General features: G+C 38.3%; 17 protein-coding genes and 1 long non-coding RNA gene across 38 annotated transcripts; 9 read left to right on the forward strand and 9 right to left on the reverse strand.

Annotated features, from left to right (window-relative positions):
- Positions 1 to 14759: 14759 nt before the first annotated feature.
- LOC117574523 (uncharacterized) lies at positions 14760 to 20992 on the reverse strand. Of its 4 annotated transcripts, XR_007955688.1 has the most exons (5): positions 20880 to 20992; positions 17100 to 17395; positions 16643 to 16690; positions 15953 to 16265; positions 14760 to 15119 (listed from the first exon to the last, which is right to left on the reverse strand). It is a non-coding gene; the product is annotated as an uncharacterized LOC117574523 (long non-coding RNA). The 4 variants fall into 4 exon arrangements; XR_007955689.1 differs by lacking the exons at positions 16643 to 16690; positions 20880 to 20992 and adding an exon at positions 17660 to 17782 and having other exon boundaries at positions 14763 to 15119; XR_007955690.1 differs by lacking the exons at positions 16643 to 16690; positions 20880 to 20992 and adding an exon at positions 17655 to 17782 and having other exon boundaries at positions 14763 to 15119.
- A 21-nt stretch (positions 20993 to 21013) lies between these two features.
- On the forward strand, positions 21014 to 22962 carry LOC117574515 (N-acetylglucosamine-6-phosphate deacetylase). Its single transcript, XM_034258378.2, has 4 exons — positions 21014 to 21358; positions 21648 to 21916; positions 21968 to 22508; positions 22563 to 22962. Exons 1-4 carry the CDS (start codon positions 21160 to 21162, stop codon positions 22736 to 22738), a joined length of 1185 nt encoding a protein of 394 aa, XP_034114269.1. The 5' UTR covers positions 21014 to 21159; the 3' UTR covers positions 22739 to 22962.
- Positions 22963 to 23292: 330 nt separating this feature from the next.
- LOC117578122 (ras-related protein Rab-10) lies at positions 23293 to 26451 on the reverse strand. Its single transcript, XM_034263309.2, has 4 exons — positions 25981 to 26451; positions 24931 to 25130; positions 24778 to 24867; positions 23293 to 24707 (listed from the first exon to the last, which is right to left on the reverse strand). The coding sequence occupies exons 1-4, from the start codon at positions 26105 to 26107 to the stop codon at positions 24510 to 24512; spliced, it is 615 nt and encodes a 204-aa protein (XP_034119200.1). The 5' UTR covers positions 26108 to 26451; the 3' UTR covers positions 23293 to 24509.
- A 204-nt stretch (positions 26452 to 26655) lies between these two features.
- On the reverse strand, positions 26656 to 29787 carry LOC117578119 (uncharacterized). Of its 3 annotated transcripts, XM_052008646.1 has the most exons (5): positions 29601 to 29787; positions 29041 to 29385; positions 28388 to 28786; positions 27822 to 28335; positions 26656 to 27766 (listed from the first exon to the last, which is right to left on the reverse strand). In XM_052008646.1, the coding sequence occupies exons 2-5, from the start codon at positions 29154 to 29156 to the stop codon at positions 26774 to 26776; spliced, it is 2022 nt and encodes a 673-aa protein (XP_051864606.1). In that variant the 5' UTR covers positions 29157 to 29385; positions 29601 to 29787; the 3' UTR covers positions 26656 to 26773. The 3 variants fall into 3 exon arrangements, with proteins under 3 accessions (XP_051864606.1, XP_034119195.1, XP_051864607.1); XM_034263304.2 differs by lacking the exon at positions 29601 to 29787 and having other exon boundaries at positions 26657 to 27766; positions 28388 to 28866; positions 29041 to 29136; XM_052008647.1 differs by having other exon boundaries at positions 27593 to 27766; positions 27818 to 28335; positions 29041 to 29787.
- Positions 29788 to 29889: 102 nt separating this feature from the next.
- Positions 29890 to 31054, forward strand: LOC117578123 (thioredoxin, mitochondrial). Its single transcript, XM_034263310.2, has 2 exons — positions 29890 to 30328; positions 30758 to 31054. Exons 1-2 carry the CDS (start codon positions 30140 to 30142, stop codon positions 31052 to 31054), a joined length of 486 nt encoding a protein of 161 aa, XP_034119201.1. The 5' UTR covers positions 29890 to 30139.
- A 637-nt stretch (positions 31055 to 31691) lies between these two features.
- LOC117578121 (5'-AMP-activated protein kinase catalytic subunit alpha-2) lies at positions 31692 to 35159 on the reverse strand. Of its 2 annotated transcripts, none has more exons than XM_034263306.2 (3): positions 35008 to 35159; positions 34289 to 34817; positions 31692 to 33221 (listed from the first exon to the last, which is right to left on the reverse strand). In XM_034263306.2, exons 2-3 carry the CDS (start codon positions 34565 to 34567, stop codon positions 31707 to 31709), a joined length of 1794 nt encoding a protein of 597 aa, XP_034119197.1. In that variant the 5' UTR covers positions 34568 to 34817; positions 35008 to 35159; the 3' UTR covers positions 31692 to 31706. The 2 variants fall into 2 exon arrangements, with proteins under 2 accessions (XP_034119197.1, XP_034119198.1); XM_034263307.2 differs by having other exon boundaries at positions 34289 to 34814; positions 35008 to 35155.
- Positions 34635 to 37724, reverse strand: LOC127565561 (putative uncharacterized protein DDB_G0291608). Its single transcript, XM_052004638.1, has 2 exons — positions 37170 to 37724; positions 34635 to 34817 (listed from the first exon to the last, which is right to left on the reverse strand). Exons 1-2 carry the CDS (start codon positions 37722 to 37724, stop codon positions 34635 to 34637), a joined length of 738 nt encoding a protein of 245 aa, XP_051860598.1.
- A 354-nt stretch (positions 37725 to 38078) lies between these two features.
- On the reverse strand, positions 38079 to 67861 carry LOC117569192 (sex-lethal homolog). 5 transcript variants are annotated; one of them, XM_052008622.1, is made up of 7 exons: positions 41869 to 42032; positions 40965 to 41080; positions 40235 to 40915; positions 40005 to 40112; positions 38943 to 39124; positions 38354 to 38871; positions 38079 to 38224 (listed from the first exon to the last, which is right to left on the reverse strand). In XM_052008622.1, the coding sequence occupies exons 2-7, from the start codon at positions 40998 to 41000 to the stop codon at positions 38208 to 38210; spliced, it is 1542 nt and encodes a 513-aa protein (XP_051864582.1). In that variant the 5' UTR covers positions 41001 to 41080; positions 41869 to 42032; the 3' UTR covers positions 38079 to 38207. The 5 variants fall into 5 exon arrangements, with proteins under 5 accessions (XP_051864582.1, XP_051864580.1, XP_051864581.1 ...); XM_052008620.1 differs by lacking the exons at positions 38079 to 38224; positions 41869 to 42032 and adding an exon at positions 67844 to 67861 and having other exon boundaries at positions 38298 to 38871; XM_052008621.1 differs by lacking the exon at positions 38079 to 38224 and having other exon boundaries at positions 38298 to 38871; positions 40235 to 40900.
- Positions 43110 to 45030, forward strand: LOC117568799 (alpha-protein kinase 1). Its single transcript, XM_034249663.2, has 2 exons — positions 43110 to 43172; positions 43247 to 45030. The coding sequence occupies exons 1-2, from the start codon at positions 43158 to 43160 to the stop codon at positions 44867 to 44869; spliced, it is 1638 nt and encodes a 545-aa protein (XP_034105554.1). The 5' UTR covers positions 43110 to 43157; the 3' UTR covers positions 44870 to 45030.
- On the forward strand, positions 51035 to 51709 carry LOC117566110 (uncharacterized). Its single transcript, XM_034245584.1, has 2 exons — positions 51035 to 51424; positions 51587 to 51709. Exons 1-2 carry the CDS (start codon positions 51035 to 51037, stop codon positions 51707 to 51709), a joined length of 513 nt encoding a protein of 170 aa, XP_034101475.1.
- Positions 56370 to 59181, forward strand: LOC117568846 (histidine-rich glycoprotein). Its single transcript, XM_034249726.2, has 2 exons — positions 56370 to 56568; positions 57812 to 59181. Exons 1-2 carry the CDS (start codon positions 56557 to 56559, stop codon positions 59063 to 59065), a joined length of 1266 nt encoding a protein of 421 aa, XP_034105617.1. The 5' UTR covers positions 56370 to 56556; the 3' UTR covers positions 59066 to 59181.
- Positions 67814 to 70233, forward strand: LOC117569181 (uncharacterized). Its single transcript, XM_034250253.2, is given in 2 exon segments — positions 67814 to 68641; positions 69199 to 70233. Coding segments are annotated over 2 exon segments (1863 nt in total).
- Positions 70234 to 70888: 655 nt separating this feature from the next.
- On the reverse strand, positions 70889 to 73334 carry LOC117566100 (uncharacterized). Of its 3 annotated transcripts, none has more exons than XM_034245573.2 (3): positions 73199 to 73334; positions 72014 to 72600; positions 70889 to 71944 (listed from the first exon to the last, which is right to left on the reverse strand). In XM_034245573.2, the coding sequence occupies exons 2-3, from the start codon at positions 72561 to 72563 to the stop codon at positions 71127 to 71129; spliced, it is 1368 nt and encodes a 455-aa protein (XP_034101464.1). In that variant the 5' UTR covers positions 72564 to 72600; positions 73199 to 73334; the 3' UTR covers positions 70889 to 71126. The 3 variants fall into 3 exon arrangements, with proteins under 3 accessions (XP_034101464.1, XP_051864583.1, XP_051864584.1); XM_052008623.1 differs by having other exon boundaries at positions 72014 to 72605; XM_052008624.1 differs by having other exon boundaries at positions 70890 to 71941; positions 72014 to 72605.
- Positions 73335 to 73793: 459 nt separating this feature from the next.
- Positions 73794 to 78124, reverse strand: LOC117568741 (heparan-alpha-glucosaminide N-acetyltransferase). Its single transcript, XM_034249567.2, has 6 exons — positions 77747 to 78124; positions 77556 to 77683; positions 76959 to 77080; positions 76033 to 76207; positions 75310 to 75971; positions 73794 to 74358 (listed from the first exon to the last, which is right to left on the reverse strand). Exons 1-6 carry the CDS (start codon positions 77888 to 77890, stop codon positions 73877 to 73879), a joined length of 1713 nt encoding a protein of 570 aa, XP_034105458.1. The 5' UTR covers positions 77891 to 78124; the 3' UTR covers positions 73794 to 73876.
- Positions 78125 to 78620: 496 nt separating this feature from the next.
- On the reverse strand, positions 78621 to 80783 carry LOC117566089 (heparan-alpha-glucosaminide N-acetyltransferase-like). The gene is made up of 6 exons (XM_034245566.2): positions 80619 to 80783; positions 80439 to 80563; positions 80257 to 80378; positions 79921 to 80101; positions 79221 to 79855; positions 78621 to 79163 (listed from the first exon to the last, which is right to left on the reverse strand). Exons 1-6 carry the CDS (start codon positions 80778 to 80780, stop codon positions 78682 to 78684), a joined length of 1707 nt encoding a protein of 568 aa, XP_034101457.1. The 5' UTR covers positions 80781 to 80783; the 3' UTR covers positions 78621 to 78681.
- A 524-nt stretch (positions 80784 to 81307) lies between these two features.
- Positions 81308 to 85901, forward strand: LOC117568648 (TBC domain-containing protein kinase-like protein). The gene is made up of 6 exons (XM_034249447.2): positions 81308 to 81658; positions 81716 to 83128; positions 84628 to 84834; positions 84899 to 85170; positions 85221 to 85517; positions 85582 to 85901. The coding sequence occupies exons 1-6, from the start codon at positions 81409 to 81411 to the stop codon at positions 85684 to 85686; spliced, it is 2544 nt and encodes an 847-aa protein (XP_034105338.1). The 5' UTR covers positions 81308 to 81408; the 3' UTR covers positions 85687 to 85901.
- A 373-nt stretch (positions 85902 to 86274) lies between these two features.
- On the forward strand, positions 86275 to 113453 carry LOC117568514 (syntaxin-binding protein 5). Of its 9 annotated transcripts, none has more exons than XM_052008601.1 (24): positions 86275 to 86371; positions 91793 to 92245; positions 92493 to 92590; positions 93538 to 93726; positions 93800 to 93934; positions 94583 to 94646; positions 94707 to 94914; positions 94976 to 95051; positions 95119 to 95273; positions 95354 to 95535; positions 95631 to 95795; positions 96596 to 96907; positions 96981 to 97120; positions 98163 to 98340; positions 102198 to 103098; positions 109643 to 109759; positions 109832 to 109954; positions 110033 to 110152; positions 110924 to 111370; positions 111438 to 111546; positions 111611 to 111697; positions 111767 to 111862; positions 112746 to 112870; positions 112993 to 113453. In XM_052008601.1, the coding sequence occupies exons 2-24, from the start codon at positions 92123 to 92125 to the stop codon at positions 113247 to 113249; spliced, it is 4407 nt and encodes a 1468-aa protein (XP_051864561.1). In that variant the 5' UTR covers positions 86275 to 86371; positions 91793 to 92122; the 3' UTR covers positions 113250 to 113453. The 9 variants fall into 9 exon arrangements, with proteins under 9 accessions (XP_051864561.1, XP_051864566.1, XP_051864567.1 ...); XM_034249219.2 differs by lacking the exon at positions 86275 to 86371 and adding an exon at positions 86605 to 86976; XM_052008604.1 differs by lacking the exons at positions 86275 to 86371; positions 102198 to 103098 and adding exons at positions 86605 to 86976; positions 107003 to 107303.
- Positions 113454 to 114625: 1172 nt separating this feature from the next.
- On the forward strand, positions 114626 to 120741 carry LOC117568914 (casein kinase I). Its single transcript, XM_052008626.1, has 4 exons — positions 114626 to 114956; positions 116041 to 116453; positions 118868 to 119642; positions 119716 to 120741. Exons 2-4 carry the CDS (start codon positions 116375 to 116377, stop codon positions 119891 to 119893), a joined length of 1032 nt encoding a protein of 343 aa, XP_051864586.1. The 5' UTR covers positions 114626 to 114956; positions 116041 to 116374; the 3' UTR covers positions 119894 to 120741.
- Positions 120742 to 121896: the final 1155 nt, after the last annotated feature.

The raw sequence follows: 121896 nt of genomic DNA on the forward strand, positions 1-121896 counted from the left end.
ATATCGATATACTATTATAAAAATAGAATACTTTCGACACAGATCAACACAGCTTTAGGTTAAAAATTGGGAAATACAGTCTGCGATATTGCATTAATAAGTTAAATGCATAGCGTAGAAAAAACTGTCGCAAGTTTCAGGTCGAAAAACAGGCGAATAGAATAATTAAAAACTTAAGACATTTCTATGGGGAATACAAATTCTTGTTACAAGCTTATCGTGCAATATAGAAAATATAATTGCATTTAATCGATTGCTGCCCGCACTTCTCAGCTCCCTTTCTGCCTTTTTTGCAATATTCTGTCATCATGTCAACAAAAAGCCTCCCAAAAAAAAAAGATGAGGGGAAAAATAGTAAAGGAGACAGCTGCTGCTCTCAACCCACAAAACACTTTGTGTGCTACGCGGCGTATGAGCAATGGCAATGGCGACCTGCTTTTATTATTACCCGAGTAGCGAGTACCGAGTAACGGGTAACGGGTAGCGAGTATTTTGACTCGTTGCACGACCCGCATCAGTTGCATTGTCAGTTGATTTGCCTGCCAGCAGCAGCAGTAGCAGTCAGTCAACAGTCACTTAAACCGCGACTGCATTGGCGAGAGGGGGGAAGAGCGGGAGAGAGAAGGGAGGGGGAAGGTAGAAGGGAACACGCACTGAGCGAATGTTGTGTTGCAATTACGCGAATTCCCCATACACCGTTAAGAGGTTGGCCAACAAAGATTTTTCTTAGAAAACCGCAGCAACAGCAGACGCAAGTCTGCAACGTCGGCGGGAGGAGAGGAAGGGGGAGGGAGAGGGGAAGGTGTGCTGGGGCATTCCAAAGTAAATTACAAACAAAAATGTTGCTTGCAACATGGAAAACCAAAGCGGAAACCGCAACAGCAGCAACTGAAAATGTAAACAGAGAGCACACCAAAAAAAAAAACAAAAAAAGCAAACGAAATGAAACTAAGCACTAAACTAAATAAATGCAGTACAACGAACTGCAAATGCGCTTATCGAAATGTTCTAGCTTTTATTATAAGAATAATAATAATAATAATTAATTCTTAAAACACATTTCATTTCATTAGATCGAGACATATGAGAATCCTTAAAAACGTTTTATTATTGTGGATAAGTTATATTTATAAAGATTAAATTATATACATGTAAGAAAGTTACATTCGAGTACAATACGGTATTATTCATTAAATATTGCAAATTAATATACCAAAAAAATACTTAAATATACTGAAGGTTTTATTTATTAAGTATAATTCTAGCAAATGAAAAGTTTATTTTTTTAACTACATATAAAGCTGTGAACTTTGAAATAGCAGTGCTTACAACCAGCGCATTTAAAAATGAAAAATACAACAATCTCTATTTCCATTTTATAAAAACAATGTGCCAGCGATCAACTAATAAAAGTATTTTATTTTTCTGTCACATTGCTTTTTCAAAGTTCACAGCAGTACATATCATAATACAATATAATATCATCCGATGCATTAAGTCGCTGCCAACAAAGATATTTCACTCCATCGAACGATTTGTACTCTAAGGTATATTTTAAATATAGTACAATATCAATAGAACAAATTTGGCTTTTCGTATATTTTAGTATTTTTGCAGTATATTTTTGGTATATTGTAGAAAATGGTTTATTAAAAAATGGTTAGCAGATATCTCACAGTCGAGCAAACTTGATAGTTTCTTTTAGTATTTTTGCGGTATATATTTGGTAAATTTTTGTGTGGTTTTATTGAAAATGAGTAGCGGGTATCTCACAGTCGAGCACACCCGACTATATACTTAGTATTTTTGCAGTATATTTTTAGTATATTTGTAGAATATGGTTTTATTGCAAATGGGAAGCAGGCACCTGCGACCTTAAATTTTAGTATTTTTGTGGTATATTTGTAGATTATCTTACCTGACGGGCATCTCTCTTAATTCTTTCTTATATTTTTATTTGTTGAAATATAATATAATATAATTTAAGTCATTCAAATTACAGTTAATATAAATTAGGCAGTTTTGAATTCATTTAATCTCTAATTACATTCAATTCACAAATTTTGTATAAATGCAGTTCAAACTTTAAATTCCTTAAACTATTTTCATGCAGAATTCAATAGCAAATTTTAGAAATTTAAATTGTAGCTAAAGTAGCTGGAAAGATCATCTATAAATTTAGATTCTCTAATAGAGTTAAAAGTCAGCGACATAGCCTTGCGTTACCTTTTGCCTGTTGCAGTCAGGATACCCTACAAAGCCAAGGCTAAGGGCAAGGCAAGGCAAGGCAGGAAAAAAAATGCCAAATGAAATACAGGGCGAAGAGGGAAAGGGAAAAGCGGACGGCAGTTGGCGTTGGCGTCTTGAAGTCGCTCAGTCGCCTGCTTGGAATAGTTTCACCCGTTGTCCCTAGCAGTGTGTGGGAAGAGGGGGAGAGGGAGGTAGGGGCTTGAGCCCCAGTGCATGCAATTTGGTGTGTGTTTCCCAAGAAACCTTTGTTGCATTATTGCCGCAATTTGCAGAAGTGGTGACGTGAGAGCCATCAGAGTGCTGCGGCCACGAATATTGGCCAGAAGAACAAGAACAAGAACAGAGCCCAGCCAGTAAGCGAGACTCCTTGCATCCCTTCGACTCTTCTGGTCCCTCTCTCCCTCTGTCCAACCCGGGGACAGCACATTCTTAGTCCGTCAAGCTGCCAGACAGCCAACAAATAACAACTAAGTTGGCAATTTGGAGTCGCGCAACGAAACTAAACCAGAAGCCAGCAACAACAAAACATCCGCTGATTGCACGCACAGATACCCTGTAAATAGTCAAATAATTATTCAAGGGCAAAGTTATAGTTGTTATTATTTTATATATATATTTGTATTTATCACAAATTTGTACTTGGAATTCAATTTTAGTATACACATTATATGCAACCCAATCAATTTAATTTTAACCCAACAATTTTAGTTTTTAAATTATAACCCCGTCTTATTGCACGATCAACATGTGTGAATTTTTTTCTTTACTAAGTGCAGCCTCTGATTATCTTATTTCAATTATATTAAGTTATTGTTGTTATTATTACTTTATATTTATATTAGTAACAAATTTATACTTGGATTACATATTAGTATATTAATTATATCCACCTCTTATTGCACGATCAAATTGTGAAAACTTTATTTAAAATATGAGCCTCAATTTACTCATGTTACATAGTTCATATCTATGACAAATATCTGTAAAGCTATTCTCGCATTTTAATTATTTCTGCATTCAGTAAATTAGATTTTCAAAACCCCGCCTTATTACATGATCAAATTGCATTGACTTTGTTTATAAAGTGCAGCCTCCTAGCTACTATCTTTTTTATATTACATAGTTAATATTTATGAAAAATATCTATTATTTTCTTTTATATTTTTAAATGTTAAGTACTTATTGATTCAACAGATTACTTATTGCACTATCAATTTGTGTAAACTATTTCTTATTTATATAATTAAGCTCATATTTATGGCAAATATTTGTTAAAGTATATTTTAAGATATTTATATATTCAATAGATTAGTTTTGAAAATCTAAGATTTATTGCACGATTTAATAGTGTTAATTATGTTAGGTCAACACAGCAACCTTCTAGCTCTTACCATTAACATGGTAATAGTAGATAATATGATAAATGATAGTTTCGTCAGTGAATGGGTAAATCAGTCAGTCAGGCCAATCATATATAGAATTTGATTATCAAACTTTGTTGAGTAAAAATGTCAGCCTCCTACCGTCTTACCGTTTGAATAATTTTGTATTAATATAGACTGTTTTTTTTAACTCGGAAGTAAAAGCAATTATTGTTAATTATTATCTAGGTTTTATAAGTCGAGTTCTAAACTTGTTCTAGCTAAGCAGCAATCATTGTGCTTGCTTACTGGATTACAGGGTATCACAAAAAACCAGCAGCAAAAATGTCGAGCTAAAAAAATGCGAAGCACTGAGGAAAAAATGCGCAGCTCATCTTCAAAAGTGGTTAGCGTTGATCCACTTGAAGCAGGTTACTTATTGAAGGGTATATGAGAGTAGAGAGAGAGGCGGAGAGTGAGAGAGAAAGATGTGCGTTTGTAGGGTATGCTTAACAAGAGTGTAATACAGCAGCGAGCAACAATCGCCATGGCAACAAGAGCAGTAAAAACATCGAAATCAACATCAGCATCAACATCAAGCGATGCCCGAGCTCATAAATATCCAATATGCATGTGAGAATATCATTGGAACAGAGTTGATTAATTTTGATGTGGCACTAGCTGCCAGTGGGGTGGCAACCCTGGACGGACACTCGATAAGCAAAAACTTGAAAGTGCCAATTACAAAAATAACAACCTGCCAAAAAGTTGCTTGTGTTGTGTTGTTTGCTCTTCCAGCATATTATTAAGCAAGCAACAACAACAGCAACAATAACAACAGCAACAACAACAACAACAATAGCAACAATAATAACAATAACAATGAAATCTGTAGTCGGCAGTCGATGCGATGCGATGCAAGTTAAGAGGTAGTTAAGACCACTCTTTTCTCCTGCATCCCTCTCTCTCTGTCTCTCTCTCCCTCCCTCTCTCTCTCTCTCTGTAGAAAGTGCAGTCAAGTGGAAGGGGAGAAGTTCGCAAGTTGCAAAACAGTCACAAGTCGAAGTCGAAGTAGCAGTCGAAGTCGTCACGAAGTCATGGTCAGTGCAGTTCATGTGCATTTACATGCCCACAGCACACAGTGAACACTCGCTAAGCGCAACTCTCTTGTAGTCGCCAATGAAATATGTCTTTTTTCTCAATCTCGAGCTACTTAACTTATCATTTACTTAATTTTAGCTTATACAATATTCTTTAATTGACTATAATAATGATAAAATAATATTAAAATAATATAATCTAATTTATATGATGATATATATATATTTTTACAATAGTACATTTTGTAGTCTAAAGTTGAGCTTATAATTTTTCACTTGAATAGAAAATTTCTATTATATAACTTCAATATTTTAAACATTCAATTATTCGCTAAATAACTTTTTATGTTATAATGCTTAAGTAGAAAGAGTTTAAGAAATTTTAGGTTTAAAGAATGTCTTGAATAGAAAGTGACTATTTTACAAATTTATTATTATATTATACTATGTGATATATTATACTATTATTATCTATGTAATGTTAGTTATATAGATAACCTTAGATTATTTAATACAATTTAATTGAATTTAAATAATACTGCTTTCTACTGAAGACGAAATTCGTTTCGACTGATCGACTGATGATCTACTACTAATACCGATAGCTTAGGGCCACCGATACCGATAGGGTCTATCGACTGCCTCCACATATGTTACATACATTTTCAATTATTGAAGCGAAACTTACTACTATTAATTTTCAATTCAATTCAATTCAATTCAATAATAAATCCATTCAACAACTCTTCCCAAACCTTTTCAATATATCAGATATAAAATAAATCTACACTTCAATTCCATAAAGCAACTTACACTCTACTTCACTCGCTAACGAATCACTAAAATATGATATTGTATATAACCTAATCTAAACTATATCTCAAACAAATTCTTTGTATTCTAATTCATACAAATTCTAAGAATAAAAAATCATTGATGAAACTTTTGGCAATTTTCATTTGATTTTCTATGACATCAATGAAAGTGTAATCGATTTTAGACTCTTTAAGATGTTAGTCATCAATGAAGTAGAAAGCGGATAGCGTGAAATGCAGCTTAGCGAGCGCGCACTGTACTTGAAGTGCTGGCAACACTTTTGTAGCATACTTTTGCGGGCTGCTGGCAGCCAATTGGTTGCCCACTGTCGGCCAAGTTGAAGCATTTGCAGGAGGCATGCAGCCAAGACAACAGACGGGTCCCCCCAGCTGGAGAGGGGGAAGGGAAGGGAAGGGAAGGGAAGGGAGGGGAAAGGAAGGGGTACATAAGTTAACTGCAGCTGGGGCCACAATAGAGCGAGCAACGGAGAGAGGAAGAGAGAAGTTTTGCGACTTTCAGAGTTGCCAAAACAAGGCCAAGTAGTGACGCAATAACAAAAACAACAACAAAAGATGGAGTTGGAGTTGGGGAAGGACAATAATATGAAATAAATTCCAATAGCAGCAGGAGTGAAAGGGTACAACAACGAGAGCGAGAGAGAGAGAGAGAGGCAAACAACAAAAAAAAAGGGGCCATCGTATATGGCCAATGTACAAATCCGTACAAATTGAATAAGAACTCAATCTTGGCTACTGTCAAAACAACTTTTAGGTCCTGGCAACCGGACACAGCCGAAGGACGAATCAAGAGAGACGGAAAGATAAAAACACGCAGAGACAAACACACACACTCACACAAATAAGACAAAATGAAAAATATAAAAAATGGGGAAAAAAAATAATACTTATAGATTGAATTGAATTGAAATGCCTTGGCAATTGTTTGTGTATCATTATGGTCATCATCGTGCCTCATGCAATATCATCTCTCAACTATATATATGTATATATATATATATATATATATATATATATATATATGTTATTATTGCAGCCTGATGATTCCGCATTGTCTGTTGCCACTTGCAAGTTCCTTGCACCCCAAAAGCAACAACAACAGCTTTTCTTATCATGCGTACTTGTATTTATACATCATATGAATAATTCGACAAACTTGCGACAACTCGAACTTCAACTTTTCAAAAGTCTGCTCGAATTATTCTGTGCACAGTTTACATTGTGTTGTATCAAATCAATCTTGAGTTATTTTTGGCATTGTTTGAAAACAATTTCTGTTGAACAAATTAGAGTACATTAAATGCAGTTGAAATTAAATGAAATGCGAGTTGATTGGGTATAGTATATTTTAGTATATTGAATATGAATTAGAAGCTGCAGTATATTATTATACTAAATGTGTATTATACTGTATTATAAGTTATTGTATATTATTATGCAAAGTGATTCTGAGTGGTTCTGAATGGCATATTATTATACTAGATTCTAAATGCATTAGAAGTTATAGTATATTAATATACTAAAATATTATATTATTATGCAAGTTGATTGTGAATCCACTCACATAGTATTTAAAAATATATTAATTGTTTTTTATTATACTGTGTTTGTAATTTACTATATTCTAAATGTATAACAAGTTATAGTATATTATTATACCATATTTTATATATTATATATTATACATATTGTATTATATTATTATGCAACGTGATTGTGAGTGATTCTGAATAGTATACTAATATACTGTATATATGTATATTATTATGCTCGATTTTTAATGTTTTAGAAGTTATAGTACATTAATATACTAAATGTTGATTATTGTACCGTATTTTATATATATTATAATTTATTGTATATTAATATATTATACGTATATTTTTATACCATATTATATTGTATTATATTATTATGCGAATTGATTGTAAATGGTTCTAAATAGTATATTACATTACTATATGTATTTTAATATACTAGATGCTATATGTATTCGAAATTATAGTATATTGTTATACTATATGTACATATATTATGCTGTATTCAATATTTATTAGTTATAGAACATTATAATTACTCAATGTGTATTATACTATATTATGTACAAGTACTATGCAATTTGAATGTGAATGGTTCTGATTAGTATATTAATATACTAAATGTATAGTATTATGCTATTAACGATATGTTTTATAATTTACTGAAATACAAAATCTATTATAGATATATTAAAATCAAATCTATATTGAATACATCATTGTTATCTTTTATTTATTTAATTTCTTTTTTTTATTATTTTATTTAATCTAGTATTCAATTTAATTGTACAGTATTCTCTTTATTGCCTGCTGTTGCCTTCGCATCGATTATTTGATTTATATCAAAATGTATATTCTAATAAAGGGTATTTAGCTAGTCGACTCACTCCATTGAGCATTTTCGGTTTACAATATTAATTTAGCTACGCTGATGTGAAGTGTACATTGAATTCCAATTAAGATCGCTTGGCTAAATGATTGATTGACTTTGCGAATTGTAACGAACGGAATGCAAAACTCCGACTCCGACTCCAACTCCAACGTTGAATTTCAACACCGAATTTACCTGTCCAGCATTTATGCTAATTTATCTCAAGATATTGCATGTCACATACGAATGTGTGTGTGAGGTATTTACTAACGTGCATTCAAGCACAAATACATTTGAATGCCGCCTTTCAAGACCTCAACAATGATGAATTAACAACTTTGTACACATGTAGCAAAGGCAAAAGCCTTTTGAAATTAAGCTCAGATTGCGATAATACAATATTCTCTCATCATATTCATGTGCTAACTCTATATATTCATATATGAATTGTCTGTGCAGATGTGCAGATTATCGACAAGATGTGTCTACATTTTGTTGCATATTCAACTCACTCAATGGAAACAGCTTTTCGAAGGCAGCCAAACAAAAGTCGCTTCAGTAATAAATTGCTTATCAATGACTTTCCTTTGTGTGTGCCATTAAGTAACAATATTTACTTTTTATAGAATATACGTTAAATTTTCAATATGGAAAACAAGTGCATGTTAAACTTAGAAAAGAAGATTCTCAAGGATGAAAAAGATGGAAAACAATTGGATAATCATATGTTTTCAATAATAAGTAGTTATAAAAAGATAAAAAGAAGGCAGAAGGAAACTAAAACAAGAAAAGAGAGCACACAAACAGGAAAAGCGACAATTATCGATTAATCGAGTGTACAGTGTGACCAAATTAATGCTATCGATTATAAGAAGTTATGAAAAGATATCGAACGAAATTCATTAAAAAAACAGAGCGTGCACAAAAAGAAGTAACTCCAATTGGAGATATGCAGAATGGTCGATGTATTATCGATAAATAATTATGAAGCGATATAGAAAGAAAGGAGAAGCTGCAATTGCTATCGATACAAGCTACAATTAACGATGTGCGCAAATATTAGCAATCAATTGAGGTGCTGTGTGATCGATATGTTATCGATAAGAAGTTATGATACTTATAAAAGATACAGAAAGAATATAGAAAGAAAGGCAAAGCTGAAATTGCTATCGATACAAGCCACAATTAACGATGTTCGCAAATATTACCGATCAATCACGTGTGCAGAGTGATCGATATGTTATCGATAAGTAGTTATGAAAAGATACAGAATGAAATTAAAAACAAAATCGTGAATAAATTGAAGAAACTCATATGGTATGACATTCGATTGATACAAACAACAAATAGAAATATATGTATGTTATCGATCCGTCAAGTGTGCAGTGTAATCTATTAATCGATAGTTTATACGCACATCGCCTATTTTTGCTTGTTTCGATAGTGCAACTCCTCCTATTTTGTTCGTTTATTTGATTTGATATTCTTTCTGTATCTTACGATATGTTATCGATAATAAGAAGTTTTGAAATGATACAGAACGTTATTCAATTCAAAGAGAGCACGCAAAAAGCGAGGAGCTGCAATTGTTATCGAGTGCAGAGTGTGACCGATATGTTATCGATAATAGATAGTTGTGAAAATATACAGAAAGAAATTCAAATCAACAAAAGCAAGCAAAAATGAGGAGCTGCAATTGCAATCAATAAAACCGACAATTATCGATCAATCGAGTGCAGAGTGTGACCGATATGTTATCGATAATTGGTAGTTACGAAAAGATACAAAAAGAAATTCATATCAATAAAACCGACAATTAGCGATGTGCTTAAATGTTATCGATCAATCGAGTAATCGAGTGCAGAGTGTGACCGTTGCACTTGTCAGTCGCAATTTGGCAAACCTTTCAGCACACATATCACGAACATAATAACCAAGTGAATGAATTGTTGTCATCAGCATGTCAGGCGATCAATTGCTCGGTTTGCTTTATTCGAATGTCGAATGTCGAGTCTCGTTTGTCGTTTGTCGCTTGCCGTTTCGTCGTCTGTCGTCAGAGGACACGGCGCTATTAATTATCATGTTAAAATGTAATTAATTAAAGATGTCGTCGGCCCAGAGCAGAAGCAGAGCAGAGAGAGGGAGAAAGGTAGAGAGAGAGAGAGAGAGAGAGAGGGAGAGGGAAGAGGCGCCCGCACATAACTTTCAATGAAAAGTTAATAAATTACATAATACCGAAAACGAAATTACAAACGCCATCAACGACGACAGCGACAGCCGCAACAACAACAACAAAAACAGCAACAACAAATACAACAACAGCTGAAGCAAACAAACAACCCTACAACAAAAGCAACAACAAAAACAACTACAACAACAAACGTTACCTGATAACAAATCAAACGAAATGTTCGCGCTGACTATCGATGACGCTGTTGCACAGTGGGACAAGAGTTGCAAAGAATCCGGGAATATATAATATAAGGTAAGTAGTAAGTTTTTAAATATTGCTTTTGTTTCTTTTATTGGCAAAAAAATTAAATACTTTTAGTAAATTTTTAATATTTTGAACTTAAAATATATTACACACAAAGTTAACTCCATATTATTTAATTTTTAATATTACACACAATTTGTAAAGTTAATTCAATATTATATTCTTCATATTTCACTTAAATTATAACTTTTTTATTTATTTTTATTTCATGTATTATTAAATTTCATGTAATTCAATGTGATAATTGTTTTCAAGTATCTTTACTAACTTTTGTTAATCTTATTATTTCTAGTATTTATTCTTTATTTATGATTTTTACTTTTAGTTCCTAAGATCTTAACATCTTAGCTATGTGTTTCTATAAAGTGTTTTGAAATTAATGGAAAACACAAAGTTCAAATCTTTGGAATATAAATTTATTTTTTCCGTTTTTTCATGTTCTTTTGGTATATCAATTGTTTAAGCTTTTTGCTTTTTACTTATTTCAAATTCATATTTAAAATACATATTTAAATTAAAATTAAATTTAAAGTATATAAATTTTACTTTTGTTGTTTTTTTATTATATTTAAATGATTTTAAACATTTTGTTTTCCAACTATTTCAAATTTATATTTGATATATAAAAATTTTGTTTTGCATTTTCTATTTGTATATAAATGATTTAAATCTTACGCTTACCAAATATTTCAAAATCATATTTATACTTAGAATATATAAATTTATAAAAGAAAATGAATTACAAATTGTAGCAAAAGTTTTGCCAGCTTTTGCTCCACAGTGCGATGTCGCGACAGCGTCGAATCTGCGGGTGTTTGTGTGTGTTTGTGTGTGTGTGTGTGACATGCCCCGCATAATCCGCATGCAAAACAAATTAATAAATAAATAATAAATAATAAATATGCGTAATAATAATGACTAAAGAAATATCAGAAACAATAAATTTTATTTGAGTAGTCGCCAAAACCGCCGCCGACAAATGCCAAAAACAAAAGCACAAATTATTAATGAAAACGTTGTCAGAGTGCCTCTTCCCCTCTCTCTTTCTCTCTCCCCTCTACCTCCCCCCCCACGCTGTAAGTGAAGTGAATGAGGGGGCGTGGCTGCTTGTCATAAACGTTTATAAATTTTTATGCGCTTAAATAAAATTCGTAACAATATTAAAACTGATGCGTCGCGGTATATTAAATAGATGTGAAAGGGGGAAGGGGCGTGGCGGGGGGCGCGCTTTAAAATAATTTATCGCATGCAATATTCACACACACACATACACAGCACATACGTGTGTGTGCGTGACGCTTTTTGCTTTTGGGATTTTCCTTTAGACTGTCGCACACACATTTGTAAGCAAGTCAGGCAATCGCTTGCCCAATTAAGTGCGATGAAGCACACACCAGCATACACACACACACCAGCACACACACACACACACACACACTCATACATGCATAAATGTTATCACAATAGCTAATTCTGAAAGTCAAAACACTCGGATTTCAGCTCATAACAGCCAAATAAACAGCGCCAAGCGAGGAGTGAGCTTTAACCTTCCCTTCTTCTCCCCCTCTCCCCCTCTTATCCTTCCTCTCCCCCTCTCCTTCATCTCTCCGTCTCCCTTCCTCTCAGTGCTCGACTCACGCACTTTGGCAACAATCAACGCGCTAAGCACCGCAAACTGTTCAAAATTCAGCGTTTTATTTCGCACAGTGGTTAAAATGACTTTGTTTCAAGCATATTTCGTATTTCGAATGGTTTAAAGCTACAATAATTGTTTGTATAACTAAACGCAGTCACTGTTTAAACTCTTTCTTGCACAACTTGACAATTTATAAACACATTCAAATCTGTTTCTTAATTTCTTTCTTCATTTCTTAGATTCAGCGAAGAAAAGGCTTTAACTGGAAAGTGTATTTGAATTGCGTCTTGCAATAACTACAACCAGGTGAAGGAAATTTATAACAATGGATTCCACTTGCTGATCACTTATATTTCCCTTATACTTCATCAGCTAACTTGACACTTTTTGGCGTTTCAAAGTAACTTTCTTTTTTTGGTTTTAATGGATGTATATTTCTTACTAATATATATAATAGATGTAATAGATATAGAATAATATTAGTATTTATTAATAATAATAATTATATAATAGATGTAATACTAAACTTTGCTCTTTGTACTTATACTATGTAATCCTCACGCTTTGTATTGACGTTAGGTTTCATTTTTATTTACTATCCCTGTGTGGTTAAGGTACTTATTAAATTGTACGACTTTTCACTTAATAAATAATTTAATCCATCTTGCGATAATAATTCAATTTTGTGTAAAAATAAAACAAAATATATATAAATTTCAGTAAACTTTATACTTTATTTACAATCCAGCTTGTGATAATAATTTAAATTTGAATAATACAAAAATATATATATATAAATTTAAAAAAAAAACAAAAAATATATATCTGTAAAAATAAGTAAATTTTGAGTAATAAGAAAAATATTTGTATATTTAAATAAATTAAAAAAAAATATATTTATATATGTACATACCAAACATTTATTTATAACAATCATAATTAAATATGGAAAAATATATTAAAAAACAAACATTATATACATTTAAATAAGCCATAAAAACTATATTTTTTAATTTTTAACATTAATAATACAATTTTTAGTACCAAAAAAGAATATTTTCAAACTTAAATAAATAATAAAAAATATATATATATGTAGATATTTTCAATTTTTAACAACTTTAATTTCTCCGTCGTTTGCTTTCAAATTCAAAATTGGCGCGCTAAGAAAAATATAAAATTTTCAAATTTTGTTGCATACTTTGAGGGCGCCAACTTACTGCCTGGACTTCCACTTGCGATGCCACAAACTCAGCCGTATCCTTGCAGATCCTGTAAGGATGTATATTTTTGAACTCACAGCAACCAGGACTATCGATTGACATTCAAGGATTTTTATGATATTCCCAAAAAATTTCTCCTCAAATTTTTCTAAGGGGGGACCTTAGAAAAAATAGAAAAATTGCCCAAAAAACGCCAAATCGTCCTTATCTCGGTCATTTGAAAGACTAGAGAGATGTCCTTTGGCACACAGATAGTACTAATTAAGCGCAATTGAAACACAAAATAAAAAGGACGAAAATCCTTACAGGAGCTGAAATAATATGCATTTTTTCCTAACACAAAATTCGCTTTAACTCGGCTGAATCCTTACGTATCCTGGCGAGTCCTGTCCCAAACAATGTTTATTAGTTAGACCTATCAACTGACCAAAGGACACCCAAATCGTCCTTGTGGCTTGAGAGTTATCCTGGATTTTGTGTTTTTTTGATGCCCATCGGTAGAGATCGTCCTTGCGATTCGAACGAGACATGTGCCGATATTCTGCTGCAGGATATAGCCGAGATATAGCTATTTTTGTAAATAGGATGTTCGGTCGTAAATATTCAATTTTTTGTTGCATACTTTGAGGATGCGCCAAGTGTCTGATGTTTTCCTTTTCTATCTCAAACTCAGCCATATTCTTGCGTATCCTTAAAGGATACATATTTTTGGACTCACAGCAACCAGGACTATCGATTGGCATTCAAGGATTTTCAGGATATTCCCAAAAATTTCACCTCAAATTTTTCTAAGGGGGTGGCATAGAAAAATTGCCCAAAAATTGCCAAATCGTCCTTATCTCTGCCATTTGAAGGACTAGAGGGATGTCCTTTGGCACACGGATAGAGTTTTTTATTAGAAGTTCGTATATGCAACTCCGAGGACGATCGTCCTTGAAACGGCCGAGCTACAAGGACTTTTTGTTTTGAAGAAAATAGGCTATAACTCGGGAATGTCCTTGCGTATCCTGGCAATATATATGTCAATCAACTTGTCTCACTTAGAGCTATCATGTGGCCCAAGGACATTCGAGTCGTCCTTGTGGTTTCCGAGATATCAAGGATTTCGTGAATTGGCCAGCTTTTCTTCGGCCCCGAGACGAAAAATTTACAAGTGTTGGATTCTTAGTTGACCCCCATATTTTTTGATGCAGATCTGTAAAGGAGGTCCTTACGAACCTAGCAAACCAAATGCGGTCAAAATGCGCCAGGATATGTGGCAGCTAGAGCTATTTTTATATCCTCAAGCTCACATTCAAAATTGCCCCTTAAAGTATGCAATGAAAAAAGCGACGCCCAAAAACAAAACCAAAATGGTTATTTCTAAGAATTTTATTTTGCAGCCCAAAAGTATGCAACTGCTTTTAATTGATTTTCATGGCATTTACATCGATTTGTTAAGTATGAGATTTTATGGTTTAAATGGACAATCAATAAATTTGTTTATCGAGCTTTGCTTAAATGTACTCTGTCAAAATTAAACAAATAAAACAGCAATGCGATAATTTACAAATCTTCAGCTGCTGGTCGTCTGTGAAAGTATGCAATGAATTGCATTGTTCAAATGCATTTGCTGATTTAATTACACGTCCTAAAAGTATGCAGCGTGCTTTGGATAAGTGCGCATTTCGAGAAACGATTAAAAGTATGCAATGATTGTTGGTCGTGGCATGCCTAAAAGTATGCTAGAAATCTCGCATGTTTCGAGCGCAAACTTATTTCCACAATTTTGCTGACCTCTTTCTGCTTTTGTCGGACAATCGATAGCAACCTGCGAATAAGTAAAGAGAGGGGTAAAAAAAATGCAAGTTAGAAATCATTTGAAATGATTCGTTGATAATGCTAGTTTGATTTCAGCTGCTCTTAGCACTTGCCGCTGGCTACTCTCCCCTCCCCCTCCTCCTTTCACCTGTTAATCCCTCTTAGTTCAGCTTGCCAGCTGCTTTTGAGAAATCATTTGACTTGTCAACGTCACAACCCTTTCAATAGCAACACACACACACTCACACACACATACAACTGTGACAGCGAGAGAGAGAAAGAGAGGGGAAGAGTGGTCGTTGCCCGTTTATCAAACGCTTTTGGAATGTTGTGTGACATCTTCGCGCAGCGTTGCGTTTATCATGCCTTCTCTCTCTTTCTCTTCTTCGCTCATCCGTCTGCCTTCCTGCGTTCGTTCTGCCACTTTTCCGCCTCCGTCTCCTCTTCGTCTGCTCTTCGCAGTCAAAGTCAAGCAAGAAAAAGCGCAAATCAGCCACAATTGCCGCTGACAGACGCAACCAATGCAAAGCTATTCCTTTGTATGGTTATATGTGTATGTGTGTGTGTGTGTGCAGTGCTTTGTGACGCTGTGTGTATGTGTGTGTGTGTGAATAAGTGTGGCTTTGACATTATTTGTGCTGCAAGCTGACAGATTCTCGCTACGGCAGCATTAAATTGAATTTTGACATTTCTTTGCCTGCATATGCCAAAAAGTCGACACACACACACACACGTGCATCTATTTATGTGATTGTGTGTTTTTTTTTGTCGTATTAAAGTTGTGTCACATGCAGAAGCAACCTAACCTCAATACTAATAATATATTAATAGAATAATACTTACTCTTCTTCTTCTCCTCATCATCATCTTATTAATTGTTGTTCTCATCCATTGATAATTAAATGCATCGACTTAACCTTTGACCTTCGATTGTTGGCTACCTTTGGAAATGAATTTCTCACGTTTCACATACAATTTGTATAACCGGAAGTGTATTGAACTGACTGCAATCCTCAGTCAAATGCCTTCTCCTTATCCACATCCACATCCACATCCAAAACCAAATCCAAGTCCAAGACGCAAGCTCAAATTCCACAATCCTCATTCCCGATGCCCAGCTTGCTTATGAACATTTCATATTAGTTGCCTTCATACCCTGTAAACGATAAAGACAAACGGGGTATTAACCACAATCGCTAAGAAATTCAAACGATAACAAGTTATCGATCTTAAATGAATAGTAATCACAACTTTCAATACTAGCTTATATTATTGTTCTATAGAATTTAGTTTTAACTTAGCGTAAAACTCGGTTAAGTGTCTATTTTAATAAAGTAGCAAATAATGAAGAAATAGCTTGATTACATACCGATAACAAACGATAATAAGTTATCAATTTTAAATGAAGTGACTAGTACAACAACTTTTAATACTAGCTTTTATCACTGTTCTATAAAATTTAAGCCTAAAACTACTTTAAGTGTCTAGTTTAATAAGCTAGCAAATAATGAAAAAAAAAACTTGATTACATACCGATAACAAACGATCCGATAACGACAAATTATCGAAGGCATTTATTCTCTGTAAAATGAATAGTAAATTCTTTAGAATTTATACTTTTCTTAGTTTTTCTCAGCGTAAAACTAGTTTAATAAGCAAGTAAATAAAGAAGATAAAGCTCAATTACAAACCGATAGCAAACGATAACAAGTTATCGATCTTAAATGAAGTGAATAGTACAACAACTTTTAATACTAGCTTATATTATTGTACTGTAAAATTTCGAATTTTTCTTAGCCTAAAACTACTTGAAATGGTTAGTTTAATAAACTAGCAGATAATGAAGAAAAAACTTGATTACATACCAAGAAAAAGCTCGATTACAAACCAATAGCAAACGATAACAAATTATCGAATTTATATAAAGTAAAAAGTGAATAGTGAATTCTATAGAATTTAGTATTTTTCGTATAAAAGCTTGATTACATACCAATGGCAAATGCAAATTTGTTACAGGGTCTCGCACAGTCGATACAAACTGAGAGTTCTGCTGCTTCTTCTCAGCCTGTTGTAGTTCTCATTGTTGTTGTTGTTGTTGTACTGGTTGTTGTTGTTAGCGGGGCACACAAATCGCCGCACGTACATAATGAGTTCCGCATTTCGCTTGGTGGACCACGCACCGAAATGCACTCACACACACACACACACAGAGCTAGAGATGGCGTGCTTGTATGTGTGTGTGTGAGTAGTGGATGGAGACAAAGCGTGTAAAGTGATTTTGATACCCTATGTTTAAGGAAGAGATAAATTGAAATACAGAAGATGAGAGATACAGTATGCCATTTAAAATTAGTTTATATAATGGTTCTGCATTAAAAAAAAAATGAAAAAAAGTAACTAAACATATTATTTTTGCATGCAAACTCAAAAAATATGTTTTTTCTTCAGTTTCCTGACATACTGTAAGTAAATGTTATAAATGAAAAAAGTTTGGCAGCTTTATATAAAAATGTTAATTATAGTTATTAGCAACTTCTTCATATACTTTACAGGGTAACTTCTAGTCGATCAGCAGCTACAATTGTAACTCTAATAGTCTTCTGGCTTGTTGTGTTGCTGCTGCTGTTGGTTATTACTCGTATTAGCTTCTCTGGCCAGCTCCTGCTTTTGTTTCTTCCGCCAGCCTCGCGGTCCTTTCTCCTGTGGCATTCCCCCTCGACCCCCTCGACCCCTTGGCCACACCTTCGTCAATTGTGATGCGTGTGCTCAAATTGCAGAGGATTATGGGTCTTAATTTTATGATTGCTTCTTTAATCAGAGACCTAACTGCACGCCAATTATGTTCTGACCGTGCTAATTGTTTCTATTTCTGTTTCTCATTCTCTTTTACTCATCTTTCGGTGTGTGTGTGTGTGTGTGTGTTCCTTGGCATTTCCTATTTTAGCCAACTCATTTGATGTGGCCTTAATCGATGTGCGTTATTTGCGATTAGCCGAACGCCAAATGAGCCACGTAGTCACTCAGTTTAGAGTTCTGTTCCTGTTCCCCCTTTTGCACCTTGTTATTTCGCCATAGCTAATAGCTAATCGCTAAAGATGAACACGTGATCCAAACTCAATTTATCGATAGCATACCTATATAAATTCCAAATAGATCGTGTTGAGTTGTGAAGAGTTCTCGAGTCAAGCTAATATTTAAACTGATATAATAATATATTCTTATTACAATAAAATCTTTGTGATCTAAACTCAATTTATAGATAACATATAACTAAATAAATTCTCAATAGATCGACTTGTATTGCAAATAATGAATGACCGAGTCATGTTAATATTTAAATTGATGTAATAAATATTTCACAAATTTGCCAACAGAATATAAATAAGAATATAAAGACAATATAATAAATACGTATTACAAACTTGAAGGCAATAATAATATAATCATATTACATTAAAATCTTTTTCATCTTGAAGATGACTTTCTTTTTGTGTGAATGGCATTTAACAAGTGCAAATACATAATTAAAATGGCGTTCAGCAAAAAAGCTTAAGAGTGGCCGGATCATTAACCACTTTAAGTAATCACACAAAAGCTCTAAAGGAAATACTAAGAAAAAATACTAGTACATATTTAACGTGTTATCGATAGCGATGATAGCGATAACAATGCATGTGCTTGCATACACGACATGCCAGCAGACTTCGTGTTGTTGTTGTTGTTGTTGGTCAACATTTGTCTTGTCGCCCATGCGAACTGCAGCTGAGGGCGCATAATGAATGCGTGTTTAGCCATAATAAAATGTAGCGGCATTCCACAACCAAGCCACAAAACATGGCACACTACACATGCGAGACAGAGACACAGATAGCGAAGGAGTACTTTAGGAGTATATATGTGTGTATATGTATGTATATGTATGTATGTGCATATAATATATATGTACATACATACGTTCTGCTGCTGGCCAGAGAAAAACTGTGCTTCACTGTGGCTGTTGCCACAAGTTGTAGTTGCAATAAAACATTTTGCAATGCAACGCAGCAAGCACCGCAATCATTTTGCAATGCAACATGTGGCGGTTGGGATCGTCGTACAAGAGAGCACCAAACAAACCAAAATCCGTTATACAAAGCTGCCTCCTACCTATTATCCTCTCTCTCTCTCTCTCTCACTCGCTGTCCAGTTTGTGCAGTCATGCGGAAAAAGTCGTAAATAAATAATATGCAAGTGCATGTTAAACTACAGCAATAGCAGCAGCAACAACAACAACAACAGGCAATATAGAGGGAGACAGCATTTGCACTCACTCTAGGTGAGAGCGAAGCAGAGTGCATAGAACAATGACAGCTGAGCGTGAAAATAAACAATGGCGTTCGTCAAAGAGCTTGAGAGTTGCCAGATCAGCCGCTGCTTTGATCTTAGCTTTGATCAAAGTGCCAACAGATGGCGCTTAATTAGGGTCTTCGCTTGGTTGCGATGCCAACGTTCGAAGAACAAAAATTGCTAATCTCTGAAGCAATTGGAAATGTTGTAATTATGAGCAGGAAATCGACAGAAAAAGGATAAAACGCGAGACTTTCAGTCCATGTTGTGAGCTCGTGGTAATTAATAAAAAAAAATGTCATTAAAGTTGGCAAGCAGGAAACCCAAGCACATCAAAATGTTTGCTGCATACTTCGCAGGGCGTAACATGCGTACATCTCTTTTTTTTTGCTCGTTTTTTCTGCTGTTTTGTAATTTAAAAGTAGAACAACTGTAGCAGAGCTAACTAATTATAACTTTAATGCAGTTGCTTGCTTTGCTGGTTTCCCAAGGTTTTCCCCCCATTCAAATGTCCATCAAAGGGACGCGCCCCGATGATGATGTCTATGACAACGAAAACAGTCGAAAACACAAATTCTATATTTTGGTCACTTGACCTGTGACTTTTTAACTCAATTGCCGAACGGAATGTGCCATGAAGTGAACAATTGGCAAGCAGTGGGCAGAGGGGAGAGGGCGGGGCTGCTTATCAGTGAATGATTGTGGAAAAAAGGACTCGCGAGTGCTTTTAGGCGATTCTCAAGCACAAAAAAAAAAAGAAAAAGGCTTCGAGAGTCATTAAGTTTATTAAGTGCCAGTGCAGATAATCCAAAATGAGTGCATGCCAAATGGAAAAGTAACGCAATTTACGCTTTCGCATCGCTCGCATTCCATTCCCTTCCAATCCCTTCCATTCCAGAGACGCCCACCTTATGGTATCTGAGTTGCCCCTTGGAGCAAAGTTTGCCACCAAAGTACACAGAGCAAGAGTGAAAAAGAGATAACAAACAATGTGCGGTGGCGGGCAAATTGCCCGCTGCAGCTACAAAACTTCTGTCGCTGCGGCCCGCAAAAGATTATCACTATCAAGCCAAGTCAAAGGCAAAGCCAAAGCCAGATAGACAAATGCACAGTGAATATGGGAGAGCGACAGAGAGCGAACGAGCCTTGGCCGAATTATTTTCGCCATCGCTTATCGCAGCCGCAGCAACTGATGATGTAAAAATAATTTCTTTGTTACTGCGTTATCGCAACAAAAGTTGTGGAAAACCACTTGATGTGATAAGCACGCTGCTGCTGCACTCATTTGCAGTCACAGAAAACAATGAAAGTTATTTGCAATTAAATGCTACTTTTGATTTCCCCTTTCAGCAATCAAATTGTAGCAATTACTTCGATTCTAATTTCAAATTCAAATTCAAATGCGATAAACTAAAAATGTGTCGATTAATCGTTTTGCACTTACCAGCGTGACATTTGCTCGCTGCTATGGCCAAGCGAGAGGGCAGCGCCTGTTATCGATAACACAGCACAAGCATAGATAACAGCTGTTGCCGGCGACCGTCGCTTAGCTTATTTAGATTGGACACAGCGCCAGCATTTGAGCACTCGCCTTTTGCACTCCCAAAGCGACGCAGGCGTCGTTGCCAGCTGTCTGTCTGTCTGACTGTTATTTTTCCGTTATTTTGTTATTATTAAACACGACACATTCCCAATTTCCGGCTTGCTTTCTCCCCCCCACAATCATGGAGCAACAATTGCTGCAATTCATCAATTGCCGCCTGGTGCGGAATCATCAGCTGGTCCACGACGATCTGTGGGTGCGTGATGGCAAGATCATCAATCCGGAGCCTGTGTTCTTTGACGAACAGACGAAGGCGCATCGACGCATTGACTGCAAGGGCGCCATCATTGCTCCAGGCTACATCGATGTGCAGATAAACGGTAAACACTTAATCGAGGGGGGGATAAGCGAGGCGCGGGTTGAATGTACTCGCAAACACACACACATTCCACATTCCAAGTTCGCTTTCATTCAATTGAACATCAAGGTCACATTCAGTTCGCTGTCCCAGTTATAAATTGCTGGAGATGAGATTACGCGTTAATCGTTATCGTAATCGTGTGATGGCGATAACACGATTGTAAACATAAACAGTGCGAGCGAAACAGAGAGAAAGCACACACACACAGATAAGTTGCGAATTGTCGTTCATCTCTTTCTCGCACACAGGTGGCTATGGCGTGGACTTCTCCTATGACAAAGACACAACCGAAGCGGGCGTAACGAAAGTGGCACGCGGTCTCGTCGCCAGCGGCGTCACCTCGTTCTGCCCCACACTGGTGACGTCACCCAATGACAGTTACCACAGCATACTGCCCCGCATGCCAACGCTAATTGAGGGCGGCGCCGGCGTTCTGGGCGTCCACGTCGAGGGTCCGTTCATCAATCCCCAGAAGAAGGGCGCACATCCCGAGAACTGCATACAGACTATCGACAAGGTGAGTTATCATCGGATAATCCACTTATCATATTAATCACAAACTTCTTAGGGCATGGCAACACTTCGCGAGGTTTATGGCAGCCTGGAACGCATCAAGATCATCACGCTGGCGCCGGAGCAAGTGCGCGATCCGAGCGTCATTCGGGACCTCGTCGAGGCGGGCATCACCGTCTCCTTAGGCCATTCGATGGGCACTCTGAGTGACGGCGAACGAGCTGTGCGCCATGGCGCCACACTGATCACACATCTCTTCAATGCCATGCTCCCTTTCCATCATCGTGATCCCGGACTGGTGGGACTCCTGGCTTCGGATGCCATACCAGCGGGCAAGACGATCTACTTTGGCATCATCTCCGATGGCGTCCACACGCATCCAGCTGCTTTACGCATTGCGTATCGGACACATCGCGAGGGTCTTGTACTCGTGACGGATGCCATCTCCGCTCTGGGATTGGAGGAGGGAGTGCATCACATTGGCCAGCTGCCGCTGCAGGTGAAGCAGGGCAAAGCGTTCATTGCAGGCACCGAAACACTTTGCGGCAGCATTGCGCCCATGGACGAGTGTGTGCGCATCTTCCACAAAGCAACTGGTAACGAGTCCTCAATCTATTCTCCGTATCCCTTTAATCACTTCCCTTCCTTAGACTGCTCCCAGGTGTATGCCATTGAGGCGGCTTCCCTGCATCCGGCCAAGTGTTTGGGCATCGAGCGACAGAAAGGAACTCTCGACTTTGACTCGGATGCCGACTTCATTCTGCTGGACGATGAACTGCAGTTGCTCTCCACCTGGATTGCCGGTGTTTGCGTCCATTCCAAATGACATCGTCATCTCCCTCACACACTCTCCACTCCCTCTGTCTCTCTCTCTCACTCACACAAAATACGGCTGTTGCGATTTGTTGTTGTTTGTTTTGTTTTTATTATTATTTTGGATTAGATGACGCTTTAAATTGTTCGTTTATGTTTAATCATTAAATCATTTGGTGTGAACAACTACGCTAAATCCATATACATTAACAAATTATAAGTATTACGAACGAACGAATGACCAAAACAAAAAAAAAAAAAAAACGAATTACAATTATGTATACTATATCGATCTGTGTTTGTTTGTTTGTATATATATATATGTATATGGTATCCGACCAAAAAATGGCTAAGAAAGTTCTCTTCTAGCGATTTTAAACATAATTACGTTAAACATTCCAGCATCGATAAATCGCAGCATCGATTAATCGTTAATCGTTCCGAGTTTCCATTCGTTTTTTAGTTTATACACAGAAATCGGTTCCACATCATTCATTTCCTCCATTTCATTTCATTTCATTTCATTTTCTTTTTTGGCAATAACAAAACAAAAAGCAAGTTTCAAGCTAGGCTAACTAACGATATATATAATATAGTATGTGTGTATGTATATTTTTAGGAGTCATAAACAAAATGCATATCGAACCGGAAACGGAAACTTAACTCAGCCTAATGCGCGTGTTGTTTTTTTTTTTTTTTTCATTTTTCCCCAAGTATTTATTTCTTTATTTGGGGGAGGAGAGGAGAGCGTATAAAAATTGCTGATCGCATTTAAAAAGTTTAGCATTAGAAAAAACATTAGTTACAAAGTTACAGTTACAGTTCTACACACACACACACACACACATGCATACACACTTAAGTGATCTCTCCGAAAGTGAGGCTAAAAACGATACACATACATTAATATTTAATTGGTTTTCTCTCTTCTTTAGTTTCAGTTAAAGTTTAAGCTTTGTTTTCGTTTCGTGGTATTACAATATTAACCATATACAAATACAAATGTGTGTGTTTCTTTCGATCATTTATTTCCATTTCCGTTTCCGTTCCAGTTGCAAAATGCAACAGCAAAAAAAACACTTTCCACTTTTTTTGCTGCTTCTTCTTCTACTATTCAATTCGTTTCGGTTCTGTTTTGGTTTTTGTTTTTCCTTGGGTTGTGCGTTTTCCAACACTTGTGTTCTATGTTTTGTTCTTGTTTTCTTTCTTGTTGTAAAGTTACTCCAAATTACACAGTATACAATATTATAATATATATTTATATAGAGTATATGTGTATATATTAAACTTTAGGTAGGTTGTTTTTCTGCTCTCGCCCCGCGCTCGTGTGTGTGTTTTGTTTTACATATGTGTGTTGCCTAAATTTATTGCTTAGCTGGTTGATGCAGTTTTTCACACTGACTGTGACTGACGGCTATGACACTTGGTTAGTTTTGAAGTCGTGTTGGTTAGAGCGAGACAGCAAGCAGATCGATTGCAATTTGCAATTGGCCGGGGGTGGGTGGCGACGTTGCCACCTGGTCGAAAACGCAGTACACGCAGCATACAACAACGATCACTATTAGCAAAAACGTACAAAGAAAAAAAACAACACAAAATAGATACACCGAAAAGCGCTAGGTTTTGCCAAGTTTGTTATATATGTATATATATGTATGTGTGTGTATATGTGTGTGTATATTTGCTTGCACTTATTTATGTGTGTGTGTGTGTGTATATGCATGTAATGTAGATCACAAAACCAACCGCGAACGTTGAAACTAGGCAAGTGTCATAGAACCGCATTACGCACAACACTTGTTGTAGCCCGGCGCCTTGTCGCCGTTGCCGCGATCAATGACGACACGCTCGGTATTCTCGGCCGATTCGCGTCCAGATGTTTTATCTAATATGGCCTCGGCAAGCTCACAAAATGCGCCCTCGATGTTTGTATTTGATTTGGCGGATGTTTCCATAAACCGAATGCCATGTTCCCGTGCAATCTAAACAGAGAGAGAGCGAGAGTGAGGAAGTGTATAACAGTTGTAGAACAGTATTGTTTGCTTTATTTACCGCTTCGCCGCGCTCTTTGCTGACCACTCGCTTGTCCGACATATCGCACTTGTTGCCCAATATCATCTTCTCCACATCCTCATTTGCATGCTGCAGATAGAGAGAGAATTATTAGTAATCGATGATCAGCTGTTTTTTTAAGCTCACTCTTACCTCGTCTATATTCCGCAGCCATTTAACGATATTCTCGAAACTTTTCTCATTCGTTATGTCATAGACGAGCATTATCCCCATCGCGCCACGATAATAGGATGTGGTGATTGTGTGAAATCTCTCCTGGCCGGCAGTGTCCCATATTTGTAGTTTGATCTTTTTGCCCCTGAGTTCGACTGTTTTGATTTTGAAATCAATTCCTGTGGAAACAAACGAATAAGCGAACACAAACAAATCGATTAGTAAGCAATTATCGAATCGAAATGAATTCTCAATGTCAATGACGTCACAGCGTGACAACAAGCTGACTGTTGCGTATTTATCGTTTATCGTTTATCATGCTTTTTTTTTACTGTTTTTTCATTTTTATTGATAACAATTCCCATTTAGTTAGTCAACCAATTTCCAATGTGTGTGTGTGAATCATAATACACACACACACACACACAGGCAAAGCTCTCATATGTATGTGTGTATGCGTCACAATAATTAATCTAGTTAACCAACACTACTCGCTCGGTTAGTGACTGCATTTTATATCCCCCCACACATACACACACACACATACGTATATGCATAGCGGTTAACCACCAGCAATAACAACATCACCAATAATAACAACAACTGTATTGTGATTAATGCGGGCTTCTCGAGTCCAAAGGCTATCGCCAATGATCGGACGAAATACGCGATGTAAAATGCAAAGACAAAGCGCATAAATACATCCTTCTCATATAGTACACAATGCATTAAACTTGTTAAGATTACAGACAATGCCACGCCCAATAGCCCAACATGCAAGTATCCCTAACATCCTCGTTGTTGTTGTTGTTGGGTTTGGGCGCCGCCTACGCATCATCGGCACTTGACAATGCCGCTTGCAATTGCAATATATACACACACGTACACACACACACACACATGCAAACGCATGCATGCATATGCAGGCAACGCAACTTTGAAAGTACATACACACACATAAGAATTGGATGTATGTGTAAGTGAAGGGCAGGGAGGGGGGCCGCACTGAAATGCGCCATTTGTGCTTACCTATGGTTGATATAAATGTGGATGTGAAGGCATCATCCGAGAATCGGAAGAGTATACAGGTTTTTCCAACGCCCGAATCTCCAATTAATAAGAGTTTAAAAAGCAAATCGTAAGTTTTCTTTGCCATTTCACGTTACGGCACGCGCACAAACGCACACACAACACACGCACGCACACTGACTCGCACTCACACACACGGTCAGTCACTCAAACCAACACTAACTCAACTGAGGCTCTCCTACAGATGAACAAAGCAAACGCACCAAGGCACACACACAGAACAAAAAACGACGCACAGGTGACACAATTATATATTTATACAATTATTTTTATTTGCTTGTATCGGATTGTTGTCTTTTATTGGCGCGTATTCTGGATTTTATTAATACAAATTATTGCGTTGAATTAGTCAAACGGTCTTTTTTATTTTTCTACGCAATGCAATTGTTGCTGTTCAATGCTTCAGTGTGACCGTTGATCTATGGGCGAAAAAGCCCGCTACTCGATTGAAACACACACAGATGTTTTCTCATACCGATAGTGGCAGCGTTGCCACCTCTGACAAGGTTGCCGTTCATCAGAAAAAAGATTTAAATTGTTTATATTTTTGCAAGGAAAACATTCGAGGTATGTATGATAAATTAGAATTAACACAATAGAAAAATAACTGAAAATAATATATTTATAAATATCGATATTTTAAAATATCCCAATTCACGACCTATGTCAACACTAATTGATTGGGGAACTACACAACAAATAATATGGGAAATACATACATAAATACACATTCCTATGTCTTATTGAATAGTCGATGGATCAGCAGTTCCAGGCAGAAAATCAACGCTGCAATAGCGTACAAACTGCCCATTACACCATAAATGGCAGTTAGCTGGGTTTCGTGAATGCGTCGCCTGTGCTCCTGCTGCTGCAGTTCCTCCTCGTTGTTCTCCCGCCTTTGGTTGCGATGCACGGACTCAGCGAAGGTGGCTCGCCGCCAAAAGTCAATGAACCCACTGGCATCAAGTCGACGTATTAAATTCGTAAATTCCGAATAGAAATACGTATGCTTGGGCATATAGATGACCACCTGCTGGACATTGACGTACTGCGTCAATATGTGATAGTTCTCCTCTTGGCCCGTGTCACGCAGATGCGCTTTGGTCACGTCCAGTCCAGCAATAGCAAACGAACGCCTGCCGATGCTGCGATTGTGCTGCAGTGCATCGAGGACATTTTGATCATACGACGTAGTAAAGCCCGTGAAGCTGTCATAGTGGCAATCCACTTGCGGCATCTCACGGAGCATTTGCAGCGTGTTCGAGGTGCAAAACGCACGAAAGTTGGACGACAGCAGCTGCTCAAACGAGCTGGGCAGCGTCTCGAACAATTGCAGACGCATAAAGTGAAACAACAGCGACTGATAAATGATGCGCAGCGGAATGCTGCCCAGCAGCCAATGCGCGTAGACAAGACGCTGCAGCCAGCAGCGTGGGAGGCGCGGCACTGCCACGCCCAGCAGCAGCTCCACCACCTGCAATCCCAAGCGTCGCCAGTGCCACACATAGACGCTCCAATGCAGCAACAAGGCGGCGAGCAGCGTTTGCCACACCGGCCACTGAAAGGGGAACGTGAGCCAGGCAAGGCGGCCAAAGCGAAAGTTGTCGCTCTCCACAACGGCCACCAGAGGAGCATAATAGTGAGCTGGCGTCGAGGTCATCAGTTGATCGCGTCGCGCTGTCTTACGGAAATAGCCAATGCTCATGTTGACGCGTTGCTGCATTATCTACACAAGAAGAAATGATTAGGGAATACATTTAAAGCAATACTCGACTACTTGCTAATTCAATTGGTCCATTAATGCTGCCATTGGCCATGGCCAGTTTGTACTGATCCACTCGCAGCAGATGCAGCTTGTGCAGCACGAGACTAAAGTTGAGACGCTGCGCCAAATGTTGCACCAATTGCATCTCAAAGCCGCCGGCAGTGCGTCCAGGACTGAGCTCCACATACGGTGGCATGTGCCACAGCAGCAGCGTGAGCGGGCATTGGGAGAGCTGTCGCAGCTTGTTGGGAAACATGGGAGCATTGATCATGCGCTGACCATCGAAGCGATTCACTAGCTGCGCCTCGGCCAGCTGACAACGCTGCTCCTGATACGGATAATAGCTATAGACGAGCACCTCCACCTGTGCCGTCTGCACCATCACGTTGCAGTTGAGCCAATAATGTGCCAGACAGTATTCCAGGATCAGCTGTCGCTCGCGTTCGATGTATTGATCGCGTGTCTGCAGAAAGATGAAATAATACTCGTGATCATCGTAGCCCGCATTGTCCTCCGCAATGCGTGTATCACTAAAAGCAAATGTGGATTATGGACTGCCTTTGAAATTCGATGTCTACTCACAGTAAACTCTCATAGGAGTCGACAAGCAACAGATTGCAGTACTTGCGTCCAGGCACATGGACACTCTGCGTGCCATTTGCGCGCAGCATTTGAACAGTGCCATCGCTCCATGTGCTCAACAAGACGCCAATCACATGCTGAAACCAAGTGTCCAGCATGCTGGAGCGTGTGGCTGCCATTATCATCAGTGTCGGACTCAGCTGGGCAAACACATCCTGGATGACGTGACGCAGCGCACGCACCACATACAGATTCGCCTCCTCCCGCTGGACTCCAATCAAGGTGCTCTCCAAGTAACTGGCATAGATTTCGCTCACATTCATCATCGGTGTCTGCTTCCTGCTTAAATTGCAGCTGGACTGAGCTGAGAGCTGGGCTAGAAGGAGAACCATGATCTGGCTGGCAGATAAAGGTGCCGAGTTAATCATTTTAATTAGCCGTTAAGCAAACATTGTTGCACCGCGCAGTGTTGTCAATCACTTGAATTGGAAAAAGGCTGCATTAGTACGTAATAATAGCGGAAGAATATAGAAAACAAAAAAATGAGGCTCAATCTTTAACACTAATAAATAAACCTAAATATATAATTTTATCTATAAAGAAAACTTTTAAAGTGTAGAACGTTGTTTTTTTCTAAATTTTTAAATAATTACCGTTTTCTAGCTGTTTTCAAATTTCTTCGGCTGATGTCCTTTGAAAATAGCCAGATCTGTCGGGAAAATGGCTGATTTGGTAACACTGAACACCGGTGGCCAAGTAATGCTCCCATTTGAATAACATTTTACGAAGCGATTCCTTGTGTGCTCCATTCCACCCCCTTTTTCCTTTATTTATTGTGAACGTCAAACATTTGATTTCAATCTCAGCTATTGGTTTTGTTTTAATGAGCAATTGAATTGAAATACGCTTGCGTCATTTTAACGGTGCTTGCCGCCATATTTAAAGGCAAGTGTCAAAGTGTCATCAAGTGCATTAGTTACAAAGTTGCCCGCACTCTACTGAAATTGCATTGTAACAATTATATACATACATATTGTGCATTACATTGTTTCCATGATTTGTATATTAAACCGAGCTATTATTATTTTTTCACAACACGATTAAATGCAAATTTGTATCACTTTGCGCACTGTCGTATGTGCTGAAAATTTTCTAAGCTAAAGCGTTGTCAATTATTTTACCAGATTAACATTTGATTGATTGATTCCCTTACATGAAGAATTGTATTTGGTATTAACATAAAAAATAAAATATACTATTAAACAAGAAGGTAGTTCTACTGTTAACAAATCGTAGTTGCGCGGCAGGTCTGTGAAGGTTGCCACATTGTTTTACGGAATTTAATGCAACCTGCTGGTATCACCTGCAATTCGATCGTAGCACTGCCAGAGAAGAAGAGTGAGACCGTAAACTATCGCTATGTGACATACGTCGATGTTTCAACATTATCGATGCATCGATAGTCATATCGATATTTGTTCACTTGTAGTAACCCGTTCCTCCCGCACCAAAAAAGCGTACCACAGAGGTCCAATAGTGCACAGTTTTTGTGCCTTTTATTTATCTTATCGCGGAGTCTTCTTCGTTTTCGTCTTTGCTTCGTCTCGTCTCTTTTCGTCTTGTGGTCTCGTTTAGCGCACGCACACACACTCTCGACCGTTGCAACGCAGACAAAACAACTCCAGCTGTTGTTATTATTATTGCATTCGATTGCAGTAATTGTTAATTTATACACAACAATACAAAAAGAGTATGCTGAAAATTGCAGCTGAGGGCATCGCACCACGCTTGGCGGCCTGTTGCCTTATCAACTCCAGCGCCCAGAGCAGCTGTCAGCGAGTGGCGCCCCAAGCGGCCAAAGCCACCCAAAAGTATCTGTCACAGTCGCAGATGCTCCACAAGAAGCTGGTCATCAAGGATCACTACGAGTTTGATCAGAAGGTAAGGCAACACTGTCACCATGCACAATCACAAACTGCATTCAGTCAGTGTGTACACACTCTTACATTTGTATATGTATGTGAGTTGCAGGCAGCATTATGCAATGCTCTTGGCATGCGGCTGTTAGCTGTTGTTTTGCCGTTTTGGCGTACGTGATTTGTTCCGGCCGTAACCCATGACGCATTTCGTTGGCTGTTTACCCTATAAACAAAGCGTCAAGTGCGCATGCTCGCTGGGCAGCACGATCACATTAAACAGTGTTGCTACTGAAATGTTAATTCGTTGATACGTCCAGGGTATCTAACGGGTCGACTACAGCAGTGCGTCATGTGTGTGTTTATTATGCGCGTGTATGCAAATAAGCCCGAAAAAGAATCGAACATATGTAAATATGCGCTGTATTCGTTTTTTGTTTTGCGTTTCTTTTAGGTGATCAACAGCGACAATCCGGTGATTGTGAATTTCCATGCGGAATGGTGCGATCCCTGCAAGATACTCACACCAAAGATGCTCGAGCTGCTCGAGAATTCGACTGAGATCGATTTGGCCGTCATCGATGTGGAGGACAATCTCGATCTGGTCGAAACGTTTGAGGTCAAAGCGGTGCCCGCCGTTCTCGCCTTTCGCAACGGCGTCGTCGTGGACAAGTTCATCGGTCTGGTGGATGCCAACAGCATAGAGACGTTGATCGACAAGCTGAAGCGCAAGCAACAGCAGAAGCAATAGGTTTCCCTTCCCGCTTTCCCTTTCATCATTCTTCACTCTCCTCATAGATATTATATATTTGTATTTGGCGGCCTTAAGAATTTATATAGTATATGTATGTGATGCCAGGGCTGAAGAGTCAACAGGTCTGCAAAGTCAACAGGGCTGAAGACTCGACAGGGCTGAAGAGTCAACAGCCAGAGAATAGTAATTATTGTATGATCACAAAGTACTTGTAATTTAGCCACTAAGCGATGCTCAATAAAATTGTCACTTAAATGTTTCCGTTTATGGATAATAAGAATATCGTATATTTAGCTTTTAGTTTCACTTTTGTCTCGTTAAGTTACGAATTACGAACACAAAAAAAAAATAATAATAATGTGTATTTTGCACTTATATACCATTAGCAAATAGTTTAACAACGGGAAAAGTGGAGGGGGGAAAAAGTGCCGAATACAATGGTAAAAACTGATTTCAATTCATTGTTTTGCGTAATACAATAATGTAGCATAATATAATTAATTAGTTAGGACACTCGATATAAAGAGGGACTTGGCAACACGATAAAAAAAAACTAAATCGAAAACGCAGACGAAACAAATTGTATAGTAAAGAGGATAATAATCATAGAGTGTAATAATATTGGTATTATTTTTGGGGAGGTGCTTCTTTAACGCGCCAGCTGTATGATGAGGGCGGCGCACATCTCAAAGAACTCCATGGTATGATGACCCGTCGGCTGCAACGGCATCACACCGCTGACGCTTAAGGGCGGCGGCGTTAAGCTCTCCATGATGACATCGTCACCCTGCTCGACCTCATCGTTGGTCAGCGACTTGAAGTCGAGCAGATAACTCTTGGCATCGACCTGATACAACTGCAGCGACATCTTCGAAAACTTGCCGGTCTTCACATTCTGCCGCCGGACACGCACATGATACGGATTGATGATCTTCCACTCGTAGCTCAGGGCTTTCATCGCCCGATACACCTCGAGCATGATGTCATTCGGTTTGCTCTGCGATCGGATGCCCAAATGCCACTTTGCCCGCTTAATCGGCGTCCCACCCCGAGCCGTCTTCTCGGGGAACGCGGCTCCTCCGGTGTTCTGCACACTCATCGCCAGCTGACGCTCACGCATCGGAGCAATGCGCTCCGGATGCGGCCGTATGGTGGGCACAGCACTCGCCGGATTCGATCCGGGTCCGTTGTGCACCGGTGTCGCGCTGCCCGAGCTTGCGGCTGTGCCGCCTCCAATGGTCACCGTGGCCACCGACGACGACTCGATGCCGTCGTGCGGCGAGTGTCCCATCCCAGGACCCAGCGTGGCAGCTGCATTTGATGTGGCGGTTGCTGGGGGCGGCGGCGGTGGCGAGCCGGCCACAAAGAAGTTGTTAATCTCGCTGATCTGGGTGGCGGCATCGTCGGCGAAACGTTTGTTGTCGATGATCAAGTGATAGGCGATCGCCAGCTGATCGTGCGGATCACCGCTAAGCAGCGAATTGTGCACCTCCGATTCCTTTACACCGAACTTGGTGCAAACCTCTGCGACAGCGTATGTATCAATCACGTTCGAGTCCTGCTCGATGGAGGAGGGAAACAGATAGGCGGGCAACTCCTTTTGGAACCATTCGTGCTTCTTGATCTCCTCAATGGTGGCACGCTTCAGCGGATCCACCTGCAGCATCTGGCACACCAGATTCACCACCTGTTTGTTCAGATACTCGGGTATGGGAAAGATGCCCGATTTGATTTTGCGAAACAGCGACGGCACATGCTCATCATCGAACGGCAATGTGCCGCACAGCAGCGCATAGAGTATGACGCCACATGACCAGATGTCCACCTCGGGTCCAGCGTACAGTTTACCGGAGATAACTTCGGGTGCTGCATAGTTCGGAGAGCCGCAAGAGGTGCGCAAAAACTCGCCGTCCAGCATCATGTTGGAGAGGCCAAAGTCGGCGATCTTCACGTGCATGTTGTGATCGAGCAGCAGATTCTCGGGCTTGAGATCGCGATGCACGATCATGTGGCGATGGCAATAGTCCACACCCGAGATGATCTGCTGGAAGAACCGACGCGCCTGATGCTCCTGCAATTTCCCATGCTTCACAATGTAATCGAAGAGCTCGCCTCCGCTCACATACTCCATGATCATGAAGATATCCGAGGGCGTCGATATAACCTGATGACAACAATTTGCAATTATTAGTAGAGTATCAACAGTCGGTTGGTTAGTCAGTGATTTGAGCTGGGGATTATTGATGATCATCACTGATCGGTGGTCATTATCGATCAGCGATCAGTGTCGATATCATGTTATTGACTCATTTCACAAAAGTCACGTTGCTAATGAATGTGACAAGAGCATCGAACTTTTCTACACCGCATGATATTTCCCTGCCTTCCATTTTCCATTCTATTTCCAACATTTTCCATTCTGTTTCACACATATTTATTTGCAAGATCAACTAAAACTAAACTAATTTGGATTTGGGAAAAGAAATGCCTAAAATTGGCAGTATTATTTCTTGGTTTCCATAAAAATAGAATACGATCAATACGATCTTTTTAAACCTTAAAGCTTCTAACTAAAGTATATCGACTTGGGTAAAGAAATGCCTAAAATTGACTGTCCTATTTGTTGGTTTTATAACATAAATATAGAAAATATAATAATAATAAAGAATAAAGATATTAATAAAGAGTTTTTTACGGTCTGTATCATTTCTTGGTTTCCATAAATATAGAAATTATATTATATAAATATAAAAAATGTTATACTGATTGTAATACTTTTTCTAATATTGATTTTAAAATTTGCATAAATTATTTTACATTAAAAAGTTATAGTTATAGTAATAGTAATAAATAAAGAAATAAATTTCAACTCAAATAAAAATGTTTAGAAATGATAAATTTCTTAACTTTTCAAGACGAATAAAAAAGAAAGAGTATCTGAAGTGCGGGGAAGTTTCCTCCTCTAAAGGATTTTTCGCATTCAACAAATGGCAATGTAATGTTTGTTGTTGTTTATGCAAAACTGTTTGCTTTTTGCAACTGTGTTTTATGCACTAATAAATATATTATACACGTCTCTAATGATGGGAAGGAAATGCAACACCATTTGATTGATTGACTGAATTGTTTAATGTAAACAGGATTCTCTGTCAACAATTTTGCTGGCTACGTCATTTAAATTATGTAAACAGCTGTGACGTCACAAACACAGACACATAGACACACCCTCACCTGGTAAAGCTTTATGATGTGCGGATGGCGAAAGAGTTTGAGATTTTGAATCTCGCGTCGAATTTTGCCAACGACATCGAGACTCTTGATCTTCTGCCTGTTGAGTATCTTAACAGCGACCTTGAGTCGCGTGATCTGATGCTCGCCGATCTTCACCTTGCCAAACGTTCCAGTGCCCAATGTGGCTCCCAGCAGATAATGTCCGATCTTCACCAGCGGCTGACCATTGGCGCTGCCCGCTGCCGCCGCCTCAGCGGCTGCGGCTCTCATCTGTGGCATTTTGTCGGTCTCGCTCTCGCGCTCGCTCACTCACTCACAATTCGATTGCCAAATTGGTTATCGAAGGTTATCGGGAATTGGCTATGAGAATCGCCGTTGTTGTTGTTGCTGTTGGGAATCGCAGTTGGAATTCGCTGCTGCTTCTTTCTGTTGTGCTTTGTGATTGGGGCGGAAGAGGTGGGGGGCGCTCAGCGCGCCACGATATATTGCTGCCGCACTCCTCGCTCCCCTTCTGCTGCTGCTGCTGCTGCTATGGGAACGGGAAGGTCGATTATCATTTATTGCGTATTCCGTTTCCAAGGCATAGACAAATAAATAATCTCGTTGTCTCGGCTATGGATACCCTTGGTGTTGTTGCTGTTGTCGTTGTTCTTCTTGCTGTTTTATTATTATTGTCTTACACACACTTTGTCCCCAACACAACAAATAGAGTCACTCACACGCACACGAACTTGTTTAGCACTGCGCCAGCAATTAAATTGTAAATAAATCACGTTTTGGTGTCGTATTCGTGGTCCTGCTATTGTCTTTCAGCTGCTTAGTTTTCTTCTTATGTGTGTGTTTTTCTTTTCTTATTTTTTTTTTTGCGCTAATTGCCATTGGAATAAGTGCTGGTATTTTTCCAATGCGGTATTTTCCAATATGTCAAAAACAGCGTTGCCACCACGCTGTAAATAACATCTGCTCTTCCGTCTCTGTTAAATTGAACAGCACAGCTGTTAGCATTCGCCAAAAGATGGCGCGAAAATTTGAATTGATAGATCGCAGTGAATGGAATTGAGCATTGCGCACTTGTTTTTTTTATTTGCATTTGAAAATTTGTTTTTGGGGTGGTTTGAAACACATTTATTACACGCAGTAGGTTCTTTGTTTTTTTTATAATTCTTTTTTTTTATATATAATAATTCATTTGTAATATAGCCATAAATTGCGACTATTTGCAAAGTGATAAAATTAACATTTGTATAAAGTTAATAATCTAATTATGACGAAGAAAAAACACGGTGCCTCGCTTATTATCCACGATGATTACAATTCACATTGAAATACTTAGAGTATATGCAAATACTAATTAACTTACAAAATAAGCCCCCCCAGGTAATTTCACTGTGTCTGTCTCGTCTGTCAAACTGTACCTGCTCTTCGATTCCTACATATACATATACAAATACACAAATACTTATACATAAATCTCGTGCTGAAGCTCGCTTTCTCTCTCTCTCTCTCTTTCCATCTCGCTCAGGCATGCGAGAACCCTTAAGATCGCTGCATCTCTCTCATTTTCATTAATGTAAGGACGCCATTTTGTTTTTAAGCTTACGACGTGTTCTCTCTGTCTGTCTCGCTCTTTTTTGTTTTTAAATATAAAATTTATTCTATATACAGTTTTGCCGAGATTTCGCTTATTTGTTTTGTGGTTTTATTCACTTGCAGTGTTGCGGTTTATGTATATTTAATTAATCTCTAAAAATTTAGCATTTCTTTGCAAAAAAATTACTTAACTATAATATTGCTATACGACTAGTTTTTAAAAATATTAAAAAAAAAAACAAAAATTACGTCAGTTACATCATTATTATTAGTATTATATTTTCTGGTTTATAAGTGGTGAGTTTTGGGGGGAAAGAGAAAGGGGAAAGTCCCCCTTTTTGTTGCTGTTGTCATTGTGGACATCGATAAACAAATACATACATCAAGAAATGGGTCTACTATATGTGTGTGTGTGTGTGTGAAATGTTTTTAAGAATATATATTTTTGAAATATATATTTTACAATTTACAACTTTACATTTTGTCATTAATTGTCCACATTCAAATTCATTTGCAATTTAATGGAGGTATGAAAAAGTTGGTCTGGTTGCCTTATGTGTTGGGTGTTATTGTTGTGTGTGTGTTTGAGTGTGCTCTATCAAAAAAAAAAAAAAAAGAACATCATATTGAAAAATTCTAGTGAATAATTACATCAAATACATCGAGATGCGAATTGCAGTCGACATTCTTAGTTATACAATTTAATAAATTTTACAAATGTTTCCTAATGCGTTCATATATCTTTCTTTCACAATCTTATCAAGCTAAATTGCAGTATGTATTATGAGTGTGTGTAGTATGTGTGTGTGTGGAAGTTTGCTCTGTTCGGTTTACAGCCTTAACTTGTAATCTGTTCTGTTCTGTTCATTTTGCAATACATATTTTGGGTTGCCTATGTACTTTACATGTTTTTTTTTGGATTATAAAGAGCATTAAATGAATAATTTGTAACATTTCTAGTTCTGTTCCACAATCGATCCCATTCTTGTATGTGCTTTTACTTGGGATTGGCTGAATTGATATGATGGCTACAGCATATCTACAATCTATTTATAATATACTATATATCTCTCTCTGTTTATATATATATATATATATGTAAGTGTTTTCTCTTTGATTTTTATACATTCAGCACATGCGATTCAATAGGTTCACTCACAACAGAGACGAACACAACGACACAACAAACAAGAATCGAGTCCAGAGAGTCTTATTTTAGTCTCTAGTTTTGCCTCCGCATTGCAGTTGCTATTGTTGCACTTCCATTTGCACTTGCACCTGCCATTTCCACTTGCAGCAGCGTTCGCTGTCGCATTCCGCGTTGTCTGTGACTGCGATTACTCTGCTCTGTTAACGCATAAGATTGTGCGGCATCGTAGTTGCTGTTGTTGTCCTTGTAAGCGACGTAAACAAGGCCCATGGCACACATGTCGCCAGTGCTTTGATCGTAGTAGTTGACGCTATTCACATAATCCTCATCCGCATACTGATAGTAAACGCATTGTCCATCACTCACTTCGCTGGCTGCTGTTGTTGTTGTTGTGGCTGCCAGCATTGGTGTTAAAGTGTAGCCAGCGGGCGTATAACAACCGCGACCATCGTAGGCAAACACTGGTTGCATGGCCAATTGCTGTTGCGTTGGGTAAGATTGCAATTGCAAGTGTTGCTCCGGTTGATGGTATTGATATTGCTGCTGCTGTTGTTGTTGCTGTTGGCGAGGTGCATACTGTTGTTGTGGTTGCTGCCATGCTTGATATTGCTGCTGGCGTGCTGCTGGAAACGTTTGATATTGCTGCGGTTGCTGATAGGAGGACAGTGGTTGCTGCTGCTGTTGTTGCTGCAACATTGTCGCCTCGTATCGATATGATCTTGTTGATGTTGTTCTAACGGGTATTATTGCACCTGTTGTTGTTGTTGCTGCTGCTCTGTTGTTGTTGCTGCTGTTGTTGTTGTGTGTTGTTGTTGTTGAAGGTGTTGCTGGTGTGTTTATTCTGAATTGGTTGCTGTTAATGCTGCCGTTGCTGTTGCGTTGGTATTGTTGCTGTTGTTGTTGTTGCTGTTGGCCATTGCCGACGCCGTAGATGTTGTTGCTGCTGCTGCTGCTGCATTGGCTGCAGTTGCATCGCTGCTGTGTTGTTGTTGCTGCAATTGCATCGACTGCATTTGTAGCTCTAGCTGCTGCTGTTGTTGTTGTAGTTGCTGCTGCAGTTGTTGCTGTTGCATTTGCTGCTGTTGTTGTTGTTGCAACAGTTGTTGTTGTTGCTGCTGCGAAGCGGCGTGTGGTCGTGGCATTGGCATAATTGTGATTGGCAAGGGCAGCATGAACACTTCACCTGTGAGATGCAGCTAATATTGTGTAAAGAAATTAATTTTGTTTTAAATAAATTTCTGTTTTTTTTTTTGTTTTTTTTTGATTTTGTTAAAAGAATTTATATGGATGCGGTTTTTGAGATCGTGGTGTTCTATTTGATCTACCTCTGTGTGCCATATTGTTGTGGGGATGATAACCGCCACCGCCGCCGCCACCACCACCGCCGCCTCCTCCGCCACCGCCTCCGCCACCACCAAGCATCGGCGGCTGGAGACAAACGCCAAGGTTCATGCCATGGCCATGATGATGCAGCTGCTGCATCGGATGCGGCGGCGTTCGCATCGCGTAGTGCGGAGGTTCATGTAACTGTTGCTGCTGATGATGATGATGTTGTTGTTGCTGGTGGTGTTGTTGCTGCTGCTGGTGATGATGGTGCAACTGTTGCTGTTGCTGCTGCTGCATTTGCGGATGGTTCATGTGATGCGGCGGCGGTGGCGGCAATTGTGGCTGCTGTTGTTGCCCCATGATTGGGGGGCCACCGCCCGATTGTTGCATAAACTGTGCCGCCTTCGCCTTGCCATGCTCCTCAGCTAGCCGCACCCAAATTGGCTGAGTACCGCCCGGCGGCACTGTGTTATTCAACGCCTTGATCGCCTCCTGTGCCTCCTCGCGCTTGTTGTAGCTGCACAATTTGGGGAGCATACAATTATTAATATGTCAAGTGAGTTTACAAAGAGTATTGACAAAAGTTACCGCACAAATGCCACGCCTCGTGGGCGCCCCGTCAACTTGTCACGCAATATGTTGCGCTGCACGATCAAGCCGTAGGGTGAGAATATCCGATCCAGCTGATCATCGTTGATGTTGCGGGACAAATTGATCACGTACAGATTGGTGTCCTTGATCGATTGCCCGCCAGGTCGTGCATACGAGACCTGCGTAAATAAGCAAGGATATTAATCAAGAATTCACATTTCATCTTAAACTAAATAACAAACTACTTCAACACTAAATTGATACATAACTTTTATGTTAGATTACAATTTTATAAATGAACAGAAATACAAAAGTTAAGGTTTAACTTTTGAAACAAGAAATCAAATAAGGAAAAGTTTCAAGTTAAGTATTAAAACAAAAAATTAATTATAAGAAAATGTTCAAGTTAAATTTTAAAGCAAAAAATTAAATATAAGAAATGTTTAAATTATGTTTTGAAACAAGAAATGAAATATCGGAGAAAGTTCAAGTTATCTTTTGAAACAAGATATTATAAGAAAAAGTTCCATTATGTAAATCAAAAGTAAGAGTTTAGCTATGGGAGTTAATTTTTCAAAAGAAATGTAAAAGTTAACTCTAACTTTTGAAAAACAAATTATATATAAATATAAGAAAAAGTTCAGGATATCTTTTTAAACAAAAAAAAAGAAAAAGTGAAAGTTAACTTGTTAAACAAGAAATGAACTAAACGAAAAAGTTTAAGTTGACTTTTGAAACAAGAAATGAAAAAGAATATAAATAGTTCAAGTTAACATTTGAAACAAAAAATTAAATATAAGAAAAAGTAGTTAACTTGTGAATCAAGAAATTATCTATAGGAAAAAGTTCAAGTTAAAGTTAATTTTTCAAAAGAAATGTAAAAATTAACTTAAACTTTTGAAACAAGAAATGAAATATAAAAAGAACTTAACAATTGGCTAAAGTATAAGTCGAAAACAAAGTGTTGGTCTTTAAGAAATAATGGTGTTAGTAGTTGGCTCTTAATTTGTAGTACGAATTGTAATCCTTATGCTGCCAGGACTCCACTCCAATGCTTACCTTCAGGCGCTTGTTGCGCACGTAGTAGCCATTGAGCTTCTGTATGGCTTCCTCGGAGTCCGCCTCGGAGGCAAAGTCGACGAATCCGTAGCCAAAGCTGTAGCCGGTCTGTGTTAAAGAGAGAGAGAACACATTAGAGCGAGTTGACCATATGCATTAGTTTCGTGTGTATGTATGCCAGAGTGTGTGACAGAGATAGGCTGTTGGCTATTGCTCTTTCTCTTTCTCACCTTGTAGTCTCGCATGATTTTGCAAGTGTTGATGGGACCGCAGTTGCAGAACAAATGATACAACTCCAGATCCGTCATGTCCTGCGGCAGATAGTTGATGATCAGATTGGTTAACGCGCGATCCTGCGACTGTTGTGGCTGCTGCTGACGTTGTTGTTGCTGCTGCTGTTGTTGCTGTTGTGGTTGTTGTTGCTGCTGCTGTTGTTGAGTTGCTTGGTCCTCGTCCTGCTGCTCTTCGCTATCCTCGGACTCATCATCCGTATCGTAAATGGAACGCTGCTTTGCTTTTCCCTGCTGCTCCTTGGCCTGCTGTTGTTGTTGCTGTTGTTTTTGCTGTGGCGCTTGTTTCGCTCGCTGTTGTTGTTGTTGTTGCTGTTTATTCGGTTGCGGCAGCGTTTGCTTTTTCTTCTGCTGTTGTTGTTGCTGTTGTTTTGGTTGCTGCTGTTGCTGTGCCTGCGTCGTTGGTTGCTGCTTCTGTTGTTGCTGCTGCTGTTGCGACTTGTCCGCTATCTTGTTGCCCTTATCCTCAGCAGAGTCCTCAGAGTTGGAATCATCATCCGAATCGTCATCTTCTGGCTCCTCCTCATCGCCGGCGCTCGTTTGCTCCGCCTGCTCATCATCCTCAGCACCCGAGCCGTCGCCGCTCTCCTCATTTAGCTCCGAGTCCTGCAACTTAAGTAGCTTTATTGAAATATATATGTAAATGATTTTAAAGCATTTTGGCACTCACGTTTTCATTATCTTCGTTCGATGTGCGCTTAGGCATGTTGTGGCTTTTCCTTGCCACCTCGGCGCCGCCTCCTCTGCTGCAGTATTGTTGCTGCTGTTGTCTTGCCAAATTGTTCTCTGCAACAAATACAAAACCAAACGTTAAAGTGGAACATCATAAAACAAACTCTTCTTAATCTTATAGCACGAATTCGATTCAATATCGAGTATCGAGGATTTGCTATCGGCATCGGCGGTTATCGGTATCCCGGCTGAGCACGAGCCCCGCACAAACAACAACAAGAACAACAACGAAGACGGCGATAAATCATTTGGCAAGTGCAGCACTAAAAAAAAAGCCGATTGCACTTTTACATGTGTAGCGTGTGTGTGTGTGTGTACGTTTGCTTACATGTGTGTGCGTGTATGTGTGCAATTGGTTTTTGCAGCTTGTGGCGTGTTTGACATTAAATTAACAAATTTATGACACAACCGCAAATGAACTGAACTGAGAACCGACCAACTGAACCTTTCCAAGGGGCGCAGCGCGATTGAAGGGGGCCCGCAAAAAATACATATGCGCACACACACACACAAACGTACGTATGTACATACGTGCAACTTGCTGTGGCAGCAGCGGCCCTCAGTAGGGTAGAAGAAAAAAAAACAGCGAAAAAAAAAGAAGAGTATGTACTAATACCAACACATCAATTGACCGCACACACACGTACACAGAGCACATTCAAATACACGCACTGTGTGCCTCCACAACGAAAACGAAACAAGTGAGGATGAAAAAAAAAAAAAATACAAGCGACATCAATTGAAAATTGAAAACCATTGAGAGCCGCAAAAACGGCATTTTTAGCTGCCCACATTGCGCTGCCTATTTGGCATTTGTTTAGCTCATTATTTAATGTACTTACTTGCACTGTATTCACTGCCTCCACAAATGAAAAATCACAACGTTTATTTCTTCTTATTATTTTTTTTTGTTGCTATGTGTTGTATTATTTTTTGCACTTTTCTCCCGAACGCTTTCTAAGCGGCGACTTCAATGCAATGTACTCGTTGTCGCCATGTAATGAAAAATTCATCGATACCTTTTTTCGTGCTCAAACTGTCAAATTCAACTCGATACTTGGCCGGTGTAAGTATCGTATGGAGTGCCATTTTGACAGGCGACAACACAGCCGGGCCGCGCATATCGATAAATTCATTCGATATATTTTTTAATTCTTTTTCGGTCAAGGAAATTTAGTAAAAAAAAAAGTTACTAATATTTCAGTGAGTAAGCAGCACGTGTGGTATTTTTGTAAACAATAAATATAAATATAGCAACGCATATATATGGAGAAACTTAATTGTAAAATAATGAATGAGCCACACTAATTTTTTATTGATTTTACTATTCATAACCAGAGAGTTAAGCTGTCAAAGTAAATTGCTTGGCATTGAAATTACAAATAAGTCGGCGCTTTATTGTTGCTCTATTTAATATATTTAATTGATGTCTTCAGCCCACGCGCGCGCCAATCATTCAAACTCATCGATTACGATTGTGTAATGACCCACACACACACACACACACACATACACACATAGGCTGCAAAAGTAAAAGTGCTGCCCACAACGATAGGCTATCGCTATCGTTATCGAACATTTTCAAATTCTAAGCAAACAAATAAACAAAAAAGAAAAGTAGAAGAAAACAAATTGATAAAACGCTTTTGTATTTCCGTATGTCGACGATACCACAACCCAGTGAGGGTCAAATGCGATTTTTTGAATGAATTACAGAAGAAAGTAATTTGCACACGTTTTGCAATTTGTGATAATTTTTGCGATAATTGTTTTGTCTAGCTTGTTTGTATTTACGAGAGCTTATGAATATCATTTGTGGCACACTTTGCTTTGCCAGCAGCAGCAGCAGCAGCTGTTGCTACGGCTTTGGTGTCAACAGTGTGTCAAAGCGTGATTCAATTGCGACCAACACACAAAGAAAGAGAGAGAGAGAGAGAGGGCGAGATATGTAGATCTAAACTGCGCAATTGATGATAAATCTGCACAAAAAAAGAGTTAGAGACCATTGCGTGCTATAAAACGTATTGAAGCAGCCGCTTTGCTAGCCATTCATTGTTAGCATCTCACACCGAGAACAGCAAGGGAGAGAAGGCAGCTTAAAGGATAACACACACACATACACACGCACAACATGCAGCTGTACACTGTAAATAGGAATTTAGTTAAACCTATCGATATATTGTTTCGATTCGATTTTCGTTTTCTTTCTACCGTTTATAGGTCACACTTTTGTTTGCAGCGCTGCTGGCTGCGCTGCCTAATTGTTTTGCCGTTGTCCATGGCATCCACCCGCTGAGCAATCGTTACGATACATCGCAAGCGAATAGAGATGGCAATAGAGATGGCTATCGCTATAATGGCCCCGCACACAAATATCTGCCGGCTGCAAGTGCGCCAACCACCGAGGCGATCATCACCACCGGTCACTGGCAGCCCAATCCTCCCCCCCAGCCGCTGCTGCAGCAACAATTGCCGCTCTACGAGCACACGTTCAACACTAAGCCAGCAACACAGCAGCAGCAACAGCAACAGTCGAGCTTTAAGGGTCCCTACAACATGCAGTACTATGAGCAACAGCAACCACAGCAACATTCGGGCAATAGATGGCGAGAGCAACCACACGAATTGCAGCAACAGCAACAGCAACACTGGCAACAACAGCAATCAACGAAACTGCAGCAATTGCCGGGCCATAATGATCAACTTCTGAGCAGCAGATGGCAACAGCAACAGCAACAACAATTGCCTAGCAATGCTTGGCAGCAATCTCAGAAGCAGCAGCCACTTGAACAACAGAAGCAGCAACAAGTTTTCACTAGCAATGCCTGGCAGCAATCTCAAAAGCAACAGCAACCAGAACTTTTCAACAACAGCTGGCGTGGGGAACAACAACAGAAGCAACTGGAACAGCAGCAGCAACTCTTCTCTAGCAATGCCTGGCAGCAACCTCAAAAGCAGCAACAAGATGCAAGCAACAGTTGGCGTGAGGAGCAACCTCAGAAGCAGCAGCAACCTACCGACAACAGCTGGCGCGAGGAGCAACAGCAAAAACAGCAACAGCAACAACTCTTCCCTAGCAATGCCTGGCAGCATTCTCAGAAGCAGCAACTCTCTGAAAGCAACTGGCGCGAGGAGCAACAACAGAAGCAGCAGCAGCAGCAGCTTCCAAGCAAGGCCTGGCAGCAACCACAACCCGCCGACAACAGCTGGCGTGAGCAGCAACATCAGAAGCAACAACAGCAGCAGCAGATCTTGAGCAACTCATGGCAGAAGCAACCACAGCAACCCAGCAGCTCGTGGCAAGAGGCAAGCCGACAACAAGTGCAGCAACAGTTGCAGCAACAGCTCGCTCAGCACGACAGCAACATGCTGCATACATTTCCGTTTGCCGGGCGTGATAAGATTGCTGCTGCTGTTGCAACAATGGCTGAGTCTGGTGCGTCTTTTGGTCTACCTTCTCCTCCGCACGGCTCTCGCTATGTGGCGTCTGAGCTGCGAGTTCCTCAACAGTTGATGACCACTCAGGCGCTGCCCGATCCCCAGCAGCAGCAACCATTCGCAGGCTACGAGCAACTGCTGGGCGGATCCTCCTCTGCTCACTATGTCCAGATGCAATCGAATTCCTACGAGTTGCCGAGTTCCTCCTACAGCAGCTTGCGTGATGATGAGCAGCTGCTCCACGGACATCCTCATTACAGCAGTCACTCTCCCAATCACATTGGCTCCTCCTCCTCATCCTCATCCTCATCTTCCTCATCATCATCCTCCTCCTCATCCTCTTCCTTGTCTTCCTCGCCCATGGTATTTCAGCCAAGCCGCGAATTTGAAGCGCCTTATTACTAAGACGGAGAGAACTCACCACAACTTCAACTGCAAGTTGCCAAGAGGCAAGAGTTCCTCAACCTCCACTTCAACCTCAACCTCAACTTAACCTCAATCTGGACACTTGATACGCTTGCATTTCGTTTTCAAGAGAAATGCAATACGACTATAGAAAGCGATTCTAGCACAATTACCATATTTTTTTTTTTATATTTTATATTTACACAATATAAAACATATTTATAACAATTCAAATGTGTTTTTTTATCTTTTTTTTTTAATAATCTATTTTTAAGTTGATAAAATATAAATTATTAGCAGAGTAGAAAGTATTTTACTTTATTTTAATTAGTTCTTAAATACAAATAAATTCATTCTCTGCTTACCTCTAATGTGTATAATTATTCAAATAGAGCAGGAAGAATTGATTTTATATTTTTATATCAGCTATCAGGTAGAACGGTATTATAACTTTGTGCCTCCAGGAAATGTATGTAAAAGGCAAAAGAAGTTATATCCGATCCTATAAATTATGTATATTCCTAATCAGCGTCAACATTAGAGACGGTCTGCCTGTCTGTCCGTCCGTCTGTCCGAATAAACACCTAGATCTCAGAGACTATAAAAGATAGAGATATAATTTTATTCAAAATGTGTAGTAGGTATCTCAAATTCGAGCACACTCCACTGTAACTTTCTTAATTGCTTTATTTTAATATTAATTTGAATATTTAATTTCATTGTAAATTGCCGGATTATATTCCCAAAAAAAAAAATTTAGTCGAATTAGAAAAGAGATTTATACTTATATTATTATCAACACCAATAAATAACAAAAAAAAAACTTTTATTTGATAAAGGAAAATATTAATATTGTTAAATTCAATTATATGATTTTTTAAATTGCACAAACTGCTTTTGTATTTTTGATAAAAGACAATTTGATTTATTCACTCTTAATTTGATGTTCTTATTTTTATATTTTTTTAGATTTGATTTATTTATTAAGTAATTGAACCAGTACATCAACAAAGAACCATAATAAAACTTATTTGAGCCAAACCTGATACTTATATTTATACTTTTTCATTGGGAAAACAATTTTTTAATTTTTCCTTTTTAGACTGACTTTAACGTTTGTTTGTTTTCTCATTATGCTGAGACAATATAATTGATTTACATCAAGTTGAGTGCATTTGATTGCGCTCCACTGCGTCCATTGTCCAAGAAACTCCCCAAAAAACTTCTTGATGAGCTCAGGCGCAGGGGCAGCCTTGACAACGGACAGCTGTAAAGCTAAAACCCAAAATATAGTCTCGTAAATAATCGCAGCTAATTTGATTATGTTCGCAGTTGCGAAATACAATTAATTCCATTTTTTCCCAGAGACTCTACTAGGCTTAGATCCGGCTCGCCGCTGTCTTTGTTTCCGCATTATCCAAATTCTGGCAGCTAATTGCAAGAAATTGTGTAATTTGAACTTGAAAATTGCCGAATACACTAGCAACAATTGGGTATGCTGAACATTTTATTCTATTGATTTAAATTTCAACATTTTGTGATTCTATTTTTGTTGATTATTTTTTTCACTTTCGGATAAAGTTTTGTGAAAATATTGGAATTAAGACTTGAATAGATTTAATAAAATGCAATATATTCTTGCACATTTTTAGTAAAAAATGAGAAAGAAAGCTACAGTTGAGTGATGATACCCGCTTCAATTTGTAATAAAAGCAATATAGTATATATATGTAATAATATACTAAATTAACATACCGAAAAGATAGCTTAGTCTACATTTGGTATATCGATATACTATTTATTACTTTCGAAAAACAGTGATATTAATCTTAATTTATACCAAAATAATATACCAAAATATATTAAATAAACATACCAAAAAATACCAAAATTTATATTTGGTATATCGTATTACTTAAAGAAACATCGTGTAGTAAGTCTCAATATATACCAAATTAATATACCGAAAAATACCGAAATCTATATTTGGTATATTTTTATAATATTACTTAAATAATAGTGTGTTATTGGTCTTAATATATACCAAATTAATATTCCGAGAAATACCAAAATATACCGAAATTTATTTTTGGTATATCGTTATACTATTACTTAAAGAAACATCGTGCAGAAAGTCTCAATATATACCAAATTAATATACCGAAAAATACCGAAATATACCAAAATCTATATTTGGTATATTTATATAATATTACTTAAAAAATAGTGTGTTATTGGTCTTAATATATACTAAATGAATATACCGAAAAATACCCAAATATACCGAGATCTATATTTGGTATATCAATATACTATTACATTAGTCTTAAAACCAATTTAATATACCATAATATATCAAATTATATCAAAAGCTATATTTGGTATATTTGTATATCATTACTTTTAAAATATACCAGATTGTCATTTCCAAAATAATTTTAAACTTGTTATCTAATCGCAAATTGTATTATATTTTACTCTTATAATAATATTACTATAAGATACCACAGCGACTTGAAACAGTTTGAGCTGTGCCTTGTCCATTATCTTTTGTTAGTGTATTTGAGCTTCGTTGTTTTTCTCTATGCGTGTTGTTGTGGGTGTGAATTAAAATCCATTTAAATGTGAAATTAAAGTTAATTTCATAAAGCCAAATAACGTTAAAGAAAACAAGCGAAACAAACGCACGCGTTAAAAATGCTTGGCTTCCGTTATGCAAATCACCCAAAGTCAAAGTCGAAGCTGTTTTTGTAGTTGCGAGTTGAAGTTGAAGTTGGAGCATCGCTTCCCATTCGACGTGATTTTCAATCTAAAGCAGTTGTTGTCAAAGGGCTGAGGGCCGGAGACAAAGCGGAATGCGGGGCGTGAGACGAGTGGAAAAGAAAGAGATGAAAAGTGAAGGTAAAGTAAATAAAAATAAAATCAGAGTATAAACACCCACAGCAACAACGCCAAAGAAATAATGATAACAACAAGTTGCGGTCGCCAGGGGCGGATTTAGAGGTCTTGAATGGGAATTGGGCGCCAAAGTTTGGGGGCGCTGCAAATGTCATCTATTGAATGCAGAAATGTAGATGTGATTGGTGATATTTGTATTGTATTGTATTAACTATTATATACATATATTATTAAAGCTGTTAAGATTTACACATTAAAATGCGATAAATAATGAAATTAATATTAAAAGCAGAGATATGGGTATTTACTTTTAGGAATATTTCTTTGATTCAATTAACTAACTAACTATAATTTCAATACAAAAAATGAGAAAAAATAACTGCTTAGGTTTGCGCAATTATATCTGATAAAAAATATAAGTTTTTAGTAAAATTTACAATACTCATTAAAAGCAGAAAATTATTTTAAAATACTAAATAAATTATTACCGATTTGATTTGTGCTATTTATGTAATTAAATCAACTCTGAATACTGAATACCTAAATATAACATAAGAATAAAAAGCCTTAAATTTCAGTAATCAAATCGAATAAAAATATATATTTTTAATGTAATTTTTGACACTGATACAAAAGAAGAGATATATATTGAAATACTAAATAAATACTAATATACTAAAATTTCAATATTGCCTTATATTGCTTTGCCTTATATTGCTTTGCCTTATGTTGATCTATGAAATGTGTTAAATTTACTGCTTAAGAGACATAGAGAGCTATTAAGGTTTGGTTCCCCGTTAGGATCCGATTTCTTACAAACTCCTTCAAAAGAAAATATAATGAAAATGTGCAATTTTATAATTAAATTTAATATTTAATACACGATTTAATATAAAAAAAAAAAGTTTTTAGCGATACTTAAACAATATAATTATCTATAGTCTGAAGGCCTTTATTGTCAGTAATTCCCCAAACCTCTTAACTCTTCTTATATTATTATTATAATAAGTTAATTTAAACAAACACATAAGTAAAATAAATTTCTGCTATTCTAATCTTATTTTAATATACAAATAAAAATAAATAAAATAAATGTATACTATTCTAATCTTATCTTAATAAAATTAATTTCTACTATTCTAATATTAAAATACATACAAATTTGGCGTTTTGCTCTGTTTCAAATGAGGCTATAAAATATTAATATATTTTAAAAATACAAAACAAATCAATATGGATGAGATGTTTAACAAGGTCATTAAGATCGATATAAAGATTATAAGAGAATCTTTTAAAAATACAAATCAAAAAAATATACATTTAATTTATACCTAGATCATTTGATTGAAAACGCGCCTGGCTGCAATTGTTATTGCTTTCGACTTGCCACTTGCATCTTGCAACCTGTGGCAGCAGCAGCAGCAGGAAGTCGCCATTTGTTGCATTCAAACAAATTGTTTATCTAACATTCAATTGCAGACTGAGGATCAAGCAGCAACATCCTGACAACGGGTCAGCGCAATATTAATATCAATATCAATAACAAGATCGCGCCATCGCGATTGCGATTGAGATCGTTATCAATATCAACAGATGGATTGGATTACGTAAGCTGGCAGCGAAATGGAAGTGGAAGCAGCAATTCAATTTCACAACTTGGCAAAAACAGAAACAGAAAAAAAGGGAGCCAAAACAGTTACATGGATTGTTGAGCGCGTAAACAGCGAGAGCAAGAAATGGTAATGGCAGCATAATTATTATCTTGCCAGATTGCAACATGATTTGCGCAAGCGTTGAAAACAGTTTAGAGAATTATGTTTATAACTAGCATTGTGCGAGATATTTGCCAAGAAAACAAAAAAAAAGGAGAAAGGCATACCTGAAAGTATCTTTCGAGTCTCTAGACAACTGCAATCAAATCAAAACAAATTAAATTAACAAATATTTGGCACAAATCTTTGCGTAGCTCAATTTGCAGTCTAGACTGATTAATTGATTCTCATAGTTGAGTTTTATGCCCGGATTTCAGAGACTACAATTTATATTTCTGCCATGTCAACTTCCGAAATCGAAAACATCCAAAGAAAAAAAAAATAAAAAAAGATTAGTTCACACAATAATAACTTTATGGTTTTCGAATTTGGTGGCGATGAATTCAAAATTTTGCTGCTCTTGTTCTGGCTTTACTGCTTTAGTTAACAATTCGGTATATTTTGTATTATATGGTACATTGTTACCTCCTTTAGTTGTCAATTTGGTATATTTTGAGTGCAGTAGTATATTCTTAACTACTTTATTTGACAATATGAGATAATTTGTGGTATATGGTATATTTTTAATGTTGTAGTATATAATTAACTGCTGTCTTTGACAATCTGGTATATTTTGAATATAGCAGTATATTGTAAACTGCTTTAATTGACAATCTGGCATATTTTGTAGTATATATTTGATATATTTTGGAAGCAGTAGTGTATTAGTAACTGCTACATTTGACATTTTAGTATATTTTGCAGTATATGGTATATTTCCAATGTAGTAGTGCAGCTGTCAACTGCTTTAGTTGACATTTTGGTATATTTTGTAGTGTATATTCTGTATATTTTCAATGTAGTATATTGTTGACTACTTGAGTTGATAATTTGATATATTTTTCAGTATATATTTGGTATATTTCGAATGTTGTACCATATTATCAACTGCTGCATTTGGCATTTTAGTATTCTTTGCAGCATGTGGTATATTTCGTATGTAGTAGTAGCTGCCATATTTTGTAGTATATTTGATATATTTTGAATGTAATAGTATAGTATTTGACTATTTTTACCACTTTCGCACAATTTTGTTTTAATTGCGAATGCTTTTTTACTTGGCAGCAAGAGTTTCATTTCGATGTTATAAACAGACTGACGGCTCTACCACTAATAATAGTTGTTTTTAAGCGCATTCAAGGTATGCCAGCCAATCTATGTTATGAATTCAAGTTTTCTCCAAAAGGGTGCATCTGAGTTTAGTCTCTTTTAGTTTCTCCCATCTCCCATTTCCCATCTTGCATCCAATGCCAATGATGCAACGAGGAAGTGCGCGAGCAATGATCTCTGGCAGTGACAACCATAGCGCTAACGTATCCCATATCCAAGGAGATCAGTTACAACGGAACTGCAGGGATTCAATTACAGCAGCGTTAGCTGGCTGCTATATAAGCTCTTGATATTGTTTGTTGACTGAACAACCTCACTTCAACACTCGGTCCGACATCAACACAACATGCAGAGCCACTCTCTGAAGCACTTCACTTTCGCGCTGGCCTTGATCCTGGCCGTGGAATCGCAACCACCTCCGCCACCACCGCTGCCCATCTACTACTATGGCAATTGGTTATACGCCATGCCTTGGCAGCCCTTGGCTGTAGCACCTCCCCCCCATCCGTCTGGTACTGCTGCCCAGCCTCTCGACACCCAACAGCTCAGCTTGGGATATACAGGACCTCAATTCTTTCCAGTTACGCCAGCTCCAGCAACAGCTTCAGCAACAGCAGCAACTACCGCTCAACCTCAACCCAGACGTCGTCCCATTTTGTTGGGCCTCTTGACGCCGCATCCAGCTCAAGGTCAGTTTACGCTACCTTTCCGACCTTCTCCCTTTGCGGGGTACAGTGTGGATAAGCACGAGGAGCAACAGCAACAGCAACAGCAGCAGCAACACCAACAACAGCAGCAACAGCAGCAGCAACAGCAGCAGCAACAACAGCAACAACAGCAGCAACAGTTGCAACATCTGCCCGAGCCCGGATTTTATGCGCCGGGATATCCACAACAGGAGGCCGCCTTCAGCAACCCTACCGAGGAGGCCTCCGATGAGCAACAAATCGGCGAGGATCAGCAGCAGCAGCATTTCATTTACATGTCACCAGGCACACTTTACAATCTGGTTAGCAACTAAATAAAGCCAACAAACACATATCTAAGCTGTACTTAATTCACAACTAGTTAGCGTCTAAATAGAGGGATATATCATAGATTAAAGATCACAGATCATAGAGTCCATAGACAATAGATCATAGAAAGAACTTGGAACATAGATAGATAGATCATAGATCTTAGATCATATATAGATTAAAGATCGCAGATCAACGATCACAGCTCCTTGATAGATAGATCATAGATAGATTAAGGATCATAGACCGTAGACAGTCCATAGATCATAGATCAAAGAAATATTAAAGATTATAGATCATAAATAGAACTTGGAACATAGATAGATAGATCATAGATCTTAAATGATATACAGATTAAAGACCATAGATCATGGATCATCGATGAATCTTCGATCATATATAAAGGATCATAGATCATAGATTAAAGATCATAGATCAAAGATCACAGCTCTTTGATAGATAGACTGAAAATAAAGCATAGATAGATCTTATAAATTTTAGATAGTCCAAAGATCATAGATAGATCTTAGACCATAGATAAATCATAGATATTAACCCAACATCCTCTTCGTTAAGTTCATAATTTCTTGACGCCCACTTTATGATGAGTCCTCACTTTTACCCAAGTTTGCTGATGCGTTGCCGTCCTTTTTTAAAACTCCAAATTAGATTAGATCATAGATCATAAATCAAAAGGAATAGTTCAAAGATCACAGTTCATATATAGACCATAGAACATAGATAAATCATAGATTTTATTCCAACATCCTCTTCGTTAAGTCAGTACATGATTTAGTTCACGCCCACTTGATGATGAGGGAGCTGCCTCACTTTTACCCACGTCTGCTGCTGGATTTGCCTTTCCTTTTTGAAACCCCAAATTAAGACCCTAAAGAGACGTTAAATTGGTGAAATTATCTGCGGCACAAACTCTTGCCTCGTGTGTGGCAGGTGACCTTGGCAGCGACACGTTGCCCACGTTGCGCAACACAACAACTGCCACTGCCACAGCCACAGCAGTTGACGTTGACGTTAAAAAGTTGAAGTTGAAGTCAAAGTCGCGGAGTCGAGAGACGAGGTCGCTTATGAAGATTGACAATGGCACAGCAAGTGGCCTGGCAATTACATGGGCCAAAAGCTACAACAATAACACGCCACACGTCCCAAAGCAAGCGAGCTTCTGCGGAGGGAAACTGAAGCAAAAACCCGGGTACAATAGCTGATGTCATCCCATGAGAAGACGACTCGCAGATGCGCTAATCACATTAACACTGTCCCTGCAAAACAGATCTAGCTTCTTGGGTGGCTTTTTGCTGCAGATTGTACTTCGCAGACTTGATACTGACAATTTGAATTTGAATTTATGAACTTGAACAGATTGAACAGTAAAAAACACATCTCTGTGTTAACAGCCTCTTGCAGTACCGACCAGGAAAAGAGTCTATATAATTTATTATAGTCTCTGCTTTATATATGTTACATATAACCCTCTTTATTTATGTTTAAAGCTTTAGCCTGTGACTAATACCGAACACAAAAAGAGTAAATTTCTGTCTGAAACTGTACATAATAACTACGACTTTCCTGTATGTTGAGCAGTACCGACCAGGAGATGAATCTAAATCTCTTTTAACAGCTTTGTGCTACGAGTAATACAACTCTCTATTTAGATCCTTTATCAGTACGCATTACGAAAAGAGTACATTTCTGTTTTTCTTAGCTGTTCATAATACAACCTTTTTGTGTGCTGTGCAGTACCGACGAGGATACGAGTTTGTATGTAGTTTAATAGTAAAAGAATCTACATCTCTTTTAACAGCCTTGTGCTGTCAATAATACAACTCTCTATAATGATCCTTCCTCAATACCTTTCGCAAATAGAGTTAATTTCTGTTTCAACCTGTACATAATACAACCTTCTTGTGTGTTGTGCAGTACCGACCAGGATACGATTTTATGTACATATATCTTAATAGACTTAGCTGTAAATATAAGCTTTCACATATACTTTGGAAGCTTTAGCCTGTGAGTAATACAACTCTCTATTGAGATACTTCCGATCACCAACAGAATATTTTTCTGTACATAATACAACCCTCTGTTATGATGTGCAGTACCGATTAGCCAAAAATAATCTAAATCTTATTTAACAGCCTTGTGCGGTAAGTAATTCAGCTCTACATTAATATCCTTTCTCAATACCGATCACAAAAAAAGTTAATTTCTGAGCTGTATATACTACAACCTTCTTGTATGTTGTGCAATACCGACCCGAAAAAAGGAGTCTATATCTCTTTAAACAGTCTTGTCCTGTCTATTAAAAACCTAGTGCAATAGCGATCACAAAACGATTTAAGCTACGCCTCATAATAATTGTCATTCGGTAGCAGCGCGGTACTGCACTGGAAGGTCGTACCGAAATTTCGATACACGATATTTCCTTCAGCACAGGAAGATCATTAAAGATCACTTTTGCGCCTAAGTTTCGTAGTGTATCTCGAAAGTTTGTACTTAACTATTTAGACTACCGCTAAGCGCAAATGCTCAGATGTTTGAAAGAGTTCACACAGTTGGGGGCGGACTTTAGACAAATCAAAAACAATGACGTGTAATGCTCATGACTTCATTAAAGATATTTATGGAGTTTTAAACGGTTCATTTGCGAGCCTCGAGGCAATCATAATTGAATTGGTAAGAAGCAGAGAAACGAATGATTGCAAGACGACACAATTGGAGGAGTGTTTCGTTCAAATTGTACGGCGTGACAAGTGGATTGCAGGGACCTTGATAGCCACAGACACAAGTAATAAAAAGACAAAGACAAAATGCCAAGTTCCCAGCTACACCCAACTCAAAACTCCATCTCTAACTTTAAACGTTTGTTTGGGGTGGGGAAAACTCTCAAAACGGTGGCAAAAGTTGAAGACAAACAAATTTGTTTAACATTTGTGCAGCTGACAAAAAGATTTGCGATTCACAGCAGACATCAACAACAGCAACAAATGTGATTCGACGCGGTTCCGTGAGTGGATTACCGTTAGCAACTGTAAGAATACACCAAGGGGGAAAAGAGACAGAGAGAGAGAGAGTGCGAAGCGAAATGGGAGCGTGCTTTTCTTGTCTTGTCATCCACACTCACATTCATCAAAATGTTACTTGGAATTAATTGCAATTTACGCATAAAGCAAATCGACTTGGGAAAGGTTGGAAAAAACCAAAAACCAACAACAGACACGCATCGCTCCACTGCAGACAGAGACATAGAGAAAGAGGGGGGAAGGGGGAGGGGAGGTGCAACAACAATTGTGCACTGAGACATGCGATATGGCAAAAGTGTCACTTGAACTTGAGTCAAAGCCGCACAGTTTGCAGCTAAACAAACCGCCACCGTGGTGCGAAAGTGCTGCAAAAGCAAGCGAAAAGTTGTCGCTTAATAACAGAACAACGCGTTAACATTGGTATGTTAATATTATATATAACAGCAGTATGTTAAGCTTCAACTATGTTAACACAGTGCTGTTGACTTAATATACATATGTATGCACGATTTTTCACTTTCAAAAAGTGTTAATTTGTGATAATGTGTTAGATATTATATTATTAATATTATTTTATATTATAATTTATTATTGTATACTTTAATATCTGTTTTATGTACTGTATTATTATATACATTACAATATGTAATTTGTATATTATTAAATATAAAATTATCAAACCATTCTTGACTTAAATTTGAAATAAATAAGTTATTCAAAACTTAAATACTGTTAATTCTTTCGTGTCGGACAACTCTCTTAAATTCTCTTGAGCGAACAAAATTTTTACTGTATAGGTCATCTACAAGAATAACTTTAGATAAAAAAATAAAATTTAACAGAATGAAATATTCAATAGTTCATTTTCAAATTGACATATTTAATACAGAAGCATTTGGTAATTGTTAGCATAATTGCATAAAATCGAATTTGCAGGCGTTATTCTGCAAACTTTTAGATCGAGCACAAAAGAAAATGCAAAACAAAATCTAAAATTTTTTTTCGCGAACAAAAACAAGGCGGCAAATATTTATGTAAGTCAATGAAAAGGGGGCAGCTAACAAAATGTATAGTTTTATTATTTAATTTAACTAATTACAGCTTTCAATAGCTACAACTGTTTGCAGTTCAATTTTATATCAATAATTGAATTAAAAACAAAAGCATAGGTAACTGTTCAACAAAACAGAAAAAAAAACACCACTGTGAAGCCACTGTGCCAAGGCAAGCGACAGTGTGTGCTTGCAGCGACATGTCTGGCGAGCGTGCTCCTCATGCACGCCGTCATACGCCCAAACAAGAGTGAGAGTGAAAATGAGTGTGTGGAGTGGAGTAAGCAAAAGATGGCAAAGCGGTAAACCACCAAAGCGAGCAAACGAAACTCCAAATCGCTGCCATATGCAAAATGCCAGCAACAACAACAGTAATAATAACTACTACAACAATAACAAATACAGCACCAACTGTTAAGTGCGTCGAGTTGGCGCTTTTCGCATCGCCGCCGCCGCCGACGCCGCAGTCGCAGTCGCCATCGCAGTCGACGTCAACAATGACGAGCGCTTTGCCGAAGAGGCCGCCGCGTATAAAAGGGTTGGCCGGTGCAGAGGTCGTCAACACTCGGCGCGCAGCACTTGTGGAATATACGCGAAGCACAGCGAGAGAGAGCAAAAGACACAAAGAGAGCGAAAGAAAGAGTGATAAAAGCGCGTTCGATAACACACAACAAGGATACAACACGTATCGATCGATAAACTTATCGCTGTTCATTATTTTTTTTATCGTTTTCTTTTTGTTTACGTGCAACAACAACAAAGATGCAGTTCGCTGTAAGTGTTTCTATCAGTGTGTGTATTTGTGTGTGCTTTTGTGTAAACAATTTTATTGTGAGAAATCCTTTGAAAAGTAGTAAAAGTTAAAAAATTATGAAGAATTTATTTATTTATTTTTTATTAGTTAAATTTCGATGACTATTGATCAAAGTGATGTTTTTGCATATGCTTTTAACGTGTTTTTTAATACAATTTCAATAATTAGTAAAACCCCAATTATCAAACAATCTTGAGCTCGTTTTTATAACGATCGCTAAAAAATTATTATTATATTTTTGAAATAACGAATACAGTTCCTAAGGTCTTCAGTCTAATAAGGAAAAAATATAAAAACAAGATGAACCAAAAAAAAAAAAAAAAACAAGAATGTTCACAAAAATATATTTTGCAGCTTTAATAATTTGCATGGATTAGATTATTTGGAACATAGAATAATAATAAAAATGATCAAATTTGCACTTTTACGTGAAAGTTAGAACATGTAAACAATTTGTTAATTAAATTCCAAATATCTTTAAAATGGAACCAAAAAGAATGATACAGAACTAAAGATGAAGTTTTATAAAAATCAAATTTTCATTTTTACTTGAAAGTTATATTTTTTTTTTCAACTCAATTATAAATATCTTTAAAATGGAAGAAGCACAAATGATAGAGAAAGGGGCAGAAGTTTCCCATACTTTTGAAGCTTAACAAAGAATAAAATCTTATTACCATGTTACATTTTTAAAACAAATAAGTAAGAAATTCCGATTTCCTTTTGACTTTTTTAAAATTACAAAAATTAGAAAATATAACTTCCTATTTAAATTTTAAAAAGTAAACTTGCGCAATACATTTTAAATTCAGATTACAAAGTAGAGTTGCACATCTCTTAAAAATTATCAATTATTATATTGAATTGCAAATCTCTTAAAAATGATAAAGTACAAAATTTTAATTGTTCGATTTGAATTTTTTCAAACCATTTTATACTCTCTTGATTTCAAAGATTATAATAATTATATTAACTATGAAATTTAGATTACAAAGTAGAGTTGCAGATTTCGAAAAATGATAAATCTTACAATTTAGGTTTTCAATTTGAATTTTTTCAAACCATTTCCGAAGTATCTTTAAATTTCAAGCCAAAGACCTTTGCATCTGGTGATTTAGAGATGTGCTAGTTTTAATTTTAATTACATGTAACCTTATTAAATAAATGCATTTTTTAACTTTGTCAAATTCCCGTATTTTGCAGCTATTGCGTGCGCTCTTTGGCTGCGCCTTTCTGGTCAGCCTCTTGAGCTGCTCTTTGGCCAAGCAAGTGCAACAATCTCAACAGCAGCAGTCGCAGGGCGCTAAACTGAAGCGTGATGCAGCTCTCAGCTTTGGCAGTGGCAGCGGACTCTATCACGGACCCTCGCACAAATATTTGCCACCTCCCGCTGGCTACGAGAGCACCTACGGATCGCTGCATGGCAACGGATTGGCATCGAGCAGCGGCTTTGACTTTGCCAGTCTGCTCGACAGCGACAACACGCATCACTTCCATCATTATCATCAGCAGTCACCTCAGTCGCAATCGCATCATCAATCCTCATCTTATCATCATGCACCTGCTGGACATCGTCCGATTTATTTGAGTTCCTCTGGCTCCAACTATCATCATCATCAGCAGCAGCGACCACATCAGGCACCCAAAGTGGAGACGTACATTGTGCAGACAAGTCATGCGCCTGGTCCACAACATCATCATCAGCAAGGTCATGGCTTGGGATACAAGTACTCCGGACATGGCAGCAACTTCTTGAGTTTGCTGAGTGGAAATGGAGGCCACAAACAAAGTGGAGGCAGCACTTATTTGCTGGCCACGCGTCCAAGTCTGAGCTTTGCACCCAGTTTGAGTCACGGTCTGGAGAATGAGCAGGAACACACCGCTGGCTACAGCTATGAAGCTCCCAGCGTTCAACACTTTAAGCAGCAACCTCTGACCAGCTACGGCGTTCCTTTGTTGCCCGGTTACGAGGCGGATGATGAGCAACAATCTCATCAGGAACATGCTCAGAGCTCAGCACACAAATCCCAGCTGGATCAACATCAGCCACCTGCGTATGCTTTGGGCCACAAGGGACTCGGTCACTTTAGCTACACCTCAAGCAAGCCGCTCGCCTTGAACACCGACATTCATCAGCATCATCATCAACAACAGCAGCAGCAACATCAGCCAGAACACAACGAACTCGCTCCCTTTAAGCCAAGTGCTTTCCTTGGCGCCAAACACGAATCGAGCAACGCCTTTGACTTTGCCACGCCCACCAGCCAATACTTGCAACCGCCCACGGGCGGAGCTTCCGCCTCGGGCTACGATTATGCGGCGCCAAGTGTGCTTTATGGCGCCCCAGGACAATCGGGCGACTCGGCCACGCCCATCTTTGAACCGGAGTCCACTTATCTGCCGCCTGTCACCAGCTATGGCGCCCCCTTGGCCACGCCCACACACAGCTATCACTAAATTATTTCCCTGCATTTTGTTGTATTAAGTTATATCGATTTTTCATCTATTTTTTTTTTGTCTATGTAACTAATTTTAAGTGGAAATTCTGCATAATAAAAAGCACTAAATTCTAATACATTTTTAGCTACTTTTTTGCTTCTACTTTAAGTGGAAAACTCTACAAATATTTAGCTACTTTTTTTTGGTTCTACTTTGAGTGGAAAACTCTAAAAATATTTATCTTCTTTAAAATGGAGAATTCCGCTTAATATAAATAAAAGTGAAAACTTGATTAAGTTTTTTTTTATCTATTTTTAAGTGGAAAACTACAAAAAAAGCAAAAAATTTAGCTACTAAAATATTTAGCAATTTTTGTAATTTTAAGTGAAGAATATTGCAAAATAAAAAGCACCAAATAGTAAAAATATTTAGCTACATTTTTTAGCAATTTTTTTCTTCTTTTTAAGTGAAGAATTTTGCATAATAAAAAACTTTGAATACCAAAAATATTTAGCTACTTTTTTTCTTCTACTTTAAGTGGAAAACTTTGCAAAATAAAAAACTTTAAATACCAAAAATATTTAGCTACTTTTTAGCTTCTAATTTGTCGATTAAATATTCTGCACAATGGAACAGCAATTGAAATAAAAATAGTTGCCAAACTCAGACTCAGGCCACACCTCTCACTTGGCTCTGTTACACTTTCAATTGTCAATTGGATTGCCATCTCATCATCATTGCGCACGTCGCGCTTTAAAATGCACAACTTGTCAACACATTTTTGGCAGTTTGAATTTCGCTTTTGCGTATTTTGAAAGCGTGTGAAGTTTGATGCGAGAAATTTGCTATCGCCATCAAAACTTCGATTGAAACAGAGCAGAGAAGAGCGCAAAAAAAAAGAAAAAGAAGTTGGAGTTCGATGAAACGCCCTTGGCATGGCCAATTAGCCATCTATCTAAGTCACAATCGAAGCCAAAATCAGCTGACTCTTAGCGAAAGGCAACGATCCAAATGTAATCAATTTATTCAATGATATTATAAACGCATTCACGTGCTCTCGCTATTGCACTACCAGTTAAATGAGTCAGCGAGAGGCGATCAGAAAAAAAGGATTAGCAAGACAGCTACAGTCGAGTTTGCTCGACAGTGAGATACCCGATACATGTTTAGAATCGAGGTAATATTCTTTAATAATATACCAAATTAATATACCGCAAAAATACCAAAATATACTGAATATTTATATGGCACCACATTAAGAAAATACTAAAATATACATCATTGGTTACTACTTTAAAAATATACCGAAACATACCAAAGGTCATATTTAGCATATTCATATACTACTACACTCAAAATATACCATAGAGTGCACAATATACCATATTATTTGCCAAAGCAACTAAGACCCATAGTAAATAGGCTTTTTTCCCCATACAAACGAATTTTTTAAATAATTTCAACAATCATAAATACTGCAGTTGTGCCAAAAATCACGACGCAACGAAATACTATCTATCGATATACTACTGCATTAAAAATATACCATAGAACATTCAATAAACGATTAAAAGATGAAAAAAAAATAATTAAGAAGGCCACCATTTATAATGAAAGCAAAATATGCCAATTCAATATACCATTAAAATGCCAAAACACTAAATACTAAAAGGTGTGTTTATCGATATACTATGAATTCAAAATATACCATAGAACACAACAGAAACCCAGTTTGTCACAATCTAATAAAATAAAACGAATCTATGCTTAAAATTATTAAATCATATAAAATTCCTAAGGCTAAGGCTTCTTTTCTTTCTAGTAGTCAGTCAACTGTAGTAAATAAATACAAAAATATTGGCGTAAAATGCAAATTCAACGTAAATTGTAAAGAGAATTTGTAGGAAATGTAAACAAGCTTCAATCTTTTGCAATTCAAAGTGACTACAAAATTAGAAAAAAAGAATTAACAGTATTATTCATAAAATAAACTAAATATATATACCATTAAAATACCAATGCACTAAATACTGAAACATTTGTATATTAATATACTACTACATTCAAAATATACCATAGAACAAAAAAAAAAAACAATTAAAAGATGAAAGACAAAGAAGAAGATAAACTACCCATTTTATTATTATTATTATTATATATTATTTTTATTATAAAATACCAAAACATTAAATACTAATGCATTCAAAATATACCATACAACACAAAATAATCGAGTTTGTTACTATCTAATGAAATAAAAGTAATCTTTGTTTCAAATTACTAAATCGAATTAAATTTTCTTTCTAGTAAAGTCAACTGTATTAAATAAATACAAAAGTATTTGCACAAAATGCAACTTTAATATAAAATAAATACAACTTAAAGACAATTTGTAGGGAAATTAAACAAGCTTTGGTCTTGCAACGATAATAAACTAGTTTACTATAATCTAAAGTCTTTTAAATTTAACGACTCGCTAATTGTTCTCATTTTGCGCTAGAGTTGCGCGTCTGCCAATGCGAAATGGAAAGGAAAGGTAAAGCAGTTGCTTTGCTGTCTGTTGTTTGTCGTGTCTTCATTCGCACAGTGCAATTATAATCTTGGCAATGATCTTATGATTGATGCAACAACAACTTTGCAAGTTGGCTGCCAAAATGATGTCACTTGATGCGGCTTACTTACGATGATGATAATATTAATCATATTTTTGCTCATATTTCATACTTATGCAATGCGGACGGTGTTCGGATGCGGATTTTTATTGTATGTACATTTGATCCTGGGATGCGGTGTGACCCACATTGAAAGTGAAAGGATAGAGAGGGAGATATATGTATGTGTGTGATTATTGCGAGGGGATTAGCAAAGGGCGCCAGAGGGGGAAATTACGAGTTCGAGTCCGGTTGGCAGCTGCTCAACAATCAAATGAGAGGAAGAAAACAAAACAAAAAAAAACACAGACTTAAACGAAAGACTTAGGCAACGAACTTGGCAGTGTTGAACCAGTGTTGCCACCTCACATTTACATTTACATTCGCATTTACATTTGCAGGTCTTTAATTGTTGTTGACGGACACTTGGCACTTGTTGTGCTTGGGTGGCTGCCTGATTTCGGACACTTGGACACTTCCAGAGCAGCGGCATAACATAACACTGCGAAAGTTGCGGCAGTTGCAACCCAGACGCGCAGTTCAACGACCAGAGTTACCGCAACACCCGACACAAATGCAAAACTCGCGTTTTCTCCATATCGTATTTCCCCCACTTTTCTGTCTAGCGTTTCAGGGTCAGACCTTGACAACAAAATTAATTGTTCGTCTCATAGTCCACGCACTGAGCGAGAAACTAGTGCGAGAATCTCTTCTACAAGAAGAAAACGAAACCAGAAATATACAAAAAACAAAAATAAAACAAACGTGACAATGCGCAGTTAAAAAAAAACAAAACAGTTTACTGTGGTGGCCTAATTAAATAACAATTTGCGTCAAAACGTCAACTTCAAAATCTTTGCTGCGATGCAAAATAAAAAGACTATTCGACTTAAGTGTACCCTGTAAAAAGTATAGAGAAAAAATAAGGGATACACAGCAAAAAAAAGTATATAAATAAAATGAAAGAAAATTAAGCATTTTGGACTTCAGTATTAAATTGCTAACTTAATATTATTTGAGAATACTAAATACCTAATATACATAGTAAATTTAGTATATAGAGCATGGAAACTAAACGGAGCACAGAAAAAACTCGAAACAATTAAACATTTTCTGCTTAAATTTCATATAAACTTTTAGGTATTAAATTCAGTAATAAATAAATACTGCTTGAGGCTACACGTATAGCAACAAAAATTAAACATTTTCGGCTTGATTTGAACCTGGATTTTGGAGTATTCAATCTAGTATTAAACTGTTAAATTTATACTACAATAAATGCCTTATATACTAGATTGATGCTAAAAAAAATGCTCAAATCAATCGAATCTTGCCTAACAATGTTTATTATTAATATTATTATTTAATAGAACTCTCGCGAATCATTCTTCGCGATGTCCTCGGTTTAAATGTTGCGTATTAAATAAATACTGTATTGTTGTATTAAAAAAAATACTTATATATCATTTAAGTATTATGGTCTCACATTTTAATAACGTATTTAAGCGTTTTTGATTTAAATGTCCTTTTTGATGTCCTTGGTTTAAAGTTATGCGATTTGGTATAAAGTTGTTCGTCAGGAGTATTAAAAAAATACATATGTATATAAATATTATGGTATTACATTTTAGTAACGAATTTAAGTATTTCAAATATAATCCAACATTTTTTTTTCCGCGTATATTAATGAAAGATGTTTTCTTTGTATAAAGAGCATTAAGTTGATATCAATTATTAATTATAGATTGCAAATAATATATGTATAAGTATATAAAAATTGAACTCATAAAAATCATGAAAAATTTATTCAATAACAATTTCGCAATATTTTGTATTCACATTACAGAGCGAGGAAACAAATTTCAGCCAAAAAAAAGTCTTTTGTTTTAATGCAAATTATAATCGTTACGAGTTGTTCAATCCAATAGCTGAACACCTCGATTACAGGGTATTAAGCGACAGTTTCGATTTCAACAGCGTGAGCTTAAGTTATCATTTGTGGAATCTTTCTTTCATTCGGCGAGAACAAAAGACACACAAACGCATTCAAAAAATTTTGTATGTCAACAAGTTCACATTCAATAGTTTTGAGGCCGAACAATAAATTAGATAATATTGCGAATGCCAACAATAATTTCGAGTTGTGTGCGTTCCCGTTGCCCATTCCCCTTTCCCTTCTCTTTTGTCTTGCCACTTTTCCCCCTGTTCCATAATAATCCTTTTGTGCAAGAGAAATGGTTAATCACATGGGAAATTTAAATCGATCTGCAGACGATCTCTTCTCTTCTCTTTGTCATTGCCTTGATTTGCCACCTGTGCTGTGCTTTGCTGTGTGGCACGCCACACGCCATGTAAGACTCAAAAGCCCATAAAGAGGTGTTAAATAATTTCATTTCTTTAATTGTTGTTGTGCTCATTTGTTAACTGCGTCTGCGACTGAGGTTGAGACTGAGGCTGAGACAGAGAGTGGAGCGCCCCAAGGCGCCAGTTGTTATTTATGGCTTTTACGCCTCTTTCATACATATACCCTGTAACCACATGCATCTCACGCAGCGGGTATGATAATGCAATGGAGAATTTGTAATCAACTGAGAGAAGTTTGGTGGTCGAAACGTGCAACTAAAGAGCAATCAAAACAGCTTCAAGTTAAAGATCTTTTTTAGACATTTCGAGTAGTTCGACTAAGACAAAAGTTTAAAAAAGAAACTGTTTAATTGCAACTTGTAACTTACTTAAATATGGTCACACTAAAGGCAAGTTTTCTTTGGCGAAGAGTCTTTTATTAAGAAGCATGAATACTACGGCAAAACTGGAATTTTATACTACAAATTATGCTGTACAAAAAAGGATAACTTTGCAATACTTAAATTCCATTTCAATTTAGGGAAATTTTACTTCGAGCAGCTGAACAAAAAGTTTTATAATGTTTAAAATATCCTTATTATCATCGACAATATTATCTTATCAAAAACCAACATTAAAAAAATCCCTAATCGAAATATGAGGGCACACTGTTTCTATAGCCATAAAAGTCCCATTTTTTTAATATATGGTCACACTTTTTCTACCATTTCTCCTTTCATTGTGAATATAATAAGGCTTTGCTTATGCTTTTGTTGAGCCTAAAATTTGAAATACAAATGTAAAAATACAAAAAGTCAAAACGAAAATTCAATATACTAACAAAATATACTATTAATTTAATAATATACTAACTATTAACTAATAAAATGTACTACTTATTTACATATATACTAACTAAAATAATATACTAATAATTTACTAATACCATATACCTACAACTAACTGACATAAAATACTACTAAACTAATACTCACTAATATACTAACTACCAACTATCATAATATACTACTAATATACTAACCACCAACTAAATATACAACTTTCTTATAGTTAATTTCCTATTAAACAAAGAGGAATAATAATTGTATTGTATTTTACAGGGTAATGCCAAGTCGAGCACTTTCACTTGTTTATATTGTTAATTTTGTTTCGTTGCTGGGTTGAGGCCAAAGAAAGACAGCCAAGGAGAAAGAGAGAGCAAGATAGGGTGATCGAGAGAGAGGGTGAGATGGAGGCACAGCCACAGTAAACGAGGTAACATTTCATTTTAATTTCTTATTTGTTGCTATTTGTTATTTGTTGTTAAAGTGCAGCCACAACGAGCTCACATTCACATTCACTTTTGTCCCGCATACCCTGTAGCAAGTTCCCTAAAGGGTATGACAAGCTTTAGCTGCATTTCAACTATAAATTATCTGTTGTGATAATTATAACTAAGAGTGTTTGAAAGTCGTATTCAGTGCTCTCTTTGCTTTGTTCTGTTAACAGTCCATTGGCTGCTCCCCGCCCAATTCATGCTTCGGCCGGGTCAACCACACTCTACGCAATGTTGCAGCACCGCAACCACCACCGCATCAACAACAGCGACAACAACAGCTAGCGACTGAGCGCTCTACACGCATCAGAGTTCAACTGGCCAAGAGTTACATAATGGGCCGCCAAGCTAAATGTTATTTATCTTGTGAATCAGTTATTATAATTAGCTTTGGAAACTATGTGAAATGCGTGTCATTCATACTAAGGTTCATTTGACTAACGTTCATGGGAGCTAGCCAGAGTGAAAGAGCTAGCGACCGAGTTACCAAAGAGAGAGGGAGAGAAAAATGAATAATGAATATAGAACTGCATGAATTATAAATAAGAATTAAGCCAAAGGTCTTTAAAGCATGTGCTTTAGAAATAATGCTTAATAAATAATTTGAATTTATCTTCTCTTTTTAAACAAATAAATAAATAAGAATTACTCTCTGATAAATGAAATTTGTATTTCAAAGCGTGACCATAAAACTTAGTTTTGACATCTACAAAATATTAATCCATAAAAAGGCGAGTATTCAATATTTCACTCCACAATAAATACACCTCACCCATTTAATGAAAGGATGTAAAATATAGTAAGTTTAAATTGTCTTAAGTTAACAAGAGCTAAGGCGAAAAACCTGAATATGTTCACAAAACTTGACAGCTAAATATTTAGTATTCTGACAAATTTAAGGAAATTATAAACCACAAATAGCAACAGTCGCTTGACAGTGATACATTCTTTACAAATTTTTAACAAATGCGGTATTACAGCTAAAGTATACCAAATATACCGAAAATATAGTAAAATGTACCGAAAGCGGTTTTTGATATTTTGCATTTTCAACAAATGCAAGACTGCGATATTATCAGTAAAATGTACCAAATGGATATACCGAAAAAATACTGAAATATGCCGAAAGCTATATTTCAACAAATGCAAAAATGTCGTTAAAATATACTGAAGTATTCTGGAACATATATTCGGTATATCGATATACTATTACAATTTAAACAAACATAGAGTGCAAAATATACTAAATCGTTAACCAACGTCTTTTTTTGCTGTATCAAATAATTTCTTCAATAAATTCTAAGATACTTTTTATCTGATTGCAAACTTCAAAGAATGATAAAGAGGGTGATATACTCGTAAAATACTGAAATATATGGAAAGCTATATTTGGATTATCGTAAAAATATAGCAAATGAATATACCTAGACAATACTGAAATATACCGAAAGCTATATATGTATTATACTAAAAAATATACCGAATTTATAAACCCAGAAAATATTAAAATATATTGATATACTACTACATTCAAAATATACTAAATCGTTAACCAACTTATATGAATATATATAAAATTCAAGAACTTCTGAGATATTTATCTGATCACAAGCTTTTCAGAATCATAAATAAATATATCGATATACTTCTTCATTCTGAAAATATACCATAGACTGCAAAATATACTAAATCGTTAACCAAAGTATATGAATATATATGAAATTCAAGAACTTCTGAGATATTTATCTGATCGCAAACTTTTAAGAATCATGAAAACACTCTACTTTTGTGTAGGCATTCTGACTGCCTAATTAAAATAATAATAATTCAATTTCAATAAAAAAGCGTTAAGGTAAGACAATAATAAATATCAATTTAAACAGCACAACAATTACAGTTCACAGTAAATAAACCAATTAAAAATTTCACATGCTTTGTTTCGATAAATTGAGCAAATGAAGTGATTGTTATCAAGAAGGTAAAGTTTATTTTTTATAGTTGCATTACAAAATGCTTAGTGCATTGTAAGGATTTTGCACCAATTGTAAAGCAATAAATATTGCACAGCGATCTGGCAGCGCTGATATGCGCTAAGTTGGCAGCGCCAGCTTGACAGTTGGCAGTTGAGTGTGTTTAGTATGCAACCTCCATAAATGTGGATGGTACTGCAAAGGAGAACTGACGAATGTGTTTAGTATGCGGTTGCGACAAAGTTGAATGTGCCACGAATGAGTTTTACCAACAAACTAACTGAGAGAAAAACCCGAAACCAAAACAATAAACACTAAACACTAATCAGCGCCATCGTTTGCTTAGCAAACAACAAAGTTTCACGCAACGAAACTTTTCCGAGGTGAATCATTAATCATGAACTCACAGGACAATCCCAAAAGCGAAACAAACGAAACTCGTTACAGTTGAAACGGTTATCGAAAGATGAACATAACGCAGTTGGTGGCCACTTACCAGGATCGCTCCGGCGAACAGATGAATCAGATTAACGAGTATGTGGCCCGAGCTCTGCTCCACGTGGTTCACACACATATCCTGAGCGTGACGCCGTCGCTGGTGCTAACGCTGTGTTGTCGCAACAATCACACGTGCAACTTCTACAACGAAATGATGAGCATCCTATTTCGCAGCTGGGGCATTGCGCCTGCGTTGCAGATTGTCACCGTCGAACAGGGCGTGGGAAGGCAGCGTTATGTGGCCGGGCGTCGGCATTACAATATGATCTTCACCGATTCGTATGCGGCATTTGCGGAGATCGAGGTGGAAGCGTATTCCAAGGAGTACAATTACAATGAGCACTATTACATCTTTCTGCAGGCACGCGATCACATGCTGCTGAGCGAGATGCGACGCATCTTCGCCCATTGCTGGCGACATCAGCTCATCAATTGCAATGTCCAGGTGCAGACGGCGAATGGCGACATCAAGTTGTACACGTATTTGCCCTTTGGCGTTGGAAGTTGTGCCAATATGACGCCGACGCTGATCAATCACTACAACGGCAGCCAGATGCAGCATCCGCGTTTGTTTCCCCGCAAACTGGGCAACTTCTATGGCTGCCCCTTGCGTGCCGCCTTGTGGCACATGCCGCCGTTCATCTAGCTGCAGGGCAGCGGCCCCGAGGCTCATGTCAGCGGCGGTCTCGAGGGTCGATTGCTGCAAACGCTTGCGCTGCGCCTCAACTACAGCATCGTCATCCATCCGCCGCCAGTCGAGGAGGAGGAGCCCATGAGCAATGAGGCTATCAAGATGGTGAGTTCAGATCTCGAATTTTTCTCTTTTTTTCTTTAATGACAGCTGCAGCTTATCTCATTTCTCTTTCGCTAATGGGAGCTGCAGTTAATTCGTTCATTTTTCTCTCTCTCTCTCTCTCTCTAATGGGAGCTGCAGCTTATCTGCTTATCTCTCTCTAGCTAATGGAAGCTGCATCTAATCTGATCGTCTCTCCCTCTCTTCCTCTAATGGGAGCTTCAGCTAATCCGTTTGTCTCTCTCTTTAATAAAAGCTTCATCAAATCCGTTCATCTCTCTCTAAAGGAAGCTGCAGCTTATCCGTTAGTCTCTCTCTTTAATGGAAGCTGCATCTAATCCGTTCGTCTCTCTTTCTCTAATGGAAGCTGCATCTAATCCGTTCGTCTCTCTCTCTCTAATGGCAGCTGCAGCTAATCCGTTCGTCTCTCTTTCTCTCTCTAATGGGAGCTGCAGCTAATCCGTTCGTCTCTCTTTCTCTCTCTAATGGGAGCTTCATCTAATCCGTTTATCTCTCTCTCTCTCGTTCTCTATATCTCATCATTGCCTGCTCCTCGCCAGCTGCAACGCCATGAAGTCGATTTCTGCCTGGGCGGCGTGCGTCAAACGGTGCCTCGCAGCTTGGTGGCCACCTCGACGCACAATTATCATCAGACCAGTGTGCGCTTTGGCGTCCTCGGTGCCAGCTATAAGCTCAGCTCGCTGGACATTCTACTCTATCCGTATCCGACGAGCATTTGGCTCGGCATTGGCGGCGTCTTTGTGCTCGCCGCTCTTCTACAGCTGACGCTGGAGCGTCTGCTGCCTTCGCATCCGGTGCGTGAGTTCATTGTGCATCTGCTGAACTTGCAGCTGATCTTTGTGGGCATGCCTATGATGCAGGCACCCACGCGCTACAATACGAAACGGATTTATTGCATTATGCTCATGTTTTACACATTGCTCATACGTACCGTGTACCAGGGCAAACTCTATCACTTGATACGCACGCATCAATTGAATCGTCTGCCGCAGTCCATCGATGAACTGGTGGAGCACAACTACACCGTCGTCCTGTCCAACGAGATACATGAGATGCTCGCCGAGATTCCCACTGTGGAATTCATGCGATTTCATCGTATGGGCGGACGGAATACGCCCATGGAGAGCTTAGAGTATTTGGCCGCCCGACCGTATGATAATCGTTTGGTCGCCGCCGCTGGGCTGGATTTCTTTTTGCGCTTCAATCGCTTGGCTGCGTATCAAGCGCAACTGGAGCAGGAGACGCCGCCGAGCTTCGAGCTGATACCGCAGGACATCATTGATCTGCAGTTGACGATGTATTTGCGCAAGCATTCGTTTCTCACCGACGAGTTCAACGATCAGATCATGTGGATGCGTTCCGTGGGTTTGCTCGCCTTTTGGGCACGCTGGGAATTGGACGAAAACTCTTCGGGCATGCAGCTGGCGAACAACTTTGAAATGTTTGGCCTGCAACAGTTGTATGTCATATTCGTGATGGTGCTCGTTGGCCTGTTGCTGAGCACGCTGCTCTTTGGCCTCGAGCTGCTCTCGAAGCGATATCCGCGTCTGCAGCGTTGGTTTTTATCACATTAAAAGCGATCTATTTTATTTGAAAATCATTTGATTAACTGTGCGTTTGTTTTTACAAGAAGCTTCAGCAGCTAGATGGCGCCAAACAAATTTCATCAAGTTAGCAGCTCCGCAACGTCCAAAGTCTGTTAAGTTGCAGTTTAACAGCACTGCTAGCGACAAATGCTGTTAAGTTTGCCAGCGGCAAAAGTCGGTTTGGTTTAAATTATGCAAAATTTTGGGGAGACAATTTTTTGTTTTAACACATTACATATAACTCATTTTTAACTCATTTTCAACACTCAATTTGTTATGTTTCTTGCCATTCACAGACAGGTTCGCATCGTAGATGGCGCCAAAAACCAATGGAACACGTTTGACACTATTAAAATTGTGCACAATGTGCATTGCACATATTTTCATTCACGCTGTATTAAAAGAATATTATGCCATTTCATCATTTTTATCGATATACCGCTTTTCGTGGTTTCACACATGTTCATTAATTACAATTGTTTAAGTTGAACAACAAAAAAATATATTTTATTCACACCGTCCAAAAACACAACACACGCGTCTAAAAAAATAGCGCAAACTGAAGCGACGGTTGCCAACAGCGCTGTTAACATATAAAACGGCATTTTTCTAATGTAACTGAAGTTGGTCACACACAATCAAAATGGCCCCCAGCTGAAACTTAACGGTTGAGAAAAACTTGCATTTATTTTTGCAAGTTTATTTACATTTTTGTACGTTTTTATTTTAATTTTTCATCATATCAAATTTAATTATTTTGTTTGCGTTGTAACAAATTAACATGTAAGTTGTTGTCAGCTTTAGAAACGATTACAACATCAAAATTTCACAGAAAAGGAGTAAGAAGAAGAACTGGAATAAACGTAGAATTGCTGCGACGTTTAAAATTCGTGATCCAGCTCAGGCTTGCTCTTATAGTACAAGTACAAAGTCTTGCGGGTCTTATGCACTACTTTATTGGAGTTAAGCGATGTGTCGGTAACGTAGCCCCTTATCTTATTGACTATCTCCTCAAGTCTATTATTCCGTTCATTCAGCTCGAAAATTGCGTCATCGGCAGCAGAGGAGCGCAGCGTTTTGACAATGGAGTCCAGGTAGTCTCTGCTGATCCTGGGATCGACCATCGCAGCTACTTCTCTCGAAGGTGACACTTTATCTGAAGTCTTCTGCTTTCGAGCAGCTTTTTCTGAAGGCTCCTGCTTTAAAACGCTATTATTTGAAGCTTCTTCCTGAATTAAAGCATCATTGCTTGAGGACTCATGCTTTGAAGCATCATTGTTTAAGGACGCTTGCTTTGGAGCATTATTATTTGAACACTCCTGCTTAAAAGCATCATTGTTTGAGCATAATTCCAGCTTTAAAGCACTATTGCTTAAAGATTCCTGCTTAGAATGATTTTTATTTGACAACTCTTCCTGCTTTGAAGCATCATTATTTGCAGACTCTTTCTGTGAAATGGATTTCTCTGCTGTCAGCAATTTATTGAAAAAGATCAATTTGACCTCTTTTGATGCCTCATTCAATGATGTATCGAATTCCGGAGTCCCAGGATTCACTTGCAACTTCGGCATGGACGAGGCGAGTGTCGAGAAGGAGGTCTGCAGCTTGCCGTCCAACATCTGATAGATGTTTCCCATGGAGTCAGTCTCGACTTTTTGCCAATCCATCATGCAAGGCTCAGCAGCCAATGAAGATGCTGCTGGTATATGAAGGGAATTTAGGGTTAAGGAATTGACTGCAATTTTGTTAATATTGAATCTTTACTTACCAGGTGCATTACGTCTGCGCATCTCCGGCCTATTGACCAGACTCTGTGAACGCGGCGCCACACGTACTTTGTGGGATCCCTGTTGGTCTGCTGGCTTGGAAGGGATCGCGATGCTGTTGCTGCGTTTCACTTGCGCGTTCGATAAAAGATACGACTTTCTACTGATTCGTTCTTCGGCGTTCTTCTTGTTGTGCATGTAAAATTTATGAAACCAGAGCATAAACTTGTTGTTGGTCAACCTTTTAATGCACTCCTGCTGCGCTGCATCCCGAAAGGTGCGTAGCTTGGCAAGTGCACGATGCAATAGGCAAAAATTTCTATCGATCTCAACGGGTAGAGTGCAATTGAAGATCACCTTCTTCAGATTCATCACTTGGGGAAAGAGTTTGTGCACCAACTGACAGTAGATGACGCCGGTCTTCATCTCGCTGAGATCCTCGAGCTGAATACCGAGTTCATCAAAGACCCAATTTAACAGGAAACGTGGCGACTTCTTATCGCTGTCCAAAAGAGGCACATACTGAGCACTGACAGAAGTGGATCTACTCATCTTGATAGTTATCTTCTGTTACTTTAATGTAAAACCTCTGAACTTGGAGAAGAGAAGTGTAGGAATTCTTTAGTTATCTTTTCAAAAGAAGCGTAAGAATTCTGTAGTTATCTTTTATTGTTATCTAACTTCTGTTCCTTTTAAATTTAGAAGAATTAAAGTAGTTACTCGTAAGATAAATCCAATAAGCTAAATTAATCAAATTCGATTCCTGTTCTAAATGTTTACTGTATTTGCAAATCTACGCTATTCATGTTCAATTAACAAAAAAACTATGGTAGTATAAAATTGTAAATAAACAGCTTAGTTTATTCTTAAGATTAACGTATATCAACAACGAATTGTTAACCGCGTTTTAGAGTATCCTCAATTTAAAGGATAGAAGTGTAGAAAGTCTATTTTTACTATCTTCTTTTTCATTTAAATTAAGAAGAATTAAAAGCACGCTTGTCTTTTATATCATGACTCCAATGTATACTATATACTATAATGATTCCTGATCTGTTTACTACATTTGTAAATCTGCTCTGTTCATTTTTAATGAAAAACAAAACTATGAGAATGAAAAGTATTTAAATGTATTAAAGAACTTAAAATATGCAAACAAGTTCGCTATTAAAGTTGTTTGTACTCACCACTCGCTGTTTTATGTAACCAAACTTGTAACTTTATTAAAATTTATAAAACGTTACAATATATAAAGATTTTAAGAAATTTGTCTAGTAGAGATGTAAAATTCTTCGAAATTCGAATTGCTGCTTACACTGACTGAGCGACAAAGCATATCAAAAATGCTCACAGCTTGCTTTGATCTTAGGAAAGTAACTTCAAATTGCTTTTGAGCATCTAAAATCAAGACTTAGGAACACACAAAAACTCTTGAGGAAATTTTCTTTCGAATTGTTGAACAAAACTCTTCTTGAGGAAATTTCCTTTCAAATTGTTTAGAATTTAATATTAATTCATAAAACACAAAAACTCATGAACTTCATTTCAAATTGTTTAGCATCTAAGATTAAAACTTAAGAACACAAAAACTCTTCTTTGGGAAATTTCCTTTTGAATTGTTTACCACCTAAAACTAAAAGTTAAGAACAAATTGTTTGTCATCTAATATTAAGACATAGACGGAATTTCATTTCAAATTGCTTAGCATCTAAGATCAAGACTTAGGAACACACAAAAACTCTTCTTGGTGAAATTTCATTTCAAATAGTCGAACATGAGATAGAACACAAAAACTCTTCTTGTCTACATTGAGCTAACACGCTCCTCGTTTAATCGATGATAAAATGGTACATTGAGAATTAGAATTAGAGACTGTAGTAGAACTGTCGACTGTCCAGATAGAGAGCGATGCCCACCCAGACGAGAGTGTTCCACACGCTCTCGAGCAGCAGCAGAAAATGCGTGTTCATCGCCCCAATGCGCCAATGCCAGGGCAACATTCGATGCATTATTGTGTGTCCCACATACATGATGATCGCATTCATGCCGCACTCGGTGAATGGATAACCGGACCACCATTGACGCACATCGATCACATAGTAGAGCAGCGAGAGCAGCAGCAAAGCCAACGCGACTGTGACAAAGACAAACGACAGCGACCACAGATTCTTGTTCACCGGAATGATTCCGTTCTCCCTCGAGAATCCACACAAGGCGCCGCCCAGCAATCCCAACAGCAAGGCCCCAAGCAGCCAGCGCTTGAGACGCGACTGCCAAGTGGGATGCACCAGCAGCGTGACGCCTGCGAAGGCGCCCAGCAACGTTTGCACCACGCTCAAGACGCAGCCTAGAAAGAGACGGAGACGGAGAGAGAGAGAGAGAAAGGTCATTAGAGCAAGAGAAGTGAATTTGTTTAACAAATTTCAAATTTTACATAATTTTTAATTAAAAGATAGATTATTTTTATAGGACTAGATTCAAATATGTATAGAATTTTAAATTAAAAAAAAAGATTATTTTTTAATGAAGTAAAAAGTGAATTTCTTTGACCAGTTTAAAATTTTACATAATTTTCAATTAAAAAGGATTCGATTTCGTAAATTTGTTTAATAAATTACATTTTTTAAATTTGTTAAATTTAATTTAATGGCTATGTTATCTTCTAAAAAAGTAAAAAGTCAATTTCTTTGACAAATTATACTTTTATAAATTTTTCGTTAAAACTTGTGAGAAAACTACAGTCGAGTGTGCTCGACTATGAATACCCACTTTGAATATAAGTAAATAACCGGTATTATTATTTAAAAATATACCAAATACAATAAATATACCACAAAAATACTAAAATGTGTCAACAGTTATATTTGGTATATTGATATAGATCCAGATCCTAAATATACTACAGACTGGAAAATATACCAGAATGTCAGCCAAAGCAACTAAGTAGGAGTTTTTTCTTCTGCCATACAAAAGTATTTCTTGAATAACTTTTACATTTTCTATCTTATCGCAATCAACTAACTGAATATAATATTTATATATAAAAATAGTAGAAGTTATGAAAGAAAAACTTTTGTACGCCTACAATCTGGAATATTTTGCACTCTGTGGTATATTTATGATCTAGATCAATATAAATATACCAAATATAGCCTTTTTACATATTTTAGTAGTTTTGCGGAGTATTAATTTGGTATATTTTAAAAGTAATACCACTCTGATAGCTTTTTTACTTGTTATAGATTTCAATTATGAATAACAAAATAATAAGAGTATAAGTTCTTTATATAGTACTCACCAAAGATGCCCTCGGGATCGAAGGCTGTGGCATCGTAGACATACTTGGCCGTCGGATGCTGATAGATGTGCGCCTGGCCAAGCACAAGCTCATCCACATAGCCAGCAGCACCGCCAATGCACTTGGGATTGGCGGCATTCTGTGACTTGCCCCCGGGACCGAGGTAACCCAGCGGACAACCCGGCACGGGGAGGCCAAAGGTCAAGCCCAAATAGGTGGCAATGAGGGCGAGAAGCACAGCCAGCTCGCCGCTGAAGAGGCAGATGTCGTAGATGGCACGTTGCCAGGCACGCTGTGGACTCAGCTGATCGCGTCGGCTGCAGAGCGTGTGCAACACGCCGGCAACGAGATAAGCGATGCCGAAACGCTGCAGGACGCCCATCAGACGCAGTTGCTCCAGTTGGGGACCACTCGCCGAATTCAGACAGAGACCGATTGCAAACAGTTTGCAGGCACGCCACACGATGCGGAGGCAAATCTGGGATTTGCTGATGCCACGCGACAGTTGAGCCTTGATCGAGAGCGGAATGCAGACGCCCATGATCCACAAGAAGCTGGGGAAGACGATGTCGGCCAAGTGGAGACCATTCCAGGCGGCATGCTCGATCCATTGATAACCGCCGCCGCCGCTGTTCACGAATATCATCAACACAATGGACAAACTGCGCCACAAACAGAGATTTCATTTAATTGCCAATTTCAGTTTAGCAGCATCTCACTTACCCGCGAAAGGTGTCCAGACTGCGCAGCCTTTTGCGTTGCGTCGCCTTAGCGGCAGCATCGCCAATGCTATCAGCAACGGCGGCAGCTTCGTCATAGCGATAACGATGCCAGGCACAGCTGAGAAGCTTCAGCAGAATGAGGAATGCGGCCACCAGAACGAATACAGAAAGGAATGCTGTAAAGTGCAAGTAACATATGTTAAATAAGGCTAATTAACAGCGCACAAACAAGTGCAACATCAATACAGAAAGGAATGCTGTAAAGTGCAAGTGAAACAGCTGTTAAATAAGGCAAATTAACAGAGCAAAAACAAATGCAACATCAATACAGAAAGGAATGCTGTAAAGTGAAAGTAACAGCTGTTAACTAAAGTACGCTAATGAGGCAAATTAACAGCGCAAAATAAGCGAAGTTAACAGCTCAAAAGCCAGTGCGGCGCGCTGTTAAAATAAAAGCAAAGTTAACAGCAAACAAACAAGTGCAACACGAATACAGAAAGGAGCGCTGTAAAGTGCAAGTAACAGCTGTTAACTAAATTATGCTAATGAGGCAAATTAACAGCGCAAAATAAGCGAAGCAAGTTAACAGCGCAAAAACAAGTGCAGGGCGCTGTTAAAAATAAGCGAAGCAAGTGCAACACGAATACAGAAAGGAACGCTGCTAACTAAATTATGCTAACAAGGCAAGTTAACAGCGCAAAAACAAAAGCGGCGCGCTGTTAAAAACAAAAGCAAAGCAAGTTAACAGCGCAAAAGTAAGCACTGTTCAATAAAATGATGCTAATGAGCTTGTTGATAAATTATGCTAATCAGAATTGTACAAATTGAGCATTTGAAATGCTAAAGGTTTAATTAGAATACAATTTGTTGTTTTCTAATGAAATTGAATGTGATTTGAGATTTGAGATTTAACGCTTGGTTACTCACCATAATTGATGGGTACACCCGGTTTGTCCACAGCAAAGTTGCAGCTGCCGTTTGAGAGCAGTGTGAGATTGTAGACGCCAAATTCTTGAAGATCGCTGCGACGCAAAGCGCACAAAGCTGAACTGCCGAGTGATGGCGTGGGGCGGACAGGGGGGGTGGAATAGCAGGTGCAAGAAAGAGAAATCAATAGAGTTGATCGAAAACAAAACACGTACAATACGTATGTAGGTGTGTGTGTGTGTGTGTGTGTGTGTATGTGGCCATAAAATGTATACAATAAGTAGAGGGAAAGAGCGAAAGTTGCATTGTGAGAACAATTGTTATTGGCAGGAAAACGAGGCGTAAGCAGATGATGATAATGATGATGATGACGACAATGATAACGTAATCGCAGTCATCTCCAATTTAACATGCTCAAGTCCGCCAGAGTGCCCGAGTGTCGAAAGCGCCCTCTGGCGGACTAATGAAGGATGTAAAATTGAGCAAAGCAGCTAATCAATTACAAGTGGGTCGTAAATACACACAAACACACACACACACACACACGTACACACACACGTACACACACACGTACACACACGACGTATAGCGACTTACACATTATCGTAGGCATAGTGACCCTGATCGTGTGCATAAATTTTAAAGCTCAACGCGTAGTCTGAGCTAACCGTTTCCACTAACGCCCCAGTATCAGGCGGCAGAGATTTCACTTTGGTATAGGGACACTGCAAGAGGATATCACATTTAAAAAGAGACATTTAATTGGCGCCAAACGAGTTCCACAATACCGTATAGCAGTTGTCCGATAGCGTATAGAGATAACTATGCTCGGCGTACTGTGATTCCAGATACAAATACGCTTGATCGACGCTCAATTCACGCATATCCAGATCCCGCCAATGGGGATCCGTGTACTCGACCAGAAACGACATTGTTTGTTTGTTTTGTTTTGTTTTGTGACTATGGGTACACGAGGTCAATTATTATTGTTGTCGAAAGCCACTCGATGTGAATTATTTTGCACTCGATATGGTGCCGTTGACGACTAAACTAACTGCGCTCAAGTTGCGCTGCAAAATTGCCATATCGACGCCTCTTTTTCGTGTATACAAAATGAAACCGAAACTATTTCGAGTGCGCAATAAAAACAAAACGCAAGTCCAACAACAACCGCAATAACAACAATCACAAACAACACAGAAAAGCAAAGCAAAAACAAGAATGGATATGCTTCGAATCACGACGTCCGAATACACTTACCACACAATTCGACATTGTATGAGGTGTTGTGATGAGTAAAGGGATTAACTAAAATCAAACACATAAGTAAACAACAGCAACAAATGTATACATATACATAAACATTAGTTTCATTTTGCAATATTTATAATATATTTGGAAGTACGCTGCAACTTGAGCATCGAAATCATAGTGCTCTGCATAGCAAGTGCCGTTGACACAAACTCGTTATAGTGTTGCGTAATGGTCGATCTGTGTTGTGCAAAACGCCGATGTTAATGTTAAACTAATCGATAACATTTAGCGCTGTGTCTGTCGGCCGCTCTAAGCAATTTGGCGCCACTGATTTGAAAATTCAAATTTTAATACGTATACGTAAAATAGTAAATAGTAATAGTTCAATTTATTGAATTTCTATAAACGTTGAATGAAAAACTGTTTAGTTTAATATATTTTTACAATTACTTGTTGTAATGCTTGACAATTAAAGATGATAATAGAACTTTCGATTATGCAGATATAGAGCAATGGCCACCCAAATCAAAGTGCTCCATACGTTTTCGCACAACAGCAGAAAATGCGTGTTCATCGCTCCAATCGCCCAATGCCAGGGCAACACATTAAGTATAAACAAATGACCCAAAAACAAAATTATGCCATTCATGCCACATTCAGTGAATGGATATCCCGACCACAGCTGCTGCACATCAACCACATAGTATATTAGCGAGTACAGCACCAAAGACATGGCAACCATGACGCAGACAAACGAAAGCGACCAGAGAGTTTTGTTAAGGGGTATGAGGCCCTCTTCCTTGGAGAAGCCACACAAGCCGCCACCGAGCAACCCCAAGAGCAAAGCGCCGAGCAACCAGCGCTTGAGACGCGACTGCCAAGTGGGAAGCAATTGAATGGAGATGCCAACAAAGGAGCCCAGAATAACGTGCGCCACGGCCATCACACTACCTGTGTGAGAGTGTGATGGATAACATAACCGATAGAGACAGAGACAGAGAGTCTTACCAAAGGGACCCTCCGGGTCATAGAGATACGTGTTGTAAAGACCTGTCGCACCGTATGGTTCAGATAAGTTCATCGTGCCCAACAGGCGATCCACTAGGAAAGCGCCGCCGCCCGTGCAAGGTTGATGGGCAAGATTCTGTGATGTGCCACCGGGGCCAAGGTAACCCAGCGGACAATTGGGCACGGGGAGGCCAAAAGTCACGCCCAGATAGGTGGCAACGAGAGCGAGGAGCACGATGAGCTGCACACAAAATGGAAGAAGATCACGGCCATCGAGCAGCTTGCGACGAGTGCACAGCGTTTGCAAGAGGGCAACCACGAAGTAGCTAATTCCCAAACGTTGCAGCACGCCCATCTGACGCATAGTTTCCAGTTGGAGGGAAAACATCGAATTCCAGAATATGCCCAGAGCAAATAGTTTGCAGGCGCGGCAGAAGATGCGCCAACAAAGCGCGGATTTGCTGATGCCACGCGACAGTTGCGCCTTGATCGAGAACGGAATGCAGACGCCCATCATCCACATGTAGTTGGGAAAGACAATGTCCGCTAAGTTGATGCCATTCCAGTAAGCGTGAGCGATCCACTTGTATTCACCGCCGCCGTTGTTCACAAATATCATTAGCACGATGGTCAGACTGTAAAAAATGAGTGAGAAATTAAAATGCACAATCGAAATTCGAATCATTTGAATGTAAATCACCCGCGAAATGTGTCCAGGCTCCGAAGACGCGCTTTGCGCCGTTGCGTTGATTCGTCGGCTTCATCGTTTGCGTTATCGGCAAGGACGATAGTTTTCGCATATCGATAACGTCGCAAGCCGTAGCAGAAAAGCTTTAATAGCAGCAGAAATGCAGCCGTTATCAGAAATACAGAGAGAAACGCTGTAAGTGTAAATTATAAATTATGTACATTATAAAGAGTTTGTTTTAATTTAATTTTGCAGGCCAATGGAATGAAAGTCCTACTAATTTGCCTAAGTTGGCAGCTCTTTGCCGAGCCACTATTTAAATTTAACGGCGACAAATTGCATACAGACCGTAATTGACATTCACTCCTGGCTTGTCCATGACAAAATTGCAGCTGCCATTCGCAAAAAGCGTCAAATTATGAACACTAAATTCTTCCAGACGAGCTCGAGACACCGTGCACATAGCAGAGCTGCATTATCAACAAAAAAAAAGTATTTAAAGCAACCTCTAAAAAGAGTCCAAAACTTACACATTATCGAACCCATATGGCCCCTGATCTTGGCTATATATTTTCCAGCTTGTAGCATAGACAGTGTCTACCGGCTCTGCAGAAATATTTCCAGCCGGCAGAGGTTTAATTAAGGAGAAAGGACACTGCAAAGAAAAATCATTGAAGTGCACAATAATGCTCAAATTGTAAAGCACATACCGTATAACAGTGATCGGTAACATAATATAGATAAGTGGTTTCGGGATATTGAGACTCCAGATATATAAAGGCTTGATCCACAAGCAGTGCACGCATATCCAGATCCCGCCATTGGGGCTCCGTATATTCTACCAGAAACGACATTTTGTCAAGAAGAGACATGTTCAAATAAAAATGTTTCAGCAACGTCACCAGCTATACTTAAATTAAATTGGCATATCGAGGAATCTGTTAGTTATAGCAAATTAAACCGCATCAATATGGAGAGTTTAAATCGAAAAAATCGAACAGTTGATACTCTAACCAGTGAAAAATGTATTTTATTTTAATATATTTTAATATTTAATTTGTTTCTTATTGAAATTAATAAATTAACGTTACAATTAAAATAACGTTTATTTTTCTTTTTGCATTTGAATAAAAATGATAATTGAAGCTCTGTAAGTGTTAACACTGTTAAAGTTTACATTGTTGCTATTAGTCAGCCAGCAAGCTAATTATCACTAAGAAGTGAGCACAATTAATTGCTTTTTCATTTACCTAAAATATTTAGTTTGATTATAGGAGTTACTAAAGTAAACTGATATAAAAACGAACCAAGCATTTACAAACAGTTAGCGTTAGCAGACAATGAGACTGTTAAAGTTATCGATATCACGATAACACTGTTAGCGCAGTCAGCTGTTGCCGCTTTTGATGAGTGTCCACAAGTAATTGTTGCTGTGCTGTGTTTCGGTTTTTTTTTGTTTCTTCGCTCTGTGTGTGTGTGTTTTTTGTGTGTGCCCTGCAAATGGCCAACGCAACAGCAGCAACAAACACAGGAACATCGGCATCAGCAGTGAATAACAGCAACAAATTGGAGACGCGACGCCTGTGCGCTTTAACATTCTTTGCCAAGCTGCATCCGGGCGATGTGTGTGGCAGCAATGGATTGCCTTTAACGCCCAATTCGATTGCAATTCTGGGGCGTTCCCAGCGACTGAAGCAGCTGCAGCATGCGAATCTCTGCCAGTACTTGGATGTGGTGCGTGGCAAGCATGGTAAGCAAAGAGATCTCCTTTGACTATATGAATTACTCCCTCTCTTTGGCTTCTTAGAACGCACCATTGTGGTGTCGGAGTATGTGGGCCACACGCTGGAGGAGCATGTGAAGCGGCATGCCAACACACCGCTGAGCAACACACAATTGCTGCGCATCTTCTATCAGGTGGCCAAAGCTCTGGACGTGTTGCATGCGCACAAACTCGTCGTCCACAATCTGGAGCCACGGCACATACTCATCGAGCAGCAGCAACAGTTGGAGCAGGTGAAGCTCTTCAACTATGGCCTGCATCACATGACCAAGGGCGGCGCCTATGTGCCCTTTCCCTTGGGCAATGTGCGCTATATGGCGCCCGAACGTTTGCTCGGCGCCAATGGGAGCATCAAGAGCGATGTGTGGTCGTGGGGGATGTTGCTGCTGGAGCAGCTGTTGCATGTGGAACTGTGGCCCCGTCTCAAGCTGAGCAACATCGCCTGGAAGCTGTTGGCATTTGTGCGCAGCAACAGCAGCAGCGGCGGCGGAGCTTTGGTGCTGGAGAAGATTGCACGCGAACATCAGCGCTGGGAGATGTATCAAGAGTTGCCCCACGAGTTGCGTCACCTGCTCGAACGTTGCTTGAGTGTGCTCCCGGCTCAGCGTCCACTGCCCTCGGAGTTGTTGCAGCACAAATGTTTTGCCGATGCCGCTGAAATGTTGCAAGTGGCATCGGAACATCAGCAGCTGGAACAATTGCCGCTGCTGTTGCGCTGTCCGCTGGCACAGATCTATCATCTGTGGCAGCTGGCTGGCGGCGATGTCCAGGCCGAGCTGAAGAAGGAGGGATTAATACGCAGCGAGGCGCCGATATTGGCTCTCCCGCAAATTGTTCGACTGAGCGGATCGAGCGTTTGTCCGCCTCGGAGTCAATCGTATTTGATGGACGAACGGATTGTGCTGCTCAAGCTGCAGCCGCTGTTGCAACGTTTGAGTCGCCTCCCCGCCAGCGTTTATTTCCCGTTGTTGCAGTCGCAACCACGCCGGCAACAACAACAGCAGCAGCAACAAGATCTGCAACAACAACTGCCACTTTTGATCAGGGAACGCGACATCGAGTATCAATTTCGACGCGTCCGTCTCTTCACCCGCCTTCTACACGGCTTTCCACACACCGCCGACCAGCTGCAACGTGAGGCAGCGATCGATATTCCTCCGCTGTTGCGCGGCCCCGTCTGGGCCGCTCTCCTCGGTGTCCTGCCCAATGCCAGCTATGCGAAGATCGATAAGTTCACCGCCACCACAACCGATCGACAGATCGAGGTCGATATTCCCCGCTGCCATCAATACGATGAGCTGCTCTCCTCGCCCGACGGGCATCGCAAGCTGAAACGTCTGCTCAAGGCCTGGGTCACCGCCCATCCGCAGTACGTTTACTGGCAGGGACTCGACTCGCTGACGGCGCCCTTTCTCTATCTCAACTTCAACAACGAGGGTGAGTTGAGCAAGCAACAAGAACATTATTAACTCTAACTCTGACTCTGATCTTTGCTTACTCGAGAGTGAGATCGAAACAGCAAAGTCTAAAATGAGGTGGAAAAGAGGCGACTTAATGCTTGAGCAGATGCCAAGACTTTGATGCTTTCATCTTCTCAACCATTAATTCGCATTTTTCCATCTCATTTTATTTAGTTTATGAATTGTTGAATTGAAAAGCTTTTATCTTGGAATATCTTTATTATAGATATAATACTAAATCAAGTTTATAGTATATTATTTGTATAAGTAGTATATATCAAATACTATCTGCTTAGACTATTATTATTGTGATTGAAAAGTTAATCAAAGTTATAATATATATAGTTCGATTCTAATTATTTATACCAAATCATGTTTATATCAGGAATAGTATATTGACGGTTAATTTTTCTATCTCATATTATTTTAAGGCGACTCCAAACCATCTCATTTCAAGATGGATTAATGAAACTAAATCAAGTTCATAGTATTTTATTTTTATAAATGGTATTTACTAAATACTATCTAGTTAGATTATTATTGAAAAGTTCTAACAAAATTATAAACTTATCTTAAGCTAACGGTAGATTACGATTATAGTTCTATATTTATAGTTCGATTATATTTATTGATACTAAATTATATTACTAGTATATTATTTGTAAAAATACTATAATCATTGTGATTGAAAAGCTCTAACAAAACTAAAATCATGCCTCAAGCTAACGCTAGATTATGGCTATATTTATATGTTCATAGTTCGATTAAAATTATTGATACTAAATTATGTATATAGTATGTTAACGCCCCCTTTTTAAACCCGATACCCATAGGGTAGATAACTTTGTGCCTGCAGGCACGATATGACCATGTCAGTCCGTATAAAAAACTCTAGATCTCAGAGACTAAGGGGGATTGAGCTATATTTTCGACAGGAGATATAATGTTTACACGCAAGCAATGTTTATTTCACATTTTTGTCAAATCCAACATCGCAAAACGAAAATAGCTCGAATCCGAGGATGGAGTCGTAATTTTTGGTACATACCACAATAACTGCAGTATTTATGGTTCCAAAATTTAACTTGCGAACACATAAAAATTGTATTTAATATAAATTAGTCATTTAATAACTTGTGTATGACAAGAAAATGGCTATAGCAATCGGATCTTCGTTGCTTTTGCTGACAATCTGGTATATTTTATACGTTATGGTATATTTTATACACTATGGTATATTTTCAGAATATGTTTTTATTGCACTCACAGTCGAGCACACTTGGCTGAAGCTTAAAAGTGGTAGCTAAATTATCAATTTGATTTCATTTTAATTATATACTCTAGATGGTTGCCTTAAACTACCGATAGATTATGCTAATAGCTACATATTTTTAATTGCATTGTTATCATTGATATTATATAGTGTTTATAGTATGCCTGACTGATTGACGATCCTGTTATTCTCTTCTTTTTCAGAGCTAGCATTTCTGAGTCTGTTTCGCTTCATACCGAAGTATCTGCAGTGGTTCTTCCTGAAGGACAACTCGGCCATCATCAAGGAATACCTGAGTAAATTCTCACAGCTGAGCGCATTTCATGAGCCGCTGCTTGCCCAGCATTTATCGAGCATCAACTTTATACCCGAACTCTTTGCCATACCCTGGTTTCTCACCATGTTCTCGCGTGAGTTAGATGAAGCATATTTCAATTCCAGAAAATTCTTATTATAGTTATCATTTTTTTGTAGATGTATTTCCGCTGCACAAGATACTGCATCTGTGGGATAAACTGATGCTGGGCGATAGTTCGTATCCGCTTTTTATTGGCATTGCGATACTGAAGCAGCTGAAGAGCACGCTGCTCAGTTCGGGCTTCAACGAGTGCATTCTGCTCTTCTCCGATCTGCCCGACATTGTCATGGAGAACTGTGTGATCGAGTCACAAAAGATGTACGAATGCACGCCCAAAAGCATCACGCATCGACAGCACGCATTGCGCACTCAAGCGCCGCATGTTTTGGTAAGATCGTGACTTCAACTCGAAGATGTCTTTCTCACCTTGCTTTGCAGGACATTGGCTTGGCGGAGGTGGAGCTGCAGCATCTGCAGTCGGAGCAGTGTCCTCGGATCAGTGCCAAGGATGTTTACCAGCTGCTGCAGCAGGCGCCCAACGAGCTCGCTCTCATCGATCTGCGCAGCGTTGTCGAGTATTCCCGGGTCCATGTGCCGCATAGCATCAACATTCCGTTTGCGACAGTGCTGCTTGGCGAGCAGCGTCTCGAGGCCCTCAATGTGCCCTATTTGGAGGCACAACTGCGCGGTCGCATTGTCGTCTGTGTCAGCAACATACATCAGCATGCCGTGGAGGTAAGTTGTAACTGAATTGAATTCGAATGGGAATCTCTAAACATTTCTCTCTTTCTTCTCGCAGTTCTCGCACTTTCTGGTCGCCTGTGGTGTGCTGCGCACCTGCATTCTACACAAGGGCTTCAACGTCCTCCACTCCATTGAGCCAAATATACTCATCTCGAATTAATTAAGCGAGTCGGAAGGGGAATTATTCCCCTGCCTGCTTATTTTCCTACTTATCGTTATCATATCCCCTAATCGCTTTGCTCGCTTTGTCCGTAACTTAAGGCCATCTATCCGAAAGTGTACCATATTGCAAGCAATTTTTATTATGTATATGTAAATAAGCATAAAGTAACTGTGCATTATGAAAACTTTTATAAATCTGCATTGTACTCGAAATTTCAATTGTGTGATTATTTCGCGCCCTTTAACAGAAAGTGTTAACAGTTCATTTGACTGTTACCGCCCATTGCACTTTAACATGAAAGCTGCTCCGTTTTGCGTTAACAGTGCCAAAACTTCGCTGTTAACTGCTGGCCGAACATCGACTTATCGAAATATCGATATTGTTTTTAACAATAAGCAACTGTCTGGAAAATAATTAAAATTAATTCATTAAATACGACAATACAGCAGAGTGATACATTTAACAGCATAACTTTTAGAAATCAAAGTCCTTCAAAGATGTGATTATTTTCTTTTTTTTTTGGTATTTTTCGAGCTTTTATACTTCTGCCACTTACCAGCTTTTACTTCACCGACATTCGTATGAGCAAAATATACGGTACTCATTTTGCGGTCTCATATTTTCACCAACAAATTGCTGTTTTTGAACGTAAATCTAAGTAGCAAAAGAAACACATTGAGTGGTAAGTAAATGCGTAAATGCTAAACTTATGGGAAAATATGTATATATGTAAATACAAAGCTGCTTAAAATGAGGCGCCATTTTATATATACGAGTTTCGAAATATACCAAATACGACACGGGTGTTAAAATGTATATTTGGAAGTGTTATTTGTGGTCACACCACATTACAGGTGTTGAGCTTTTTTTTAGAAAAGCTTGGTGTTTTTTTTACGCAAACTACGTTTGTTTACTTGTCGTTGTTCGCGTTAGTGTATTCAGTCAGCTTCAATTGCTACGATTGCGCTGTAGTTGTACAACAAATTTTGGAGAGAGACAGAGAGAGAGAGAGACAGAAACGAAAAGAAGGCAAAGAAAACGAAGAAGCAGAAAACATTTTGTGTGCGCGTTTTGGACGACGTTCTTCTCTTCTTTCTCTCGCTCCAGGTGCGAAGTTGCAATACGCGAAATAGTTATAATTGCGTCGTGCAATGCATTGGCATTAACTAAATTGGCCACGCGTGCCAGGTGTCAAACAGTTTGTTGTCATCCATCATTTTGTTGTTTTCTTTTTGTTTTTTTGTACATTTGCTACATTTGGCAACGCAGCGGACAGCAATGAAACAGGTGGGCGCACTTTTTGTGGGGGTGTCGTATTTTTGTGTGGTATTTGTTGGTATTTTGTTTGGTATTTGATGTGATGTGGACAAAAAAAAAAAAAGGCTGCTGCTGCTGCCGATGATGATGTTATGCGAATAAATTGTGCAAGGCAAAATAATAATAATAAAAAAAGAGACGTGCTGTTGTCCAGTTTAGAAGAAAAATAGCGTCAGCGTTTTTCTGTCCCCCTTTTTATTATTGCAAATCGCACAACAAAACACACACACACATACATGCACACATCTGCTGATAAAAATGACAACATGTTTTCCATGCGAGTGTGAGTGTGCTGTTATTTGATGCCTTTGTGTGACAGTGAGTAACGGCAGCAACAGCAGCAGCGGCGTTGACCGCGGCAGCATCATAAAAAAAAACAACTATTTGAGCTGAGTGAATCACTTAAACTAAAATGATGAAGTCTTTTATAATCATACACACACACACACATATTGCGGTGGGAGGGGCGCACAATCGTATTGTTGTTTATGACGCCCTCATATCGCTCTGACCGCCAATTGTCGACTGCGACAGAGACGCCGGCTGCGGCAGCAGCAGCGACAGCGCCATCGGCTGCTGTTGTTGGATGAGTTGCGCGTGCCAGCCCAACAAGTTTCTTATTGGGATGATAAACTGTGCGTGATTGTGTGTGCGCAATGCGTTTGCGTATGTGTGTGTGTGTGTTCCAAGATGATTCCTGGGCATATGACGCAAGAGCTTGTGCCATTTTTTTTATTGCATACTTTTCTGTGTGTTAATGGGTCGAGTGTACACACATACACGCGCGCACACACACATACACGCTCTCGCTGTGTGAGAGCTGTTATTAATATGGCCGTCGAAGCTACGCTGGTGGCCATGTGTTAGAGCGAGAGGCAGAGAGCGAGAGTGATTGTAAGTATGAAAAGAGAGAGAGCACATTTTACGGCATAACTCATTACAATTTCAATGCAAATTTTTTGCCATTAAGCTGCGTGTGTGTGTGTGTGCGTATTTACATTTGAGTTGATTAAATTTTTGTGTTGTATGTCAAGAGTGAGGGGTATTTATGGTGTATGTGTGTGTGTGAGGACAACAAGTATTGATTGCAGACCAATGGGACGTCAGGATTGCCGCTGGGCGCCCCCAAAAAAAAAGGAAATATTGCGCACTAGGCCTAGCGCAAAAAAAAAAATCAAAGCGCTGCTCTGCGGCAACCCTAAAACGATGCCAAGCGACGCGCTGCTTTGCATAACTGACCAACTCAGTGAGTGTGTATGTGTGTGTATTTCACATATACATACACAGTTGAGAGGCAAGCGAAAAGTGTTGAACGTGAACGTGAACGTGCACGTTCAGTTTTCAGTTTCAGTTTCGACTTTCCTTTTGGCCAAAAAGAACGTGCAAACGTTTTCCTCCACTTTACTGTGCATCACAGTGAATTACTAAACTTAAAAACAAAAAAAAAATTTATAAAAGACACACACGCATTAAAACACCACTAAATTATGTACGTTAGTTTAAATAAAATCAAAGTTACTACTATTAGCTCCAAAGGGGTTTGTGATTAGCTTGTTGTGGGTGGCGGAAGGGGGCGGGGAATTGTTTGCTTTGCGCTTGCTACCTCAACAGATTTATGTGTGTGTACGCGTAACTGAGAGTTTCTCTGTGTCTATATATGTGTGTGTGTATGTGTGGCAGTCGTGTCATGTGACCGCGCGCGCAAAAAAAAAACACGAAAACGAAAAAAAAATCTCGATTCCTCGACACTTTTATCCTGACAACGACGACGACTACGACGACAGGGGGCGCCACCTCGTAGCGTAAGCATGCGCATCAGCACAGCTACTACGACACAAACACACAAAAAGCATGAAGATTTTGCATTGGCTTAATATCCAATCAGTTGACAGTGCAGGAAGGAAGCAAGAAACAGAAAAGCAATAACAATAACAACTACGGCGCCCAGCGTTAGGCAACAATAACTGTAACACAAGAGAGAGAGAGAGTGAGAGCGCGAGAGTTAGTGAGTGAGGGTGGGAGTTGGGTTATGAGAGCAGTGTGGGAGAGCGCGTGCCAACCAAGAGAGAGTTATAATTTGTGTGTGTGTGGGTGAGGGAGAGAAAGAACACTCAGGCAGGGATGACACTGACACGAGCGCGCGCTGCTAAAACGTCCTCGGCCTAGTGAGCAAGCTCGGCTCGTCTTCGTGTTTGTGTGTTCAAGTGTGCTGCTCTCGCAAGGTGCAAAAAATGCCTTTACACACGACGCGACGTCGGGACGAACGATCCAGCAGCAGCAGCTGAAGCAGCAGCAGCTCAGCAGCTTTGGCATCAGTTTCAGCTTGAGCAGCAGCTCCAGTTGCCAACTAACAACCAGCTAACCAGCAGCATTTTTCTCGTCTTAACATATCCCCCGTTCGTGCGTGTGTATGCGTATCTTACTGTGTCTGTGTGTATGTTTGTGTGCTTGTTCTTGAGACTTTGACTTCGACTTTCGACTCCGTCTGCGTTTTGTGCCGTTTGTCTCGTTGTCGTTGTCTCCTTATGTGTGTGTGTGTGTATGTGTATGTGATTGAATCTCTGTCAGCGTGCTTGTGTGTGTGTGTGTTTTTTCTAGTGAAAAATCAATTGATACACATATTTTTGTTTATTAGTGCGCAAAAAATGTCTTAAATATGCTATGAAAAATACCAATGTGAATAGCTAACCAAATATATACATATACAAATAAAAACAATTACTAAACAAAAGTCAAGAAATTGAAAATAACTTTTATAACGCAATTGTTTCAAGTCGTGAGTGGTTATTTTTTTTCTGTTGTTGTTGTGTGCTAAAAGTTGTTACCACAAAACGCACAAAAAGTATAAGAATAAGAATACGAATATAAAAACGGCACAAAGAATTGACGAATCAGAAGAAGAAGCAGAAGAAGGAGCGGGCGCGGGCGTCAAGCGTATATTAATAAAGATGTAGTAAACCCCCCCCTTCAACCCTATCAATCAAGTGAGTAGCAACAAGCAACTTGAACTAAAAGAAATACGAAACAGAAACGGAACAAAACGCAAGCTTCAAGTGTGCGTGTGTGTGTGTGTCTGAAAAATCTGTAAATCGAGGTTATCTATACGTGCACACATACACATACATACACTTCTCTAGGCATAAATACATGTAATACATACACACACACATGCGTAAGAGCGAGAGTCAGAGAGGCGCTTGTATGTGTAGGTGTGGGCTCAGCCTCCCAACTCCAAGCGCGGTGTTTACACAGGCAACAACAACAACAGCAGCAAGCGTTGGTATTTTAATCATCATTAGGCAGCACACACACACACCACCCAACGTCGTTGTCGTTGTCGTCGGTCAGGCGCCAATATGTGCTTGTGTGTGTGCGCTTTTTGTTTGCGCAAATTAAATTTAAAGTATGCCAGCGATTTTGCTTTTCTTTTCACTTTTTCTTTTTTTTTTTTTTACTGTTGCGCGCTTCGTGTCCTGACGACCCAGCTAAATACACACACACATATGCGAGCAAGCAAGTTTATGTGTATGTGTGTGTGTATGTTTGTTCGTTTGTTTGACAAAGCGTAAACAATTGCAAATAAGAAAAAGGCAACATGGCTGCGATGAGTGTGCGAAAAATCGATTTGTGTGCCATCCCAAAAATAAGTGCAAATACACACACACACTTACACACACATAAGTATATATCTGTATGTATAACCTATATAACCATATACATAAATTTACTTGTCTATGTGTGTGTGTGTGTTTGTCATGTTGTGCAACAACATGTGTGGCAAACAGCGATTTTCAATTATATCCATTTAACATTTGACTCTTGACACTGCCCACAGTCACATTTATCACACACACACACACACACGAACATACACACATTTCATTACCATCCCCCATTGGCATTTTAATGCTGCCATCTCACTCGCTCTCCGTTTAACAGTAACAGTAGCTGTAACAGAGGCTGTGCAAGCAGCGACGCTGGCGTCGAAAACGCAGCTCGCGTTTTATAGCGCGCACCTTTTGAATGTTAGCACCCCCCACCTCCCTCTCTCCCAATCACAGCAATTGCAGTGCAAATGAAAACGAAAACGAAAATGAAAATGAAGATGACACTTGAGCAAAGCGTTTGCTCAATTCATTTATATCGTTAACGATAAATGTATATAATTGTGTTTTTTTTTTTTATATTGAGTATGACTAATGTGTATAGTACAGTATAATGTAAAAACTAAATTTAAAGTAAATAGAATAAAGAACAGGAGATAGAACATAAAGAATGCCAATGTGTGTATGTATGTATATGAGTGTATGGCGATCTCATATCACAAAACGATTTATTTAATTATTGGCATGCTGAGACTTGTAATTTGGTTGAAGCACGCACTCAAAGATCGAAAAGCAACAAGTTTTATTGAGTACAAAATGTGTATAGAAATCATGATGACCTCTAAAAGATAAGAGACCTCTTAATGGGCCACCTCTTCCCATCCCTTGCCCTACCCTCCCTTGTCCTTTGTTGGCAGCTGAAAAGTATGCTAACGATTTTGTACCTTGTGGTATTTTTTTCTTTGCTCTCGTTATCCGTTCAATTGTTCGATGTGTGCGAGTGTGTGTGTGTGTGTGTTTGCACTATTGCATCATCACATTGTCAGACAGGAATTGATGAGTGTCGTATACATGTGTGTGTGTGTGTGTGTGTGGCATTGTTGCAAGCAACAATCCATTAACACGGTAACATGCAACAAAACTTTGCGATTAATGTACGATGTACTTTTCTTTGCTTACAGCTCTTAATTCGACTATTGCTAACCTAGTTTCACTTCCCCAACAACTACAACAAAAACAACACACAACAAAAGAAAACTCCCCGAAATACTAATTAAAAGCAAACAAAGGAAAAAACAAGTGAAAAAAGGAAGAAAAATAACAGCAGCAGCAGCAGCAGATTCTTGAGATTTCTCATCCTTCCTGTGAAAACACAAAAGATCTGGCTACAAAAAAAAAGAGCTACTAAGCTGAGAAAAGGAAAAAAAGAAAGCAACCAAATTTGGGTTTTTTTCGAGAATATCTAGAGCAGGCAGCGGGCGAAGCGGAGGACGCAGACTCATGTTAGAAAAATGAAAAAGTTCACATTCAAAGGAGTTCTGGATGGATTTCGACAAACCGTACAGCCTCAAGCCATACGACAGGAGCAGGAGATCCAGGAGCAATTGAAGGCCGATCATTTCACACTCAAGAAAGTAAGAGACTCAGTGCAAAAGAGTACGCAAGAGAAAGTGAAAGAGAGAGAGAGAGAAATGTTAATGAACATTTGTGGTAGCTAGCGGATGTTTTATTTGGTAGTTGTTTTGCAATCGTATCTATCATAAGACACACGCGGCTATCACAGAACTGTTCGAAAAGCAACAAACAATAAAGAAAAAACAACTCTCGATCAATGTTCGTTCATCCACAAATTATTCACATTGATTAATTCTTTTTTTGCAGACCTTTCGCCATGGCTTCCCATTTTCACCCACATCCTTTGCCTTCGATCCAGTACAAAAATTATTAGCGATTGGTGATAAATCCGGCTATATACGCATGTAAGTAGTTTCATTTATTAATCATTAATTATTAAAAGCAAGCTAAGAAGCTTAAGCTAGACAGCAGCTTTACTCTAGCGTAAAGATTTATAGCAATCATTTAATTGTATAGGAAAAACTAGTTAGCTTGATCAGTTAAATTTAAAAGCCATTTGGTTTGTGTCTTGGATACTAGTTTGTATCGTCGCTAAACTTAACGAAGACATGTATAGAATAAAGTAAGTTTGCGTAGTTAAATTTCTATAGAATATAACCACGGGATTTTGTGTCTTGGATAAGCACTTGCTACAGTGCATGCTATGATTTGTATCGTGGTTAAAATTAACGGAGAAATATGTAGCTAAATTTCTGTACGATAAAATTTCCTCCAAACTGTAGACATCACAGCCTCTTAGTCCTTACCATGCAAAATTAAAGTAATAATTTAAATATATAGAAAGTTAGTTACCTTGATCAGTTGCATTTGAAAGCCACATGGTTTGTGTCTTGGATAAGCACTGGTTTATATCGTAGCTGAACTTAACGAAGAAATACATCGGAAAAAGTCGGTTTGCGTAGCTAAAATTCAGAACGATCGAATTTCCTCAATAATCTTGTGTAGAATTTGCAGCCTCTTAGCCCCTACTATAAAGAATTGTAGGAATCATTTAATATAATAAAAACTAGTTAGATTGATCCATTGCATTCGAAAGTCACATGCCTTGTGTCTTAACATAGATAAGCGCTGGTTGAAGGGCATGCTATGGTTTGCATCATGGCCTAACTTAACGAAATGCATAAGGAAGAATCAGTTTGCATAATGATAGAATTTCCTCAATGAAGAAATTGCAGTCTTAAGCTCTTACCGTTAGTGTCAGTCACTCAGAACACATTTAATATATAGATAACACATTTAACACATTTAATAGATGTAAACTATTTAATTGACTTATACTTTTAATACGCAGCTTGGGACGACCGGGCGTCGACGCACATGCCAAACATGAGGGTGAATCCGAGTGCGCTGTGCTCTTTGCCCAATTCCTGGTCAATGAGGGAGCCCTGGTCACAGTCACCGCCGATGACACCATACACTTGTGGAACATACGCCAAAAGACGCCGCGCATAGTGCAGAGCCTCAAGTTTCAGCGCGAGCGGTAAACATTTCCACTGATATTTATCACTTACTTCAAGTGAATACAAAACTATTTTCTATATTTTGTAATATAGGGTCACATGCATACACTTGCCCGTGGGCAGCAAATGGCTGTACGTGGGCACTGAGAAGGGAAACATACACGTCGTTCACATAGATACATTTGCACTTAGTGGATATATTATTAACTGGAATAAAGCAATTGAAGTGTAAGTATTCAACTGTCTCAAAGCTGACATGCTTGGATTTAGTTTGACCAGAATGAAGTTGGTGTTTTTTATAAGCATTGGCTGAAGCACATGCTATGGTTTGTGTCGCTGCTGAACTTAGCGAAAAAGTGTAGTTAAATTGATATCATATAGAATATTGTCACCAAAATAAACTCTGATATATAAGAATTCGTTTTTAGCTTTAAAGTTCAAGTCTAGATTTAGTCTGATCACAATGAAGTTCATGCCTTCGATAAGCATTGGTTGAAACACATGCTCTGGTTTGTGTCGCTGCTGACCTTAACGAAGAAATGTAGTTAAATTCCTGTCTTATGGGATATTGTCACGAAAATATTCTAGGATACATAAGAATACGTCTTAGTATTAAAGTTCATGTCTAGATTTACTCCGATTAGCAAAAAGTTCATGTTCTCGTTAAGCACTGGTTAAAACACATGCTATGGTTTGTGTCACAGCTGAACTTAACGAAGATGTGTTGTTAAATTCCTGTCTTATAGAATATAGTCACCAAAATAATCTCAGATATATTTCATGTGCATATAAGACGATTCTTTATACTTTATTTTGATTTCATGAGCATTTCCTACTTGTTGGCTTTAAAATTAATCGGTGTTCTTTGTATTTTAGGGTTAGAACTAGTCATCCAGGTGCTGTGATTGCGTTATGTGATAATCCATTGGATGCAAACAAGGTAAAGCAATGCTTTGTACCTACTCTTTCATTTAATTAATCTAATTGTTTCCATCAACAGTTGCTTATTGCATTTGAGTGTGGGCTGCTTGTGTTATGGGATCTGAAAGCGAAATGCGCTGAGATACGATGGCAGGCAGCCGAGGCGGTTAAATCATTGGCCTGGCATTATGAGGGCAAATACTTTGTTTCATCGCACACAGATGGTTCCATTTGTTCTTGGCCCACCAAGCCGCAGCCGAAGCCCCAGTCCCAAGTTTGTCCGCATGGTGAGCGTAGAAACTAACAAAGCTTCGATAAAATAACCAATCGTATTTCCATTTCGTATAGCAAAAATCAACAAGGATGGCAATGCGGAAAAATGCAAACCGATTTATAAAGTTGACTTGAAGTCCAGCACAACTGGGTAAGAGTTATCCAATCAAAAAGCAAAGACAACTCACTCACTTCTCTCTCTCTCTCAATCTCGATAGCGAAACCTTTACAATTTTCTCTGGCGGCATGCCATCGGAGAAGGGCTCAAAGTCGAATTGCATCACCGTTATGGTGGGTAAGACCACAACTGTTCTGGAAATGGAGCATGCCGTTTGCGATTTCATTACGCTCTGCGAAAATCCCTGGCCCTGCGGTTAGTCTTCACTTTATTGCACTTGATTTGATCACAATTTTATTCTAATATGCAATTCCTATTTGCTTTTGCATTTACAGAAACACAGGAGCCATATGCGATAGCTGTGCTGCTTCAATATGACTTAGTATTAATAGACTTATTAACGCCCGGTTTTCCATGTTTTGAATCGCCTTATCCAATGGACTTACACGAATCACCTGTTACATGTTGCACATATTTAACCGATTGCCCATCGGATTTGGTTCCTGCTTTCTATTCTGTGAGTACTCTCTCTCTCTCTCTCTTTTCATTTCGAGTATTTGTCTTTGTTCTCTTTCTAATTTGTTTGCTTGATATTTTTTTAATATACTTCAGGTTGGTCGCACAACGACAAGTAAAAAAACGGGCTTCTCGGAGCGTGAATGGCCCATATCTGGCGGGGAATGGTCACCTGCCTCCTGCAGTTATTCGGAGATTGTTATCACAGGACATCAGGACGGCAGTCTCAAGTTTTGGGACTCGGGCGCTGGCACACTCCAGGTGCGTCTTTAGAGAGGAAATCACTTTGATAGCCACTCAACTTTGATAGTGAGCTCAACAAAGCTTTCAGATTGCATACGTTGCAAAAGGATACACAATGCAATCTACAGAAATGCAATAAGCATATTGTATTGTTTGAAGTCTACACAATGGTCTTGATAGCCATTCAATTTATGTCTGTGTATAGAACATATTGTGTTCACTAACTAACTGACTGTACAGCAAAGCTATGGATTAAGTGTAAGAGCTAGGAGGCTGACAATTCAACTGAGAGAAAGGGAAATTAATTGCATTCATTTGTAATTGTCATTTGAATTTTAATTGAAATTCTTACCCTCATTCTGTACATATAATCTATGTCAATTTAATTTCTTACTCTCACATTCTGTACAAATTCAGAAATTCCGTGTAATAGCTAGGAGGGTGACAATTTGTTATTTGAATAACCACTGTCCAAATTGTAGGAGCTAGGAGGCTGATAGTAATGCTAGGAGGCTGACAGTTATGCCTACCATACTAAATGAACTTCATACATGTCTAATTGTAATTTGAGTTCCAATTCTTACTCTTAGACTCTGTACAAATTCTGTTGATTCAAACTAAAGTGTAAGAGCTAGGAGGCTGACAATTTTGCCTAATGGAGTGAAAGGGAAATGAATTGCATTCATTTGTAATTGTAATTAGAATTTTAATTGAAATTGGAAAATCAGAATAAATTCTGTACATTCAATGTAAGAGCTAGGAGGCTGAAAGGGAAATTATTTGGATGCATTTATAATTGTAATTCGTACTCTCTGCAGATTCTGTACAAACTGAAGACAGCCAAGATGTTTGAGAAGCCGCGTCACGTTAGCCACGCGACCGACAGCGATAATCCATTGGCTGTGCATTTGATATTTTTGTGCTCGGAGTCACGTCGCCTCTGTGTCGCCGGTGCGATGGGTCAGGTAATGTTGTTCAAATTTCGCAAGGTCGAATCGACATCGGAGGTCCTGGTGCTCGAGATACCAATACTCTATGAGAATTTTGATGACAATTATGGCACCAGTCCCGAATGCGATTTCCTAACCGGACATCAGGTGCAAAAAACCGAATCAAGTGATTCAGATAAGGTAAGGAAGGGGTGGAAATAAGGTTAATAATAATGCGAATTAACCTTCTCACTCTTCGTGTCTTAAATCACAGACGGAGTGCACGCTCAAGGTGCGTTTTGGGGCTCAGCGTAAGCCGCCGGGATTTCAATCCCAATTGGTTTGTTTGACCACGGGGCCGAATCGTCGCACCGTGCAGGTTACCTCGTTGTGCATCAACTCTAGCTATGGCTTGTAAGTAATACACACCCAAAAACTCGACACACACACACACTCGCTCTCTCTCTCTGTCTCTCTCTCGCTCAATACACACACATACACGTACACACACACAGCGCCGACACGCGGACAAAAAAAATAAATCAACTAGTGAAGTATTCGTAGTTTTTGTATGCGTATATCTATATTGTGCATGACACGTTCTCTGAAAATAAAACAAAAAAAAAACGCCTGACAAAACAAAAACTTAACTTAGCGCCTAGTCGAACAGTAACAATACCCTATATCTATATCCTCCACCAACGCGAACGAATCGCCAACGTTGTTCTTAGATCGCGCACACCCTTCCCCTAAAAAAAACCCCGCTTAACTGTGATTTGATTTGTCTTGCCTTGCCTTATTGAACGTAGTTGCCAACGAGAACGAGAACAGATGGAATTCGTTACTCGCTACTTGCTACTTGCTGTAGCTGTTGCTATATTACAATCGACAATCCAACACACTCGTTAATAGTTATACGTACATCTAGAGTATTTGATGTAGCTGCTATTACTCGTTACTCGTCAGTCGCTACTCGCTAGTCTTGCCTTAAGCGGTCCACGTAGTTACAAAAATACAGCTAGAACGAGTAGGAAGCGAGTGCATTTGCTCCTCAACACTCGTTACTCGCTACTTGAGTCTCACTCGCTACTCGTTAGATTGACACTTCCTCTTTGCGTTCTTACGTTTACTAGTCAAAAGCTTTAGACAGTACTCTTCCGACGACTGACCGACTTTAGTGCCTGGTGTTTGTGTGTGTGCGTGCGTGTGTGTGTGTGTGCAAATGTGTGTGTGTGTGTCACGCAACAATGAATTTCAAGTATATCAGAAAATTACATTAGATTTTTGGTTTGTGTTTTATTGAATTGGACTTTTTGAGTTCTGTTCGGAATTTGGCTTTTTTTTTGTTTCGATTTCCATTTTCATTTATAATTTTTTTTTTTTTGTATTATTTTTGACTGTATGCCGTTGTGTTATTGTGACATGATGCCGTGTTCTTATCTTTTTCTGTTTATAGAATGGCTTATGGTACCGAATATGGACTTGTCATAATTGATATAATCCAAAAAATTTGCCTATTGAGTGTTGCATGTCCCGATCTGTATGGCGCACACGATCCTTACTCGCGAACACCAAAAAGTCCCAAACGCATTGAGAGCAAAGAGGAGCAAAGTCGTTCGCCCAGTTCCGATCAGGTAAGTGATTGATTGATTGATTGAACGTTACTATAACTACTACTGATGATGATGATGATGATGATGTTGGCTCTTAACCCAAATGCTAAATAATGACATAATTGATTGATCATGATTGATGACATTGGATTTGGCCAAAGTAACTATGATTGAGCACTCAACTGATCCATGATTGTGCACAATGATCGTGAGCAATGATTGATCAGTGTTAAATGCTGTTGCCGCCTTCAATCAGTGACAAGCACACATACACACACATACACACACACATACTGAGAAACACACCGACACACGCACACACATACAGTGACAGACAAATAAAAACACACACACTCATAAAGTGTTAGACAAATTGACAAATATTTGAGCCAACAAATAAGTAATAAACAAAACAAAAAAGAAAAATTAACTACACGCATATTTTAATCAACTTATAATATATAATTATTATATATATGCATTAATGATTGATTACTAATTTTATGATGATTGATGATGGACATGAGACATGTAGTACCAAAAAAATAAAACAATACGCATTTCTTTTATTAGTTTACTAAGCTAACTTATTAATACCGTACTCGTAAATATTTCCCCGCTCCCCCCAAAACTCCCCTCAAACTGCCAACCATCCAAAAAAGTAAAACATAAATAACAAAACACACACACACACACATATTTGCATTTGTCTGACATTTTTTGATTGAAGTGCATAAGAAAGTTTTTAGTTTAAAGACACAAACACACTTTTCCCTTCCCTTGAGTTTGATCCCCTCATTTTTAGTACAAAATAACGAGACAGACATCCACACAACAAAAACAAGTACAACTACACACACACACACACACACACACACCTGCAAGCAAGCTACATACAAAAGTGTTTAGCCCAAAAAAAAAAAAACAAATTTTATACAAAATATACAAAAAGCATTTAGACACATTTCTCTTACCATCTAAGTAACTATCTCTCTCTCTCTCTTAAAAAAATATATAAATAAATATATATACATCTATTATAATCTTTATATATATATCGTACTCCTATGTAGCCTATATACAGTTATATATATATATATATATAATATACTTTATTGCCCAAGTAGTGGTATTTCTTTTAAATCGTTATCTCATTAGCAATCATTTTACTTTTCCTTCAAGTTTGTTTATCATTTTGTTTATCCGACCTAAACGCGTCCCGGGTCTAGCTCTATTTCTAACGCTCTCTAACCGTACAGCTAACTTTCAATCTCTACCTCTATCTCTCTGTCTGTCTCTCTATCTCTATATTTAGAAGTCTCAATGTCCTTGTTTTTTTTTTTCTTAATTTTCTTTTTGGCACTTTTGATGCTTTTAATTTGCTAGCGAAATAATAAATATTTTCCATTTATCTTATTTGCTAGCTATTTAATAATTTATCTTTTAAATATACGCTATTTAGTGCCGTGATTGATTTTGATTGAGGAACAGTGAACTTTCAGGTCCTTTCAAATGCGCTCTCTCTCTCTCTCTCCAACTGTCTCTCACTCTGTGTCTCTTTTCAAACTAATATCGTATCATTATTTGACCAAAGAAAATGCACAAATGTCCGCATGGTAAATCATAATTGATTGATTGATTTAATATGTATTTAATGTATCATACAAATTTAAAGTAAATTATTTGAAAATTCATTTAAATGCACATACACATACATAATATGGTTTTAGATGGATGTGTGTGTGTATGTTTTGCACGTTGCATCGACTAACATTGGTTGATTGATTGATTGATTGATTGTTACACGCTGTCACATCTCACCGCTCGCATCGCATCGATATTGTTGTACATCATTTGATTGATTGGTTTTTGATTGCTCTTTGTGTTGTGCGTCACATCTCTCTGTTGCCTCTCTTTCTCTCTCTCTCTCTCTCTTTGCCTCTCACTCTCTCTCTCTGTCTGTCTCTCTCTCTCTTTGTTTCTCGATGAGAAACCTTAGCGTACACCCAACAAAGACCTACATTTATTTCTCTACTCTCTCTCTCTCTGTCTGTTCTCTCCACTAAGTAGTTGTAAAACTGTATAAACATCAAGTTCTTTTTGATTGATTGATTGATTGATGTGCGTGTTTTTCGTGTATGTGTGTGTGTATAAGTATGTTTTGTTGTGAGGCCTTGAAGTATTAATCATTAAATCTCAATTCCATACATTTGTACATCTTTTCTGCCAACAAATAATCGATCGTCTTAAACCCAAAAACACAAAAAAAAAAAAAAAATACCAAATCAATCCAACCACCCTCCGCCGATCAATCCACCAAGCTAACATTTCTTACTATCCACATTCTAATCTAACGAATTCAAAAACTAAACTAAAAATCAAACTAAACTAAAACTAAAACTAAATTAATTAAATTAACCAACCAACTAATCTAAACTTAACCTTAAACTACAACGATTAATTGTTTATAAGTGTTTATGTATAATTGCCCATTGATTGATATTGATTGACATTGATTGATATTCTTACTATATTCATTACTATTCTAAATTAGTTCGTAAATTATATACATACATATTTAAACCATAAAACAACAAAAAAAACGAATTGCTCGTTAAATTGCCTGCGGCATAACTGTTATATTGTACTACATTCTACCACCACTATTACTGTTCTACGCATAACAGTCTAAACTATCAAAAAAAAATAAAACAACAAAACAAAACGTTGCCTAAACTCCAAAGTTTTCCCCCCAAGTTTTCCGCCTCCACTCTGATTGTATGTACTTTAGAGTTGTGAAGTTGAAACGAAATGTCAACTAAACCCCGTTTTTTTACCCCGTACTCTTCCTACCCACCTTCTTCTCTCTATCTAATATCTTTCTATCTCTCTCTCACAAACACACACTCTTTCTCTATCAATCCCACTTATATAAGTATCTCTATCTCTCTATATATATATTGAATAAAATTAATTACACAACACACAATATTTGCGCCTAAAAGCAAAGCAAAAGATGCGTCAGACAAACACACAACAACAACAACAAAATCGTCGAGAAGGCTGAAGAATGCAACGAGTAAGACAAAGTGAAGTGCAAAAGCAGCGTAAGGAAGATCATGACTGAAATTAGATATAAAAGATTCAAGCAATTCATTTATTTTCATCAAATATTTAATTGAATATGCGATTGCTTTAATCTTATCTTCGACGAGGTCTAGTTAGTTCCAACGAGTGCGAATTGGTTGCAACGAGTATTAGTTTGTTCCAAAAAGTAATAGTTGGTTCCAACGAGTGCAAATTGGTTCCAACGAGTGCAAGCTTGTTCGATCCAACGAGTGCGAGTTGGTTCTAACGAATGCGAGTTTGTTCCATCGAGTGTGATGTCAGCATATCATTGATGAATCGCGAAACTTGAAATGGCTTTACTTCTTAACAAATTGATTAATGTACGATAATATTTTCATAAATTTCTGACTAAGAAATGTAACGAGTACATTGCACTCGTTAGTTTGTGAAACGCTTGGCAAGCTTTTAATGATTAATTGCTGAACAAATCGATTATGCGACTATCAAATTTAGCCAAGAAAATTCGACTCGCTACTTTACGCTCGCTTTTGGCAACTCGTTATAGTTCGTCTTGTTCTCGTTGCTGTTGCTGTTGTCGTTTGTGGCGTTTAGCGCTTGCCTCGTTTTTGTTGCTTTGCGCACGTCTGTTTTTTTTGGATTTGTCGCCACGCCCCTAAAAAAAACGCTCCCCCAAAAACTATAAAAGAAATCTAAACAGTTTAAGTCGTCAATTTGTTAAGCCGCAACGATATTAAAACTTGTGCCAACAAACACCCCTTCCTCCCCTCAACCCACTCGTCGATCTCTAGCTTAACGACACCACAAGTCCGGACAGTCCATCGATCGAATTCATACCGGAGGCAAACGAGGCGTCCGTTTGCGGTGCAGCACCAGGATCAGGAGCAGCGGCAGCGGACTCATCAGCATCGGCATCGCGACCAACGTCGCCGCTGGCCATCGAACAGGTGATCAACAGCAGCAAGGAGATGCTGATCAGTGGCGCTCAGGCGCAGATGGGAACAGCGGCTGCATTGGCGGCCACCAAAAGTCCGCAGCGAGATGAGGCAGCGGCGACGGCGCCAAAAGCTGAGCTGCAAGATCGCCGCAAATCGATGTCATGGAAAACGTTCAATTTAAAGCGTCAATTATCGAAAGTCAATATGAAGATCGGCGGCAGTCTCAATCAAGAGCTGGAGGCCATCAAGAGCGGCAGCTCATCCATTTTCTATGCCACGCCTAAAGAGAGTTCGCCCGAGGGCGCCAGCGAAGAGGCGACGCCAGGCGAAGCGCTCGAATGTCGCGAAGACGATGTCGGCTTAGCTGCAGCGACTGCAATGCTCAATTGTGATACTGAGGCACAACAACAACAACAGCAGGCGGCAGTGACGCCGACGCCAACGCAGAAACGCGTCGATTTTGAGCAGCCGCCAGAGAGCGGAGAGCGACCCAGCAATTTGCCATTGAGTGAGCAACAGCAACAACAACAACAGCAGCAGGCGCCATTGAAGCCAACACGTCAGAAATTCAAAGAGAAGGCACGCGATCAACGTTTGCTCTCAGTGCCCAACATCAAATATCAGCCGAGAGAGCAACGCGCTGGCCTGGGCATTGGCATAAGCAGCGCTGCCAGCGGCGGCAGCGGCAGCGGTGGGCGGGTGAACAAGAACGATGTGTCGCCAATGATGAGCGGCAGTTTATCCAAAAAAATACGTAAGTATGCCAGTCAAAAGCTCAACCTAAACTCTCCTCTCCCAACTCCCCCCCTCTCTCTCTCTAACTCTCTTTATTTCATTGTCTATCTCTCTCTCTCTCTCTCTCTCTCTCTGTCAACGACCAGCACAAAAGAAAAAAGGCAATATAAGCGATAGTGTAATGAAAGAAAAAAAAAAATGGCAGTCAATGCGTGTGCCAAAATTCTCTCCTTCTCCTTTTTGGCCGACCCCCTCGCCCACGACCTGACCCACCCTCAATTTCGTTGACAACTACGGCTGCGAGAGAGCGAGTTGTGTAGAGTTGTATATTTGTATTTGTATTTGTATTTGAATTTGCAAGCGCCAAAGAGAGTCGAACGTCAAGTTTAGTTTGAAATTATCGAACACACACACACACACATACAGAGTGCTGCTGCGACTGCTGCTGATGCTGACTGCTGATTTACAAGATTTACGATTTACCATGGGCATATTTGTTGTTCTCTTTTTCATTTTCGTTGTTGTATTATTTAGATTGATTTTGATTTTTCGTGTTTGTCGTGTGCGTTTCTTACTTAGGTCGTGTCGTCTCCATCCTCGCTCCATGTCTATCTCCCACTCTGTCTCTCTCTCTCTCTGTATTTCTCTCTCCCCCCATGTGCTCTTTGTGCTCTGGCTTTTATACGGATGCTTTGTATGTATTGGTATGCAAGCCGTAGTTAATAAACACTCGTATTGTATTTGTTGTAGAATATGCAACCAAAAATAATAAGAATAAGAATACCCCTCAACCTCCACCCTCAACCCCCGCCCCCCACTTTTCACTTAGAGAGCGTAATTAAAAAAAAAAACGAAACGAAAACAACAAGTTGAGTTTTTGGGGCTGCTTCATTTTTTGGTTTTTCAAATTGCATTTTGTATAGTGAACAACAACTATAACAACAATATGTAGCGAACTTTTATATTACAACATTTAGCAACAACAACAACAACTACAACTACAACCAAATACAATGATAATGAAACAATAAATTTAATCATTATAATACTACGTAATAATAATAATAATCATAATACTGATAAGCGCAACATGCACCAAAAAGCAAAAACAAAAACTAAATGAAAATCAAACTGAAATTCAAATTGAAATTCTTATCTATTGCTTCTTTCTCCTCTTCTGACAACTAGGCAACGGATGCAGAAGAGCTGCAATATAACTGCCTTTATGTGATTGTATGGAAGTTCTTTGGTAATTCTAACAACAACAACAACATTCACAAATGCACACACACACACATACGAGCACCTTCACTGACTCACACACAAACACACACACTCTCACTTCGCACTTGCAAAATTGTGAGTTGTAGAAACGAAGAAGATGATGTGAAGAAGAGATATTGAAAATGTATCACACACACCCACACACACACACACATAGACATGCATACACAACCAACTTACACACACACACACACATACACACACTTATGTTATGTATTTATACTTAGTAGTGTGACCTCAAAATCTGATATCCCCGCGTCTGTTATTCCCCCTCTCCAACCCCCTCCGCCCAACAACTGAAATGACAAGAAAAAAAAGCACCAAAGTGGCGGCAATAAGAGATTATCAAAGAACAAAAACATAGAATTATGAATGAAAACAAACTATAAAATCTCTCTTTCTCTAACTCCCACACTGACTTTATCACACTGTCTCTCTCTCTCTCTTTCTTTACTCTCTACTCTAAATATACATAAATGTGTGTATATGTATGCGTGTATATACCAAAAAACAAAAATAAATCAAATTAAAAAGCCTATTATATAGTATGCATAACTGTTGTAACCAAAGCAAAAACAAAAAAAAATACCAAAAATACCAAACCACACAAGAAAAAAAACCACTTAAGCATAACATATTTGTCTCACCCAAAAAAATTATCCTCAAAATCGTATTCTGTGTATGCACTGTGCAAAACAAAACCAAAATTTCCTAAAGGAAGACATATACAATTATATATTCAAATTTACTTAATGGGTTGTTAATGACTGTTGTTACGTTACACTTTTCTGTGTGTCAAAGTTCCATTACATTCAACTTTATCCATCATCCAACACTATAAAATACCAACAACGACAAATACCAACATACCAATATACAAACATAAGCAAATACAAAATCCAGCTGTGAATATTCCCGGCTCGTTTTACCAACATACAACATAAAACAACAACACCGCAAAACAAAAGCGTTTCTATGACAAAGCAGCGTCCGCCATTTTGTTGAACGAACAAAATACCAACAACAAAAATATTATAATTTGAATGTCTGTGTGAATGCGTGGGCTTTGTTTGCTTGCGTTCGCTCTGTGAATGTCTCGTCTCTGTCAACCCCCCCACCCACCACCACCACACCACACCCCCTCAAATATCGATAGTCGATAACTTGTCGTGTGTCCCTCGTTCGCTGTGAATTGCCACGAATATCGATCAGCCAGATTGTGATCGATTGAGCGTGCTCTGTATATTCGTTATCGATAAATATTGCGATCATTAGTTTTGTTTCTCTAGTGCCTTAAGCTTTAATAATACAAAACAAAAACTCGTTCCTTTTTGTATATACGAACTGCTTTCTATTTCGTTTTCTTTTTTTTTATTCTTGTTTTTTCGCTTTGTACTACATTTATTTTGTTTATCGATAAATGATAAACCAAAAAATCGCTTGCAACGCCATTTATCGTTGCTTTGTTTGCTCTCCACACACTGTACAAAATGAAAAATGAACAAAAAACCGTCAACCTAAATAATAATTATAATAATTAAGCCATCTCTTGAAATCAAAGTCATGTCATATTATGTATGTATAATACAACTACGATATATTATATTTCTAGGCTTCTATCGTTTTTGTAAGCAGTCTATTTATGTTATATCATACACATACACATATATATATGTATATGTAATTACTCTTTTTTACCATTTCAAATTTACTATTATTATAATTATTGAATTAATTACTGTTCTTGTTCTCGTTGCGCGTGCTTTAATGTCTCATATAACATACGATATATGTATTTTTTTTTTCGTTCCTGCCCCTCACCAGCCGTTGTGCTCCCCACTCTCTCTCTCTCTCACACACAAACACTCTCTGTTACTGTCTCTCTGTCTATCAAAAGTCTCTCATAAGTGTTGTGAATAATAATAATAATAAAAAAAAAAAAAATTTGTTGCTTCCAATTCAGTTTCATACACATGTACCATGCACCATCCACCTATCGATAGAGTTATCGTTATCGATACAAAATACATTTGCATTCACCCCTCTCACTCACACACAATTGTTTGAATGGCACTCCACAAAACCATCAACAACTACAACACTTGACTGCAAATATTAAAACGGGCAGCGGGCATTATACTACTTTCTCACTCTCACTCACTCACTCACAATGTAAGTCACTACTTCACACTGCTCACATACACAGCAAACAAAACGAAGCTTACACACTCTCACACGCACACGAATACGTTATGCATTCGTTTAGTTTCAATGCGCGTTCCCCTTCCCCGCCTCTTTCCCCACACACAAACACATCACAAACGAAGAAAACAAAAAAAAGAAATAACGGCAAAAAGTATGCTACACATTCACTCACCCACACACACAAATTATATGTACATGTAAAACACACACACACACAACCGCACAGAGCAAAGAAAACAAAAAAAAAGAAGTAAAATAATTAACGAAAAACGAACAAGAACAACAACAGCAACAACATGAAATGAAATGTTATGATGCTCCATTCCAATCATTTAGTGCATTTATCTCTCTCTATTTCTCTCCTCTTCTCTCTGTGTGTATCTCTGCTCTCTCCATTATTATTGTGTTTATTTTCTTTGCAAATATTTGAGCAGATCAACGGCAGTGCGACTGCGACTGCGACAACAGCAGCGCAGCAGCAGCAACAGCAGCTTCAGCTACAACAGCAGCAGCAACAACAACAGCTACAGCTACAGCAGCTACAACAACAGCAGCAGCAGCAGCAACAACAACAACAGCAGCAGCTTCAGCAGCAGCAGCAGCAGAGCTTTGGCGATGCTCAGTCCGCAGCAGCGACAGCAGCAGCAGCGGCGTCGGCGGCGTCGACGTCATCGTCGGCAGCAGCAGCGGCGTCGTCGTCGTCGTCGTCAGGCGTTTATGGTGCGGACGATGCAGGTGCGGGTGTTGCTAGTGGCGGTTGCGGTGTCGGTGGCGGTGGTGTTGGTGTTGGTGGTATTCGTGGTAGTGGTGTTAGTGTCAAAGCTCTTGCGGGCGGCGGTGGCAGCGGCAGCGGCAGCGTTGATCAACAACAACAGCAGCTACAACAACAGCAGCAGCAGCAACAACAACAACAGCTGATTGGCTTCTCTTCGTTTGACGCCGAGTCCGGTGATTGGGCAATTGCAATAGCGAGCGGTGGTGGTGCATCAGCAGGTGCGCATCATCAACATCAATATCAGCATCCGCATCCGCATCAGCATCAGCATCAAACATCCGTTATACAGCAACAGCAGTCAGTGACATCGTACGAGTCCCTAAAAAAGTCCAAATCTCAAGGTGGGAGCACAACAGAAGAGAGCACTGTTAATCACCCAAGAACAACAACAACAAATAGAACAACAACTACAACAAGAACATCAACAACAAACAAACAAGAACTGCAAGAACAACAACAATTGCACCCCAACAACAACAACTACAACAAAAAGCATCTCTTCGTTTCGCTCTCTCTTAGTCTTTATCTATCTTAACATATGTCTCTCTCTCTCTCTCTCCTCTCTGCATTTGCTAGTACATCAAATACAAATGCAAATTTTCTTGTCTGTGTGTGTAAGCAATGAAAGTCCATCACACGCACCCACACACACACACACACACATGGCACGCCACGCGTTAAACTTCACTCACACTTACACACACACACACACATACACACATGCACACGCAGGCAGCAGCACATTGCTTGTGGTTTGCCCAACTCTTTCTCTCTTGCTCTCTCTCACACACACACACACACACGCTCTTTGTCTGTCTCTCTGTTGTACTCTTCAGTCTGCTTCCCTCTCCTCCGCCGCCCACACCGACGGCGCATTTAGTTTTTGTTTTGGTTTTTTTTTGCCCGCAACTCTCGGAAATCGTTTTTTCATATTGTTATTGATTTTTGTTTTATTTATTTCGATTAATTTTCCTTTTTGGCTAACATTTGTAATTTGTGTCAGTTGTTTGCTCCTCGTTGGTGGGCTGCTTCGTATGAAGGAGGAGGGGGGCGGGGTGCGTTTGCTCAGCAGCAAGATGGCGGCCTGTTGACTGTTGCGCATTTCGTTTGCTGCTTGATGTTTGAGGTGTGGTATTAGTAACAGTAGGGGAGGGTTGGAGGGGGAGGTCTAAGGATTGTGGAGGGGGTGGGGGGCTGGTTTCGTTTGCATATGTTTGTGAAAGGATGGATTCGTTTCTTTTCTCGCTCGCCTCTTTCGCTCTCTCTCTCTCTCTCTCTCTTTTGACTTTAGTCTTAGTCTGACTCGCTCGCTCGCTCGCTCAATCCTTCCGCTCGTTCGTTCGTTCGTTCGCTCGCTCGCTCTCTCTCTTTCTTTCTCCCTACTCTTCTGTCTCTATATATCTATTTCTTTCTATGACTGTCTCTCTCTCTCTCTCTCTCTATATATCTCTTAAATATGTTAATGTAATTTGTTCACATACACAAACACACACACTCTCTGTCTCGCTCGCTCGCTCGCTCTCGGTATTTGTGCACGCTTCTAATTAGCAACTAATAAATAATTGCAACAACAACTACAACAACAAAAGCAACAATTTAAAATGCAACAACAATAACAATAACAACAGCAGCAACAACTACTAATTGCAATATCAAAGCTCGACAGCAAATTCTGCATTGGCAAATCGTATTTTTGCATAGTTCACACGCACTCACACACACACACTTAACACCTGAGGAAACACACACACACACACACACATACACAGTCACTAACACACACATACATTTTCACATTGATCAACAACAACAACAATAATTAGCAGTCTAGTGAAAATAATGCAGCAAGAAAAGAACAAAAAAAAAATAAATAAAAAAAACAAATAAACAATCGACAAAAAAATGAGAACCTAAATAAATCGATTAACATAATTACTAAGCAAAAGTTATGCCTACTACCGCCCGCCGCTTTCACTCTCTCTCTCTTTCTCTCTTGATCTATCAGTCTGTATTTCCTTACTTCATTCCTTATCTCTCTCTTTCAATATATATTTCTTTCTCTCTCTCTCTCTCTCTAATTTAAATTCTATAAATTCTTTCTCTCTGTTACAAATTGTATTGTGTAATCGTTTGCCTCTCTCTCTCTCTCTCTCTTTCTCTATCTCTCTCTATCTGTCTCTTTCTCTCTCTCTCTTTGCTGTCCCGTTATAAATATCGTTATCGATAACTCCTCATTTATTTCGCATTTGCAATAATCGTTGTCTCAACCACACACTTCACTCCCCAATCCGCCTTGCAGATAAATTGGATGGCACATTCTCGAGATCCAGATCGTCATCAATGTCCAGCATTGATATGTCTTCCTCTGAATCTGTTACCTGTTTAGCTTTTATCGAGAGTTATGCTAAACGCAATGGTAAGTGTGACCACTTAAGAATAACCATTGAATTTATCGATATCGATATCGATTTTTTGCTCTCTCTTCTAGATATTTTATCGCTCGTTCCTACTTTGTGGATTGGAACTAGTTTCGGTTCAATATTGACATTGTTCATCACAATGCCGGAGCGCGATATGCGCAAATCGCAGCCCGTCTTGGTTACAATTAACGGTAAACTTATATTCATTTGATCGATTATAGAGTGTTGTATTCATTTATATTTCTTTTTCTTTTTTCTATTTTTGTTAGGCGGTCCTGTGGTACGACTCAAAGGCTCCATTACTTCCATGTCCTTCTTGGACTCTTACGGCTCGATCATACCCTACACGTTTGAGCCTTGGCGCGATGAGAACAGGGATAAGAAAGATCGTAAATACAATGCACAATTTTATCTACATACATTTGTGATAATGAATCGGTTTATATCGATTATGGCTTATGTGCTGCAGGACAAGCTGACATTCTGGCGGAAAATAGCACTGACATGTCATGAGTGCTGTTGGTGTAGTTTTACAATGACCGCTAGATGGCGCTCTAACAATCTGACACTCTAGCGGACAAAAGTACTAAATGTCATGAGTGCTTCAATGACTGACATGTCTTCGTTGGCAATCTGACCCTCTGGCTGACATTTCATTTAGCAATTCCTTACCTAAATGGTACAAAACCGATTAATTCAAATTTTGGAATATGAAATTGTTGTAATCAAGATGTCTGTCACTCTGACTGACTAAAGCACTAGATGTCATGAGTGCAGTTGGTGTAGTCCTACAATGTCCACAAGAAGGCGTTGGCAATCTGAATCTGTGGCAGACAAAAGAACTGACATGTCATCTAGGAATTCCTTACCTGCTTCGCACATAACTAAATGCTTCAAATTTTCGAATATGAAATGTCATGGCGATGTCCGCTAGAGGGCGCTCTGTCAAGCTGACACTCTAGCGGACAAAATAATGTGATGAATGCAATTTGTGTAGTCCTCCAACGTCCGCTAGAGGGCGCCTTGACTATCTGACACTCTGGCTGACATGTCCACCAGCAAATCCTCAGCTGCTTGGCACATGGCTTGTTTGACTGCAATTTTCGAATATGAAATATGAAAACAATGATTGGTAATCACTCGCCAACTCGTTCTTGCAGGCACTCCCACTAAGAGCAGCAGCCGCACCAGTCCCACATTTACACCAACAACTGCCAATACAATATCAAACACTTCAGTTGCTGGCGGTGCGGGGGCAGCTGGCGGTGGAGCAGCGGGATCAGCGGGGGCTGGTGGCGGAGGCGCCTCTGGTGGCAGCGGAGGCGCAACTGGAGCTGCAGCTGGAAGCGGAGGAGGTGGAGGCGGAGGCAGCAGCGCAGGTGGCATCAGCGGTGGCGGTGGTGGCATCAGCAGCAGCAGCGCCAGCAGCAGCGGCATCAGCGGCAGCGTTAGCACCGGCCTGGAAACACTCACCGATCGACAATATATCGTTATAGCCAGCGAAAAGCAAACAAAAGTCTTCGATGTGGCAAATCAATGCTGCATCAATCGCATACAATTATCGGAAATGGATTTTGCAGTCAAGGCAGAAACTATCACGATGAAAGGTCTTCATCCATCTATAAGAAACTAGTTCCATCTAGAATATTATTAATATCGAGTTTCCATTTCTAGATGGCTCTTGCTTAGCAACCTATCTTTCGAATGGCCATCTAATGGTACATAGTCTTCCTAGTCTAAAACTGTTATTGGATACTGATTTCTTACCGCTTATGGACTTAAGGTGAGCTAAAGATCTATATAAGAATATTATCCAATTTCATTTCTTGCCGTTTTTTCATTTGCAGTTTTCAAACCAAATGTAAACAGGGAATTGTCGATCCAATGCTTTCGATATGGGGTCAACAGATCATTGTTCATGAAGATACAACTCAGTGAGTTTTCTCTGCTTTATAGAATCCTTCACTCTTATTTAACTTCTCCTCTTCTTGTTTTTTTCGTAGAATATCAAAAATATTTTGCTTTAGTCATAAAGGTCATGGATTGTACATGGCATCGCCCACCGAAATTCAAAAATTCACGATATCATCGGAATTTTGGTAAGTCATAATTAAATTCGATAGAACGTTATTGTAATATTTTTATTCTACTATATAGAATAGAAGGTTATTTTAACTTTACAGCTGTAAACTTTGAAATAGCAGTGCCAGCGACTTGCGCTAAACTAAAAATTAAACACAACTTTCAGAATTTAAAAATAACACTAAAACTAAAGAAATTTAACCGGATTTGCTTGCTTCTTATCTCTATGTTCCAATTACAAAATTAATGTGCAAGCGATCAACTAACAAAAAAGAATATGCAAAAAAAAACCCGTTATGTAGTTTTGTTTTTGTCGTACTTCTATTTCAAAGTTTACAACTGTATGTAAAATACAGAAATAGTCGTCTACGACTTTATTCTTGATCAGCGTCAACAGCCGAGACGATATAGTCATGTCCATCTGTCTGTCTATCCGTCTGTCCGTCCGTCCGTCTGTATGAACACATAGATCTCAGAGACTATAAAAGATAGAGCTATTATTTTGTAATGTTAGCTAGCAGATCAGGTTTGTTTTAAATGTTTGTCCCGTCTGCATATAAATATATATCAAATATAGCCTTTGGTATATTCTAAATACATTTGCCGTACATTAATTTGGTATATTTTAAAATTGAAGTGTACCAAATACAGCCATTGGTATAGTTTTAGTATATTTGAGGCATATTTATTTGGTATATATTCAAATTAATACCAAAATGTTTTGCTTTTATACAAAATGGATATCAGGTATCTCACAGTCGAGCACACTCTACTTTCTTACTTTAAGATCAATTTAACATTTATCACAATTCTGCATTAACAATAACATTTTGAAGTTTCTTGAATGTGTATTTTACAAATTTGCTTAAAATAATTTCACCTTTTCTCTTTCAATTGCAGTCAATTTATTTTGGAGATGATGGGTGAGTTATATACGGTACACGAAATGCCCGAACAGCCGAAGGAGGGTTTCTTTAAGGGTCTATTTGGCGGTGGCGCCAAGCTTTTGGATCGCGAGGAGTTATGTAAGTAAATCGAATTACTTGTATTTGTTTAGATTTGTTTAACTTTTCATTTATAAAGATTTCTTATTATCTTCGATATTGCATATTTCTCCTATCTCACAATTCTCCATTCTTGCTTGCAGTTGGTGAACAGAGCGGGAAAGCAAATCGTTCCGTTGCACGGCATATACCCGGCCCCAATTTGGAGCAGTTGGGTCAACGTGCTTCCACAGCGGCGTCGGAAATTAGCCGGGCGCATCAGTTGGCCATGGAGCGTGGCGAGAAGCTCAATTTGTTGGAGGAGCGCGCGGAGCGTATGGCCAATACAGCTCAAGATTTCAGCGGTACAGCGCATCAATTAATGCTTAAATATAAAGACAAAAAGTGGTATCAGTTGTAAAATATCTATTTTAGGAGCCAATTCTACCACAGTTATTGTAATATTGCTTTTATAACACTTTCTACTACATTACGAGTAAAGTACACTTATTTAATTTCTGTTTTCAAGTCGTCACGTTATTTACAAAAACAAAAACAACAAAAACCAAAAAACAAACAAAAAAAACAACAAAAAACCAAACAAAAAAACTGTTTTTAATAAAAATATATAGACCAAAAACAAACAAAAAAAAAAAAAAACAAAAAAAAAAACAAACCAAGTTTTCTCTGTGTTTTCAATTCAAATCCAAAGGATTTCGTTTTCAGTCTGCTCTCAACAAACAAATCGTAAACATCTACAGTTAGACTTATCACCAATAATATTTTAAATTTATATTTTTTTGTACATTTACTACGTGGATTATCAAGACTATTCAATAAGCTGTTGATAAACAACATTGAACTACAATTGTTGGTACGTAAGAAAGCTTAACTGATTTTTTGATGAGCCCTGGTTCAAAAGTGCACCTTACACTGATTAAAGTGCATTGTTCAACACTGCACTTGCATTGCCAACACGAACAGGTAATCGATAGTCACGCGAGCTTACCAATTATTCGTTCAATTTGTTGCCGATAATTCACGAATGACTCGTGTTGCAGACATCGACTCATACAAATACTAATAAAATCTACCAGAAATGTTTTTATGGTATATTTCGAAATATTTCTTTTACGCCAACATTCGTAATAAAAATACCAAACTCATTTTGCTGTTTACCATTTTACAAATAAACAAGAATAATTTATACAATTAACAATTTAAACTTTTGATTAACAATTAATTGGTATATATGATACTGTTTTCGCGCAAAAATAAGTAAAAAAAAATATGTAAAAAAAAACATCGATGCATCGATAGTAATTTGTTTATTGTTGCGTATTTATGTATAAATAAAATACGCAATTACTTAGTTTTTAAATAATGCAATTAAAATACATGCTGAGGTATTGTTGGTCGTGTTGAGTCTATATTTCGAAATTTTATACTTTTATTAAACAAAAATGGCGTATACGCATTGTGTATGGTAACGTCGGAACAAGTTCACCAGCTCTCAGATTAGTCATTCATTTATTTTGAACATCTGTTAAACGACATAACCCATAAAAGCCATGTGTTTAACTACTTGTAAATTAAATGAACATAATTTTGATTATTAAAATAGAAATATAACTACAATATGGAATAATTAGCCATTTAAAATGTTGCGCCGTTGTTGACAAATCAGCAGGCGCTCTACGAACGAACCAGCGAATGGATTGTGGTAAAATTTAGATGATTTTCGTCATTGCGGAAGTGGTATATTGTGCGCTGCAGAACGGTATATTTTGAGATGGAACTTGCGGCCACACTGGAGACAGCTCTACTAACCATTTTATTTTAGTTAATAAAATACATATATTTCCTCTTTTTTTCGTTGTGCGCGTACGAAAAAGTGAAAAAAGACATTCACGCGTCCGTTTGCAAGTACAATATCGGGCTTGCTCGCTGTTTAAAGACTACGATTTGATACGAAATTTCACACATATAGCTTGCTCAGTTCCAATTTTTTTTTTTTGTCGTTCGTCGTTTGGCCCTCCTACAAAATAGTAAAAACGCCAACCTTGAGAAAAACACCCAGCACAGCAGTTTCCAACAGTTTCACTGCTCTCGCTCTCGTTGTTTCGTGGTAAGATTTTCGCCCCAACAAAAATAATATTCGTAAACGGGAAATTTTTAATGAAATCGCAACATGCGATTCCAATGCGGGCTCAATTTTTTTCTTTTGTGTAAAAACGAATGAAAAGAAAAAAAAAGCGATGTGAAAAAAAACATGTAAGGTGCAGTAGTAGCAACTATATCTGTGTGTGTGTGAGAGTGAGTGTGTGTGCTTGCAGCTGTATGTGTGTGTATATGCTGTGTGTGCGTGTGTATGTGTGTGTATGTATCAATGCTAAAGTGTTGGTGTCTGCTGCTGCTGTTGTTGCTTAAGTGTGTGTGTGTGCGTTTGCATGTGCATACGTATGCGTGTGTGTGTGTGTGTGCGTATGTGTAATGTGCATTCCAACGGGGTAAAGAAGAAGCGAAGTACGTTGTACCTGTCATCGTAGCTGTTGTTGCTGTTGTCGTTGTCATTGTTGTTGCAGTTGCCGTTGCTTATCGATTATCAGTGGTCCGTCTGTTTATATTGAAATTCATATATGAAAATAAATAATCGATCAACAATTTGAAAGAGTCTGTTTACGTCTCCTCTCTGATGACTATACGACACTGCTGTTTCTCTATTGTTGTTTCTGTTGTTGTTGTAGCTGTTCAATATACACACACACACACACACATAGAGACTGAGAGACAAACTCAGTGTATGCTTCGTCGGTCTATCGATTCCAAATGTTTTAATTACGTTATGAAAAATGCGCAATATTCGCACAATTTTTTTTGGGGGAAACGAGACGAAAGCATAAATGTGAAAAGAGAGTGAGCCAAGCAGAAAAAAGACCCATAACAAAAACAATCTCGAGTCGCAGTCACAAAAAATGTAACAACAGCAACAACCAAACTGAAGCAATAACAACAACAACCACAACGACGACGACGGCGACAGCAACAGCAACAACAAAAATAACAAAAACAAAACATCGAAAAAAAAAACCAAAAATTCAAAAAGAAAGTGTTTAGTAGTGGGTTTTTTTCTTGTTGTATTTATTTTTCTTGGCGCCAACTTCACAAATGTCGCTAACTAATTTATATATTCTTTCATCTTCTTTTCACAGTTTCTTTTCATTTTTTTTTCGTCGGGAAACGAGATCGTCTGCCTTATTATATATATAAAATTTATATATATATATAAATAAACCAATAACAACAACAATATATAAATATATATATAATTCGTAAAGGAAAAGCAATAACAACAAACAACAAAAACGAACCAACAAATCTTACAACTTCTTCAATTTTCCACATCTCCGAATTAATCGAATTCGAAGTCGCATTCGATATTGAAAACCCCCCGAAGAGGAGGAACCCAAGAAGAAGAAGAAGAAGACACGAGGAGAGAGACAACACAACAGGCGGAGGAGTGATCTTCACTATTCAACCGACAACATGGACAAGATGCGGCTGCTTAAGGACGTCCGCTCCGAGATAATTATCGGCGGCAAATATCGGGTGATACGCAAGATCGGTAAGCTATATACAAAACATACATACATACGAACTACTTAAGAAGTCACTTTAACTGTTTGTTTGCTTTGAGACCAGCATAAATATGTATATCGTATATATTATATATGTAGATATATCCTCACACGTGCTAAATGAAATACGTTTTGTATCCACAATTCGATCCAATTCATTCCACGATTTCATGTCCGATTTCTCATGTACAGGATAAAGTGATAGTTAACGCTTGAAAAAATCATACAGATCATATAGACACATAAATATCATACAGATAAAGTAAGAATTTGGGCTGTCCTATAATTAAATAGGTATATCGAGTTTTGATATCCGCTAGCAGAATTTTATCATACAGATAAAGTAACATTTAGGCTTAGTTAAAAGTGTTAACTTGGGAATAAAATATTCTGTGAATTAACGAGTTAAATTATAAATCAAACATTGAGGGAATTAACATGAAAGTGCTTAATTAAAAGTTTTCTTATCTATAACTCAAAATAATATAGTTAATATATTAGCTCGTCTTGCACATAAAGTAAACTACGGTTAACTTCCAGATATTTAAATAAATCGTTATTTAGATTATATTGTTTACTATCCACATTTATATATTAGGCATATCAAATTTCGATGACTGAGTTTTAAGTTAACTCTGGTATAAATTTATTATAGAGATAAAGTAAAGTTTAGCCTATCCTATAGTTAAAGAGGCATGTCGAATTTTGGTGCCCGATTTTTTATGTACAGGATAAAGTTTTATTAAACGCTCGGCTGTCCTATAGTTAAAGAGTTAGCTTAGAAATTATATATTGAGCGCATTAACATGAAACTTAAAAGTTTGCTTAGGTACAACTCAAAATAATATAGTTAATTTTCGAATGTTGATGCTTGATTTCTCATGAGCAGGAAGTGGTTAGTTAAACCTCGAATAAATTTATCACTCGGATAAAAGACAAATTTAGGCAGTTCTATAGGTAAAGAGTTAGCTTAGAAATAACATATTGAGCGAATTATCGAGTTAACTTTGAGAATAAAAAATTTATAAATATTTGCTCAGCTACAACTCAAAATACTATAGTTAATAAATATCGCGTTGCATATAAGGCAAACTTCGACTAACTTCCATATATTCAAGTACATCGATAAAATCTATATAGAAATGGATAACTTCAATGATAATTGCTGCCTTTTGTCTCCTCAAATGTGACAAAATAATATTCCAGGCTGCATAAAGTTACAATTGATATGGCAGATTAATTAGAATGTCGGTGTCAAGGCGACTATTCCTTATAAACAAAAGAAAAAAGCTACAGCTCATATATTCATATTCACATTCGTATTGTTCATTTGTGATTTCGATTCATGGTGAAATTCGAGCTCTGAGTCGAGAGAGAAAAGCTAAAGGTTCATTTCTAGAAACTTTTAAATGCGTATCGCATTAGCTGAGAGAGTTTCCATAGTTGCAACTGAGACCAAAGATAACAAAATGCAATTTGAGCTATGTAAATTCTTTCTTTACATTTTGCAATGAAGATCAGCGAAATATTCTTAGACTAAACAATGTTTTTATGGTAATTAAATACTGTGATAAATCCATCGATAGATCACGACTCAAATTCAATAATTTTTCCATAATTAAAGAATCTTATTGGTTAGCAATCGAAGTAAAGATGGAAAAGATTGATATGGGTAATTATCTAGTAGAATTTGTAGCTTGTGAAAAAAACATGACTGAAACAATTTTAAAAATAACATTATTTTTCTAGCTTTGGATTAGCCCTATATTTGGAGTTTAGAAGGATTTTAGGACCTTTTTTTGTCTTACGATCAAATATATATTCGTTCATTTTTTTGACTTTGTTATATTTTAGTATTTTTGCGGTATACTTTAAGAATAGGGTTTAAAACGATTGGGTCTTAGATTCTGTGGTAAATTCGGTATATTTTTAGTATACATATTTTAACAAATAATACTGCTCTGCATTGCTTTTACTGAAAATGAAGTACGATGTCAGTATACCAAATATTGCATTCGATATATTTTAGTATTTTTGAGGTATATGAATTCGCTATATATTTTAAGAATATTGCTTAAATCAATATGTTGAATGTGGTACAATATCAATATACCAATTATAGCTGGTATCTCACAGTCGATCAGACTCGACTGGAGCTTTCTAACTTGTTTGTACACTGTGGTATATTTTCAGTATATCGATATAATGAACATATTATTGGGTATATTTTAGTACTCTTTGGTATATTCTGAATTTAATAGTATATTGATATACCAAATATAACATTTGTATGGTATATTTTCAATGTTTTCGTCTATCGATATACCAAATATGTTGTTTATTATTTGTAACTAACCAAACTAATCCACATACTTTTCCTCCCATTCCATGATACTTGCAGGCAGCGGCTCGTTCGGCGACATCTATCTGGGCATGAGCATTCAGACCGGCGAGCAGGTGGCCATCAAGATGGAGAGCGCCAGCGCACGCCATCCGCAGTTGCTGTACGAGGCGAAACTGTATCGCATATTGAGCGGTGGCGTTGGCTTCCCCCGCATCCGTCATCACGGCAAGGAGCGCAACTTTAATACGCTGGTGATGGATTTGTTGGGACCGTCGCTGGAGGATTTGTTCAACTTTTGTACGCGCCACTTTACGATCAAGACGGTGCTGATGCTGGTCGATCAGATGATCGGACGCCTTGAGTACATACATTTGAAGTGCTTCATTCATCGTGATATTAAGCCCGATAACTTTCTCATGGGCATTGGTCGGCACTGCAACAAGCTCTTCTTGATCGATTTCGGACTCGCAAAGAAGTTCCGTGATCCCCAGTCGCGTGTTCACATTTTGTATCGCGAGGACAAGAACTTGACGGGCACCGCACGCTATGCGTCGATCAACGCTCATCTGGGCATCGAGCAGTCGCGTCGCGACGATATGGAATCGCTCGGCTATGTTATGATGTATTTCAATCGGGGTGTGCTGCCCTGGCAGGGCATGAAGGCGAACACAAAGCAGCAGAAATATGAAAAGATTAGCGAGAAAAAGATGTCAACGCCCATCGAGGTGCTGTGCAAGGGTTCGCCAGCTGAATTCTCCATGTACTTGAACTATTGTCGTAGCTTGCGCTTTGAGGAACAGCCCGACTACATGTACCTACGTCAATTGTTCCGGTAAGTAAAATGCTATACAATTCATATATATATATTCCTTAATAATCATGCATTTTTCTCTCTTTCTATTTAGCATTTTGTTCCGAACGCTGAACCATCAATATGATTACATCTACGACTGGACAATGCTGAAGCAGAAGACCCATCAGGATCAGGCGAATCCTGCTCATCTCTTGGAGCAGCTGGAGCCGCGCAACGATCGCGACAAGGAGAAAGAGAAACCGACCATCAAGCCGCTGCTCACAGATTAAAGCAGATGCGTGAGATGATGATGATGAAGAGATGCAGCAGCAGATGATTAAGAGATGAGATGAGATAAGATGTAGGAGAGCAGCTCTCAAAAAGAAAAAAAACACACAACAGAATCGGAGCAGAGTAGAGCGAGAGGGAGGGACATGCCGAAAGAGATAGAGAGAGAGGGAGAAAGATGGAAAGTTAGGATGTTTCTTAATATTAATTTAAATTCAATACTAAACATATAAGGAACAAACAAGCAAGCAAGCAAACAACAACAACAACAAAACAATATATCTAAATGGAATTCACCACAACAACTTCAAACATACACACACACAACACTCACACACACACATATACACACGCCGAACATAGCAACAGCTAAACTTAGCATAATAATAATAAAGTGAGAGAATCGCTGCAGCCTGGAGAAATGATGCTGCAGAAGAAGAAGAAGCAACAAACAATTATGATAAAAAGCAGCATCAACAACAGCAACAACAAAGTATATATATACACGCATATATATATGTATAACAATAATATTAATATTAATAATAACACATAAATGCAAATTATATATGTATATAACAACAACAACAACAACTACATATATACACAAACAACAATTTGTCTCTCGTGTGTGTATATTTGCATATACATATATAAATATATAACTAAATATCTATATATATATATATATCGCCGTATATATATATACATATATATATTTTGAATTGATTCATATAAAATGCGAAACATTAATACAACAAACAAACAAACAAAACAAAAACAATGCATATGCAAATGCAATAAAAAAATAAAATAACTAATTAAAATTGAAATAAGCAAAAAAAAAAAAGTGAACATCATGATGCAAGTAAGGCCAAGCGAGAGAGAAGAGTAAAAAAACAAAACAAAACAGAAAACAAAAAAAAAATAAAAAAAAAAAAACAAAACAAAAAGAAAATAAAAAACAAGAAAAAAAGAAACAAGATGAAAACGCAAAACTGCAAAGTAATTTTGCATATTAAGAAGCAGTAATAATTATACACATAACTTATATTTAATTTTTTGAATTACATCAATAAATATGTTGAAATTAAAATACACACAACAACAACAAAGCGGCAGCCAGTCAAGACCAAGATGTGAGGACGTTTGTTGAGGCGTTGTCCTCTTCCAACTCCTCTAGCATAGTAAACAGGATCAGAAGCAGCAGCTGGACTGGACAAAGCGCTTCGTCTACAACAAACTTTTATCAATAGAAACTAGGTCAAGGAGTAAACAGGACAACAACAACGGGACAACAAAGATGAGGATTGGTCTTCGACTTCATTTCATTTGGAGCTGTTGTCCTGCTCAACCAACTCTTTATGCATTGCTTCACTATCAAGGATAAAGCTTTATCTTCTGGACAATTGAAGTATATCCTTTTAGACGCATAAACCCGTTGCTTTTAGCTAATATAAGTTAGACAAGAAGTTACAGCTTTTCGGTTAATTTGTAGCAATAAATAATATAAAGTTGAAAATACATACAATCTGTTAAGGACTAAGCTAATGTCCTTTTGTCAAGCAGGATATGTAAGGATAGAGCTTAGTTATGCGTAATGTCCAATGTTTAACCAAAACATCCTTATTGGTAAAAAGGACTTGCTTCATTTGAATTGCATCTTCAGCTAAAGCTCTCTAAGGACTATGTGTAGACCAAAGGATATCACGTTATTCCTTAAATTGATCAAGAAACACGCGATTTTGTGTTTTGGAACAAATTTGCAATATCCTTTTTATAAAAAAAAATCTCTAACTAGCCTATATTCTTGCGGTATTTATCGACACAATGTACTAAAAGCCTTTTAAGGACCTCTCCCACAGATCCGTATCAAATAACTTAATGGTCATCTACAAAACCAAATACTAAAGAAACTCGCTGATAACACAAAATCCTTGATAACTCGTAAACTAAAAGGACGAATTGAATGTCCTTTGGCCATATGGTAGCCCTAAGTGAGACA

This window comes from Drosophila albomicans, chromosome X (genome assembly GCF_009650485.2).
Source record: "Drosophila albomicans strain 15112-1751.03 chromosome X, ASM965048v2, whole genome shotgun sequence".
Classification (NCBI taxonomy): Eukaryota; Metazoa; Arthropoda; class Insecta; order Diptera; family Drosophilidae; genus Drosophila; species Drosophila albomicans.

Bases quoted from the DNA above. Each gene is read 5' to 3' on its own strand.
- LOC117574515 (XM_034258378.2), top strand. From the start codon at position 21,160: ATGGAGCAACAATTGCTGCAATTCATCAATTGCCGCCTGGTGCGGAAT. The intron at 21,359-21,647 runs GTAAACACTTAA...TCTCGCACACAG, and splicing joins CATCGATGTGCAGATAAACG to GTGGCTATGGCGTGGACTTC. The intron at 22,509-22,562 runs GTAACGAGTCCT...TCCCTTCCTTAG, and splicing joins CATCTTCCACAAAGCAACTG to ACTGCTCCCAGGTGTATGCC.
- LOC117578122 (XM_034263309.2), bottom strand. From the start codon at position 26,107: ATGGCAAAGAAAACTTACGATTTGCTTTTTAAACTCTTATTAATTGGA. The intron at 25,131-25,980 runs GTAAGCACAAAT...TTGTTTCCACAG, and splicing joins CACATTTATATCAACCATAG to GAATTGATTTCAAAATCAAA. The intron at 24,708-24,777 runs GTAAATAAAGCA...CTCTCTGTTTAG, and splicing joins GCAAAGAGCGCGGCGAAGCG to ATTGCACGGGAACATGGCAT.
- LOC117578119 (XM_052008646.1), bottom strand. From the start codon at position 29,156: ATGGGAGCATTACTTGGCCACCGGTGTTCAGTGTTACCAAATCAGCCA. The intron at 28,336-28,387 runs GTGAGTAGACAT...ATTTGCTTTTAG, and splicing joins GACTCCTATGAGAGTTTACT to TGATACACGCATTGCGGAGG. The intron at 27,767-27,821 runs GCAAGTAGTCGA...CTTCTTGTGTAG, and splicing joins TTAATGGACCAATTGAATTA to ATAATGCAGCAACGCGTCAA.
- LOC117578123 (XM_034263310.2), top strand. From the start codon at position 30,140: ATGCTGAAAATTGCAGCTGAGGGCATCGCACCACGCTTGGCGGCCTGT. The intron at 30,329-30,757 runs GTAAGGCAACAC...CGTTTCTTTTAG, and splicing joins ACTACGAGTTTGATCAGAAG to GTGATCAACAGCGACAATCC.
- LOC117578121 (XM_034263306.2), bottom strand. From the start codon at position 34,567: ATGCCACAGATGAGAGCCGCAGCCGCTGAGGCGGCGGCAGCGGGCAGC. The intron at 33,222-34,288 runs GTGAGGGTGTGT...TGTTGTCATCAG, and splicing joins ACATCATAAAGCTTTACCAG to GTTATATCGACGCCCTCGGA.
- LOC127565561 (XM_052004638.1), bottom strand. From the start codon at position 37,724: ATGTTGCAGCAACAACAGCAGCAGCAACCACTGTCCTCCTATCAGCAA. The intron at 34,818-37,169 runs GTGGAAATGGCA...CCGTTCCCATAG, and splicing joins GACAGCGAACGCTGCTGCAA to CAGCAGCAGCAGCAGCAGAA.
- LOC117569192 (XM_052008620.1), bottom strand. From the start codon at position 41,000: ATGCCTAAGCGCACATCGAACGAAGATAATGAAAAC. The intron at 40,113-40,234 runs GTGAGAAAGAGA...TCTTTAACACAG, and splicing joins AAATCATGCGAGACTACAAG to ACCGGCTACAGCTTTGGCTA. The intron at 39,125-40,004 runs GTAAGCATTGGA...TTATTTACGCAG, and splicing joins TGCGCAACAAGCGCCTGAAG to GTCTCGTATGCACGACCTGG.
- LOC117566110 (XM_034245584.1), top strand. From the start codon at position 51,035: ATGCAGAGCCACTCTCTGAAGCACTTCACTTTCGCGCTGGCCTTGATC. The intron at 51,425-51,586 runs GTGGATAAGCAC...TATCCACAACAG, and splicing joins CTCCCTTTGCGGGGTACAGT to GAGGCCGCCTTCAGCAACCC.
- LOC117566100 (XM_034245573.2), bottom strand. From the start codon at position 72,563: ATGAGTAGATCCACTTCTGTCAGTGCTCAGTATGTGCCTCTTTTGGAC. The intron at 71,945-72,013 runs GTAAGTAAAGAT...TTCATATACCAG, and splicing joins GCGCAGACGTAATGCACCTG to CAGCATCTTCATTGGCTGCT.
- LOC117568741 (XM_034249567.2), bottom strand. From the start codon at position 77,890: ATGTCGTTTCTGGTCGAGTACACGGATCCCCATTGGCGGGATCTGGAT. The intron at 76,208-76,958 runs GTGAGTAACCAA...TGCACTTTACAG, and splicing joins GGGTGTACCCATCAATTATG to CATTCCTTTCTGTATTCGTT. The intron at 75,972-76,032 runs GTAAGTGAGATG...TTTGTGGCGCAG, and splicing joins AGTCTGGACACCTTTCGCGG to TTTGTCCATTGTGTTGATGA.
- LOC117566089 (XM_034245566.2), bottom strand. From the start codon at position 80,780: ATGTCTCTTCTTGACAAAATGTCGTTTCTGGTAGAATATACGGAGCCC. The intron at 80,564-80,618 runs GTATGTGCTTTA...TTTTCTTTGCAG, and splicing joins TTACCGATCACTGTTATACG to TGTCCTTTCTCCTTAATTAA. The intron at 79,164-79,220 runs GTAAGACTCTCT...ACTCTCACACAG, and splicing joins TGACCCGGAGGGTCCCTTTG to GTAGTGTGATGGCCGTGGCG.
- LOC117568648 (XM_034249447.2), top strand. From the start codon at position 81,409: ATGGCCAACGCAACAGCAGCAACAAACACAGGAACATCGGCATCAGCA. The intron at 81,659-81,715 runs GTAAGCAAAGAG...TTGGCTTCTTAG, and splicing joins TGTGGTGCGTGGCAAGCATG to AACGCACCATTGTGGTGTCG. The intron at 83,129-84,627 runs GTGAGTTGAGCA...CTTCTTTTTCAG, and splicing joins TCTCAACTTCAACAACGAGG to AGCTAGCATTTCTGAGTCTG.
- LOC117568514 (XM_052008601.1), top strand. From the start codon at position 92,123: ATGAAAAAGTTCACATTCAAAGGAGTTCTGGATGGATTTCGACAAACC. The intron at 93,727-93,799 runs GTAAACATTTCC...TTTGTAATATAG, and splicing joins CTCAAGTTTCAGCGCGAGCG to GGTCACATGCATACACTTGC. The intron at 111,698-111,766 runs GTGAGTTTTCTC...TTTTTTTCGTAG, and splicing joins GTTCATGAAGATACAACTCA to AATATCAAAAATATTTTGCT.
- LOC117568914 (XM_052008626.1), top strand. From the start codon at position 116,375: ATGGACAAGATGCGGCTGCTTAAGGACGTCCGCTCCGAGATAATTATC. The intron at 116,454-118,867 runs GTAAGCTATATA...TGATACTTGCAG, and splicing joins TCGGGTGATACGCAAGATCG to GCAGCGGCTCGTTCGGCGAC. The intron at 119,643-119,715 runs GTAAGTAAAATG...CTTTCTATTTAG, and splicing joins TACCTACGTCAATTGTTCCG to CATTTTGTTCCGAACGCTGA.